Source organism: Aquarana catesbeiana, linkage group LG04 (genome assembly GCF_042186555.1).
Source record: "Aquarana catesbeiana isolate 2022-GZ linkage group LG04, ASM4218655v1, whole genome shotgun sequence".
NCBI lineage: Eukaryota > Metazoa > Chordata > Amphibia > Anura > Ranidae > Aquarana > Aquarana catesbeiana.
The window spans coordinates 125,028,864-125,173,042 of NC_133327.1; the positions used below are offsets into that span (position 1 = coordinate 125,028,864).

The window sequence follows — 144,179 nt, forward strand, 5'->3', positions numbered from 1 at the left end:
AAATGTCAGATCCCTTCAAGACTGCCTATGCTGATGCTGAGTGACTATCCTGTTATGCTGAGTGATTATCCTCTTCCTCCTCAATGATCATGCTGATAGCTTGTAAGAACATTTTCGGTTCTGGGCGCCGCCTCCAGTGGTTAAGGCCCAGTTTTTCAGCCCCTGTTTAACAGGGGCTGAAAAATTGGGCCTTGGGCACTGGTGCCACAGCACTGCAACCCCTCACAGATACTCTAGTTGGAGCGCAGGAATGAGCCCTGACCTCAACCCGATTGAGATGCTGTGGCTTGACCCCAAGAAAGTGATTCACACCAGACATCCCAAGAATATTGCTGAACTGAAACAGTTCTGTAAAGAGGAAGGGTCAAGAATTACGCCTGAGTGTTTTGCACGTCTGATCTGCAACTACAGGAAACGTTTGTTTGAAGTTATTGCTGCCAAAGGAGGTTCAACCAGTTATTAAATCCAAGGGTTCACATACTTTTTCCACCTGTGCTGTGAATGTTTACATGGTGTGTTCAATAAAAACATGGTAACATTTAATTCTTTGTGTGTTATTAGTTTAAGCAGACTGTGATTGTTTATTGTTATGACTTAGATGAAGATCAGATCACATTTTATAACCAATTTGAGCAGAAATCCATATCATTTCAAAAGGGTTCACATACTTTTTATTGCAATTGTATGTGTAATTTATGGAATAATGGCGCTCCCTGCATGTTGGGCCTCTGTATGTGGCCACACTATGTAAAAGTCTCACACATGTGGTATCACCATACTCCGTAAGAGTAGTATAATGTGTTTTGGGGTGTAATTTGTGCTATGCATATGCTGTATATGAGAAATAACCTGCTAATATAACAATTTTGTGAAAAAAGAAAAGAGAAGAAAAAATCTTGATTTTGCAAAGAATTGTTGGAAAAAAATTACAACTTCAAAAAACTCACCATGCCTTTTACTAAATACCTTGGAATGTCTACTTTCCAAAAAGGGGTCATTTGGGGGGTATTTGTACTTTCCTGGCTTGTTAGGGTCTTAAGAAATGAGAGCCGATAGTGTGATCAATTTTCAGAGATTGGCACCATAGTTTGTGGACTCTATAACTTTCACAAAGACCAAATAATATACACCGATTTGGGTTATTTTTACCAAAGATATGTAGCAGTATAAATTTTGGCCAAAATATATGAAGAAAAATTACTAATTTGCAAAATTCTATAACAGAAACTAAGAAAAATGCATTTTTTTTACAGAATTTTCAGTCTTTTTTCTTTTATAGCGCAAAAATAAAAAACCCAGCGGTGATTTAATACCACCAAAAGAAAGCTCTATTTGTGTGAAAAAACGGGACAACAATTTCATATAGGTATAGTGTTTCATGACTGAGTAATTGTCATTCAAAATGTGAGAGCACCGAAAGCTCAAAATTGCTCTGGTTAGGAAGTGGGTTTAAGTGCCCAGTGGGTAAGTGGTTAAATTAAAAAATACTGAAAATTTTGAAAAAAACATATTTTCTATTTTCTGTTATAAAACATATCCAATAAAATCAAATGTCTTCAAAAATTTAGGCCAAAATGTATTCTGCTTCATTCCTTTGGTAAAAACCAAACTTTGTGTTTGGGCACACTACATTATTGGGGACACTATTATAGTTCTGATCGTGATCAAGATACTAATTTGTATAGACACTATACTAGTAATGGCGGTGATCAGCGACTTATATTGTGACTGTGGTAGTGTGGCAGAAAATCTGGTGCTAACTGACACTGACTGGGAGAGACACTAACTGGCTTACTGACAGTGATCAGTTATAATACTGTACACTTTACTAATGACACTGGCTGGGTGACAAGAGTGACAGGAGTGACCAGGAGGGCAATCAATGGGTTAACTGTGTGCCTAAGGCTCCATGCACACTGGGCTTAAAAAAAGTCTGTTCTCTTGGTAGTAAAAAACGCTAATATAGAGCATTTTTTGTACAAAGTTTAGAAGAGTTTTACGATTTTTCTGCCAGTGAGCTCCAATCAGAAACGCGAACCAGATGTTTTTTTTTCCTGCCTCTAAACTAAGAGCTCAAAATATGCCTGTAAACGTCCTAATGTACATGGACACATAGGAGTTGATTCTACAGGCAGAACACAAAACTCCTGTAAAAGCAACGTTTTTTAAGCCAATGTGCATGAAGCCTGATGCCGCGTACACACGAGTGGACTTTTCGACCGGACTGGCCTGACGGACCGAGTCCGGCAGACAATTTGACCGTGTGTGGGCTTCATCGGACCTACAGCGGACTTTTTCTGTTGAAAATCTGACGGACTTTAGATTTGGAACATGTTTCAAATCTTTACGTCGGAACTCCGCCAGACCCAGTTCCTATCGAAAAGTCAGCTCGTCTGTATGCTAGTCCGATGGACGAAAACTGATGCTAGGGCACCTATTGGCTACTGGTCATCAACTTTCTTATTTTAGTCCGGTCGTACGTCATCACGTGCGAATCCGTCAGACTTTGGTGTGATCGTATGTAGGCAAGTCCGTTCGTTGGGAAAGTCCGCTCGTGTGTACGCGGCATAAGAAGTGTATGCAAGTGTATGTGTGCTGCTTTTACTTATAGATCTGGCTGGAGTATCTCCTTGTTTTCAGTTTTAAATGTTAACTGAAAGCAGGGCTAAATCCAGCCAGAATCTGTGTGTGGTGTTTACAAGCTCACAGATCTCTGTGCTGTGATTGGCCAAAGCCGATCAGCAGGTATACAACCAAAATCATTAAGCAAAGTATGGGTGTGTTGCGTTGCCTGGGGGAGCTGCCTGCCAGCAGTAAATGCACATGCCTGGGAGATTCCACCCTGCCTGTTACATGGTTTATCTGTGCAAAATACATGACCTGCTATAGCAAAACTGGCATTTACAAAGAAAAAAAATGCCTCTAAAATTGCCATCAAGTAATAGCTTTGGCCATTTTACTTCTGGTTGTAACAAAACGGCCTGGAGATCCCTTCATCTATAGCAGACCCATATCGTAGATGAGGTTCTAACGTAGATACATAGACATTAATGGGGGAGCCACACAAAAAAAATGTATATGGTTCTCCCTAAAAATACATACCAGACCCTTATTAATGATGAGGGTCTGGTATAAATGCAAAGGGGGACCCCATGCATAAAGAAACAAACAAAAATGGCATGTAGCCCCACAAATTCCATACCAGACACTTATCTGAGCATGCAGCCTAGCAGGATGAGCTTGCCTTCCCCTCCCTAAACTATACCAGGCCACATTCCCTCACTGGGGGAACCCCCTGGGAAAGTACCTTGTCCATATATTGATGGGGTAAAGGGTCTTTTCCCTTCAACCCTGTCCCACTGGTTGTGAGGGTCTATGAGCAGGGGCTTACTGGAATCTGGAATATGCCCCTCCCCATGCAGTTGAGTAAGGGGTACATAGTACCTATTCATTAACTACAAAAGAGTAAACAGTAAATAAAGACACTTATACAGTTTTTGACAAGCCCTTTATTCTTTATTTTTAAAAAAAGGCCCACATTTTACATCCATTATCAATTACATCATCCAGTGATGCAGATCTATGCTAATCTCAGTGAACAGTGCCTACCAAAAGGAAAAAATCCCACCAACCGACATACATGTCGAATCTTTTATATCTTCTTTACATGTATATAGTTCACATTTACATGTATCTTTTTCAAATATTTAATAATTGATTTTAAGATAAACTGTGTATTCACTATTGATTTCTTTCATGCTCAATCTCTTGTACACGTTACCACATATGAGGATCTTAGCCTAAATTCCTTGTTTGACTATGCCGTTATTCTCCCAGTGCAAGTATCAAATAGTGGGATGAATGGCTCCAAATGTGGTGAATACCAGACAGAATAGTGCCTAAATGTCACTTTTTTTAATATATACAGCATATAATTCCAACCTTTCTCCATGTGGCATAGTTGTCAGTAGATTTCAAGTTGACAGCATCCTCCTGCTATGCATATAACCTGTTTTGGTTTGAAGGCTGCCAAATTTCACACTGGACTATGGGAGATATGAAAACAGATGACAAGGGAGACCACTATAGCCTGATGTGCTGCTATCATATTAAATACCTGCAGATACATCCACTTATATAATCAGATTTCAGCAAAAGATAGGAACTAGTATATGGTAGTCAAACATTAACCACTTGCCTACTGGGCACTTTTACCTCCTTCTTGCCCAGGCCAATTTTCAGCTTTCAGCACAGTCACACTTTGAACGACAATTGTGCGGTCATGCAACATTGTTCCCATATGAATTTTTTTATCATTTTATTTTTACACAGCTTCTTTTTGGTAGTATTTAATCAACACTTTTTATTTTTAGCTAAACAAATGAAAAAAAAAAGAAAATTTTGAAAAAAAAAAAGAAACATTTTTCAGAGTTTGTTCTAAAATGTTGCAAACAGGTCATTTTTCTTCTTCACTGATGGGCACTGATAGGTGGAACTGATGGGCACTGACGAGGCGGCACTGATGGGCACTGAGAGGCGGCACTGATTGGCGGCACTGATAGGCAGCACTAAAAGGTGACACTGATGAGGAGGCACTGATGGGCACTGCTTGGTAGCACTGATGGGCATTGATTAGCAGCATTGGTGGGCACTGATTGGCAGCCCTGGTGGGCACTAATTTGCAGCACTAGTGGGACTGCACTGATAATCAGGACACTGATAATCAGTGCCCTGGTTATCAGTGCTGATGTCCCTTTAACATAAGCCGGTTATCGGCTTTCTTCTCTCTGCATGCTGTCAGCATGAGGAAAGAAAATCCGAAAACTGTCTTGTGTTTACATCCTGTGATCAGCTGTCATTGGCTGACAGCTGACCATGTGGTAAAGGGCCGCTGTGATTGGCCCTTTACCTCGATCTGTGATCAGCTGAGTCTGAAGGACTTGGCGATCACAGAGTGCACCACAGGAGGACGTCCATGGATGCCCTCCCAGCAAACTAAGCCTGCGCTGTAGCCGTTGTTCGGCTATAGCACGGGCAGGAAGTAGTTAAAGGAGAATTATGTACAAAGTTTTTTTTGGCCATATTTCTCCTTTGCATCACAGGAGTGCAGTTTGTTCTGCATGTCTGTGACCTGTTTTCAGCTGACAGCTGGCTAAAGACGTCATTCAGTTGGTCAAGGCACAGGAAAAATCACGACCGCATGGTCGGAATCCACCCAGATGTCTGGACTGGCACCTGGCTTAGCCTCTGCCAGCCCATCCCTGCAGGGGAGAGCAGAGAGCCACTGACTGAAAGTCCTCTTATTTAGATGTTTTGAAAATTCGAGTTGACAGTATTATTGTCCAGTTAGTTCAAGGAAAGATGAGGGTATTATAGCTCAACTCTCTTGGGATGCCGTTTGACTCTGCCAGCAGGAGGTCTGTGTGACAGTGAGCTGCTGTTAAGTTGTGGCCTACACAGCAGAGAGCTGTTCAGCTATACCCAGTGGGACCTCTGTGGACAGCATCGCTTCTTCCCTGCAGCGGACCAGAGGGTGTTCCAGGTCATCCAGAGACACCTGCACTTCAGGTCCAAGTAGGCCAAAGCGTGGCAGGGCGGATCCCCTTTCCCAGAGCCAGGATACAGAGAAAAGTTCCTGATAGAGTCTTCTTCATCATCTACATCGTTTCCAGCTGTATGTGGGTCCAAAGTGGTGAGCAGGCATAGCTCATCTAATTGCATTAAGACACTGCTTTCAGTTATTCAGTTCAGCTTAGTGGTACTTGTAGTGCCACTGGAAGTCAGTTCTTATACTATAACGAACACTGTATACAGACATATCTGTTCTTGTTGCTTTACGAGTATCAATAGTGCCACAGGATACAGATTTCATACTGCTTGCATTTACAGTCCCTCTGGATACAATACCTTTCCAGCAAGCAGTCACTGCCCCACCTTGTGTTTAGCTTACACAGGAAGATCCAGCATTCTCTTCTGGCTAAGTTCATATCAGCTCAAATGCTTTGTTCTACCATTCAGGATTACAGTTTTCTTAAAGTGCTAGCTGAAGACCACAAGATTCATCTTTACTACCGAGTTACTGTTAACCCCCTTTTGCTCTCCCTTATCCTTTCACAACAGACTGTTGTTGCCTAATAAAGGTGATCCTTCAGGTAGCTGGACTCCGTTTAGAAGGAGCCAATCAAGCCATGGTTATAATTGTTCTTACTAAATGTTTGTTATTTGCCTTGTGGGCCTGTGGGTTGAGGTACAGGGAGGAGAGGTTTGACACAGCTTAAAAGGGTCAGTCCTCTGCCTCTCTACTACCCGTTCACATAGATATTAATAGTACTCGATGAGGTTCTGTTGTGTTTACCTGCACTGTGTTTCCCTGAATCATTAACAGTAATTTGTCACCTAAACCAAGATTTTCATTTGACGTACATGGTTATGATATATATATATATGTATATATATATTTTTTTTCTTTGTGTCACTTTTGTCTCCGTAAACATACCTTCTGGTTTACCACAGTTGTGTTTCCTCTCTACTGCTGTGTTTCGCACTAATATTACCGAATAGGTGTGCCAGAAGGGTTGGGACTGTTCTTGGGTTTGAGAGGCAGAGTACAGAACCAAATATACATTAAGCTGCTCATCCAGTGGTAGCACTACATGTATTTTAAGGCAAAATAAACATATACCGTACATCTCTTTAGTACACACACATTTTCCCATATTTTATGCTGTTAAAAATATTGCTGATACAAAAAATCCCTGTTGATTTTAGAAATTTTTTAGAAATCCAGTGTGTTCCTAACCTCCTGTTTTAGGCTGCCAACACAGTGCTTTTACTGCACTGCAATACAAGGTAATGTTGTCACGTTGTACAAATCAACAATGGCGCGCTGACACTGCCATCAGCTTACAGTCCACAGGTAGTGTGCATCCTAGGATGACCATGATGTTCCTGTATAGGTGGTTACTCAGGGAGTGTTTCCACTGTTGTGTGCCACATATTATGTGCTTTAATGCTGTCTCAAGTTATTGCATTATGATATTAATATAATGGTTTCTACTGATACCCTGAGCGTAGTGTGCTGCCACTACAGCCTGTTTATTTTGTACCTTTGGTAAGTTCCTCTCTTCTTTTTTATCTCTAGTTAGTATAGTCTCTATGGTATATATGTGAGGCGCTCAGGCTGCTAGGAAATGTAGTCCTGTGTCTCCTGCTTTGAGGGTCTTTGGGGGGGGGGGGTGGAAAGGGGGGAGGGGGGTAAGTATTTTATATTTTAGCTACACTACCACATATATTTGCACTTTACTTCATCCACACACAGACTAAACTGGAGGCTGGCCAGTCAAGCAAATAGATTCTCTGTTGTTGCTTTGCCCATAGACCTTCTTAATGATCTAATCTGCATGTCCAACCTGTTACCTCACACACCTGACACTTTATTACCCACTTAGTGGTGGCTGATGTTGCACATAAACCACCCCCTCCAACAGGAGACTCTATCCCCATACGTAAGCTCCAATGGGCGGAGTGAAATGTGTTGGGGAGCGTGGCCATACAGGGGTCCAGCCTGAGACTGCCAACTGTCTATACACAGGTCTTGTTCTGATGTGCGGCTCCCAGGATCTTCTGCTCTTAACTGTCATAGTATAGTCTCTAGCTAAACATTTCCTGTTCCTTTATGCTTGTGAAGAATAATCTCACTTTTTTGCAGAGCCAGGATTTAGGGAAATCATTGTCATCTCACACTTCAAAAGACTGGAAAACATCCATTGTATGTATTTAGCTAAAGTAAAAAATTATGTTGGATTCAACTTTGATGTCTTATTGAAGAGTTAAGCGGTAGTAAACCGCTGACCCCCCCCCCCAAAAAAAACCCTGCAAGACAATAGTATAATGTGCTAGTATGCATCGCATACTAGTACATTATGAAATACTTACCTTAGAACGAAGCTCCCGCAGCTTGCCCTCAGGTCACTGCTGAGGGGGCTGACATGTTCCCTCTGCATTTCTTCTGGGTTTGTGGGCCCCAGCACTGTGAGTGGCTGGAGCCGTGATGATGTCAATCCCACGCATGTGCGCGGGAGTCCTCTGTTCCCGGCACGAGTCGTCGGACCTTCAGCGCACATGGGCCACTGATGTCAGCGGCTGCATGAAGAGTGAATATCTCCTAAACTGTGCAGGTTTAGGAGATATTCATTTTACCTACAGGTAAGCCTTATTATAGGCCTACCTGTGGGTAAAAATGACCAAGTGGGCAATACAACCGCTTTAAGCTGTCTGTGGAATCTGCTGAATCATCAAGTGACCATACTGCCTGTACAGACTGAGATCTAAGGATGCATAAAGCAGCATTTAAAAACAGGACAGTCACCATATGACCCGAAGTCTACAAACTGTCCAAAAAAAAAGTCCACCAGGTAAAAAAAAAAAAAAGTAAAGTGGTTCTAAATGCAGAAAGTTTTTTTTTAATCTTTTCAATTTTTTTTAATCTTAATGCAATCTATGCATAAACAGCCCCCCCCCCCCCATTTTTGTACTTACCTGAGCCAGATCAGTGATGTGTTTGAGAGCAGCAGCTCTCTCCCTCCTCATTGGCTGAGAAACAGCAGCAGGAGCAATTTGTTCCTTCTGCCAATCACAGCCAGTGAAAAAGGAGGGGAGTGGGGCCAAGCCACAATCTATGTGTCTTATGGACACACATAGCAGGGCTCAGAAGCAAGCACGTACAAGTGCCCCCCAAGCCAGGAGTGCTAGCGGGAAACCCGAGAAGGGGAGGATCGGGGCTGCTCTGTGCAAAACCATTGCACAGTCCAAGTAAGTAAAAATATTTGTTATTTTAATTTAAAAAAAAGAAACATTTGAGCATTTACAGTCACTTTAAAGATTGTCAAAAGAAAAAGAAGAAACAAAGACAACAAAAGTTATTGCAACAAATGAAAGTTAAGGCACTTTTCATTTTTTATTTTAGGCTTAGTTACAGTTTAAGCACACATTCTATTTTGAAGTTAGAGGCATCATTGGTGTGGCCGACATGATCAGAATGTAAAATTGGTTAGACATTATCGACAGAATGGGTTATCAAGGCATATGGGTATGACTATGCTGGTAAAATGTAATAAAGATTATGTGGTACCTTTTATCGAGTTAGATCACTTTGTTTTGTTTGTTTTTACTTCGTATTTTATCAAGTAATACCAAGTGTTAGGTTCACTAACATTTTTGATCATAACAATGATATCTTGTCTATCAGCTGTACTGCATGTCCCTTCCCAGTAATTACTGTCAGAGAGGGCCAGAGGAGAATCTTTTTGCCCGTGAAAACATACTGCAGCTGCATCAGGAATGTAAAGCTTAAAGGAAACATCAGTATTTGCAGGTAAAATTCCTTCTAACGGCTGCACCAACTTATAGTGCTTGGCCCAGTTAGAGTATGTCAGTGGAAACACTGGCCATCCTACTGCAGGGTTGGTACATATAATGAGATAATTGCATAAGTACGTATAGTTACCGTTATCATTTTTATCAGTCTTGATAAAAACCATTAAAACATAGGTTCCTGCCTGAGGAAGGCAAACATATATGTCCACTTTGTTCTCTTCCTCTGTTGTGAATACATGCCTGTTCTCCATTTCCGATGTCATTTGTACTTCATCAGATTGTAAGGTACAAAAAAATTGTAATTTCTTCTTCAACGTAAAATGTATAGTAAAGAAGCCATCATCCGTATAAATCACTGGATCTGGATGTGAAGGCTTCACAAGCCCTGCTTTTTCAGTTAGCCTGTTTGGTCCTACAGGATTATGGATGCACTTTGGAATCCTCATGCTGCTGTCAATGTGTTTGCAGTCAATTCTGTATTCTATAACCAACTGCAAATTTTTTTCAGCATCAGCTTTTTGGGCAAAAATTTTAAGGAGATGCTGACCAGGCTGTTGAGGATACACATCAAGCTTCATTCCATTGTCCAACAATATGAGTATACCAGGACTTTCTTGCTCATTGAGTTTGAAAAGGAATTTCAGATCATTGCAGCTCTCAATGGCAATAGAGACTTTTCCTGTCACTAAAGATATCACAAAAGTAAGACAATTAAATGGGTAAGGCATGGTAATTTAGCAGTTTAAAAAAATCTACACTGTAAGGACAATATGTAATAAATTTACACCATTTCTATTAAAACTGGGAAACAGAATATAAACCTTGGTGTAAAGAGTTACGCAAATTGTTGGCGCTATATAAATTCTTATTAATAATAGTAATAATAATCATAATAATACACCAGTGTTGGATAAGAGACATTCTACCTAACTAGAGGATACTCTGGTGGACCCTGACTCTACATTGCCCCTGAATAATTTTTGTCATTCCACTAAACCTGAAAACTGACTTTATTGCTGTATGTTATCACGTTGCATTCTAAATTAGGTACAACCAATTAAATGTACAAATGATAAAAAACAAATGTTATTATTTTTATTCCTGACTTTAGGTGCACACTGTAGCGATGTCAGACATTGCATATGATTCGCACCCGCACTGCGACGCAGATCACATGCGATGTCTGTGCAGTGTGAGTTCAGCCATACGGTTGCATGGCTGAACTCACATTGGATTTGCATAAAAAAAGATGCAGGGACTTTTTTTCCCCGCACTGGAATCGGATCACATGGGAGTTCTCACTGCAATCTGTGAAACGATCCAGGGGTGTCCTTAACATTGTATTGATACCTGCAGCGGTTCCCAGTGTGAACTGCCTATGGCAGAGATCCCTTTCGGGAACCGGCGCTGAAATTGCATTGGTTCCCGCATCGCTACAGTGTGAACCCAGGCTGAGAGTTTGAAGACCTGTTCATACTGATGTGGCAGAGTAGCGTGGAGTAAACTGTGCATTTTACAATATGTAGTTACATCACAGGTTAATGCACAATCCTCAGTGTGTTGCCACGCCAATTACCTCCTGTTCTGCATGTGAACAATTTTTAATTAAAAGTTTTGGCTAGAGATAGACCAACTAACCTTTAAAGTACAATGAAAGTCGCCTGTATGACAGTCTAGACAAGTTACAAATCCAGTTATTATTTGATGCAGAAGTCTGCAGAAACAAAAAATGCAGAAACAAAAAATCTTCCTTTTCCTTCCCTGACGGAGGCAAACCCACCTTCATTCATCCTATTACACCCCCACTCCCCAACGCTGCAGCTCACAGTTTCAGCAACAGAGTCAGTACTGTCAATCCAGAAAACAGTGGGCCAGATACTGATTGACAAGCTTCAGGTTTGTTAATCTGCAGTAACAATATCAATAGCCATGCCCCCTTCAACATTTTTCATCCAGCAGTAGTGCAAATAGGCAACACCTACAGTGTCTTGAAAAAGTATTCTTACCCCTTGAAATTTTCCACATTTTGTCATATTACAACCAAAACTGTAAATGTATTTTATTGGGATTTTATGTGATAGACCAACACAAAGTGGCACATAATTGTGAAGATGAAGGAAAATGATAAATGGTTTTCAGTTTTTTTTACAAATAAATATGTGAAAAGTGTGGCGTGCATTTGTATTCAACCCCCCTGAATCAATACTTTGTAGAACCACCTTTCACTGTAGTTAAAGCTCTTTTGGCTGTGTCTCTACCAGCTTTGCACATCTAGAGAGTGATATTTTTGCCCATTCTTCTTTGCAAACTCACTCAAGCTCTGTCAGATTGGATGGAGAGCGTCTGTGAACAGCAATTTTCAAGTCTTGCCACAAACTCTCAATTGGATTTAGGTCTGGACTTTGACTGGGCCATTCTAACACATGAATATGCTTTGATCTAAACCATTCCATTGTAGCTCTGGTTGTATGTTTAGGGTCATTGTCCTGCTGGAAGGTGAACCTCCACCCCAGTCTCAAGTCTTTTGCAGACTCTAGCAGGTTGTCTTCTAAGATTGCCCTGTATTTGGCTCCATCCATCTTCCCATCAACTCTGACCAGCTTCACTGTCAATGCTGAAGAAAATCATCCCCACAACATGATGCTGCCACCACTATGTTTCACAATGGGGATGGTGTTTTCAGGGTGAAGTGCAGTGTTAGTTTTCTGCCACACATAGCATTTTGCTTCTTAGGCCAAAAAGTTAAATTTTGGTCTCATCTGACCAGAGCACCTTTTTCCACATGTTTTCTGTGTCCCCCATATGACTTCTCGCAAACTGCAAACGTGACTTTTTATGGCTTTCTTTCAACAACGGCTTTCTTCTTGTCACTCTTCCATAAAGGCCAGATTTGTAGAGTGCACGACTAATAGTTGTCCTGTGGACAGATTCTCCCACCTGAGTTGTGGATTTCAGCAGCTCCTCCAGAGTTACCATGGGCCTCTTAGCTGCTTCTCTGATGAATGCTGTCCTTGCCGGTCTGTCAGTATTTTTTGACAAGAAAAATATTTTATTCAGATCTTTACAGTACAAGTGATGCAAATACACAATTTGTCACATGAACAATATTATACAAAGTGACAAAGAAACCATCATTATTGATATCCATAGGATAGATGGGAGCAAAATCCTTATATCATATTAAATATTAGTACAGTAGTTAGATATTCCAGTACAATTTCCCAGGAAGGTCGCGTGGGGGGGGGGGGGGGGTAGTAGAAAAGGAGAAGAGGGGCCGGTCTGTCAGTTTAGGTGGACGGCCATGTCTTGGTAGGTTTGCAGTTGTGCCATATTCTTTCCATTTTGGGATGATGGATTGAACAGTGCTCTGTGAGATGTTCAAAGCTTGGGATATTTTTTTATAACCTAACCCTGCTTTAAACGTCTCCACAACTTTTTCCCTGACCTTTCTGGTGTGTTCCTTGGCCTTCATGATGCTGTTTGTTCACTAAGGTTCTCTAACAAACCTCTGAGGGCTTCAGAGAACAGCTGTATTTATACTGAGATTAATTACACACAGGTGGGCTCTCTTTACTAATTAGGTGACCTCTGAAGGCAATTGATTCCACTAGATTTTAGTTAGGGGTATCAGAGTAAAGGGGGCTGAATACAAATGCAACCCACACTTTTCACATATTTTTTGAGCAACATTTTTTAAAACCATTTATCAATTATGTGCCACTTTGTGTTGGTCTATCACATAAAATCCATTTACATTTTTTGGTTGTAATATGATAAAATGTGGAAAATGTCTGTTGGTATGAACACTTTTTCAAGGCACTGTACATGGGAATGACAACTCTGCTCTTAATTCAATAGCAGTGCAGCATCGTTGCCACTCCATCACAGGAAGCTGCATTAGGTGGATGTCACTGGTAGGCTCAACAGGTATTTGTGTGATTTTTGCAGGAAAACTGTAAGTGCAATTGTTCTTATATTAAAGTGCTGCAGCACATATTTTTAAAGGCAGGCCATAGTTCTACTGAAACTAATGTTTCTCTTACACCTAATCTAACTTAAAATATTACTAAAGTCTGAATTTCTTTTTTTAATTAAAATAACAAACATGTTATAGTCACCTGTTCTGTACAGTGGTATTGCACAGAGCGGCCCTGAACCTCTTCTTTTCGGGTCCCCGGTGGCGATCTTGGCTCTTCCTCTTCCTTCGTGTGTTGCCATAGCAAGCCGTTTGCTATTGGGACAAACAGTGCGTGTTTGCTCGCGACCTATGTGTCTATGGAGCCGGGCTCCATAGACTTACACAGTGGCCCACCCCCCACTTCCTTTTCAATGCAGATTCAATTCCTTTTGATTGACAGCAGCAGGAACCAGTGACTCCTGCTGCTACTCGAATGCTATGTGAAGAGGAAGGAAGGGAAGAATAGATGTGGCCCTACAAAGCGCTGATCTCTTCTCCCCTCTCTTCCCCTTCACATAGGGAAGGAGGGGCACAGGGAAACTGAAAAAGTTTTTTACCCTTTTGCAAGCAACATAAAAACATTTTTAGGTTCAGTATTACTTTTAAATGAAACTCCGGGAACTTCAACATATGTTAATGCATTGCATATGCTTAATGGTCCCTTTAAATTTAACCTTTACTAACTTACCTTAGCTAGGTTTAGGCTGTGACATTTATTGGTTAAGGTTAAGACCTAAGACTCCATAAAAGTCAATTAATCTAAACCTAGCTTTTAAACATAATGTTAGCTCTTTCAACTCCAATATTAATGCACATTTGTGGTTTAACATATTTTCTTTGAAAAAATTACATTGTATTTTGATCCTTTGAGGAGTCTCGTTATCTATCTCGGTAGTAAACCGCAGTTAAAAAAAAAAAATGGATGAATGGCCGAGCCACAATGACGTCACTCCCGCACTGTTTACTGCACGGGTATGCCGTTCTTTCAGAGCCGGTGATGTCACCAGCTGCTTCTAAAGTAAATATCTCCTAATTTTTTTTTCTATGTTAATTTGTATTATTTGAGCTTACTATATATGCAGCACTGTCACATTCACTTGATTATCTTTTTCTTGTGGGAACACTTAGGTGACAGCAGCAGCATTCATTCACTTTATAGTAGTTTTTTTTTTAGTGTTAGTGCATTGATTAGCAGCGCGCAACTACTTTTCTATTTAATCTCCTAAATGGTGAATGTTTAGGAGATATTTACTGTACCTATTGGTAAGCCTTATTATAGGATAACCTATAGGTAAAAATCAACAAAGGTAGTTTACTCCCACTTTAATTCATAGCAGCGATTGCATACCTCATATGTCTGTGTGTTGCTATGACTATTTTTTTGTGATTTTATGTAGCATAAATATAGAATTAAGACCATACATTGTTTTTGGTATGCAAATTAACTTTTTGGAGTGGTTTGTGAAGCTTACTACAGGAAATGAGGTAGCAGGAAGTGAGGGGAGGGGAAAGGACTTGGTATAAGCCATGTGCTCAGGAACAAAGGAGCAGCAGTTGTTTGGATGACTTTAGAGAAGCAAGAAGCAGTCTGGATATAGATCCTGGATTCTGATATATTACGCCATCATAAAGAAGGAACCAAGTAACTGTTTAGTTTATGCCTATTACCAGGCATGTACTGTCTGTCCCCCAGCCCCCACTGAATACAGGGGAGACCCAGAGAAGATTTTTTCTAAACAGCTACATAGCAGGAGTCGGGAGATTAGCCGATTGGTGGACAGGATTTGGGAGTCCATGCCCGCTCACCTTGTGGCTCCCCCCCCAAGTTCCTCAAGCCTAGTTACCCAGCTCTGTGGTGCCCAGGAGGAAGGGAGAGGACCAGATGTACCAGCAGTGCAGAGCTGGTCCTGGGCTCCCAGCTCCAGAGAAACCACCTGCAGGACAAGCACTGCACCTGGGACCTAGCTAGAAGAAGCAGACCAGGTACTGGGGGGACTAACATTGATGGGCACTTATGAGGCTGTGCTGATGGGCCCTAATCAGGCTGCATTAATGGGCACTTATCATGCTGCAATAATGGGCACCAGTGTGGCGGCACTGATGGGCACTGGTGTGGCTGCACTGATGGGCACTGATCAGGCTGCAAAAATGGGCACTGGGGAGGCTGCATTAATGGGCACTGGTCTGGCTGCACTAATGGGCACTGATGTGGCTGCGCTGATGGGCACTTATCATGCTGCATTAATGGGCACTGGTGTGGCTGCACTGATGGGCACTGGTGAGGCTGCATTAATGGGCACTGGTGTGGCTGCACTGATGGGCACTGGTGTGGCTGCACTGATGGGCACTTATCAGGCTTCATTATTGGGCACTGGTGTGGTTGCATTAATGGGCACTGCTGTGGCTGCGCTGATGGGCACTGATCGGGCTGCATTAATGGGCACTGGTGTGGTTGCATTAATGGGCATTGGTGTGGCTGCGCTGATGGGCACTGGTGTGGTTGCATTAATGGGCATTGGTGTGGCTGCGCTGATGGGCACTGATCAGGCTGCATTAATGGGCACTAGTGTGGCTGCATTAATGGGCACTGGTGTGGCTATGCCCTGTCCTATGCTGTCCTATGCCCAACAGTGGAATGTTTTTACTTTTTTTTTTTTGCACAATTGCATATAGTTTATATACTGTTTTTGTGCATGTTTGCAAAATTAAAGTGGGCCGGTCTGGATGAAGTCCAGGGCCAAATTTTTGTCCCAGTTGAGCCCTGCCTATTACATACATTGTACATGCTTATTTTGTATGGAAGGAGGTAGCTTGTGCATGTTGTAGGCATATTTTGTAAAATCTGTCAGTCTTTTACTGTGTTCCTAAAATTGTAATAGTTTGTATCTACAGCATTTTTGTTTAATAAAAGCACATTAATACACTGAGGTCTAAGCTTCCTTGCTTAAAATGCAAATGTTTCTTTATTTCTTAAAATGCAAAGAACCTTAAAAAACCCAAAACAGTCTGACATCACATTGTATTAATGATATTTTGTATTAATTAAACCCTATATATACAAGCGATGTCTTGATATAAGAGTAGCGTCATGTCACAACTGAGTATAAAAAAAAGAAGAGAGGAGCCTCTAAGTGTAGCAATATGGTTACATTTAATAAAGGTACAACATTTAGCAACTTATTGCTACACTCAGAGGTGCCTTTCTTCTCTTTTATACCCTGTAAAAAAATTATTTGATATACAAGTGCTTTGGATTGCAAGCATGTTTCTGGAACAAATTATGCTCGCAAGCCAAGTTTTACTGTATATATTTTGGTTTAGAAATATTTAAGAGAAATGTGCTACCAAGAGGAAACTATGTCATGTTGACTAATGTATGCCAATGAGATCTATGAGAGTCATAATCCATATTTTATGTTGTCAATTATTTGCCGTGCAAATAGAAAGGAGGATGTTAAGCTTTTGTTACCTGTCTCAATAATTCCTGTGTTTGGCTGGTAGGACACCATTCCCAGACTGTAAAAATCACTATAAACATATGGAGACCTTTGAAAGATCTCTAAAGGCACTTCTGTTCGAAGTAACTGACATTCTCCCAGCTCAGGGAAATGATCCTCTATGAATAGGGCGGGATGGGTAAGGAAATAAAACTCATTATAACTAGAAGATAAAAGCAAGAATCAAAAGGTTATCAAACAAAAGTGAAGCAACAAGTCTAATTAGTTTTTTTTTATTACAATATTAGTTTACTTACCTAAAATTGAACTTGTTTATTTTCATGTTAGCTGTACCAGCTCCCCATGTGCTGTCCAGTAGGTGCCATCGACCTTCCAGATACACCATGTTCCAGGCATGATCTGAATCACCAGCTATTTTCTTCCCTACGTGATATCCGGCACCCTTAGCATATCCGCTGACTTTCTTACACTGTACTCCAGAAAGACTGCATGCAAAATAAGAGTATTTATCCACTTAAACACATGTCAGAAAATAAAACTCTTATGAATGTATCTACCTTTTATGATTATAGGGCTCATTCGGATGGCAGATTAATGCTGTCCTCTGGGAAGAGCCACTTGCAGATACATGTGCCGGCACTGTGTGTGCATCCACTTCTATAGGCTGCTTGCACGTAGATCCGAAATGGATGCACATGCATCTACCAGCAGCTCTACATGGAGGATGCCACTAATCTGCCATTTGAATGAGCCCTAACATATAACCAGCATAATGAGTATGGATCCCTTAGCAATTTATCCCACTGTTGCACTAGGCAAGCTATTATATTTGTTAGGCCATCCTAATATTCATCCCATACTAGCTGAATGAACCATAAATAAAGATTCTAATTTTGTGTATTTAATTTTTTTAAGTCAGGGGTAGGCAACCTTTTGAGCACAGTGTGCCGAAAAATGTTTTCAAAGAAATTGAGCGTGCCGATTTTATAACAACAAAATGTTAACTTCACACTCTCAATCACAAAAATGATTTTTTATAAAGTAAATGCTGTAAACTACTTGAGTAATAGTGACTAATTAACATCCTGCACTCTCATGCCCTAGATTAGCCCCAATTCCTGTACCTCCAGTCCTCAGATCAGCCCTGCACCTTCACACCTAAGAACACTGTCCCCCCTGCAAATATGTCCCCCCACTGCTCATCTGTCCCCCTCACTGTTCAACCCTGCACATCTGCCCCACCTCTGTACCCCCTGCTCCTCTGTCCCACCAATGTAATCCCCTGAACATCTGCCCCACCACTGTAACCCCCCTGCTCATCTGTCCCAACAATGTACCCCCCTGCACATCTGCCCCACCTCTATACCCCCCTGCTCTTCTGCCCCACCTCTGTACCCCCTGCTCTTCTGCCCCACTAATGCACCTCCCTTTCACATCTGCCCCAATACTGAACCCCCTGCTTATCTTTTCCACCACTGTAACCCCCTTCTCATCTGGCACAACACTGAACCCCCCCCCCCCGCTCATTTGTCCCACCACTGTAACCCCCTGCTCATCCTGCCCCCCAGCCTGGGAAGTCTCTGCAAACCACCATATAATCCATCCGTTTTATTATTGCATGTGAACAACAGTCAAAAAAGCCAACTCATTTCAGCCATCAGGTCTTAACCATGGCTAGTCTATACTCTCATCCGGTATTGTCTCTCAACAACCTATCCATAGTCTGATCAATGGGTACTATCCCAGGGACATCTAACCAATTCTCCCATAGTTTTTTTAACTAGTTAGGGCATGCTCTATACTGATAGACATATTTCTCCAACCTCAAATTACTGCCGACACTTTTATTCCCCTCCCCATAAAGTGGGCAGCTCCTCCGACTTCCAGTGCATGAGTTTTAATTTGAAAGCCTGAAAAAGGGCTTTTTACAATCGCCTCTTTATTGAAGGCCTCCAAGTCGAGTTCATCCAAAATAATTAAAATACAGCATTTAAGATCTAAGAGGAGGGAAACCTGAAATACTGAATTAAGCTTATCCACCACCCTTTTCCAGTAGGGATGTAATTTCAGACATCTCCACAGGAGGTGGATCAAATTACCATTATCCCATTTCTTTTTAGTCATATAAATATGAAATATTGCATATAAACATTTGATTACCTGCTATTTAAAGAGGAAGTAAACTTCTATCACTAAATTTTACCTATAGAATAGCCTATAATGGCGTATCAATAGGTACTGTAAATAATTCCTAAACATGTACGATTTGGGAGATATTTACTGTACATTGCCCCAGTGACATCACTGGCGCATGCACTCTAAAGGAACGGCCACCCATGACATTCCTTCAGATCCTTGTGCCATGACTGCCAGCTCCCACTCGTATGCGCGGGAGTGACATTATCACGGCTCTGGTCAATCATAGTCAGAGCCAGCGAACCCTGAAGCAAGACGTGTGGAGATGGAGGCAGCCTCCAGCAATGACATTGCATCACTGGAATGCTTCCTTTTTTAGGTGTCACATAATGTGCTAGTATGAGATGCATACTAGCACATTATGACATTACCTTGCATGTAAGAAAAAAAATATCCAGAGGTTTGCAACCACTTTAATTCTCTTTAAAATGCATACCTGAAGAAAGAGAGGAAAAATCCCATCGCTATTTTTATTTCATGGTGTATGAAGCCTCAATTATTGAGAGACAGACTACCACTGCCTTATTAGAACACAGAGAATGCTCTGTTATTGCACTTTCAAAGAGGTGTATGTGTAAGTAATGAAAAAGTAACACAAATATCACCACTTACTCTTGCAAAAACTAAAATAAAGTAGAACTATAAGCAATTTGTTTTCATTTTGGATAGAGTAAGGGAGGGTTATAACCCCTGTCAGGTTTTTGTTTTTCGCCATCCTTGCCTCATTGGGGAGATTTACTTTCACTGCCTGTCCTATAGACAAAACAGGAAGTGAAACAAAATCCCTGAAAATCAAGGGAATCCTTTGGGGCCCCCAGGTCACCAGAACTAGTGTCTACATTGGAAGAATCCCCCTCTCTTGCCTTTCTGGCGACAAACTACATTTTTCTTTTACTTTCACTTTCAATGATAATGGTAAACAGGACAAATAGGTAAGAGGGTAAATCTCCCTAATGGGGACACAGACAGCAATAAAAACCTTATAGACGTTGTAATGCATTTCCACTCTATTCAAAACAAAAAAAAAAGTTTTGCCTTTAGTTATACTTTAAAAAAATAACCAAAAACCATTATAGTTTTTCTTTAAAGCATATGTCAAGGCAAACATAAAAGAAAATGTATGAAATACATATCTGCAATACATGCATATTTCCCCAATAAAAACTAGGAGAGCTTTAAAACTAGAACAGTTCTAAATTCAGTATTACCAAGATTACTAAATCTTTTAGATATAAGCCGTTATAATAAAAAACATTTTTTAATATATCATCTTCAGGTTAGGAGGAGTAACAAAAGTATCATACAATTTTTTAGTATAAGCAAAGCAGAATAATTGTCCATGATTTATTTTACCTGCACATATGTTGAAACAATGATGAATATCCAGCGCAGACTCCTTTTCGTGTGCGAAAGACATCACTGGCATTAGAAGACTGGGCGAATCTATTCTTATAACCTTGAACATCATATTCTACAATACATACACACATAAATAAATTTGAAACAATATAAACTTCTAATTGTGGCATATAATGAAACAGAAATGTATTTTTTTGGTATAAAAAAAACAGACCATTGGAACCTACTGAAGTATGATTAAAGGTCATAACATGACTTGCCCATAGTACTGGGACTTTGTAAGTGCACCCACTTATTGAGCACCTTAGCCTGAGTCTCAGATCTCAAGTCAATATAACCAATCAGTAAAGATAAAACACTGCCTTCATGCTATATAGCCTAAGCTCAATCAGAAAATGTAAACAAGAAAACGTATACATTCTTTGTGTCTCTTCCTTGTTCATTTATTTTATTCTTTCTTTTCCTCTTATTTTAAATTACTACTTACATTTTATTATTAACTGGACCCACCTATGTGGTGACATATCCATATCCAGGTAGCTCTTGTTTTTTCCAAGTCAGTCTTACTCACACTTATAAGTTCTTTCACTAGTTGTTCCAGTGTCCCTTTGGAATCTACCTTAAGTGAAGAATGAATAATGATATTAAAATACCTATTTTTTTTTTTTTTTTATCAGATATACGCATATACACTTTACCAATATTCAAAAACACAGTCACTTACATTTCATTGTAAAAATAGTAAAATAAAGTTAGCGCTCTTTCAGTGAAATTTAAACAGCTGCGTGCAATACAGATACATATATAGTACACCAAGAACCAATTAGAACAAAAATGCAGCACTAAAATAATAATAAAGTGCCCACAAAAATGTGACCATAAACTGAAGTTTGTCAAAACGACAAAAAAAAACAAAAAACAGTTCATATTGTTATGAGTATAAAACATATAAAAGTGCTCCACTTCAGCCTTCATCCAATACTTGGATACACCTGTAGTGCCAATCCTTCACCAATGGTAAAAATACACACTCACCAGAGGGATATGCTGTTTAATACTTGAACAGCAATAAGCGCTTTGTGTAAATGGCATCCAGCATCACCACTCTCACTCAACAGATGGCAGGACCAGACTGCCCTGATCCACTCCACCAGTGGATAGAACCAAAGTTATCAGCATGGAGTCAACAACATAATGGGCCACCAAACCTGCAGAGAATGGTGGCATGACCTTTAGCCCTACGCAGTGTAACTCTATGTACATTTCACACAAATGAGCATCTTTAGGAGCTGTCTCTCTCAGTCTCTCTTTGTATTTGCATGTGAAACGTATGTAGAGCTACATTGTAAAGGGTTAGAGGTCATGCCGCTATTCTCTGCAGGTTTGGCGACCCTTTATGTTGGTGACTCCATGCTGATAACTCTGGTACTATCCCCTGGTGGAGTGGAATAGAGCAGTTTGTTTCTGCCATCTGTGGAGCGAGAGTGGTGATGCTGGATGCCATTCACACAAAGTGCTTATTGCTGTTCTAGTAATAGACAGCATATGCCTATGGTGAGTGTGTATTTTTACCATTGGTGAAGGATTGGCACTATGGGTGTTTCCAAGCATTGGGTGAAGACTGAAGTGGAGCACTTTTATATGTTTTACACCCATAACAATATGAACTGTTTATTTTTGTGGTTTCGACAAACTTCAGTTTATGGTCACATTTTCGTAGACACTTTATTATTATTTTAGCGCTGCGTTTTTGTTATAATTACTTACATTTCTTTGAGGTTCAAAAAACTTTCTACAACTAAAGCTGCATTCTGAATTAGTCCAAATACATAAAAAACCAAGTGTTTACCAGTTTTGCTCACTCCAGTGATACTATAAAAAATGCGTATCATCACATATTTCATATAGCACCACTATATCTAGAAAAAAAATGTTAACTCATGACACTGCTGCTTTCAAAGGGTTAAAGTAACAGTTTTTTTTAAAAAAATCCAAAAGCGCCAACTGTAAAGTAAGAATTTTAAACTTTTCATTTAATATTATATGACTCCTCTGTGGTGTAGACCAGTGTTTCTTTTTTCCATCAAGGCACCCTTTAAAATTCTGCAACCTTAAGGCACCAATTCAAAAATGTAAAAACGAAATTAATAGTTTTACAGAATGCAGCTGTATCCACACATGTAGGACATCCAGCATTACAGGTGATTTATTTTTGCAAAGCAGATGCACCTTCGCTGGTACTGGCTAATGCCCCGTACACACGATAGGATTTTTTTCCGATGGAAAATGTGTGATAGGACCTCGTTGTTGGAAATTCCGACCGTGTGTGGGCTCCATCACACATTTTCCATAGGAATTCCCGACACACAAAGTTTGAGAGCTTGCTATAAAATTTTACGACAACAAAATCTGTTGTCGGAAATTCGGATCGTGTGTACACAAATCCGACGCGCAAAGTGCCACGCATGCTGAGAATAAATTAAGAGACGAAAGCTATTGGCTGCTGCCCCGTTTATAGTCCCGACATACGTGTTTTACGTCACCGTGTTCAGAACGATCAGATTTTCCGACAACTTTGTGTGACCGTGTGTATGCAAGACAAGTTTGAGCCAACATCCGTCGGAAAAAATCCATGGATTTTGTTGTCGGAATGTCCGATCAATGTCCGATCGTGTGTACATGGCATAAGGTTCCCCCCTTCCTCAGTTTCTTTACGCCCCCAACTCTCTGCTAACATGATCCCAGTTCTGACAGAGAGGGGTAGGGTAAGGGCAAACAAGGACATCCTCAGGTATCTGACTTCCTCCTTGTTAACCTTTGATATCATCATTTGTTAGAATGCTGGTAGCTGGCCTGCACAGCACCCAAGGCTGTAGTGCTGCACAATAAAGACCTGTGGCTTTGTGTAGCAAAAAAAGTCAGGCTTGATCCACTGCCAGCTTATTGACAATTTTTGGCCAATTTGGGGCAAGTTTTAGGCATTTTGCCAAGGCACCTCTGAAGAACCCAGACTGTACCACAGGGTGCTGCAGCACACTTGTCGAGAAAGGCCAGGGTAGAGGGAAAGGTTGCAGAAAGGTCTTCAGCATCTGGTACGCATTTGTTTTTGTGCCAGATGCCTGGTGCCCATTGCACTCTGTGATTCATCTACCAGTCTTTGTGTCTGAATAGAGGGGGACACCAACACAGTGGCGTAGCGTGGGGGGTGCGGAGGGGGCCGTTGCCCCGGGCGCAACATTTAGGGGGGCGCAATGCTGGCTGCCTCCTCCTAAATTCACTGCCCTGTGTCCCCACGCTCTGGCTGCCATGTTCAGTCTCCGGCGCCCTGTGATTGGCCGTATGGGGTCATGTGCGGCGGCGCGGCTGGCCTGTCCATGATCGCGGTACATCCTGGAGTCCCACCTCTGCACATGTTCAGTCTCTGGCACCCTGTGATTGGGTAAATGGGGTCATGTGCGGAGGCGGGACTCCAGGAGCAAGCGCGATCGTTAACAGGCCAGCCCCGCCGCCGCACATGACCCCATACACCCAATCACAAGGCGCCGGAGACTGAACATGGCGGAGCGCGGGGGACACAAAAATTCAAGATTGTGAGCCACCGCTGTCTCCTCCTCCTCCCCTCCGGACCGATGGAAAACAAAGAAGAAAAGGTGAGACTCCCTCGTGATGAGAGTCGTGTTGCTGGCCCGGGGGGGGGGGGACACGGTCTGGGAAGAGGGAGCAGCCAGCCAGCCAGAGAGAGAGGGAGAGAGTGAGTAGAAGAGCAGCCAGAGTCATGCAGTGTAGTGGTCAGTATAGAAATACTGTAGGTAGGATAGTGTAGTGGACAGTAAAGTAGTCAGTGCAGTATAGTGGACAGTATAGTATAGTGGTCAGTATAGTGTAGTGGGCAGTGTAGTGGACAGTATAGTGGACAGTATAGTATAGTGGACAGTATCGTATAGTGGTCAGTATAGTGTAGTGGGCAGTGTAGTGGACAGTATAGTGGTCAGTATAGTATAGTGGACAGTATAGTATAGTGGGCAGTATAGTGTAGTGGGCAGTATAGTGTAGTGGACAGTATAGTGGGCAGTATAGTGTAGTGGGCAGTATAGTGGTCAGTGTAGTGGACAGTATAGTGTAGTGGGCAGTATAGTGGACAGTGTAGTGGACAGTATAGTGTAGTGGTAAGTATAGCGGACAGTATAGTATAGTGGACGGTATAGTGTCGTGGTAAGTATAGCGGACAGTATAGTATAGTGGACAGTATATAATAGTGGACAGTGTAGTATAGTGGACAGTATAGTATAGTGGACAATATAGTGGACAGTGTAGTGGTCAGTATAGTGGATAGTGTAGTGGACAGTATAGAGGTCAGTATAGTGGACAGTATAGTGTAGTGGGTAGTGTAGTGGGCAGTATAGTGTAGTGGACAGTATAGTGGTCAGTGTAGTGGTCAGTATAGTGGACAGTATAGCGGTCAGTGTAGTGGACAGTATAGCGGTCAGTGTAGTGGACAGTATAGTGTAGTGGGCCTTATAGTGGGCAGTATAGTGTAGTGGACAGTATAGTGGTCAGTGTAGTGAACAGTAGAGTGTAGTGGTCAGTATAGGAATCAGGTTGGTTAGTACTATTGTAGGAAAGGAAGGGACAGGACTCGGGGAGTGCTAAAAGTCCACAGGTTAGGGGGTGCAAATTACTTGCCTTGCCACGGGCGCTGACAACCCACGCTACGCCACTGCACCAACATATGACACTCCTAGGAGTTTTGAACTGCAAAAGGTTTTCCAGCAAGATTGTCTTTTGCAGAGCAGAGGAATCAGCTACGCATGCAGCAGAACAGGTATGTATTAATTTCTTTCTTTACAGGGGTCTTGGAATTGTATTAATGCTTCAAAGACCAATTCCAAGTTGCATAAAATCACTCGGGATTCTGAAAGGCAGATAAAGCCTTGTATTATACATTACTGGAGTATTTATCACAGCAAAGCCTACATATTACAACCAACTAAATCTTTTTTTACATTTTTTTTCAAAAAAGAGATTAATTATACAATATCTGACAGAAAAAAAATTGGGTTGTACCTCGGAAGCAAAACGATCCAGCTCCTTAAAGTCCTTTAAGTCAATCTCCAGAGATTTCAGGTTTGACCTGTCCCAGGGATAATCTAAATTGGAAGAAAACACAACTGTAAGAGACAAATCACATGCCTTTATAAGATAATAACAACATTTATTGATCAGTTAGGTTTATACTAAATTTAAATTATTAATAGTATCACCTGTATTGCATACAATATATGCTTTATTAGGGAGAGCAATTTTTTAACAAGTCAGTGCTTTATTTATGAATTGCAGCAGTGCAGGAAATTCCATTAAAGCGCAACTAAACATAGTTTTCAGCTAGTCAATGAAAAGCAATGAAAAGTTTTGTGGTTGTACAGGAGGAAACAGGCTAAGCAGGAGTGAAACAGAGCATTATACATGGAGTGAACATGGTTAACAGTAAGACAGCACTATTACTAGTTTGGCTGAATACAAACTAGCCTGAAATTCTCAAGTTGATCAGTTTGAGGTAACATAAGTAGGAAGAGGAGAGCCCAGAGAGTAATTGGACAAATAATATTGAGGCTTAGGGAAGCAAGTGAGAGATCATAGGCATGTGATAAGATGTTGTAGCCAGTGATCCCAACTTCTATGACGATATATTATTTTCTTACAAGAGAGGGAGAGTGGTATTGACTTACAGAAATCAGGGTTGTTTTGAGGTTGAGACAAATTGCATCCAGGTACATGTGATTCATTTTCTCACAGCAAACAAGGTTTCATGTAAGAACACTGTCAGAAATGTATCTGCCTCCGGATCAGGGAAACAGCCTAGCAGGCACTGCTTGGGGTATAGGGTTAATGGAGAACCCATTTGGTCATGGAGAACCACCATTTGTGCCCAGAACCCCAAGGAAGAGCAATTTAAAAATGTATATAAATAAATAAAATGTGGTGTACAGTAAAAAGGATACCAGAGAAATATGAATTAGATCTTAAATGTATACTTTAGCCAAAAGCACAGAATGAGCCATGAAATGTATACAGGGTACACATTTTTGTGGCTTCAGTTTTTCATCCAGGAAAAGATGTAACACAAATCACAACTGGTTTTACCACCTCACAGTAAGGGCAGAGCTGCTTGTTCCTGCTATCGTGTCTTCCCATGCATGTCCAGATGTTTTTTGGCAACCGCCTTTACATTATACCATGCTGTTTTTACCTAGGATAATTGTAAGTGCAATACCTTTTAATAAATATAATCTATAAGAGGTTTTACACTATGTAGCATTTATTTATCTTTTTGGGGATTCGGCCAATGGTCACTGTGTGAGTGGAGTCCTTTGGATACATCTGAACTGTTCCCAGTTCAGTTTCACTGACATGTCCTTTTTCGGTGGTCTCTTCCTGGGATTAATACATCAAGCCTGTTTGGTCCTTTATAATAAAGGGTGCAGGCTCTCTGGTAAGAGTTCAACTTATTGTGGTGGCGGCATACTCAACTGGTGGAGGGATTTGGATTTATTTTTATCCACAGATGAATCACGGAGTAAGCAAATTTGATGAACACAGTCCATCAGAGAGTCTCCGGACTACATCATTCATTTTAAATAACAATATTTTTTCATCAATATTTTTTCTTATTTTTTTATCGTAATACTTTTTTATTCCTTACCTCACAGTAAGTGCCCCATCCCAATCAACGTTCCTTTGACCAAAAGGTAGTAACCCAAGGGATATTACAGCAGCTGTAATTTCAGCACTTTGAACCAGCTCAGTCGCTGTTTGTATGGATGTACAAGCTCCATCCATCTCAGTTTGGGAAGAGGAAGAGGAGGGTGAGAGGGTGCATTCCGGCATATTTGCCGTAGGGCTCTTTCACACGGATGTGTCCGTGTACAGAGCCTGCTCTGCTCAGCGGGGGATCGCTCCGCCGCTGAGCAGGCAGATGACAGATCCGTCGCTGCACACTGTGCAGCGGCAGACCTGTCAGGGCTATGTTTTGACTACGTTTACTCTGTTTACCTTTTTTTTATTATTATTATTAAACAAGTGTGATTTAACTGTACTTCTGTCTCAGTCTGATTCATGGTTACTGACAGTTTTCTTTTGGTGGTATTTGATCACCTCTGCGGTTTTTATTTTTTGCGCTATAAACATAAAAAAGACCGTCAATTTTGAAAAAAAACAATATTTTGTACTTTTTGCTATAATAAATATCCCCCAAAAAAATGTTTTCATCAGTTTAAGCCAATATGTTCTTCTACATATTTTTGGTTAAAAAAAAATCGCAACAAGCGTATATTGTTTGGTTTGCACAAAAGTTATAGCATCTACAAAATTGGGGACAGATTTATGGCATTTTTATTATTATATATATTTTTTTTACTAGTAATGGTGGTGACCTGCCATTTTTAGCGTGACTGCGACATTGTGGCGGACAGATCGGACACTTTTGACACTTTTTTGGGACCAGTGACATTATTACATTGATCAGAGCAGATAACTGCGGCGGCTGGTTGGCAAGTGGTTAATGATGTACGGTAATTATCATAAAAGGTATATTCCTTTATTTTATTTTTCCTTAAATTGGGATTCATAAACAGAGAAAAAAACATACATGCAATGCTAATAAATATTCAAATAAATATCAGCACTAACCCAGAATATACTTAAAAAGGTGCTGTGATATTTCTGTGAGTAAAAACACTCCAAAACATTCAGTGATAACAACACACCTAATAATACCAAATAATGTAATTACAATAATAAATAGCATAGTAAAAAACAATGATGATAAACCAACGTCTCATATATTAATGAAGATTTGTTCATTAAATATAAATAGTTTATCTATATTGTTTTAAATAGATCAATAGTTTTATCTTTATATTGTATAACTTGCAGTGCTTCTTTATATTCAAAGTGATCCTGAAAGGGTATAGAAACTGGGAGTTATATACACAGATAAACTGTTTACTGTATATATTATGGACACATTATGCACTTTTTTGATGAGACTGTGGTTTGTCATCACTTTATAATTTATAATTGTAATTATGTTATTATCTATTATTATGTGCACTATTAACAATTATAGTAGTATAGACTGTTTTTTACATTTGCATTAATGTAAAAAACTCCCCACTAACTCTCTCCCCCACCCCATTCCTAAACACTTCCCTAGCTCCTCTCACCGCTCTAGCGCTGTCCCAACTGCAGACCCACTCTCCTCTCTTCCTGGTCTCACAAGAGACACTGGAAGCAGAGTGAGACATAAGTTCCTGCTGCTGTCAGTCAAACTTCTGTAAGGAGAGAGTGGGGGCATGGATTACTGGTGCTGTGTGTGTCTTTGGATGCACACCGCCAGGATTGGGGGCACAGAAACAGCTTGCTAAGAAGGCACCTGGGAGAAGGAGCCACAGTGCCGGGGGGGGGGGGGGGGCTCTGTGAAATATTTTTGCGCAGAGCAGGCAAAAAAAAAAAAAAATATATGTATTTATATAGATAGATAGATATTTTTTTTTTAAATTAAAACAATTGCCTTTAATATCACTTTAGCTGTCACATTGAAGTTTTAGCTCCCAGAACTCTATAAACACTGCCGACAGTGTTCCTTTTCTCCTAAATTACGGTAATGTGTATATTATAAAATACAATACTAGTCCAAATAAATGTGCACATGGACTGAAGAAGCTGGGAGGGTTTGTTTTGCACCCTGCTACAAAAATGATACACTATCTATAGATATACTTTAATTTTTACCAAATTGTCCAGAGTGTTTGACTTTTGGCTTTTTTCTGTCTTGCAGGCCACTGTCATCCTTCACTTCTTCTGAAAAATGAAAAACATACTCACTTGTAGCTTGGATATTTTCATGTGATTTTTCTCTCGCTTTCCAGAAATACAGTTCTCCCACATGTCTAAGGGGTGCAGTGTATTTATCTTATTTGTTTAAAGTGGAAATAGATCAATTCATCTCTATTGACAGAAGTACCTAGTGATTTATTTCTCTCTTTTAAAACAAAACTTTACCCATAAGAATTGATAAAAAATATTGTTCTTTATCAAGGATCATTCATTCCACGTTATGCTACCAAAATTAGTATGTGCTGTAAATTGCCTCCAGCATTGCTCATGTTTCTTCTTGATGGTGGCTGCCATTTTGCTGAAGCCCAGAGCCCTCTTTCCAGATAGCAAGCAATTGTGCTGCAAGTTTGAAAATGACTTGCTAAGCTATTGCTAGACTTGTCAGGTTTCACAAGTTTGTTGCACATTTGCAGCAAGTCCGCGTTGCATGACTCCAGATCAACACTCTGCAAGTCTGCTGCAAGTTTTGGTTCAGTTATGTTGTGCAATAGTCATCCCACCACAGGGGTCACCGTGACTGAGTTTTCAACTTGTAAACTTGCAGAGCTCTTGCTGTAGACTCACCACTGTAACTTTGCTTTTGTTAGAGACTTGCCACACAAATTTGCTACAAATTGGAAAAGTGTCAACTAGAACTTGTGCTTCAAGTGCTCTGCAAGTGTACAACTTGCCAGTGAAAATGTGCAGCAAGACTTACAATTCAACCAACAACTTACAATTCAAGACTGACACAAATTTGTGGCTAGCTAACCTTGCTATCTGGGCTGAGCAGCAATAAATCATAAAGAGTCACTAAACCCATCGATTTAACAGTTTCAAAAAACAGTTACATTCCTGGAATGCCGGGATTGCTAACTGTCACATTTGCTTGTGTCCTTAACCAAACTGTCAAATCATTAAATGGCTGATGTCATAATTGATCACATGCACAGCACCATGGCAGTTGCAGATTAAACAGAAGCAGCTTCCTTGGCTGTAAAGGATAGGAGCATTTAATTCCGATTTAATACTTCAGCAGATCTGCCTCTAAAAGCTTGGTGGTGTCTAAAAATGGAGAGCAACTGAGCATGTGCAGAGCAGGGTTAGACGGTGTATTACTGGATTTTAGACAGTATGGACACTTATTTTTAATGTTTAAGCTATAACTGCAAAAAGGGCAAGCCTGAAGGCATCTATCAGAACAAAGTTTTCTGACTAAAGTTCCACTTTAAAGTTAAGTGAAATGAGCCTAAATGTCTTCTCAATAAATGTCTTTTCTAATTTAATAAGAATTTAATTTATGTTTTCCAAAATAGCACCACCAGGTTCAGCCAGTTTGTAAACAATCCCGGTGATAATATAAATTGAAAAGGATTGTGGTTTAGTGATTGCAAAATACATATGGTTAGTGGGAAACATTTTGAAATGTGTTAGCTGTCACTCAAAATAACTGAATACCCAAAGTCTATAAAAATCACTTTCTTGCCAGTCTGGAGGACAACTTACCACATCTATCACGCTTCATCTGTCTGTTTTTTTCATCATTCTCAAAGCCTAAATTAAAAAAGGTTTAATGACAACACAAACAGAAGATGCAAATTAGAATTAAGTATGAAAACGATTGGGGAACTTACTGACAAGTCGCAGGATGTACAAATACTCAATACGTAAAATTTTATGAACCTGTCATAGTAGCAACAATGATGTATTTCTCCTTAATTACTGTGCATCTTTCACGCATCAAATTCATAGTAAGCAAACATTTTTAACAAGTCTGTTCTATGAACTTGAAACTATTTTAAAGCAATCGGTTCAATGGTTTTGTTTTTATATTGAACACAAGGCCAAGTGTAAGATTTAGGCCCTGGTACATTGGATATCTAACCCTGGTATATAATCCAGTGTTTAGGTGCAGATGCAAGGTGCGTTTGGACCACCCAGCCCTGCTGCCAGTAGCCTGTCAAACTCTATGAGAACCTGAAAGCTGATCAGGGCTGGACGGTGCAGTGGTCCTTAAAGCAGAGCTCCACCCAAAAGCAGAAGTTTTGCTTTAAGGCCTCCTCCCCACTTCCTCTTCACTAAAGGACACTTTTTTTGCAGGGGGTAGTGGGTACCTATTTGTAACGTGTACCCACTCCCACTTCTGCTCAGATCACCTAGGCAACCCAAGCGGAAGTTCTCCTCTCCCCCTCCCTGCAGACTTCTGGGACACGTCAGAGGTCCGGGAAGACTGCAGGACCATTCACAATGTGCAGCGCGGCTCGTGCATGCTCAGTGGGTACTCAGCTGTGAAGCCGCAAGCTGTCACATCCAGGTGCCCACAGTTGAGATGCTAGCACCGGGAACAGCGCAGCAAGGGAAAGAACAGCTCAGGTGAACACATCGCTGGATCCTGGAACAGGTGAATGGCTGTTTATTAAAAGTCAGCAGCTACAGTTTTTGTAGCTGCTGACTTTTAATAAACACAAAATTGGCTGGAGCTCCACTAAGTTTTAAGAGATCACTCTTTAATTGCAGTATGCATCCAGAGACAAATGCCTGGGACACAAGCGGTAGGGCTTGATGGGGTGCCCGTACTTTTCAACTGCACCTAAATGCTTGAGCCTCATGCACCAGAGCTAAATGCCTAGTGGGCATGAAGCCTTAGAGGACACACTGCAAGCATCCAGCACCTACGATATATGGCCAAATGTTTGCAAACACATGACTAATACAGGTGATACTCGAAAAATTAGAATATCGTGCAAAAGTTCATTTATTTCACTAATGCAACTTAAAAGGTGAAACTAATATATGAGATAGACTCATTACATGCAAAGCAAGATAGTTCAAGCCGTGATTTGTCATAATTGTGAGGATTATGGCTTACAGCTCATGAAAACCCCAAATCCACAATCTCGGAAAATTTGAATATTGTGAAAAGGTGCAATATTCTAGGCTCAAAGTGTCCCACTCTAATCAGCTAATTAAGCCATAACACCTGTAAAGAGTTCCTGAGTCCTTAAATGTGGTCTCTCAGTCTGTTCAGTAGGAATCACAATCATGGGAAAGACTGTTGACCTGACAGTTATGCAGAAAACCATCATTGACACCCTCCATAAGGAGGCAAAGCCTCAAAAGGTAATTTCAAAAGAAGTTGGATGTTCCCAAAGTGCTGTATCAAAGCACATTAATGGAAAGTTATCTGGAAGGGAAAAGTTTGGAAGAAAAAGGTGCACAAGCAGCAGGGATGACCGCAGCCTGGAGAGGATTGTCAGGAAAAGGCCATTCAAAAGTGTTGGGGACTTTCACAAGGAGTGGACTGGGGCTGCAGTCAGTGCATCAAGAGCCACCAAACACAGACGGATCCTGGACATGGGCTTCAAATGTCCTCTTGTCAAGCCACTCCTGAACAACAAACAACGTCAGAAGCGTTTTACCTGGGCTAAAGAAAAACAGACCTGGTCTGTTGCTTAGTGGTCCAAAGTCCTCTTTTCTGATGAGAGCAAATTTTGCATCTCATTTGTAAACCAAGGACCCAGAGTATGGAGGAAGAATGGAGAGGCACACACTGCAAGATGCTTGAAGTCCAGTGTGAAGTTTGCACAGTCTGTGTTGACTTGGGGAGCCATGTCATCTGCTGGTGTTGGTCCACTGAGCTTCATTATAGTCCAGGGTCAACACAGCCGTCTACCAGGAGATTTTGCACTTCATGCTTCCTTCCGCAGACGAGCTCTATGGGGATGCTGACTTCATTTTCCAGCAGGACTTGGCACCTGCCCACACTGCCAAAAGCACCAAAACCTGGTTCAATGACCGTGGGATTACTGTGCTCGATTGGCCAGCAAACTCGCCTGACCTGAACCCCATAGGGAATCTATGGGGCATTGCCAAGAGAAAGATGAGAGACATGAGACCGAACAATGCAGAAGAGCTGAAGGCCACTATTGAAGCATCCTGGTCTTCCATAACACCTCAGCAGTGCCACAGGCTAATAGCTTCCATGCCATGCCGCATTGGGGCAGTAATTGCTGCAAAAGGGGCCCAAACCAAGTACTGAGTACATATTCATGCTTATACTTTTCAGAGGTCCGATATTGTTCTATGTACAATCCTTGTTTTATTGATTGCATGTAATATTCTAATTTTCTGAGATTGTGGCTTTGGGGTTTTCATGAGCTGTAAGCCATAATCATCAATTATGACAAATCACGGCTTGAACTATCTTGCTTTGCATGTAATGAGTCTCATATATTAGTTTCACCTTTTAAGTTGCATTAGTGAAATAAATTAACTTTTCCACGATATTCAAATTTTTCGAGTATCACCTGTATACCTACATATATAGCCAAATGTATGAGCATCCCTTCAAATTATAGAGTTTAGGTGTTACCAGTGAAAGGTATGGTTAATGCTACTACGTGTAAAGGCATTTCTGACAATGATGTGCTTCCATCCTTGTGGCAGTAATTTGGTGAAGGCCCATTTCTGCTCTAGCATGACTGTGCCCCTTTCCACACACCAGGTCCATGAAGACATGCTTTGATGAGATTGTTAAAAGAGGAGAGAGAAGTGCCAAGCCAATCCTTTAAACAGCTTAGGAATTTATTCAGTATATAAGTATAAAACAACACTAAAAACTTGCGTGAAAAATGTTGGAGCACTTGCAGAGTGCTAGAGTGGGGAGGACTGCCGGAAAGTCTCTACTGAGGGATCCACGAGCGCCGTATGTTAGCTGCATGTATCCAAATGCAGATGCATGCCTTTTCATTTAAATTTTAAACTTTAATCTTTTAATCAGTTGGTTTAGCGCTGAACATTATACCAATATTTTGATGAGATTGTTGTAAAGGAACTCAAGTGGCCTGCACACAGTGCCCTGACCTCAACCCTATTAAACAATTTTGGGATGAATCAGAATACACATTTTGAGTCAGGTCTTGTCCATCATCAGTACCTTACCTAACAATTACGCTTTTGGCAGAATGGGCACATTCCCACAGACACTGCAAAATCTTGAGGAGAGTGGAGGCTCTTACAGCCACAATGGGGGCAAAGTTCATATTAATGCCCATGAATTGTTCTGGAATGAGATGTCCATAAAGCTTCTATAGGTGTGATGGTCAAGTGTTCACAAACCTTTAGCTGAATAGTGTACCTGCCTTGTGTTCAACTGCATTGCAGTTTTCAGTACTATAGAAAAAATATCATTAGCAATGCTATAATGTAGACAGAGGTCTCAGTGAGAATGAAAGACCATGAAACATCTGCCTTATATATCTTGATTCCTGCTCTCTACAGAAAAGAGAACCACTGGGAGCTGAAATTGAGCATTTCCTATGAAAATCATTTATATTTATCTTAGAAGGAACCACATCATTGCCAAAACCTTACCAACTTGTTGTCAGTGACACAGATCACTGCTTTTAATTAGAATCCAACACATTATCTTCCTTTGAATGCTGCTTACAACGCCAATAACTTGTATGGTTTATTGTGTATTGCAGCTAAACGTAATTATAAAGTATATTATATCAGAGCTGGTCTGACCCACAGGACAGCCTAATTTATTTGCATTTGTAAACAACAAGCTGACATTTTTGTCTTACTTGTTCTGTTCATCACCATTATCTAAGTTACCTGGTAAATACATTATTGGTAATGGTAAATACATTATATTGGAGATCCATTACATTACACTAAAGCAGCTGGTCTATAGTGGGGGTGTTTTGGAGTGAACGAGGAGGGTGTTCGGTGGTGTGTCTGTTGTTACTTATTTATGTTACTTTATCCAGCGGTGGAGGTAATATATGTCTACTTACCATTGTGGGTGGATATCATTTATATTTACTAATAAATTGTTCCATTTTCTAATTTTTCATAGCCTGTGTGTTCCTCTCTGAAGAACCCTGTCTCTAGACCCTCTGGTCCTTTTTTTCACATGTGTCAACTTTCCCTTTCTAAAAGCAGACAGGAGGTTTGAGCCATTATCGCAAACCACCATTCCTGGCTCCAGCTGGCATGGTGTGAACCACCTCTGGGCCTGTCCCTACACAGCTGCAAGAATCTCTGCTCCGGGGTGGTTCCAGTCCCCTAAACACACCAGCTGAAGCACTGCATGGCACCTTTTTGCATGACTCTGGGAATAGCCCTTTGAATGCTTAGGGGATACCTGATGTTCATAGGACAATTCTGCAGAGGAGGGCATTGAGGTGTGCTGAGGAGGAGGGGTAGAGCTTACAGGTCTGGCATCATCACCACCAGCTGTATGGAGATGTGGGGCACAACAAGCTGCAGCACCGAGCCCTGTCCTGCATCCTTTCGAGTTACAAGCAGCGTTACCCAGTGTGCTGTGATTGAAATATATCATCCCTGCCCATGCTTGCTGGACCACGTGTCAGCAGTAAGGTGGATTTTATGGCTGACTGCCTTGCCCAACGATGCCAGAACATCCCCTTCCACGTGATGGTAGAGAGATGGAACAGCTTTACGTGAAAAGTAGTAGCGACTGGGAATCTGCCATTGTGGTACAGCACATTGTGCAAATACACGGAAGGGACAGAATCCACCAGGCTGAAAGGCAGAAGTTGGACAGCCAAGAGCTTTGACAAGCTTGCATTTAGACACTGGGCATGTGGGTGGCAGGGACTGTATTTTTTTTTCCGCTGCAGCGGATGGGGCATAGAAATCTGCCAGCCACAGGCTACAGCTGGTGGTGCTGGCAGATGTGCTACTAGGACCTGGGACACCCTGTGCTATACCATCATCCCTGTCAGTGGAGGCTGCTAAGAGGTAATGACTCGGTATAGCAGGGGCAGATTGAAGTGGGTAAGGAGGAGAAGGAGGGACAGATTTGTGCCCCTTTTGTGTGGCTTTTAGGTGCTATTGCCAACGGCTGAGTGGTTGGGCGTTAAATGCCTTGTTAAGCATGTGGTACCCAAATGGTTGGTGTTTTTGCCATGTTTGATGTTCCTGAGATACAGTTTGCAGATAGCAACAGTGCGATCTGCTGCAGATGTGCTGAAAAAGGCCCAGATAGCTGAGCTTTGGGGAGTGAGACGGGAGATACCAGCTGCAGAATGTGATGAAATAGGGTGGCTGCTCTCTACTCTTTCTTGATGTCGGCCTCCTTGGGGTTGTTTCCTCTTCTGTACTATCTGGCACCCAAGTTGCATCAGTGACCTCATCATCATCATCTCCATCTCCAACCTCTTCATCATTACCACTGGAGACAACTTGGCAATACGCTGTGGCTTGGGGAACATGAATGACAATTTGTCTACCAGTGTTCCTCCCTCTCTCTTAGCTCATGTTCCTGTCATCCTCAACCTCAGAACCAACATCTGAATCCAGTAATGACTGGGCATCATCAAGGAGTAAGTGTCTGACACTGTGGTCAAATAACTCAGCTGACTCTCAATGGCTGATGTTGGGGCTATAGCAGGAATAGATGTGGACAAGGAGGCAGGTTTATCCACTCTGGCAACTGCAGGGGACTGCACACTTGTCTCTGCTTGCGTGACAGAGGATGAGGAGGATGAGGAAGGTTTAGTAAGCCAGTCCACCACCTCCTTTGCATGCTGTGGCTGGATAGCACGGGCAAACTCACTAAACAGAGGAAATGATGCCCTGCCTGCGGACTGACCACCACGTCCACCTTTGCCTGTGGACACATTTTTTGTTGGCCCCCTCACAGTGCCAAGGGAATGTCTGCCTCTCCTTGTTGTCCTCCCAGACATTATTGGGAGGGAGGGGGCGGTGCTTATAAGCAAATGTAAAGAAGAAGTTGAAATCTGTACGTAGATGCACTTTAATCAATGTAAAGAGGTGTTTGGTGCACTTTAATGTGAGCAGACGCACTCCACGGATACACTATAATATACTGGAATATAATGCGCCAAACATACAGTGACACAGAGAACTATATGGCGTTAAACTGGCAGTAACGCACACAAAAGTAAATGGCATCAAACTGGCAGTAACGCACAAAACTATATGGCGTTGAACTGGGAGTAACACACACAGAAGTATATGGCATTGAACTGTCAGTAACGCACATAACTATATGGCGTTAAACTGGCAGTAACGCACACAGAACTATATGGCGTTAAACTGTCAGTAACACACACAGAAATAAATGGTGTTAAACTGGCAGTAACGCACAAAACTATATGGCGTTAAACTGGCAGTAACACACATAGAACTATATGGAGTTAAACTGGCAGTAACGCACACAAAACTAAATGGCATTAAACTGGCAGTAACACACACAAAACCATATGGCGTTAAACTGGCAGTAACGCACAAAGAACTATATGGCTTTAAACTGGCAGTAACGCACATAGAAGTAAATGGCGTTAAACTGGCAGTAATGCACAAAACGATATGGCGTTAAACTGGCAGTAATGCACACAAAAGTAAATGGTGTTAAACTGACAGTAATGCACAAACTGGCATTAAACTGTCAGTAACGCACACAGAACTATATGGCATTAAACTGGCAGTAACACACACAAAACTAAACTATATGACGTTAAACTGGCAGTAACGCACACAGAACTATATGGTGTTAAACTGTCAGTAATGCACACAAAACTATATGGCGTTAAACTGGCAGTAACACACACAGAACTATATGGAGTTAAACTGGCAGTAATCCACACAAAACTATATGGCATTAAACTGGCAGTAACACACACAAAACTATATGGCTTTAAACTGGCAGTAACACACACAGAACTATATGGCTTTAAACTGGCAGTAACACACAGAAGTAAATGGTGTTAAACTGGCAGTAACGCACAAAACTATATGGTGTTAAACTGGCAGTAGCGCACAGAAAAGTAAATGGCGTTAAACTGACAGTAACGCACAAACTGGCATTAAACTGGCAGTAACGCACACAGAACTGTATGGCATTAAACTCAGTAACGCACACAAAACTATATGACGTTAAACTGGCAGTAACACACACAGAACTATATGGCGTTAAAATGGCAGTAACACACGCAGAGGTAAATGGCATTAAACTGCCAGTAACACACAAAACTATATGGCGTTAAACTGGCAGTAACGCACACAGAACTATATGGCATTAAACTGGCGGTAATGCACACAAAACTATATGGCGTTAAATTAGCAGTAAAACACACAGAAGTAAATGGTGTTAAACTGGCAGCAATGCAAATCAAATAGACGGTGTTCAACCATCACTACACTGACATTATCTGAACTGTCCTTACTCCAAACTAATGTATGTATGAATTACACGGTCCCACTACACTACAGTGAAACTATTTGAGCTGTCCCTACTCTAGCTGCACACTATGCAAAGCTGAATGATGCTCCTCCTCACTACACTCACACTATCCCTAGACTGACACTAAACTGACGTGTTAACAAGTCATGATGAGTGTTGATGTGCATACAAATGCATGTGTTGACATGCATTATTTTGATGATTTTTACATTGATTTCAGTGAAAACTACACCAAAGGGAAGTGCATAGCTGTGAACCCAGCTTAATGCATGTACAGTAACCCATCGCCACCAACCAAGTTTAATTTTCCTGATGTAAGGCTTGTTCATAATGTATTCTGATTGGTTTTCATGGTTTGAACTTTGTTGCTTGCAATGTTTTATTGAATGGGCTTGTAATTTGAAGGCTCCGTTCACACTATGGCAATCCGGATCGTGGGCGGAATTGCCGCAATTCTGCTTGTGATTCAGAATCAATGCAAAATGCAGGACAGCAATCCCTGTCACTTTCAATGGCACCCAAATCGAGGCCCAATTTTGCCACAATTGTCAACAAATCGATGTAAAATCATGCAAGCAAAATCGATGGACGCCTGTCGCCCGAAAGAAGTTCCGTGATTTTCTTTTCACGATTTTACCGCAATTCATTGTGACAATCGTGGCAAAATCCCGCTGAGATTTGGATCCCATTGAAAGTAACGGGTATTGCAAGCGCGTCTCGCGCGATTCGTAATTGCTGCGATTCCACCTGCCATGGTGTAAACGGAGCCTAAATGTATGACAAACAGTGATTTAAAGTGTAACTAAACCCTTCTATCCTTTTTAGCCAAGGAAGCTGCCATCTAAGGCCCCTTTCACACAATCGGACCGATCAGGTCCGCCTGTCTATTTTCAGGCAGACCCGATCGGGCCACCCATTGGCCTCTATGGGAAGGTGGATGTCAGTGAACACCCGCCTGGCATCTGATCCGACAAAATCCGCTGAAAATAGACATATGGCAATACGTTCACCATCCGTCCAGCAGGTCGGATTGGCTGACAATCAGGAGGAAACGGACATGCAGTCTGTTTCCATCCAACTGCCCCATAGAGGAGAGTGGGCTCTGTCCTTGCCTGCTCTGCATAGCGGAGAAGACACTGACCTGTCATCCGCCTGCTAAGCGGAGCGATCCCCCACTGAACAGGTGGATTCCACTCAGATGGATCCACCCTGTGTGGATGGGGCCTAAGCCTCTGTTTAACCACTTCAGCCCCGGAAGGATTTACCCCCTTCCTGACCAGAGCACTTTTTACAATTTGGCACTGCGTCGCTTTAACTGCTAATTGCGCGGTCATGCAATGCTGTAACCAAACGAAATTTGCGTCCTTTTCTTCCCACAAATAGAGCTTTCTTTTGATGGTATTTGATCACCTCTGCCGTTTTTATTTTTTGCGCTATACACGGAAAAAGACCGAAAATTTTGAAAAAAAATGATATTTTCTACTTTTTGTTCTAAAAAAAATCCAATAAACTCAATTTTAGTCATACATTTAGGCCAAAATGTATTTGGCCACATGTCTTTGGTAAAAAAAATGTCAATAAGTGTATATTTATTGGTTTGCGCAAAAGTTATAGCGCCTACAAACTAGGGTACATTTTCTGGAATTTACACAGTCTTTAATTTATGACTGCCTATGTCATTTCTTGAGGTGCTAAAATGACAGGGCAGTACAAAACCCCCACAAATGACCCCATTTTGGAAAGTAGACACCCCAAGGAAATTGCTGAGAGGCATGTTGAGCCCATTGAATATTCATTTTTTTTGTCCCAAGTGATTGAATAATGAAAAAAAAAAAAAAAAAAAAAAAAAATTACAAAAAGTTGTCACTAAATGATATATTGCTCACACAGGCCATGGGCCTATGTGGAATTGCACCCCAAAATACATTTAGCTGCTTCTCCTGAGTATGGGGATACCACATGTGTGGGACTTTTTGGGAGCCTAGCCGCATACGGGGCCCCGAAAACCAATCACTGCCTTCAGGATTTCTAAGGGCGTACATTTTTGATTTTACTCCTCACTACCTATCACAGTTTTGAAGGCCATAAAATGCCCAGATGGCACAAACCCCCCCCAAATGACCCCATTTTGGAAAGTAGACACCCCAAGCTATTTGCTGAGAGGCATGTTGAGTCCATGGAATATTTTATATTTTGACACAAGTTGCGGGAAAGTGACAATTTATTTATTTATTATTTTTTTTTTGCACAAAGTTGTCACTAAATGATATATTGCTCACACAGGTCATGGGCATATGTGGAATTGCACCCCAAAATACATTCTGCTGCTTCTCTTGAGTACGGGGATACCACATGTGTGGGACTTTTTAGGAGCCTAGCCGCGTACGGGACCCCGAAAACCAATCACCGCCTTCAGGATTTCTAAGGGTGTACATTTTTGATTTCACTCTTCACTGCCTATCACAGTTTCGGAGGCCATGGAATGCCCAGGTGGCACAAAACCCCCCCAAATGACCCCATTTTGGAAAGTAGACACCCCAAGCTATTTGCTGAGAGGCATGGTGAGTATTTTGCAGCTCTCATTTGTTTTTGAAAATGAAGAAAGACAAAAAAAAAAATTTTTTTTTTCTTTTTTTAATTTTCAAAACTTTGTGACAAAAAGTGAGGTCTGCAAAATACTCACTATACCTCTCAGCAAATAGCTTGGGGTGTCTACTTTCCAAAATGGGGTCATTTGGGGGGGGTTTGTGCCACCTGGGCATTCCATGGCCTCCGAGACTGTGATAGGCAGTGAAGAGTGAAATCAAAAATTTACGCCCTTAGAAAGCCTGAAGGCGGTGCTTGGTTTTCGGGGTCCCATACGTGGCTAGGCTCCCAAAAAGTCTCACACATGTGGTATCCCCGTACTCAGGAGAAGCAACAGAATGTATTTTGGGGTGTAATTTCACATATTCCCATGGCATGTTTGAGCAATATATCATTTAGTGACAACTTTGTGCAAAAAAAAAAAAAAATAATAATAATTTGTCTCTTTCCCGCAACTTGTGTCACAATATAAAATATTCCATGGACTCGACATGCCTCTCAGCAAATAGCTTGGGGTGTCTACTTTCCAAAATGGGGTCATTTGGGGGGGTTTGAACTGTCCTGGCATTTTATGCACAACATTTAGAAGCTTATGTCACACATCACCCACTCTTCTAACCACTTGAAGACAAAGCCCTTTCTGACACTTTTTGATTACATGAAAAAATTATTTTTTTTTGCAAGAAAATTACTTTGAACCCCCACACATTATATATTTTTTTAAAGCAAATGCCCTACAGATTAAAATGGTGGGTGTTTAATTTTTTTTTTTCACACAGTATTTGCGCAGCGATTTTTCAAACGCATTTTTTGGGGAAAAAACACACTTTTTTACATTTTAATGCACTAAAACACACTATATTGCCCAAATGTTTGATGAAATAAAAAAGATGATCTTAGGCCGAGTACATGGATACCAAACATGACATGCTTTACAATTGCGCACAAACGTGCAGTGACAACAAAATAAATACATTTTTAAAAGCCTTTAAAAGCCTTTACAGGTTACCACTTTAGATTTACAGAGGAGGTCTACTGCTAAAATTACTGCCCTCGATCTGACCGTCGCGGTGATACCTCACATGCATGGTGCAATTGCTGTTTACATTTGACGCCAGACCGACGCTTGCGTTCGCCTTAGCGCGAGAGCAGGGGGGACAGGGGTGCTTTTTTTTTTTTTTTTTTTTTTTCTTTATTATTTTTTTGCTTTTTTATCTTATTTTAAAACTGTTCCTTTCATTTTTTTTTTTTTTTAATCATTTTTATTGTTATCTCAGGGAATGTAAATATCCCCTATGATAGCAATAGGTAGTGACAGGTACTCTTTTTTGAAGAAATTGGGGTCTATTAGACCCTAGATTTCTCCTCTGCCCTCAAAGCATCTGACCACACCAAGATCGGTGTGATAAAATGCTTCCCCAATTTCCCAATGGCGCTATTTACATCCGGCGAAATCTAAGTCATAAAATGCTCGTAGCTTCCAGTTTCTTAGGCCATAGAGATGTTTGGAGCCACTCTGGTCTCTGATCAGGTCTATGGTCAGCTGGCTGAATCACCGGCTGCATTCTCAGGTTCCCTGTTGAGACAGGAGAGCCAGAGAAAAACACGGAAGACGGTGGGGGGGGGGGGCATTCTCTCCCACTGCTTGTAAAAGCAGTCTAGAGGCTAATTAGCCGCTAGGATTGCTTCTACATGAAAGCCGACTGCTGGCTGAAAAGAATGATACCAAGATGATACCTAAACCTGCAAGCATCATTCTGGTATAACCACTCAAAGTCGTGAATGCTGTACCTGAAGACAAAAATATGGTTAACAATAAAGCACAGTAAACGGTAAAGTATAAAAAATTGCAGACCTGAAAAGCAAACATGATAAAACATAATAACAATAAAACATTGCAGAATAGAATACAGTAAAAAAGAGCAGAACAATAGAGAGAATAGAGAGAGAGAGAATAGAGAGAGAACAATAAAACGACAACTATTATTTTTTATTTTATATTTTTGTTTGTTTTTTTTTTTTTTTTTTACACTTTTTTTGTAACTGTAACTTTTATAACTGTAACCGGTTCCAGGTTCGGGTCTCTCAAAATGCGATGGCATCTTGGGAGACCCTGTGAAAGTGTGCCTAGTCTGTGCAATGCTGTACCCTACGCTAATACTCAACTAGTGTATGGTAGCGTTCAAAACATTCACCAATGCAAAGACCAGGATTGTCAGGACAGGAGGGACAATAATAGCGGGTGTCACGCCTATATCCGCGCTTGCTGCAGACACAACATCTTTTTTGGGGGGGTTCGTCGGGTAGGGGTACTCGGGAGGACATAAAAATGCCTCTCATGCAGCCGACTGCATTTGGTTGGGGATGTGAATGGGGGAAGTACGGGCGCTGCAGAAGTGGTGGGTTCCCAATTAGGATTGGCGAATGCAGCAGGAAGGGCACTATGGGCATGACGGGCCTGTGTTTGTCTTCTTGGTGGCAGCGGGACACTACTTGTGCTTGCCACCTCACCAGCTTGAACTGCACTTATGGGACTCGCCACGTCACCAAGTGTTACTGCAGTGCTGGTTTGACTACGACCGGGGTGTACTAGGCCGCTGGCGCTTGCCAGTTCACCAAAACGCTACCAAAAAAACTGTTAACGATCGCAGGGATCAGGCCTGACTCTGCGAACGCTGCAGTTATGCATTTAGTGTTTTGTAAGTGACAGTGATCGATCGATACTGCACTTGGGTGGGCTGGGCTGGGCCGGGCGGAGGGGCAAAACGCAGGTGCTAGCAGGTATCTGGGCTGATCCCGCTAACACTGCGTTTTTGGGAACCCTAAACTGCTGGGGACGCCAGTATAGATCTGATCGGATCAGATATTGATCAGTTCAGATACTATACCACTAAGGGAGGTGTACAGTGCGTGCGTGGGTGTTAGCGCTACTGGCACTAACCTGACGCTGCCTGGGGCTGGTGCTTGCCAGTTCACCAAAACGCTACAAAAAAAACTGTTAGCGATCGCAGGGATCAGGCCTGACTCTGCGAACGCTGCAGTTATGCGTTTAGTGTTTTGTAAGTGACAGTGATCGATCGATACTGCACTTGGGTGGGCTGGGCTGGGCCGGGCGGAGGGGTAAAACGCAGGTGCTAGCAGGTATCTGGGTTGATCCCGCTAACACTGCGTTTTTGGGAACCCTAAACTGCTGGGGACGCTAGTATAGATCTGATCGGATCAGATATTGATGCGTTCAGATACTATACCACTAAGGGAGGTGTACGGTGCGTGGGTGTTAGCGGTACTGGCACTAACCTGACGCTGCCTGGGGCTGGTGCTTGCCATTTCACCAAAATGCTACCAAAAAAACTGTTAGCGATCGCAGGGATCAGGCCTGACTCTGCGAACGCTGCAGTTATGCGTTTAGTGTTTTGTAAGTGACAGTGATCGATCGATACTGCACTTGGGTGGGCTGGGCCGAGCTGGGCGGAGGGGCAAAACGCAGGTGCTAGCAGGTATCTGGGCTGATCCCGCTAACACTGTGTTTTTGGGAACCCTAAACTGCTGGGGACGCTAGTATAGATCTGATCGGATCAGATATTGATGCGATCAGATACTATACCACTAAGGGAGGCGTATGCTGCGTGCGTGGGTGTTAGCGGTACTGACGCTAATCTGACGCTGCCTGGGGCGACGCATATCACCGCCGGACGATCAGGGGGCTAAATCTTTATTCGGTAATAAACGGTGGGTTCCCTGACACTATAAAAAATAAACAAACTAACCAGCGTCACCCGTAACGGTTATACAGTGATCAGTGGTGAAAGGGTTAACTAGGGGGCAATCAAGGGGTTAAAACATTTATTAGATAGTATATGGGGGTCCCTGTCACTATAAAACTTGACGGCGAACCTAAATATTTACGTCCCTAACTAGCATCACCAGCGACACTAATACAGCGATCAGAAAAATGATCGCTTAGCGACACTGGTGACAGGGGGTGATCAAGGGGTTAAAACTTTATTAGGGGGGGTTAGGGGGGTACCCTAGACCTACAGGGGGCCTAACACTCACTGCCCTGACACTGTAACTGTCACAAACTGACACCAATACAGTAATCAGAAAAAAAAAAAAAAAAAAAACTGCTGGTGTCAGTTTGTGACAGGGGGGGGGGGGGTGATTGGGGGGGGATCGGGGGGCGATCGGGGGGGGGGGATCGGGGTGTTTAGTGTGCCTGGCATGTTCTACTGTGTGTAGTGTGTTGGTGCACTTACATTGCAGTCTTCTCTCCTCGGCCCGGAACGGAAAATACCGAGCCGAGGAGAGATGACATCATTTCCTCTGCCTCTGTGTACAATACAGAGGCAGGGAAATGATCCCATTGGCTGAGAGCGATCGCGAGGGGGGGGCCACGAATGGATGGCCTCCCCCTCACCTCCGATCGCCGGGGGAGATTTGCCGACCGCCGCAGGCACCGGGGGGGGGTCCGATCGGACCCCCCACCCGCGGGCAGGCAAGGACGTACATATACGTCCTTTTGCCTGCCCGTGCCGCTCTGTCGACGTATATAGTCGTGCGGCGGTCGGCAAGTGGTTAATCTGTAACTGCCACAGTACTGCACATGTGCTCAGTTATGACTCCAGCCATTTAATGATTTAACAGTTTGGTTGTGAGCACAAGCAAATGTGACAGTTAGCATTTCCAGCATGTCGGAAATGTATTTTGAAATCATTAAATTGATGGGTTTAGTTCCACTTTAAGCAGTGTATTAGTATAGAGATAATCGAATGCTCACTAATGAATACTAAAAGACAAGGTTGATATAGATAGAATTCAAAGCTTCTAACAGTATGATATACGTTTTTACAATATAAGTTGTTATTGTTATGTATAGCCTGACTCACTTTCCTCAGTAATATACAGTAGAACCTTGGATTACGAGCATAATCCATTCCAGGAGAATGTTTGTAATCCAAAGCACTCACATATCAAAGTGAGTTTCCCCATAGAAGTCAATGGAAACAAAGATAATTAGTTCCGCATTGACTTCTATTGCATGCAATACCGTATGTGGCCAGAGGTAGGGGGCGCCGGGGAGCCTCGTAAATACTCGGGAACAGCTCAGCTGAACTCAGAAACCCTCGGAAAGGCTTGGAAACACTCGGGAACGGAGTATTTCCAAGTGTTTCCGAGTGGTTCCGAGTATTTCTGAGTGGTTCCGAGTATTTCCGAACGGCTCCGGACCGTTCCGAGTGTCACCGGCGCCCCCTGCACCTCTGGCTGAATGCGGTACTGCACACCACATTAGCTTGAATTCTGCTCGTTTTGCAAGACAACACTCGCAAACCGAGTCAGGATTTTTTTTTTTTTAAAGTTGCTCGTCTTTCAAAACGCTTGTTAATCATGTTACTCGTTAACCAAGGTTCCACTGTATAAGCATATCAGAAGTGGCTAGAAAATCTATTGACAGCAAGGCTTGCAATTTTATATGAAAACTTCTTGCTAAAGTTTGTGGACACCTGACCATCACACCTACACAGGAATTTGGACTGGGATGTCCAACAAACCAGGTGTGGTGGTTGGGTGTCCACAAACTTTTTGCCACCCCTGGTGGACTTATTCAATACAAAGGTCACCCAGGGCTCTATTCATAAAAGAAAAAAAATTGCAGTGCACATTTTTTAGCATTTGAACAAATGTCACAAATATTACCCGCAATGTTTGCAATATGTGTTAAATGTCATTTTCATTCATTCCCAAGAGAAATTAGCCTTAATAACATTCACCCAGAAGAGGTAAAGAACATTTGACCAAAAAGGATAAAAGCCTAACAGTATAGGCTGAGAACATTTAACCAGAAGAGGAAATAATATAAGGTAGACCTCTGTTAAGTGAACGGAGATTCCTGTGATCACCATACAGTGTAATGGATGAGCTGCAGCAGAATGAACTGCCCTACAGAACTTGATACAATGCTGCAGGGATGAGTCTCTTCTCTGCAACATTGTATCAATTCTGTATAGCAGGTCACTCTCTACAGTTGCTGATTCATTACACTTAAAGGGCTCATGCACACTGCAGCTAAAAACAAAACAAAACTGCTTTTACGGGCATTTGAGCTTTTAATTCTCTGCCTTAGAGGTAACTCCACTCATGGGAAAATAAATAGCAAATAAAAAAATAATATAATATATACAATTGTGACATAGTCGTAATTGAATGTTATTAAAAATTACCTTTCCTTTTCAATCTGCAACTTTGTAATTTTCTGTAAAATGCAATTTGACTACCTGACTACTACTAAGAAACATAGTTTCCTTCTTGTGTGATTGGCTCACTTATTTTCCCAGAAGTCTACACTAAGATACAAGTCAGACATCAGGCATCCCCTGCAACAAAAATAACATTTTTAGTAAGATATTCCCAATATTAAATCTAAAGGGATGCAGACCCTGCAATTTTCCTCATTAGAGCCCTGCAGGTGCAGCAGCTGACTAATAATTATGAAATCACTATCATCAGGTTCACTTTCCATATGGACACAGACAAACATACAGGGATTTCTTTTGAATAACAAAAGGTAAGACTCTGCAACAAAATTTGTTTTAATCCTTGTAAGGTACATTGATCACCCAGAGGGGTATGTATCTTTTCTCAACAAAAGTGGAGTTACTAGACATGTGCAATTAGTTATGTTCCAAATTCGTTTTTCGATGAAATTGGACAAATTCGTTAGTTCAAATTAATGGAAACCCATTTAAATAATTTTTCAGAAATTCTGAAAATTCAAAAGAACAAATATCCGAAAAGAAGAAAACCTGCAAATTCGAAAATCCAAAATAATAACTAACTAATAATAACTATTACTATCTATTAACTTATAGGTATTGGAATTTCCATTCAAATTTGGCTGTTAGTGAACGTAACGAATATGAATTATCTGAAATAATGTAACAAATTAATAATAATAATAATAATAATAAAAATATTATTATTATTTATTGTTATTAATTTGTTACGTTCCATTCGCTTAGATGCGGCAGGCATTTGTTATTTTGGATAATTTGTAACTTTGGATAAATTCATATTCGTTACATTTACTAACAGTCAAATTTGAAAGAAAATTCCAATACCCATAATTTATTAGTTAGTTATTATTAGTTAGTTAGTTATTATTTCAGATTTTCGAGTTTTCAAATTTTCATTCTTATTTTTGGATTTTCAAATTTTCCGATTTTCGCTCTCATTTTCGGACTTTAAAATTTTCGAATTTCGGATTTTTACGAATAATCGAAATAACAAATATCGCATCTAAATTAATAGAATGTAACAAATTCAAATTTTTCCGACATTACAAATTTATTCGAAAATAAAGAATTTTGATCATAACAAATGACCCAAAAAAACCCCAAAACAAATTAAACTAAAACAAACTAGTTTTTCACCAGTGCACATGTCTCTTCAAATTCTTACTTACTATGGTCGTCAGCTCTATCTACTGCTCATATTGTGGTATTTTCCTGATTCACTCTAGTCTTATAAATTAAAAACATTTGAATTGGAGAGAAAATAGCCTAATAACATTTGCTTTTGCTCTCATTTGCACATGAATGTAAATGCAGTTTCACAGGACAGATAGCTCTGCCATTTTTGTATAATACACCCCTATATGTAGGAGTGCAGAGGTCTCACTCAAAATATTTTCTCTTCTGGTCAAATATTCTTAGCTTATAGTTTTAGGCTCTCTTTTCTATTAAGCGAATGTTCTTTGATGCTTCTGATCTAATTTTATGCCTTAACATAATCTGGTTGATTTACTAAAACTGGAGAGTGCAAAATCTGGTGCAGCTGTGCATTCTAGCCAATCAACTTCTAACTTCAGCTTGTTCAATTAAACTTTGATAGAAAACTTGGAAGCCGATTGGTTTCTATGCAGAGCTGCACCAGATTTTGCATTCTCCAGTTTTAGTAAATCAACCCCCATGTGACACAACTCACATGTACTAACGCACTGCAATGTTGTGAATTGGCTCTGAAGGAGAACAGAGGTTCTCCGGTATCCAGTATCAATTAATTCTAGTTGCCAAAGTAGGAGGATATCTGAAGCAGGTGTAAACTCCCTTAGCTATGTAACGCATGTAAGTAGGCCCCAATGCTCGCCACACACCTGCCAATTTTATTTACAACTTTGCAGCTTTCCATCAGCAGTCAATCCCAATGATCTGTCACCCAGCATTTCAATTGTTTCCCAGCTTTGAAGGACCAAACAAAATTGTGGTGATTGATCAAAACCTCTGCAGTGACAGCCAGAAGGTGTTTTAATTGATTCATATGGCAATTTGTATTTAATCCCCCGATTTTGGGACAAATTAAGGGGCAGTCAGCTAACTGAAAGCCACAAAGTTGACAAATGTATAGCTAGCATTAGATATATTTTGCCCCTAAAAAAAGCAGAATTATTTACTCACCAGCATTTTGATGACATTTCACATTCGCAATATCCTCATCATTATTCTGAAATCCTTAAGTAAAAATACATCAAGAAGTCACTTTACTGTAAGTACTGCAAGTGTTCTGTGGTATTTGATGCACTCTTATTTACCAACATCAATCAATCTCTGCATATTATCATTATACAGTTTTTAAAAAAACTACACAACATGCACACTGTATGATGTGAATAGGCTTTCGTTCACTTTGGCAGGGTTTTTCTTCCCCATGCAATTCATTGGTAATCCAAAACCATTTTGAAGTTGGTCAGAAGTAGGTAACCTGCAAATCGCATGCACATGTCAGTGAATTCTGAATGGCCTTAGAAGAGTCTCAAACTGATGCCATTGACACAAGCCCAAAGCTCATTGTCACAGGCAGGGCCGCGGATAAGGGGGTAGCACCAGTCCTCCTATACAGGGCTCAGGCCAGCAGGGAGGGCCCAGGCAGCTGGAGAATCGGATATGGGCAGTAGAGGGGGTGATCCGTAAAGTGGTGGGGCAGAGGGGCAGTTAGAGCTACTGAACCCCTGGGTGTCTCTCCCTATAGCAGCTAAAAGCCTGCTTCTCCTCTCTCTCCCATCGGCTTTCAGCTGCTGCAGAGAGAGACACACAGGGGATTGGTTCCTGTAATTGCCCCTCCCCATGCCTCACCAATTCCCTTCTCTGTCCAGGATTTGATTTCCCCTGCTGCCTGCTAATAATGATTTTAGTGTTTTTTTAATGAAAATATAATTTTAATATTTTTAGGGGGGCCCTGTCGGATAGGCTGTACAGGGTCCCGTGATTTCTAACAGCAGCCCTGGTCACAGGTCCTTGGCCTTATCCTCAAGGTTTCTATGAAAAATGTAAAACAAAGACAAGTACATACGTTTTAAACCTTCATCTAATCCATTCACTGTTTAACCCTTTAAGTAGGCACTGCTGTGTCACAGAATTCACAGAACCTGCCCTCTAAACTACAGAGCTGCTGAGAGGATGAGTCTCAGGAAGCGGAGTCAGTGCAGGAATCACTGCTTGCAGGCAACAAGGTACCATGGGATATGTAGTCCTTAAAAAAGGAAAGTAAACAGCAAAGAAGCTGCAAAGCATGCAGGGAATCCAGGAAATTGTAAAAGGAGATGACCAGCAGACAGGCAGCACTCACAACATGAAAGGAGATTTTTAAACCTTGTAACGCTGGCCACGCGCATTTATGCAGCTGTTTGGCAGGTGGGCCTTAACGCCGAGTGACCGCATATATGCTGCCCTGTTAAAACAACCGTGCTCCCCGCATGCTTCCAGCGTGGTAGCTGTCGGGAACCGGTAAGCTCCTGATGCATACTTGCAATCGGGAGCTTTCTGATCATGTGACCGCTGTGACAGCCAATCAAAGTGGTCACGTGACCTGAATGCCTTCCTCCGCCTCCCGGCTTTTAGAACTCTTAAAGGGATTGTAAACCCTCATATTTTTTCACCTTAATGCATCCTATGCATTAAGGTGAAAAAACATCTGGCAATGACCGGCCCCCTAGCCCCCCGTTTTACTTACCTGAGCCCTGAAACTTGACCCGGCAGGGACGCGCTGTCTCTCTGCCCGGGGGTTCTGGGCTCTTGATTGGATAGATTGATAATATTGATTAAATATAATGACCCGGGGGGCGGGGCCGAGTCATACATTCGGACTTGGGAGCACCCGCAGGGTAACCCCATCAGGAAAGCGCTTCTCCTAGGGGGTTATCTGATGTGGGGAGGAGCCGCGAGAGCCGCCGGGGGACCCCAAAGATGAGGTTCGGGGCCACTCTGTGCAAAACAAGTTGCACAGTGGACATAAGAATGATATGTTTATTTTAATAAAAAAACAACCCTTACAATCACTTTAAAAGGCTGGGAGGCAGTCAGCGCAAAGCTTATATCGGATATTACAATGCTGTTGTTATAAAAATGAAAGTTTATGCTCGGACCATAGACCTCTTTTAATTCACTCAATTGAAAGTTATTTGACACAACATTTTTTTTTGTCATGGAGTTATTATTCAGCACTTTTTGGTTCTGATTGCAGAAAAATATGATCATGATGGCAAAAAATATATCATTATAGGATACTGAAATTGAGCCTACAGTCCTTTATGTTTACCTATTGCATGCAATTATATACAAACATAAGGCTCGGTTCACATAGGGGCGACTTGTCAGGCGACCTAGTCGCCTGACAAGTCGCCTCCCGTTCTGTGCTACGGAACCGTTCTAATAGGAGCGACGCAAGTCGCTCCGACTTAGAAAAAGGTTCCTGTACTACTTTGGGGGCGACTTGCATAGACTTCTATACAGAAGTCGTTTTGCAAGTCGCCTCAGAAGTCGTTTGCAAGTCGTGCCGCCCCTGTGTGAACCGGCACTAAGACATCAGACTTCCATGACAAGGACTGAGCACAGAGAATAATTACAAAGCAGTTCAATTTTGCTATTAGCAGTAAGGTGGCAATGTATCACATGGCATTCATTACCTGAATGGTAATACTATAATACAGTTTTAATAAATGCCATACAATCAGGGCAGGACTTAGGGTGGTGGGGGCCCCTGGGCTTGAGTCACTTTCAGGCCCTACCTTCTATACATATGCACAGCTCTATAAAACAGAAATAGAAAAGGACAAGGTGTGCCAGACTCAGTGCAGTATTAAAGAACTTCTGTTTAATTGGACAAGACAAAATGGCTACTCACAAAAGTAGATAATATATAAGCGTATAAGTGGGGGATACTGTACTGGTATTCGTCCTGGGTCCACGATTAATAAAAGCAATAAAAATGGATAAAATGATAATTACCGCATTTATCGGCGTATAACACACACCAGCGTATAACACGCACCCCAAGTTTAGGAGGGAAGTTTAAGGAAAAAAACTTACATTTAAATGCCCATCAATGCAGCCTTATCAGTGTCCATCTGCAGCCTTGTCAGTTTAGCCTTGCCCAGGTGTCATTTGCAGACTTGTCATTGCAGCCTTTCAGTTTAAAAATGGCGCCGCCGAGATACAGAGCCGGATGTCCTGTGTATCGCAGCGATTTTCGGCTGCTCTTGGCCGCTCTCGGCAGCTTTTGAAATGGGCGGGGCCGGCGGGGCCCCCTATTGGCCAGGGCCCATGGGCTTGAGCACAGTCAAGCCCAATGGAAAGTCTGGCCCTGCATACAATGGTACAACTAACTAGTATGAACTTTGCACTAAACATTTCAAATGTTCTTATACTGGGCATATACTAATAGATTTTTAAAAGGGAGTATTCATACGAAAATTCTTTATACATTTCATGACTTAATTAATGTTGTTCAAAAACTTGCTTTTAACATTCAATTTTAGAATGAATGTAATTCTGGAACAAAAACCACATATGATGTTAGAAATTCATTTGTTTGAGAAAAATTTTCTATCCTGCTCCTTCAAATTTTTCCATCACTGTGGTTGAACAAGAAGGTTGATTTAACCCCTCTAACAATTAGAAAAATGAATGAACGTTGTTAAAAGGAAATTTTTTGAATGGCAATCTATACGTGTATGGCCAGCATTAGCTAATGGTGAGCACCAACAGGGGTTATTTTCATAGCTTGGACATTGTCAGTAGATAATTTAAAGCCTCAGCCCACCCTACAATTATGGTATATTTCAGTTTTGAATGGGTGTTGGTGGATAGATGCCAACAAACCATTTTCTTACCTTTGTTAGTGAATGATGAGCTGATATTGTTGTCCTGCTTTCTGGTCTCTGGATCATTTCTGTCACCTTAGAGACACATTTGATTATAGATATGTTGTACAGACATTGTTGGTACGTCAAATATGCAGAAACATTGAGCTAATGTACACAGGGACCTTACATAAAACGTACTACCAATATGTTACTGTATAAGTTTTATATTAGACATTTTTACAGTAGTTAAAGAGGAATAAATGTTGCCTTCCACTGTTCCATTCAGTTAATAAATCAGCCTGTAAATACATGTATTTTAACTTTTTACAAGCGATTCCATGACTGCAAATCTCCGGTGAGTGTGTCTGTTGTAGATACTGGTGGGTGTGAACTTTCCAGGCCCAACAATGCCTAATGCCGCGTACACACGAGCGGACTTTCCCGCAGGAAAAGTCTGACGGAATCCTTTCAGCGGACATTCCGATCATGTGTATGCCTTATCTGACTTTTTTATTTGAAAATTCTGACGGACCTAGAAATAGAACATGTTTCAAATCTTTCCAACGGAATCAATACCTATCGGGAAAACCACTCGTCTGTATGTCGTCTGTATGCTGTTCCGACGGACCAAAAACTACGCATGCTCTGAAGCAAGTACGAGACGGCAGTTATTAGCTACTCGCTATTGAACTTCCTTTCTCTAGTCCCAGCGTACTTGTATGTCACCATGTTCTAGATGGCCGGACTTTGGTGTGATAGTGTGTACGCAAGACAGTTTCAGCGGAACTCTGACGGAACTCCGTCAGAAAAACCTTCAGAGTTCATTCCGACGGAAAAAACGGTTGTGTGTAAGTGGCATTAGAGTTGTAGATATCAGTTGGATGATGTTATAGCTCTAAGGATTCAGTGCTGCTGTCAGCCTTGCTCGGACAGATGCAAATGCTGGAGCTTTGTGACTGCTTGAAAAAGAAAGTATTTTTCTATAACACATATTTTCAAATAACAGAAACAAAAACACCCACATTTTATGAGAACATATGTCTGAAGTCTTCTAGGGAAGTGGTCATCAACCCTGTCCTCAGGGCCCACTAACAGGCAAGGTTTTCAAGATAACTGAAATACATTACAGGTGATATAATTTGCTGCTCAGCGATTGCAGTATTCTAGTCTGCATCTCCCCAAGGTAATACATAAAACTTGGCCTGTTAGTGGGCCCTGAGGACAGGGTTGATGACCACTGTCCTAGAGGAATAGGCCTGATATTGCAGGTATACTCAAATATGGTCAACAATGATAGCCAAGATAAACTTCCCTATATGCACAAATGGGAACAAGAATTTAAGATATCATTTTCAACTGAAAATTGGAATGAATGTATCAATAACCTACACAAATGCACAAGATCAATTACAATCAAAGAGACAGCAATCAAGTTATTTACAAGATGGTATTATACACCTGTAAAACTTCATGCCATTTTTACCTCAGCACCTCAAACATGTTTCAGAGATAGTCTTAACTCAAGCTCCATTCAAAAATTTTTAAAGGAAGTGCAACTTAAAAGCCCGGTTATGGAAAATAGGCAACAAAATATGAAAGATAAAAAGAAAGATCTCTCTAAACACAAAGGAGCCCTAGGGGGAACCCCCTGAGGAGAGACGACCCTGGGTGCTGACTGGGATCAAAGCGTAGATGTAGACGCGGATGCACCCCCAACAAAATCCGAGATACAAGATATGTTTACCAAACTAGAGACTGTCATAAAAGAAGAGATCCACAATGTAAGGACAGATATGGGATACCTCTTGAAGCGTGTGGAAGCAGTGGAAGAGATTTCAGAACAACATGCGGCTGAGATTACTGCTTTAAAAAATCAGGTTAAAAAATTACAGTCTGACCATCGTGAGATGTTCTACAAATTAGAGGAACAGGAAAACCAAAATAGGAGGCAAAACCTGAGGATAAGGGCTATCCCAGAACAGAGAGGGGAGGACTTGTCCCTCGTGATGAAAGAATTTTTTAACCCTCTCTTAGGGAGAAGTCTTGAGGAAGAACTTAAACTAGACCGTGTCCACAGGATAAGAAAACCCCCGGGAGTTAGGGAGGAAGTTCCCAGAGATGTTATAGGTTTCACCAATATGAGGATAAGGCAAAGATTTGGGGTAAATTAAGGGGGGTACAACCTGTGAAGTACAACAACGGGGAAATCCAAATATACTTGGATTTATCAGCCAAAACGCTTGCAAGGAGACACCAATTGAGACCTCTGTTGGACGCTTTAAGGGGGGCCAACTTAAAGTATAGCTGGGGCTACCCATTTGCATTTAATGTGACAAAAGAGGGTAGAAGTTTTAGATTGATTCAGATAGAAGACTTACAAGACTTTTGTAGAGATCTAAATATTGCAGTACCGATTTTTCCAGGAGGGGTGTCTATTTAACTGAAAATAATGTTGGGGCAGGAGAGAGAGGCCGTGGGTGGGTGGGGTGGGGAGTGGTGATGGGGGGGTTGGGGGGAGGGGGGGTGAGGATGGGATGAGATAGTGCTCTCTGTGACCTTCCCCCGCCCCCTTTTTGGGGGTGGGGGGTGGAACACCATGTCCCGCCGTGAGAGTCTCACCCCATGGCACGTGGGGACGCAGGCAGAGATGGTGAAGTCTGGGACACGGCGTCCCCGTAGTCAGGTATGGACATGGGGGGAGGAAGGGAGGGAGAGGGGGGGCAGGGGGAGGTGTTGGGGAGAGGGTGGATGGGGGTTCCCGCAGATTTTGTGTTTTTTTTCTGTAGATTCTTTTCTCTTCCAAATAGGGGGTAAATTAGAGGTGAAGAGGCTGCATATAAGAGATAGATTTAAAGGAAGATATGATGGAAATTAAATTTATGTCATATAATGTAAAAGGGCTAAACTCCCCTGGGAAAAGGCGTAAAGTGTTAAAGGAGTTACAGTCATATGGAGCAGATATAGTCTTCTTGCAGGAGATGCATCTCGTGTTAGAGGAGGGCATTAAGCTCGACTCAAGACATTACCCAAGTTGGATCTATGGTGATTCACCCATCAAGCAGGCGAAGGGAGTGAGTATCGGATTCTCGAATCGGATGAAATTTACATTATTAGAAAGGAGGGTGGACCCAGAGGGTTGGTTTCTATTTATAAAGGTAAAACTAGGGGTAAGGACATATACATTGGCTAACGTGTACTGCCCGAATAGAGATCCGATAACTTATCTCTCCCAGACCCTGAGTAGACTGATGGAATTCAGGGAGGGGGCAGTGATTCTGGCAGGGGATTTTAATCTCTGTCTTGATCCAGCCTTGGATAGGTCATCTAGAACTAGAGAGGAAAGTAAAAATCTGTTGCTGAGCCTTGGGAAAAAGCTACATGATTGTCAACTGATGGATGTATGGAGGGTGCAACACCCAAGGGTGAGGGATTAATCTTTTTTCTCGGCAGTGCATGGGACCTATTCAAGGCTGGACTACTTGTTGGTTGATCACAGTTTATTGGGCTCTATAAAAGGAGTCAAAGATAGAGATTATGACTTTGTCAGATCATGCACCCGCCTCGATGAAGGTAAGGTTAGAGGGGCTCCAGCGGGCGCCGTATACTTGGCGGTTAAATGAAAAACTTCTTGAGGAGGACAAGATAGTGGAGAAAATCCAACAGGAAATAGATGTGTTCTTTTTAAATAACGATAATGAAAAGCCCCCGGGTGCGGTTATATGGGAGGCCTTTGAAGCCTATATAAGGGGGGTAACATGTTTCAGAGGCTGCATCTCAGCAAGTTCATTCACACATATCTTCTGGGAATGTGGGAACGTTTCACAAATACGGAAGCAATTGGAAAGCTTTGCATCCAAAATCTCTGACAATGTTATAAAACTCTCATTCCACAACTGCCTTTTAGTCTCCCCAATCACAGGACCTACCCATTCATAACAGACTGATCCACACATTATGTGTGGCAATACACTGGTTGATTGCATACCATTGGAAATTCTCATCAGTACCTCTAGCCCAATTGAAAGTACATATAATAAAATGACAGAACAATGTATACCCAAAAAGCACAAAATTGGAGCAGCACCTGAGGTAATTCCACAGGTGCTGCAATAGGGCAATGCCTCTTTTTCCTCTTTTTTTGGCACAGACATTCCCCATAAAACCTCTTGATGGGTCCAGGGGATCATTTGGAAGCATTTTGAAAGGGTGAGAGTGTATCCATCAGATAATCTCAATGTGATGTTGATAATGTAAATGTATTATTAGGCACCAATACTGGGTTCCTGTATGAATATATTGTCAATTATTAAAGATACCAACCTGATTTTATATTTTTTTGTTTTAGTGGCAAATATTCAATAAAGAGTTTCTACAAAAGCTCCAGAAGAAGCTATGTTTGTGGTGAAACATGTAGAGGCAATCACACTTTAGTACTTTGACCATTGGGTCATTATCGCCTAAATTTTATAAATTGTTTTATAATATCTATGCAAATAACATTTTTTATATATTTTCTTGCAAATTTTGCTTTTGGTTGATTTTTCCGCACCTTAAAACTCCAATTTTGTGCTTTTTGGGTATACATTGTTCTGTCATATTTAAAGGAGGTGGTGCATCCCACCAGAGTCTCCCAGCTCCAATAATAATTTGATAGATTTCTGTACATAAAAATAATATTAACCTCATGGATACATAACACAAATCACTTATATGATAAAAAATGGGTTCCTTGTTTCACTCATTCTAAACATTTCTTAAACCCCGAATAGTAATACTTTTTATCACAGATTATTGAGACACTTAAGTTGTTTATTGTATTCAAAGATACTTCTGTTAGCATATTAGTTAACCACTGCAATGTACATCTATCATATTTTGTATTAACATCATTTTCCTTACCTGTAAACCGTATGTAATGCATTTCTCTTGACATAACACCACTGTTTGTACCACTATTTTTTTTTTTTTGTACCCATTAAAATAGTTTGTAAACAAAAAAGAAAAAGAAAGTATTTACATTGAGATTTATTACTAACTGAATGTAGGAGGTAGAAAAACAATGGGGAGGCAACATTTAAAAAGTATGTGACTGTTTTGTTTTTCCTACTACTTTAACCTTTTGCTGCCAATGTTCTGCATATATGCAGCAAGAAAGAGAGCGCACTCACTGACCGAAAAGTATTAATGTCAATAAAAGAAATAATAATAGAAAAAAATCAGCAGGAAAATAATAGTTGAAGGGAGAGGGGGGACGAAGGAGTTAATTAGGGCTGATTAGATAAATCAAGGTGTTAATAAGGAGTTAAACAGAGACAAATATAATTTAAAAAAAAATGTTTTTACTTGTCAGGTTGCTTTAACATTCCTTTGATCTGCAGATGAATGAAATAAAGTATATACAAAAGTAACAATGTTGCACTGTATCTCTGTATTTCGCATCAAAACAGTGTTGCTAAACAGAAGGCCCTTTATGACAACAGCAGCTGCTAGAGCTGCTGTATTTACACAACTTCAGGCTTTTATTTTAAGAGGCAGGAATTGTTAGCAAGTGGAAGGGTGAATGCAGCAGTAAGACAGAAAGACTACATGTCCTGTGTACTCTTTGATAAAGTTTTTTCCTGTCCCTAACTAAAGTATTTACATTTTATGAACAAGCATTTAAAGCAATTGAAAACAACCACTCAATAGTCTCTGTATAGGCCTTTTGGAGCAATTCGTCTTTAAAGCCATATTCTGGAATATTAAAAAAGAACCCTTGCTACTTGGCCTCTGGGCACTGAAAGGGTTATAAATGCTCATTAAGTTTAGGGGTAGAGGAATAAGTTCTAATACTTACCTTATTCCCCTCTCTGGCAGGCTTCTACCACACTGTGCAACTGGACCTCTGAAGTGACTAGTCCCACTCTTTGGTCGCACTCTGAAGTCATCAAGTACAATGCAGGGAGAGCAGTTTTTATATCAATGCTTGCCATTTTTTTTAATTTAGAAATTATCAATGCTCCCCACTAAAACCACTGCCTGTGGAAGGGAGTTCCACATCTTTACCGCTCTTACAGTAAAGAACTCTCTACACAGTTTAAGGTTAAACCACTTTTCTTCTAATTTTAGTGAATGGCCGCTTGTCCTATTAAATTCTCTTACGCGGAAAAGTTTTATCCCTATTGTGGGGTCACCAGTACAGTATTTGTACATTGAAATCATATCCACTCTCAAGCATCTCTTCTCCAGAGAGAACAAGTTCAGTGCAAGTAACCTTTCCTCATAACTAATGTCCTCCAAAACCCTTTATTAGGTTTGTTGCCCTTCTCTGGACTCTGAAGTGGGAGAATTATCATTTTATCTCTGGAGTTGATCCCCCTTTTAATGCATGCCAATATTCTGTTTGCTTTGTTAGCAGCAGCTTGGCATTGCATGCCATTGCTGAGCCTATCATCTACTAGGACCCCCAGGTCCTTTTCCATCCTAGATTCCCCCAGAGGTTCTCCCCCCAGTGTATAGATTGCATTCATATTTTTGCCACCCAAATGCATTATTTTACATTTTTCTACATTAAACCTCATTTGCCATGTAGTTGCCCACCCCATTATTTGTTTAGATCTTCTTGCAAGGTTTCCACATCCTGCGGAGAAGTTATTGCCCTGCTTAGCTTAGTATCATCCGCAAATACAGAGATTGAGCTGTTTACCCCATTCTCCAGGTCGTTTATGAACAAATTAAATAGGATTGGTCCCAGCACAGAACCTTGGGGACCCCACTACCCACCCCTGACCATTCCGAGGATTCCCCATTTATCATCAGAGTTTACACTGACAATCAATGTAATGGGGGATTTTACATTAACAACCCATCAAGGTGATTTCTACACTGGCCACCAATGTGAGAGGGGATTTACACTCACCACCAATTTAAAGGGGGCTTCTACATGAGCCACAAATGCAAGGGAGGATTTAAAACTGACCACAAATGCAAGTTTGGATTTTTTTTACTGATAACCAATATAAAGAGGAGTTTCTTCACTGGCCACAATGTAATGGGGATTTACACTGATCACTAATGTAATAAGAGCATTCACAGTAACCAGTGTAAGGAGAAATTGACACTGATCACCATGTAAGGGGGACCTTCACACTGGTCACTAGTAAGAATAATAGTATTCTACACAAAGCCCCAATGTAATTAGAAGACTTACACTGAACACCAATGTAAGTGAGACATTTAGCCTGCATTCACATTTGTGTGTGTTGGGAACGCATGAAAAATCGCTTTCCTGACACCACAGAAACATGCTGCCCTTTAGCAGATACACAGCAGTGCCATTAATTGCTAATGACACCCTCACGCATCTGCTGACATGTGTGTATTCACATGCACCAAAATTCAGGGTGCTGTGGCATCATGTTATTTTGAAAAAGGGTTCCACCACCAATTTGCTTACCTTTGCAGAACAGGCTAATGTTAGGCTTAATGATCCCAGTTGTAGGCAGGACCAGTAGTTGAACTATTTATCCCATCCTCTAGGTCGTTTATGAACAAATTAAATAGGATTGGTCCCAGGATAGAATCCTGGAGGACCCCACTTTCTACCCCTGCCCATTCGAAGTACTCCCCATTTATCACCACCCTCTGAACTCGCCCCTGTAGCCAGTTTTCAATCCATGTACTCACCCTATGGTCCATGCCATCGCACCTTACTTTGTACAGTAAACGTTTATGGGGAACTGTATCAAATGCTTTTGTAAAATCCAGATACACTACGTCTACGGGCAGTTCACCTCCTCATAGAAGGTTAATAGATTGGTTTGGCAAGAACGATTCTTCATGAATCCATTACTGATTACTGCTAATGATACAGTTGTCAATACTAAAATCTTGAATAGTCCCTTATCATCCCCTCCAAGAGCTTACATACTATTGATGTTAGGCTAACTGGTCTGTAATTCCCGGGGATGTATCTCTGCCCTTTTTTTTTAATAGAATGGTTGTCACTGCACACCAGAGGTGGCACATATTTGTGAAGTGGAAGGAAAATGATAAATGGTTTTCAAAAATTTTTACAAATAAATATGTGAAAAGTGGGGCGTGCATTTGTATTCAGCTCCCTGAGTCAATCATTTGTAGAGCAACCTTTCGCTGCAAATACAGCTACAAGTCTTTTTGGTTATGTCTCTACCAGCTTTAGACATCTAGAGAGTAACATTTTTGCTAATTGTTCTTTGCACATAGCTCAAGCTCTGCCAGACTGGATAAAGAGCATCTGTGAACAGCAATTTTCAAGTCTTACCACAGATTCTCAATTGGATTTAGGTCTGGACTTTGACTGGGCCATTCTAACACATGAATATGATTTGATCTAAACCATTCCATTGTAGGTCTAGCTGTGTGTTTAATGTCGTTGTCCTGCTGGAAGGTGAACCTCCGCCCCAGTCTCAAGTCTTTTGCAGACTCTAATACCCCGTACACACGGTCGGACATTGATCAGACATTCCGACAACAAAATCCTAGGATTTTTTCCGACGGATGTTGGCTCAAACTTGTCTTGCATACACACGGTCACACAAAGTTGTCGGAAAATCCGATCATTCTGAATGCGGTGACGTAAAACACGTACGCCGGGACTATAAACGGGGCAGTAGCCAATACCTTTCATCTCTTTATTTATTCTGAGCATGCGTGGCACTTTGTGCGTCAGATTTGTGTACACACGATCGGAAATTCCGACAACGGATTTTGTTGTCGGAAAATTTTATAGCCTGCTCTCAAACTTTATGTGTTGGAAAATCCGATGGAAAATGTGTGATGGAGCCTACACACGGTCGGAATTTCCGACAACAAGGTCCTATCACACATTTTCCATCGGAAAATCCGACCGTGTGTACGGGGCATGACAGGTTTTCTTCTAAGATTGCTCTGTATTTAGCTTCATCCAACTTCCTATCAACTCTAACCAGCTTCCCTGTCCCTGCTGAAGAACAGCATCCCCACAACACAATGCTGCCACCACCATGTTTCATGGTGGGGATGGTGTGTTCAGGGTGATGTGCAGTGTTAGTTTTCCACCACACATAGCGTTTTGCTTTTAGGCCAAAAAGTTACATTTTGGTCTCATCTGACCAGAGCACCTTCTTTCACATGTTTGCTGTGTCCCCCACATGGCTTCTCGCAAACTGCAAACAGGACTTCTTATGGCTTTCTTTCAACAATGGCTTTCTTCTTGCCATTCTCCCATAAAGGCCAGATTTGTGTAGTGCATAACTAATAGTTGTCCTGTGGACAGATATGAGCTGTGGATCTCTGCAGCTCCTCCACAGTTACCATAACTTACCTCTTGGCTGCTTCTCTGATTAATTCTGTCCTTGCCCGGCCTGTTAGTTTAGGTGGACGGACATGTCTTGGTAGGTTTGCCATACTCTTTACATTTTTGGATGCTAGATTAAACAGTGCTTCGTGAGGTGTTCAAAGCTTGGAATTTTTTTATAACCTAACCGTGCTTTAAACTTTTCATCAAAGTGTTATCCCTGACCTGTCTGGTGTGTTCCTTGGCCATTATGATACTGTTTGTTCAGTAAGGTTCTCTAACAAATCTCTGAGGGTTTCACAGAACAGCTGTATTTATACTGAGATTAAATTACACAATGGTGGACTCTTTTTACTAATTAAGTGACTTCTGGAGGCAATTGGTACCACTAGATTTTAGTTAGGTGTATCAGAGTTAAGGGGGCTGAATACAAATGCACGCCACACTTTTCACATATTTATTTATAAAACATTTTGAAAACCATCATTTTTTTTCCACTTCACAATTACGAGCCACTTTGTGTTGGTCTATCACATAAAATCCCAATAAAATAATAAAATAAATTTACGTTTTTGGTTGTAACATGACAAAATGTAGAAAATTTCAAGGCACTGTATATATATATATATATATATATATATATATATATATATATATATATATATATATATATATATATATATTTATTTATTTTTTCCTTTTTTACGTATAAGTGATCACACAAGCTGTCAGCAGGAGGCAGAGAAGCATCATTAAACTGATCTTTCCAGAGAATGGCTGTGCAGGGTGTGTGCCAGCAGAAGTCTGACCAGTGGAGTACAAGCAAGCTGTGTTCCCAAAGAGACCATGGTGTGGTCAGTCTGAAATGTGAAAGCAAGGAGACTGGCAGGATCACTAGGGATTTCACACAAGGGATGCAATGCAAAGAAAACATGATACTTTTTCATACAGCTAATAAAAAAATCCAAGCTCTTTGCTGTAAAGACCAGTTACCGGCTGAGGGGGCTGCACTGGGATACCTTCGCTGCCATTGTGCTATTGCTGGGTGTCCAGTGCATCCCTGTACTTTTAAGGCCCTCCAGGCATACCTTCCCCCAATCTGTCCATTATTGTATACTGTATGTGCTCCAACTTTGGAGACTCTCAAAATTTAGAGAGTTAGGATTGCAGTACACTTGGGGGGCGTGGGGGGGTGAAGTGGCCCTGGAGCTTATACATGTATTTGCAAATGTGTTCAAACTAAACCCCCTTGGTTTTAAGTTTTTGAATTGTTAAACAGGGCAATTCAGTTTGTTGCAGACTGGCTGGTAAGTGAGCTGGCATTTTTTCTTTGTTACCTTTTGACATGGGTCGCCCATTCATGTGCTCCTTGCTTCAAAAGCTAGTTACAGCCTGGGGTGGCTGCCATTTGTTTGTATTTTTTCATAAAAGTACACGATAACACAGACACATATCAGAATTATGATTTTTGAGATAACAATCACTTTAAGTGGACAATAATCACAGCCTTTTATCTTCTTTATTGGGGTCTGCCAAATTCTGAAAGCTTTGAGCTGCTCTGTTGTGCCAGTCATGGAAAACATGGCAATCATTCTCTGTGCTCTAGTGTCACTGCCACAAAGCAATTATGGTCCTTTATTAATGGATTACTTATTATTGTAAGGTTGACAAGTAGAAGTTCCTATATCTTGATTTTCCTTAGGAAAGTGGAGTGACCATTTCCTCATTTCACCTGCTTGGATTTATAGTTTATTTGCTGCGTTTTCTGTTTCTGTAAAAATAATGACTCATTTGCTGTGTTTACTGCTGATTTGTTAATAATTATTTCATGCATCTCACCATTGAACAATAAAAATGATTTCAGTGAGGTCTGTGCTGTATTTCCTGGTGTAGTTCTTGTCATGCACAGGATTACTCAAGTGGGATCCTTAACAAACATACATGCAATTTTGAACATTGTCTGAATCTGTACAAACAGACAGACACAACCAACAATTGTGGAGGAAAGTATTACAAAGATTATATGTTAAAATAACATTTAAAGTGTATGCACTGATATTTTTGGGGTGCTAGAGAGTGCTAGGGACATAAAACTAATGGAGTGTCTCCATGTTCATGGTTGGTCACCCTCTCACACAACCACCCCTTTTTTCCTACTGTCATGAGCGTTTTTTTCTTTTCATTAAATGATTAAATGATTGTGCCTGCACAATGTGGGATATTCTTCTTTTCTTTTTTTTAACTAAACTTTAGCTTTCGTTTGTATTGGCCACAGATTAAAACCACGTACTTGTCAGACTAAACATCTGAGTGTACAAAATTACAGTATTACATAGTTACATAGTTAGTAAGGTTGAATAAAGACACCAGTCCATCCAGTTCAACCTGAGTGAGTGTGGGTGTGTGTCTACAATTATCCCCATTCATTTAAGGTACCCATATAGCGCTGTCAATTTACGCATCGCTCCACACATACATCGCACACTCACAATCCCTACCCTCAAGGAGCCCACAATCCAAGGTCCCCAAACTCACATTCATATACTAGGGCCAACTTTTGGACAGAAGCCAATTAACCTACCAGCATGTCTTTGGAGTGTGGGAGGAAAACGGAGTAACCGGAGGAAACCCACGCAGGCACAGGGAGAACATGCAAACTCCAGGCAGGTAGTGTCGTGGTTGGGATTCGAACCAGCGACCCTTTTTACTGCTAGGTGAGAGTGCTACCACTACACCACTATTATTATTACTAGTATTAAGTGGCACTTCACCGACTTTACCATGAGGCAACTCTTAAAAATGATTAAGTCAATTTAACCCTTGGCTCTGAAACCTGAAGAACTGAAACTGTTACCATTGCAGCATCAGAAGACCAGAGACAGGAAGAGGACAGGGCATACCTACAGTGAAGATTTCTCCAGGATTCAGCTGCTTGCACAACACAAGATATACCTCATTATAGGTAAGTGATGTGACTAAAGCTGTAGGGATTTTTTTTAAGCTAAAATTCAGTTTTAAAGTTTCAACCCAGTCAAAGAGTGAATTAATGTGTGCTCTGTTTAATGTAAATGTTATAAAAAGGGGAACAATCATAAATGCTGTACCACTACTTGCCGCTCACTACTGTCACTTCTAATTACAGAAGTCCGACTTCTGTGTTTAGAAGTAACAGCGCTCCTCTCCCGGCAGCTGCACTGAATCCTCCTTGCCCTGCACATGCCTGTGAGAGCAGAAGAGGGGGTGAAGGATGTACAGAGTTGCGCTAGTCCAGGGGCAGCAGCACCTGAATGCGCTTAGCGCTTTAGTGTGTTTAGACTTGTTTACACGAGTTAAGGCGTACTGGTGCCACAAGGAGATTGGGGGGAGGGGATACGTGTTGGAAGGGGGAATTTGGGGGGCGGCAGGGGAAGTTTGGGGGGTTGCTAAGAGTGCTAAATCTTTGGGGGGGGACGTAGTTTGGCACGTTTGCCCTGGGTTCTAGATGACCTTGTCCCAGCATTGCTGAAAGCTGTGCCTGTCCCACAGCCTGCACTCTCTACTCTGCTACTGAGACAATCTGTAGCAGCTGTTCTATATCAGGTACTGTCAAGGGAATTTGGGGGTGGGAGGAGAGCTCTGTACTGGGGGAGGAGGTGATTTGGGGGAAATGGAGGAGTCCATTTTTGTTGTAAACTGACCAATGACTTATGCACTCCTGAACCCTGTACATAGCACACTCCAGAACTCTGCACTCTGTATGCATGACACTCCTGAACTCTGCACTCTGTATGCATGACACTCCTGAACTCTGCACTCTGTACATAGCACACTCCTAAACTCTGCACTCTGTACATAGCACACTCCTAAACTCTGCACTCTGTATGCATGACACTCCTGAACCCTGCACTTTGTACATAGTGCAACTCTGTATACATGGCACTCCTGAACTGTGCACTCTGTACGCAGGGCACTTTTGAATTTTAGACACAGTATGTCATGCCCTCTTGAACTCTGTACTTTACACTCTGTATGTAATGCACTCCTGAACTCTGCACTCTGTACATAGTGCACACCTGAACGCTGAACTTTGTACATAGCGCACTCCTCATCTTTGCACTCTGTATGCAAGGCACTCCTGAACTCTGCATTCTCTATGCAAGGCATTCATGAACTTTGAACTCTGTATGCAGTGTACTCCTGAACTTTACACATTGTATGTCATGCACTCCTGAACTCTGCACTCTGTACATAGCACACACCTGAACCCTGCACTTTGTATGTAGTGTACTCCTGAACTCTGCACTCTGTATGCAAGGCACTCCTGATCCAGTGGCGGCTGGTGCTTTTTTTTTTTTTTGGAGGGGGGGTGTGCAAACAAACAAATTCTGAAAAATACTGAAAAAAAACATCAATTGCAGCCTTACTGTGCCATCAATTGCAGCCACTGTGTCCAAAAAATGCAGCCACTGTGCCATCAAATGCAGCCACTGTGCCCATCAAATGAAGCCACTGTGCCCATCAAATGCAACCACTGTGCCCCATAAAATGAAGCCACTGTGCCATCAAATGCAGCCACTGTGCCCATCAATTGCAGCCACTGTGCCCATCAATTGCAGCTACTGTGCCCCATAAAATGAAGCCACTGTGCCATCAAATGCAGCCACTGTGCCCCATAAAATGAAGCCACTGTGCCATCAAATGCAGCCACTGTGCCCATCAATTGCAGCCACTGTGCCCATCAAATGCAGCTACTGTGCCCCATAAAATGAAGCCACTGTGCCATCAAATGCAGCCACTGTGCCCCATAAAATTAAGCCACTGTGCCATCAAATGCAGCCACTGTGCCCATCAATTGCAGCCACTGTGCCCATCAAATGCAGCTACTGTGCCCCATAAAATTCAGCCACTGTGCCACATCAAATGCAGCCACTGTGTCCATCAAATACAGCCACTGTGCCCCATCAAATGAAGCCACTGCATACACTACCCCCCATAAATTATATATACTACCCCCCATATATTATATATACACTAACCCCTATATATTATATACACACTACCCCCCCCCATAAATTATATACACTACCCCCCATAAATTATATACACTAACCCCCATATATTATATATACAATACACCCATGTATTATATACACACTACCCCCCATATATTATCTACACACTACCCCCCATATATTATATACACACTACTCCCCATATATTATATACACACTACCCCCCATAAATTATATCCACTACCCCCCATAAATTATATACACTAACCCCTATATAGTATATACACTACCCCATATATTATATATACACTACCCCCATAAATTATATACACTACCCCCCATAAATTATATATACACTAACCCCCATATATTATATACAAACTACCCCCCCATAAATTATATACACTAATCCCCATATATTATATACAAACTACCCCCCCATAAATTATATACACTACCTCCATATATTATATACACACTACCCCCCATAAATTATATACACTAATCCCCATATATTATATATACACACTACCCCCATGTATTATATACACACCACCCCCCATATATTATATACACACTACCCCCCCCCCCCTAAATTATATGTAGCAATAACTCTCGGTGGAGCTGCTGGTTTAAAGCGGGCCTGTCCTCTTATCTCTTTACCCCTCTTAAATTGTTCAATCCCCTTGGCACAGCTGTAGTGCAGTGTTGTTATGATATGAGTATTGACTTTAACCCACAATATACACTTATGTTTATATTTACCTCTACCTGGGTGTCTGTAGCTCCACCTGCAGGAGAAATAACAACACTGCACACAAACTTCAATAATAACCAGAAATAACTTCTTTCTTTGAGTAAGTAGTATATTTATATAAAGGGTTATTACAATGACTGCACTATCACACAAACGTAGTGCAATAGTGTACTAAATAGTTATGACAATTGGTAACACACACAAATATACCTAATTGTATATATCTATACCATGGAGCTCCCCCTGCTCTAAACTGTAAAGTCACTATCCTTGGTAACTAAATGCAGGGCCCTGCAATGAAAAAGATAGCCTTGACGTCTTCAGTCTTCGCTAGCTAAGAACTTGTAATTGTAATCCACAAGGGGTTCCTCTTGGGTGTTGCGCAGTGTAAGGTAATACACTAAAGCAGTTATAATCCGGCAGACTGACTAAGTGTTCTTATATGAAGAAGACAAACATCTAGCATCCGCTCTTGAATACTGAAGTCTATGCAGATGTACTGTTTTCCAACTTAACTTGTTCTGTGGGACTAACAGTCCCAGCAACACTCTGTAACAGTTCTAAATGTGTGTGTAGTATTAAACAAACTTCCGGGCGTTAACCCTCTCACCACACGGGATCCAGGCAGATGGATGTCTCCATTTCAGCAGTTCTCAGTCTGTATGGAGGCACCATCACGCCGTCACACTGTTCCGTTCACTAACGACCAGGAGTCCTCGGTTACCTCCCCACGGGTCTCCGGAACGATCACTTCTGCTTCTCCAGCACACTGTGATACGACGGCAGGGACACACACACCCACAGAGTTCTGCTGGCAGGCCACGCGTCCCAGGAACAAGAGACCTAAGATGGCCGCTCCTTACCCTTTTATATCCTCCCACAATGCAGTTCAGTTCTCCTCTTGTCCAGGAGCATTGTGGGTGGGTCAGAGTTAAAGTTCCGAAGTAAACAATCAATCACTTCCATGTCAGTTCACTTAATCATGAAACGTAAAAGTATTGTACCTTTTCAATTGTCCACAAGATGGCACTATAACAACTTATGTACTGTATAACACACATATGGCTAAAAACAAAAGTTGTCAGCGCTACATATATACACACTACCCCCCCATAAATTATAGATACACTAAACCCAATGTATTATATACACACTACCCCGGATATATTTTATACACACTAACCCCCATAAATGATATACACCACCCCCCATATATTATATACACACTACCCCCCATAAATTATATACACTACCCCCCATAAATTATATACATAACCCACCCAATAAAATACACTACTCCCCGTATATTATATGTACACTAACCCCCCATATATTATATACACACTACCCCCCATAAATTATATACACCAACCCCCATATATTATATATACACTACCCCCATGTATTATATACACACTACCCCCCATAAATTATATACACTAACCCCCATATATTATATACACACTACCCCCCCCATAAATTATATACACTACCCCCCATAAATTATATAAATTACCCCCCATAAATTATATACACTACCCCCCATAAATGATATACACTACCCCCATATATTATATATACACTAACCCCCGTATATTATATACACACTACCCTCCATAGATTATATACACTACCCCCCATGTATTATATATACACTACCCCCCATAAATTATATACACACTACCCCCCATAAATTATATACACTACCCCCCATATATTACATACACACTACCTCCCATAAATTATATAAACTACCCCCCATATATTATATATACACTAAACCCCATGTACAGTATTATATACACATTAACCCCCATAAATTATATACACTACCCCCCATATATTATATATTTTGTTGAAGAGAGACATACAGCAACAGCTCCTTCCTACCCCTTCCTCCTGTCTCTGCTTTCTGTTCTATCTTTTCTGCTTGCAACATGTCTGAGTTATCAGCATATAAAAAGATGAGCAAAAATGACTGCTGAGCATGCAGCAAGAGGAATTGATGTAGGTGGTAAAAATTGTGAAAGGCTTGATACATCCCCTACAGGAGTATGATATATGGGCAGACCAGAACCCGGGACGAACTGGCCCAGAAAGGGTATCCTCTACTCCAGAGCCCAGTGGTTCAGAGGCAGCCTCTTCGGATGGGCCAGCAGAGACTGACACTGGAATACCACTGATTGTCACCTCCAAGCTACCGCCTGAGCAGGCCAGCACCATATTGCCTGAAACCAGCAGAGACTCTCCTTAAATGCAGGAAACGCTACAACACCTCAGGGAGATGGATGGTGTACCTGCAGTTTCTTGAGCGCCAGGCCGAGCGAGAAGAACGCAGGGCTGAAAGAGAGGCTGCGGAACGCCAGGCTGAGAGAGAGGCGGCGCAGAGGGAGGCTGATCGTCGGGATAAGTTAGAGATGACTAGGCTCCAGCCGCCGCGACAAGCTCAGAACCTCGGATCCCTAGAGCACAGGGATGCCTCTCTGCCAGTGATCCCGGCAGCCAAATTTCCCGTTATGGAAAAGGACGGTGACATTGAGGTGTATCTACTGTCGTTTGAAAAAAACTTGCCCTCAGTACCATCTGCCTCCACCACAATGGGCCCGGTACCTGACGCCAGGGCTACAAGGCAAGGCCCTGGATGCTTATGTCGAACTGTCAGAAGAGCAGGGTGATGATTATGAGGCACTAAAGGCTGTGATCATCCAAAAGTTTCACCTAACCCCAGAAGTGTACCAGAAGTGTTTTAGGTCCTTGCAAAAGGGGCCTGGGGACTCATACCTGGATGTGGTAAGTCGCTTACGCACCACATTCCGGCAGTGGACTAAAGGCTTGAAAGCCGATTCTTTTGACTCCCTGGAAGATTTTATGATTGAAGATCAACTTTTGCAAATCTGTCCTACAGACGTTAGACAGTTTGTGCTGGAGCGAAAGCCAACCTCTGCCAAAGCAACAGCAGAACTGGCAGATACCTATATCCACTCTTGGGTATCTGATCATCGCAAGGCTCCTCTGAATGGCTGGAAAGGAGGGAAATCACACACGGAAACCCCGCCTCTACCTGCCAACCAAGTCCCTCAGTGGCCAGAACCTGCAGTTCCTAGTGCCAAGGCATTCCCGCCTGACAACCGCAGATGCTACAACTGTGCGAAAGCCGGACATCTCAGGATGCAGTGCCCTGAGCAGAAGAAGATGACATCACCTGGCCATCTGGCCAGCAACCCTTCTGCTGTGCTGTTCGGCAGTGGGAAACCTCCAGGAACCAATGCCAACTTGCAGCCAGCCATCGTAGGCCACCGGACTGTAACAGGCTTTCGTGACACCGGAGCTGAAGTCACTTTTGGTCAGACCAGAGGTGATAGAAGAAACAGACATCAACCCAGAGAAGTTTCTTACCCTCAATTAAGTTGGGGGAACCCGTTCCCGTGTACCCCATGCCTATGTTTTTATCGACTGGGATGCCAGAAGTGGGATGAGAGAGGTGGGTGTCTTGGAGGAGATCCCCAATGCTGTGTTGTTGGGTGCTGATTTAGGTACCCTTGTTTCTTAATATGCCCCTGTTAAGAGCACCCAGGATGCTCCCACAAATTCTCTGGACCTACCAAGGTACTGTTTACAGAGGTTGAGGTATAATCTGGGCAACCAGTGGATGGACAGGGGGGTGGGGGGTGGAGTTGAAGTGCAAGGTCCTCCTTCTTCAGAGACAGGAGAGGAGACCCCTTGCTTGTGATGGTAACAGATATATGTTCCAATGATCCTGCAATGGTAAATGTGATGAGGATGAGGATGATAATGCATTGCCATCATTGGTGGTCACTCACAGTGCTGAAAGGCAGCCGAGGTGCAGGCCCTGATCGCAGAACAGCATGATGAGGTCTCTGGGCCCTCTCCCTGTTCTGACCCAGTGGACTCCACCTCTGTTGAGCCTCAGCAGCCGTCCTTGTTTGCCACAGGACTGCTGGCTGGGACTTGTCGTTCCACCTTTGAAACAGCACTGCAGACAGACCAAACACTAGCACAGCTCAGGAGTCTAGCTGCAGAGAATGACAAACAAAAGTTCTTCTGGGACAAAGGGAAACTGTACAGAGAAGGTTTGCCTGCAGAGGGGAATGAGGCTGACATAAGTAGCAGGCAGCTGGTTGTACCCAATCAATTTAGGGGACAGCTGCTAAAAGTGGCTCATGAGACTCCCCTAGAAGGGCACTTGGGGATCACTAAGACCCGAGGGCAGTTGATACATAACGTTTATTGGCCTACGATGCTCGCTGACATAGCTGACTTCTGTTGGTCCTGTGTTACCTGCCAGCAAGTTGTCAAGGTAGAGGATGTACACAGGGCTCCACTAAAACCTTTGCCTGTGATTGACGAACCTTTTAAGAGGGTGGCAGTGGATATCGTTGGGCCTTTGGCCATCCTTAGCAGTTCAGGCAAACATTTTATCCTGACAGTTGTCGGCTATGCCATGCATTATCCAGAGGCGGTGGCTTTCTCCTCCCTCCAGGCAGATAAGGTCGCTGATGCTCTGCTGGGAATCTTCACAAGAGTGGGATTCCCAGCCGAGCTCATTAGCGATCAAGGCCCTCAGTTTGTGTCCGACTTGATGCATGCTCTCTGTCTGAAAATACAGATGATGCATATCATGGCCAGGCCTTATCATCCACAAACAGCTTGTGCAAGCGTTTCAATGGCACCTTGAAACAAATGTTCCGCACCTTTGTGCACTCCCAGGGCAAGGACTGGGAATGATATCTGCCATATCTGCTGTTTGCTTACAGAGGGGTGCCTCAGGAGTCCACAGGCTTTTCGCCATTTGAACTTCTGTACAGACGGAGGGTAAGAGGGCCCCTGGACCTAATCCGTGAGACCTGGGAGGGCAAGATTGCTGACCCAGAGGTCTCTGTTGTGGCTTACGTTTAGAGATAAAATGGAGACGCTGGTGGGATTTGTGCGGGAAAACATGACCCAGGCCCATACCAGGCAGAAACAGTGGCATGACCGTAATGCTAGGGAGCGAACCTATAACGTTGGTCAGCAGGAGTATGTTCTGCTTCCACTGTGGAAGAACAAACTTAAAGCAGCATGGGGATGCTCATAAACCACCCAGTGTCTCAATAATGTCACCTACTTGGTCAGGTTGAGAGAAGATGATCAAAGCCAATCATGAGCGCACAGCCTATGTCATGCCGGTCTGCAGCAGGCCTGCGCCTGAGGAGGCTGATCCACTTTTAGACCACCTAGCTGACACCAGGAAGGTAGACTCAGAACTCCTAATAAACTCAAATCTGACCCCTACCCAGGTACCTGGGCTGAAGAGAGTGCTGGCAGTACACGGTAGCAGGTTTACAGGAAAATCTGGAAGGGCACACCTCGCTGTCCACCAGGTGGACACCGGGCACATCCTCCCATTAAACAGTCGGCCTATTGCGTCTCCCTGAGGGTACTGGCCGACGTGAAAAGGGAGGCGAAGGAAATGCTGCAGCTGGGGGTGATTCAGAAGTCCCACAGTGCCTGGGCGTCCCCAGTAGTCCTGGTCCCCAAAAAGGAACAGGCGACCAGGTTCTGTGTGGACTACCGGAAGCTGAATGCCCCATGCCATGGATTGATGAGTTGTTGGATAGGCTGGCGGCTGCCCACTATATCACAATCATGGATCTGAGCAAAGGGTACTAGCAAATTCCTATGGCCCCTGAGGCTGGGGAAAAGTTGGGCTTATCACCCCATTTGGCTTGTTCAAATTCACCATCATGCTGTTTGGAATGAAGACTGCCCCAGCTACCTTCCAGAGGGTCATGAATGACTTACTGGAGGGGCTGAAAACCTTTGCAGTAGCCTACCTGGATGAAATCGCCGTGTTCAGCCCTACCTGGGAAGAACACCTGGTGCACCTGTCACAGGTCCTGGACCAACTGACAGTTGCAAATCTGACTGTCAAACCCAGTAAGTGTCAGATTGGCATGACTGATGTGCAGTACTTGGGACACCAGGTAGGAGGAGGCACCCTGAAACCCGAGACAGGGAAGGTTGAGGCCATCCTGGCCTGGCCTACCCCCCAAACCAAAAAGCAGGTTATGTCTATGGGGACCGCTGGCTACTATAGGAAGTTTATATGTAACTGTAGTAGCCTGGCCAAACCTCTGACTGACCTAACTAAAAAGAAACTGCCCAAAGTGGTGTCTTGGACACCAGAATGTGAGCAGGCACTTCAGGCCTTGTGCTACAGGCGCCAGAATTTATCCGCTGTTTCCTAGTGCAGATGGATGCCTCTGCCTATGGATTGGGTGCAGTCCTGAGCCAGGTGGATGATGCCGGAGAGCAGCATCCCATCCTCTACCTGAGCCGGAAGCTGCTTCCCAGGGAAGTAGCATACGCCACGAAAAGGAGTGTCTTGCGATCGTGTGGGCTCTCCAGAAGTTACAAACGTACCTTTATGGACGGCACTTCACTGTGATCACAGATCACAAACCCTTGAGCTGGCTAAATCGTGTTGCTGGGGAGAATGGCAAACTACTTCGGTGGAGCTTAATTCTGCAGTAATACGATTTCACCCTTCAGCATAAGAAAGGTAGCACCCATGGCAATGCTGATGGGCCATTACGACAAGCCGAGTCCACAGGAGTCGGTTGCATCAGGAGGGAAATTGTAGTTCCCTCCCATGCAACCACTTAAGGGGGAGGTGTAACGATATCACGTACTGGACACACGAAAAGCTGTAGCTAGTGGCCATGTTGTTTGAGAGCCTTAGGGCAGCCTTGATAGCTTGGCTAACAGTCTAACAATTCAGTAGAAATCTGACACCCGCATTCGTCACACTGACTACCACAGTGATTGTCAGCTTCCAAAGTGGTCCCTCAAGTATGAGATATCAATTTTTTCATTGGGCCAGGCTGGCACAATATAACTATGTAATTAGGATCATATGTGGACTTTAGCCTTAAAATAAGATATAGCTCCACTTTAACTTCTCTTTAAAACTCCCATTCCTAAAGGATATAACTGAGAATTCTCCAAGCAGTTCATCTATTTAAAGTATAATTTTGCCCATTTTTGAAGTGAGGGAGGATTAGAACCTCTGTTAGATTTACAGTTATGTTTTTCTCCCTGATCTGGAAATTCACTTTTACTTTTTGTTCTAGCAACTATTGGCAGTGAGACAGAGAATGTAAAGTGACATCTAAAATGTGTTGTTGTCACTGGAAAAGAAGTAGAGGGAAATCTTCTTATGATGATGATACCTGCAAAGGTGACAATAGTCAAAGGTATAATTTCATCTCACTTCCTGATGCATGTCCAGCACAAGAAGTGACAGAGGTACTAACCCTTCCCCCATTATTCAAAACTAGTAAAAACATTTCAGCTGGACATCTACCCTGAGCCATATAATGAACAGAGAGATCTGGTATCCTGCCATTTACAAAAAGAGATTTTGGTCAGTTGAGCTTAATCCTCTGTATGATCAAGTCACAGTATATAATCTATCACTCTCATAAGGGCTGTGCCTTTTACACATGATACCAATAGTCTACTGCTCTCAGTGGCCTTAGATTTATTAAAAGCAATAGAAGAATTTTAGAAGCCCAAGAAAGCATTAATCTATCTAGCTGACACAGCTATAAGTCAAAGCTTGATTGACGCTTGTGAGCAGGTGTATTAGATGTCAGTGAGTGAAGCACTATTAGCGAGCTCTCTTTCCAGATTAGTTACCTCTTACAGGAGGTTTCTCTTCTTCAAAGTCACTGGAGGGTATATCTGCACATTGGCGTTATTAATCTCAGCTTAGCTTTGCTCTGAAATAGTTTCAATAAAAATGTGAACAAATCCAGATAGAAGAGATTTTTACTGATTCTAGTTTCCAGCTGCCTGTGCCTTGCATATAAGGAACACTTGTGTCCTATGGGAAACATTGGTGTTGTATGAGGGACACTGGTGTCATATGAGGAACACTGGTGTTGTATGAGGAACACTGGTGTCATATTAGGCATACTGGTGTCGTATAAGGAACATTTACGTCATACGAGGAACACTGGTGTCAAACAATGCAGATACATTCAATACTTCCCGAAAACCACCAGCCAGGGTTGTCGGGAAGAGGCCCTTATCCCCATCAGCATGGGGACAAGGTGGTTTGGGGGGCACCCCAAAGCATCCTTCCCATGTTGAGGGCAAGCGGCCTGGTATGGACCCCACGCCAATAGTTTTTTTATTTTGGCTTTTTTTTTCATCTATATTGCTGGTTGCCGGCAAAGAAATACTTCATTTTTATTGTTTTACTTTAAGCATCATTAAAATCACTGCTCCTTTAAAAAGGATTGTTTTAAAAGGGCAGTACCCGGGTCCTTTTAATGGCAATAACTTGCATACAAGCCTATAAAAAGAGGACTTTTGATTTTGCATGTCCGTGGCCCATAGACTTTAATAGGGTTTGCATGTTCGCTAGAGCTTTTTGCCTGTTTGTGGTGTTCTGGTGCGAACCGAACCGGGGGGGTGTTTGGCCCATCCCCAATGGTCACTATTCTGTACTTTACTCTTGGAACTCTCTGCTGCCTTTGATACAGTTGACTACCCCCTCCTCCTCAAAAAACTCCACTCCTTTGGTCTCCATGACTGTATTCTTCGTTGGTTCTCATCTTAGCTATCACATCGTTACCTCATTGTCACTTATAATTCTACCTCCTTCTCTTCTGTTCCTTTTAGTGGATCCCAACTAATTTACTAACAGGCATATCAACCTGGATGTCGCACCACTTCCTCAAACTCAATGTATCCAAAACTGAGCTCATAATATTGCCAGGGTACTTGGTGTAATCCTGGACTCTGAACTCTTCTTTTGGCCCCACATCCAATCAGTGTCCAAATCTTGCCGCCTCATTCTCTCTTTACCCAATGACACCACAAAGCTTCTAATTCACTCTCTGGTTATCTCTCACTTCGTCTATTGCAACTCCCTCCTCACTGGATTACCCTTACATAGGCTATCCCCCCTTCAGTCCATCATGAATGAGTCCAGACTCATCCACCTTACCAACTGTTTAATGTCTGCTACCCCTCTCTGCCAATCCCTCCATTGGCTTCGACTCACCCAATTAATAAAATTCAAAATACTAACAACTTACTAAGCCATCCACAACTCTGCCCCCAGCCAGTAGCATACCAACGGGGGGGTGGCAGTTCGTCTCGAGTGCCACACATTGGGGGGATGTCGGGCTGGCACCCCCCCAGTGAGTGAAGCGGTGATAGTGGAGCGAGCTTAGGCAGTGCAGTGGTGCTATGACAGGGCAGGGAGAGGCAAACTGGGAGAAGCGAGCTGTGGCAGGGCGCGGGGGTGCCCGGGCCAGGTGCACACCGTACCCGGGTGACACCCAGGGTCGGCTCTCAGATTGATTGTGCAACACACAGCAGAGCACACCAGGAGAATGAAAAAACTCTGTTTCCTTTACAGCAGGGGAGAGAGAGGGACAGAGGAGCAACATTGAATAGAGGACAGGAACTGCCGGAGTTAACTTTCCAAATTAACTCCAGCAGTTCCTGCCCTCTGTTCTGACTCCCCCTCTGCATGCTCGAGTAAGGTAGGAAGGGGCAGAGCTGGGGGGGCTGTGTAAAAATGCAGGGATCCAGAGCTGTGAAGGGCTGTGTAACATGCAGGGGTCCAGAGTTATGGGGGGCTGTGTAACATGCAGGGGTCCAGAGCTGTGGGGGGGCTGTGCAATGTGCAGGAGTCCAGAGCTGTGGGGGGCTGTTTAATTTAAAGGAGTCCAGAGGTACAGGGGGCTGTGTAATGTAAAGGTGTCCAGGGGTGCAGGGGCTGTGTAATTAAAAGGGGTCTAGAGATGCGGGGGGCTGTGTAATGTAAAGGGGCCAGATGTGCAGGGGGCTGTGTAATGTAAAGGGGTCCAGAAGTGCTGGGGGCTGTGTAATGTAAAGGGGTCCAGAGATGCGGGGGCTGTGTAATGTAAAGGGATCCAGAGGTGCAGGGGGATGTGTAATGTAAAGGGGTCTAGAGGTGCAGGGGGTTGTGTAATGTAAAGGGGTCCAGAGGTGCAGGAGCCTGTGTAACGTAAAGGGGTTCAGAGGTGCAGGGGGTTGTGTAATGTAAAAGGGTCCAGAGGTGCAGGGTCTGTGTAATGTAAAGGGGTCCAGAGTTACGAGGGGGCTGTGTAATGTGCAGGAGTCCAGAACTGCGGGGGCTGTGTAATGTAAAGGGGTCCAGAGGTGCAGTTGTGGAGAGGGGGTACACAGTAGTGACAAAGAGATATTGGGGGGTGCAGAGGTATGCAGGGGACACAGTGGGGTGTTTTTACATTTTAAAAGTGAGGGGTGCCAGATAGGATCCGCCCTGGGTGCCAAATGCTCTAGGTACGCCCCTGCCCCTGTGCAAATGTATCACACAATACATAAATAAAAATGTGAATGTTCCACTAAATAAATAAACATGCATATATTCTAAAAATATAAAAAGTCCAATAGATGATCCAATCCAATCACCACTGTGCCAATGTGTACTCAATAATGCAATGTGCCCCGTGTCTCCACCACCATGAAAACTGTCCGCTCACCTCAAGGTTATGATCCCTGCATTACCAGAAAGGTCACAACACACTTGTTTCCCTTCAGGGATAGTGCCTCCAAACAGCACTTGGTGAATCGCCACTCTTGCCCAAATAAGGGCACACAAATCCTCAGAAGAACCAAATATGCATAAAGAAGCAAAGAGAAAGCACACCGGATCTAATGTTCTTCGCTTAAATGTTTAATATACTGTATATATTAACTAGGGAATTGCACATACAAACAAGGCACTGAAACCAATGCTAGATCAAGAACACATGAATAAATACCTCCATAGGGGTATTTTGCTCAATGAACTAGGACATTCTTTCTTCTGTTTTTCTGCTTTAGGGAACAGAATTTGCCTTGCCTAGTCTTTTTATGTGAAATTGCTTCTTGACTACCTATCGCACGGCATTTATTTAAAGCTGCTATCAGCTGTGTAAAAACAAGAAACACAAGGGACTCACAAAGTCAATGTGTAAACTAATGGCAGCGGGCATGGTACAAACAAGCATAACATTTCAGTACCCCTAAAAAATACTGGTAATAAATAATATGAATTCAACAGCTCAACATGTAGATTAATACATATATGAAAGCTTCCAAATTATTTGTATTTCTGTCCATGCATTCATGAGTTATTCGCAGCCCTGTCACACAGCATAAGCCAGCCTGGTGACACCACATTTTCTAAGTCACATCCTGCACCTCAGCCTGTAAATGGACAGTGAAGAAGCAGCAACAGGATGTTGAGATCATCTCCCTGCTCTCTTCTCCTACCATTGAGTTGCTTGTCAAGACATTTGAAAGCAGGGCACTTGACTGACCCCTACTACTGTCCGTTGCTCTGCTAGTCTGAGTGCTTCTGTGCAGAGATTACTATGAGATTACAGAGTCTGAGATAAAGTCAAATTCAGGTATTTACAGTATACTATGTAGCTCCATGTAAAGCACATTTAATTAGATTTATTACATATATAAATGCATTGAGTGGTGTTTTTTTTAGTATTTCCATAAACTGTTTTTAATCAGAACATAGTTAATATCTTACCAGCAATATACTCACGTTCATTGATATCTCTCTTCTTTTTATTGCTCCGTGCGTCACCTGAATAGATATAAAAAAATAATTGTTGCACCAGTCATCAGTTAAACATCATGATGTTCAAAGGTTAAATGCATGCTAGAAAATCAAATCTATATTAACATATTTTTATAGAAAAATATATATAGCAAATAAAAAAATATAGCATATACAATTGCTATACAAGCTATGTATTAATTTAATGTTATTAAAATGATTAAAATATGGCAACCTGGACGTGTTCTATACGCAGCTGGTATACAGAACACTTCCAAAAATGTAATTTCTTGCTTGTGTGATTGGTTTACTGATTTTTCCAGAAGTCTGCACTAAGATAATTCAGATTTTAGGCACGCCCTGTAATAGAATTGTAAGTTTTGGTGAGATACTCCCCAAGGGTTAATCACTTCTAAAGGGATGAAGACACTGCATCTTTCCTCATTAGAACACAGAAAGAGCATCAACTGATTAATAGTGAACCAGGAGCTTCCATTCTAAATTAATATGAAATCAGTGTGGTTAAAACAAAGCTTTTTATTCAGAGCAACAAAAGGTCTGCTATGAAGTTTGCTAAAATTCCTGTAATGTATATATATATCACCCAGAGGAGTTTGTTTTTTCTAAACAAAAGCAGAGTTACTCTTTAACCGAATGCAGCCTATTACAAGTATTCAATTTTTTCTATTCCAAGTTCACTGATTCTACACTGTTGTTTTCATTTTTAGCTAGTGTACATTTATATTCTTCAGCGCATCAGTAACAATAAGCTGTATTCATATCAGTTCAAGGATGACAAAAAGTTATTGATTGCTCACAAAGTCTTTCATATTGCCCTTTTGTCACAAAGGGATCTTAAAGAACAAAAGGGCCCAGGTAGCAGAGGGGCTCTAATGTATCATAAAATATAAGTGGGTACAGTAGAGAAACTAGACCAGGGCTTTTTTCCAGCAGGAACTAGGGGGAACTCAGTTCTACCACCTCTGGCTCAGGTCTTCTGCTCCCTGCTCACCACGAACACTTGATAACACTGAAGTCCAGCTTCTGCATTTACAAGTGATAGTTTATCTCCCAGTAGCTCCCACGGGTCAGATCTTCTGCGCAGATCCCACTGAGTGCCGGACAGGGACAAGGGAGATACAGAACAGGTGCCCAGGGTTCAGTGCAGTCATGGGCAGGAGAGGGCGCGTGGTAGGCTGCACCCTCTGTGGTCTCCATTATTTCCCTGGTGACCAGTTGTTGATGCTCCTACTGCATGATCTCCCTTGCAGGTGACTGTAGTATAGTATAGTATGCTGGGAGGTACTACAGCTGGATAGGTTCTTCAGCTTAATATTGCAACAAAGGTAAGAAATATGACAGATGGTGGAGCTTTTAAGGAGGGGGGGAGAAGATGAGGGCAGTGGAGGGAGGGGTTGTATGCAGAGGGAAGAGCTACTATTTGATGCCATTTGGCAGGTATGTGTGTGTGGCGGGCATGGTTGAGTTCCTGCACCTATTCTCTGAGAAAAAAAAAGCCCTGAAAATGACACTGTACTATGCTGGTGACATGTCTGGAGCAGATCTAGTAGAAGTCTGAATCTGATTGGAAACTTGATGCTTTTGGAATAGGTGAGTGTTGTTAATGGAACCATAATGGAACCATCCATATAGCTTCCTGAGATGAGATGGAATGAGGCAGTTACAGCAGTGGATAATAAAATGGCCTACAATGGCTTTTTTCTGCAGTTGTGCCCTTTGTAATCAATGTGGTTTGTGACAGACACAATGTCAGACCCCGGTCACCTTTACCAACACTCGCTTTATATATATATTAATATCTTTTAATACCTATATGTTGCATTCTGATAACTCGTATATTATTGTCCAGCATAAAATTACCATTCGACTGAATACAAATAATTTGGATATTTCACCTAGGAGGTGTAATGGGCCTATCGCACCTCCAGTACCTTCTAGGGTAGTGGTGTTTGGGCTTAAAATGCTGAGAATTATTAATACAGGTAAATATGTCCTTATTCTGGCTGTACTATTATCATATCTGGAGTTATGAAATACACTGAAGTTTTGATTCTCTAGGAAGAGGTGAACAGAAATGTGTATTTGCTAACTACTACAGCTAAAATATTTATGACAGGTGATTAGTTTAAGGCTTGGTTCACATATGAGCTGCATGCGGCTCACAGCAGGGGTCCGGTGCATGCTGGTTTACCATTTCAGGTCCGATTTCAGCCTGAATTTTGGGCTGAATTTGGATCTGAAATGGACCAAAAGACGCACAGCATTTTTCTGCAAAACGCACCGGACCTGCTGCGGAGATATGTGAACCGGCTCCACCGGTCAAAAGCTCCTGCTATTGCAAATTGGATGCGGAGATTCCGCATCCAATTCGCAATGGTGTGAACCCAGCCTTATACTATCAGCTAGGATGAATATCTGCTTTAGATTAGTAATTACCTGGACTCTAAGGTTTTATGATGGCTATTAGAGTGAGACTGGGATGTGTATCATGCTAGGTCCTGTTAATGGGGTTTACAATGGCTAATCCCAATTCACTCTATAGGAAATACTAACCTTTGTAGATATTTATTGTAAACTGTTCTATTCCAAACCTCCTATTAAGACATTCAATTAGATATTTACAGATTTAGCTAATAACAGGTCTGGGCTAAGTAGGTTTATGGTCCTGCTGGAAGAGTTGTGCATTTCTGAATTATGGTCTGGGGGGGGGGGGGGGGGGCAGGGGTTCACTGTGTACTATGGGGTTCAGCTGCACTTGTATCTCCTATTCTATTTCTAGTGTATGACGTTCAAACGACACGGTTTCTCTGTATATTCTCGCAGATTTTGGGGTGTCTAGTTCGCATTATCATCACAGGGTTGATTTACTAAAGGCAGATAAGCTGTTCACTTTGCCAGGTAAAGTTCCCTTAGTTTAGCAAATGTGCAAAAAATTAACTTTGCAAAGAATACTCAATTATATATAAGGAAAATAAAAAAATAGTTTTTGCTTGCACCTGATTGGATGCTAGAAGTCAGCATATCTTCATCTCATTCACTAAGCTAAGCAAATTGCAAATACTCTTAAAAGTATACAGCATATTTGTCATCAGTAAATGAACCCCAATATCTGCGCTTGCATGTTTAGAATCATATAGATCACATAAATGTTATTCTTAAATAAAATATGCATACATTTGTTATGAAATGATAACCTAAGGCTTGTATCTTGTGGAACATTCCCTGGATTTTCCGTATAACCTATTATATAAGCAATCACAGCAGTGTTATACTGTTATCCTAAAATATATCATTATAATATTAAACTGCATTTATAAAAACAAGCAAAAACAAAAGTATCTGCATTGCCAAAAGAAGCTAGCAAATTTCAAGTGTAATTTTCCTTGTATGAGTTGGAAAGAACCTGATTTAAAGCAGTGATCCCAAGACTGATGGACCACATCAAGCCAAGGCTCAGAACCAGTAAGCTACCTTTGCTTATGTCTAGTTCTTACACTGGAAAAATCTTTCTTTCCTGACACAGAGAATCTTAACAAGCCTGCATCCAATCATATTCCAACTATATTTTTTTATTGCAGAATAAAAAGTAGACATCAAATCTGACGTGTTTCAACCACTCCTGGCCATAGACATAGCAAGATAACTATGTACCCAATTCCGGACACCTTGGTTCTGCCTCATTACAGTCTATTCTGTCTCCACAGTATTGTTATACAATAGTCATTACCAATTTACTTCTCATCCTCTTCCCTTTCCCAAGACATCTACACCCATTAATTTCCACATGCTCTTCATCTACTCTAGATAAAGAGGCTGGGAAAATGGACCTTGAATGCTATTCTTCCCTCCATTGGTATTAAAAATTGTTCATACCCTTTACTTGGTGTTTGCACCAGATAAGACATACCTATGGCAAGGGATGGGGCCTAGCATTAACTGGACTTTGACATAGAAAAAGAATAATTAAATCTAAAAATTAAATACACAACAGCTTACCAGTCCTCAGATGGGGTGGCTGTGTTCATTTTTATTTTTCAGTCTAATGCCCCGTACACACGATAGGATTTTCCGATGGAAAATGTGTGATAGGACCTTGTTGTCGGAAATTCCGACCGTGTGTAGGCTCCATCACACATTTTCCATCGGAATTTCCGACACACAAAGTTTGAGAGCTTGCTATAAAATTTTCCGACAACAAAATCCGTTGTTGGAAATTCCGATCGTGTGTACACAAATCCGACACACAAAGTGCCACGCATGCTCAGAATAAATTAAGAGACGAAAGCTATTGGCTACTGCCCCATTTATAGCCCCGACGTACGTGTTTTACGTCACCGCGTTCAGATTTTCCGACAACTTTGTGTGACCGTGTGTATGCAAGACAAGTTTGAGCCAACATCCGTCGGAAAAAATCCAGGGATTTTGTTGTCGGAATGTCCGATCAATGTCCGACCGTGTGTACAGGGCATAAGAATACTTTCAGCAGATACACCTTTTAACCTTGCCAAAAATGCAGTGTCCTGTCATTTCCTGTGAGCTAAACTGGAAGCGCAAACAATATCATCTATTTTCTGTTGAAGTCCAGCCTGATTGACAACTATGGCTCCCCACATAGATACAGTGGAGGAGTGACTGTCATCATAAGGCAAAAAGGATGGTATTCACAAGATTACCAAGTGATAACAAAGGGAAAAAAGGTTGAAAAAAATAAAATGTATGCAAGCACCCCATCTAAGAACTGGTAAGTAAGCATCAATATATAACATTTTAGTATTTTGGTTTAAGTCTGCCTCCAATAAAACAGCCAGAGGGTACCATCGTGAGATAGAAGAGTGGTGCTGATAAAAATGACATGTCATAAGACAGCTGTGTCTGAAGGAAAGCCCTGTATAGTGATAGTCTGGGCTTGATGTTCCCACATAGTTTTAATCAGGAGTTCTCTTCATGAACAGAACAATGCCTGGCTATTGACCCTGAAAGTTCAGATGTAGCCTCAGTGATGAAGGGACAGGTCTTAGTTTAATGGTGTGGTGACAGTACTTGTCAAGTGATGTGAAGAAGCAAAAACCGACCTCTCAGGTAGCAAGAGTTTGTGGAATGTCCTCAAATAGTTGTATAAGTTTGCATAAGGCTGTGTGTGTTTACACATGTTGGTAAAACGTACATGCATTGTAAGGGACACAACAACCTTCCAATGTACCACAACACATACATATAAGTAAACATGCATTGTGGTGCACTCCATTGGCTAAAAAGTGGATCAGCTAAGTGTATTAAAACATGTTAAAGTGTAAGTCTAGCGAGCCTGGTATGCCCAATAGGCTCTGTTCTGTTTTGTACTTACATTGAAATTATAATAAAAATAATTTACAAAAAAAAAAAGTGTAAGTCTAGGCAATTTTTAAAAAAAAATATTTAGTATATCTCTGCAATACATGTACATTAGCTCATTATGTATCTCTTTAAAAATGTTTCAAGTATTACAAAAAAACTGTTGATTTGCTAAACATTCAGTGAACTTAACTTGTAGTGAAGTGCCTCTAAAACAGTGTTGTCAGCCCTGCCTGACTTCTTCTCTGCTAGAATACAGAATTCTTTCCCCTCTCCTTGTCTCCATAAAGGGAAAATGTTCTGTAGTTCAGCATTAAATAACTGGGCAGAGCTGACAAGGTCTATTCGGTTTTCACTGCAGCACAGGTTGAGTGCACAGGAAGTTCTGAGCTCACTGGATTTCTGATGGATGAGAAGGTATTTTTCATGCGTGCAGCATTGGTAAAGGGGTAGGGTAGAACACACATTACAGAAATCAACTGCATATGTTTTTTTATTTTTATTTTTTCTGAGACATACACTTCAAGGGTTCAATAGGAAATTATTGTAATAAATCATTCTGCGCTGCCTAAAAGGGAAAGCAGCTGTCACAGCAAATAGGATATATGCACTAAAAATGAATACAAAAAAGTTCAGCGCTAATGTATGAAAACATAAAAATATAAAAAAAAAGGAAATGAAACCCAATGATCAAAAATGAAAAATAGAAATAAAACATATGCAAATATGTGTATAATCAAAATGCAATAAACCCAGTGACTAGTGATAAACATTCAAACAAAAGTCCAAGTGAAAACTGATAATAAATAAATAAATAAAAATTGTGATAATACGTCCCATATATGTAAAAAACTTCATGTGAAGATCCTGAGGGTGGACAAATGTAAACTTGAAGTAAAGAGACACCACCACCGACAATAGGGAGGCTTACCGGAATGTTTGAACCCAAAAGAACATACGTTCGATGGGTCAAACAAGCTTGTGTTGTGGGACAACCACTGTAAGTATGGAATCCTCTGAAAATTGTAACCGGAACCCACGACCGTCCATGGACTGGTGTATCTCTCAAAGATGGTAACCCGATATGCGTGGATAGCAAATGGGTTAAAAAGGGGAGAACAAAAAGGGCCACACAGCATAATTGCCGTAAAATATACAATAAAAAATGTACTGAAAATGAAAAAACTCACATTTGAGTAAATAAAACAGCGCTTTTGGTATATAAAATGGCGGCAAAGGAGTCCTATCCGACACGTTTCGTCTCCTTAGATGTCTAAGTGGGAAAATTATCATTTTATCTCTGGAGTTGATCCCCTTTTTAATGCATGCCAATATTCTGTTTGCTTTATTAGTAGCAGCTTGGTATTGCATGCCATTGCTGAGCCTATCATCTACTAGGACCCCCAGGTCCTTTTCCATCCTAGATTCCCCCAGAGGTTCTCCCCCAGTGAGTCGATTGCATTCATATTTTTGCCACCCAAATGCATTATTTTACATTTTTCTACATTAAACCTCATTTGCCATGTAGTTGCCCATCCAGTTAATTTGTTCAGATCTTCTTGCAAGGTTTCCACATTCTGCAGAGAAGTTATTGCCCTGCTTAGCTTAGTATCGTCTGCAAATACAGAGATTGAGCTGTTTACCCCATTCTCCAGGTCGTTTATGAACAAATTTAACAGGATTGGTCCCAGCACAGAACCCTGGGGACCCCACTACCCACCCCTGACCATTCTGAGTACTCCCCATTTATCATTAAGAATTTACACTGACAATCAATGTAATGGGGGATTTTACATTAACAACCCATCAAGGTGATTTCTACACTGGCCACCAATGTGAGGGGGGATTTACACTCACCACCAATTTAAAGGGGGCTTCTACATGGGCCACAAATGCAAGGGAAGATTTAAAACTGACCACAAATGCAAGTTTGGATTTTTTTTACTGATTACCAATATAAAGAGGAGTTTCTTCACTGGCCACAATGTAATGTGTATTTACACTGATATCTAATGTAATAAGGGCATTCACAGTAACCAGTGTAAGGAGAAATTGACACTGATCACCATGTAAGGGGGACCTTCACACTGGTCACTAGTGTGAATGAAAGTATTCTACACAAAGCCCCAATGTAATGAGAAGACCTACACTGAACACCAATGTAAAAGAGACATTTATCCTGCGTTCACATTTGTGTGTGTTGGGAACGCATGAAAAATCGCTTTCCTGACATAGAAACATGCTGCTCTTTAGCAGATACACAGCAGTGCTATTAATTGCTAATGACACCCTCATGCATCTGCTGAGATGTTCGTATTCACATGCACCAAAATTCAGGGTGCTGTGGCATCATGTTATTTTGAAAAAGGGTTCCACCACCAATTTACTTACCTTTGCAAAACAGGCTGATGTTAGGCTTAATGACCCCAGTTGTAGGCAGGACCTTCAAGCATGCCCCTTTACCTCCTCAGTGGGCAGCATGCAACAGAAGTGATGGTGGATATGACCTCAGGGGGGCATGATATACATATGAATTATGCCTATATTTACATATGAATGCAGCCTGCCCGCGGCTATTTACATATTAATGTCATGGCTATTTACATATCAATGCCGATTATTTACATGCAAACACAGGGTCTGCAGGTGAGTCATCAGGGCAATAGGGCAGAGCTGACTAGCATTAACAACAGAACTTCACACTGAGATATTGGGACACAGCACGGGACTAAAATTTCAAGGGACAAGATAGTTGGCAAGTATGGGGCACCTACTTTGGGCCCAGCAACAATGATGGGGCCCAGGACAATTTCTCCTTTTGCCCTGCTTTAAAGACAGCCCTGATTATACACATAGGTATGAATAAGCCTTTATATTGCAGCGCATAGTAAGAAGATAAGAACTAATCACTCACCAGAACTGTGATTTCCTTCTTCTAAATCTTTCCCCTTCTTACTTTTTCTGAAGCCTGAGAATACAACACATCAAACAGGATAGCTAATATGATAATACTTAAAAATAGCACTCATATTATAATAGTAGTTATAATGGTAGTTTAATGTTTTTCAGTCTAAGGATAACACTTAATATTTGTGCTAGCCATGTTGCATTTTATATACAAATTTAAATATGCACTCACCAGACACTTTTTTAGGTACACCTGTTCAATTGCTTGGTAACACAAATTGGTAAACAGCCAATCACATGGCAGCAACTCAATGCATTTATGCATCTAGACGTGGTGAAGACGACTTGCTGACGTTCAAACTGAGCATCAGAATGGAGAAGAAAGGGGATTTAAGTGACTTTGAACATGGCATGGTTGTTGGGGCTGGTCTGAGTATTTCAAAAACTGCTGATCCCCTGGGATTTTCATACACAACCATCTCTAGGGCTTACAGAGAATGGTCCAAAAAAGAGAAAATATCCAGTGAGCGGAAGTTGTGTGGCCGAAAATGCCTTGTTGATGTCAGAGGAGAATGGGAAGACTGGTTCCAGATGATAGAAGGCAAAAGTAACTCAAATAACCAATTGTTACAACCAAGGTATGCAGAATACCATCTCTGAACGCACACATATTGAACCTTGAAGCAGATGAGCTACAGCAGCAGAAGACCACACAGGGTGTCACTCCTGTTAGCTAAGAACAGGAAACCTAGGCTACAGTTCGCACAGTTCAATTTGACAATGGAAGATTGGAAAAACATTGCCTGGTCTGATGAGTCTCGATTTCAGGTGCGACATTCAGATGGTAGCATCAGAATTTAGTGTAAACATGAAAGCATGGATCAATCCTGCCTTGTATCAACAGTTCAGGCTGGTGGTATAAAATTGTGGGGGATATTTTCTTGGCACACTTTGGGCCCCTTAGTACAAATTGAGCATTGTTTGAATGCCACGGCCTACCTGAGTATTGCTGCTGACCATGTCCATCCCTTTATGACTACAGTGTACCCATCTTCTGATGGCCACTTCCAGTAGGATAATGCACCATTTCACAAAGCTCAAATCATCTCACCACTTATTGGTTTGGATTTTATTGAACATGTCAATGAGTTCACTGTACTCCAGTGTCCTCCACAGTCATCAGATCTCAATCCAATAGAGCAGCTTTGGGAAGTGATGGAACTAAAGATTTACATCATGGATGTGCAGCCAACAAATCTACAGCAATATGGACCAAAATCTCTGAATTTTTTTTCCAACAACTTGTTGAATGTATTTTATGCAGAATTAAGGGAGTTCTAAAGGGGTCCAACCTGGTACTAGCAAGGTGTAATAAAGTGGCCAGTGAGTATATACACACACATATATATATATATATATATATATATATATATATATATATATATATATACACACATATACAGTGGGGACGGAAAGCATTCAAATTTTTCACTCTTTGTTATATTGCAGCCATTTGCTAAAATCATTTAAATTCATTTTTTGTTCCTCATTAATGCACACACAGCACTCCATATTGACAGAAAAACACAGAATTGTTGACATTTTTGCAGATTTATTAAAAAAGAAAAACTGAAATATCACATGGTCCTAAGTATTCAGACCCTTTGCTGTGACACTCATATATTTAACTCAGGTGCTGTCCATTTCTTCTGATCATCCTTGAGATGGTTCTACACCTTCATTTGAGTCCAGCTGTGTTTGATTATACTGATTTGACTTGATTAGGAAAGCCACATACCTGTCTATATAAGACCTTACAGCTCACAGTGCATGTCAGAGCAAATGAGAATCATGAGATCAAAGAAACTGCCTGAAGATCTTACAGACAGAATTGTGGCAAGGCACAGATCTGGCCAAGGTTACAAAAGAAATTTCTGCTGCACTTAAGGTTCCTTAGAGCACAGTGGCCTCCATAATCCTTAAATGGAAGACGGTTGGGACGACCAGAACCCTTCCTAGAGCTGGCCGTCCGGCCAAACTGAGATATCGGGGGAGAAGAGCCTTGGTGAGAGAGGTAAAGAAGAACCCAAAGATCACTGTGGCTGAGCTCCAGAGATGCAGTCAGGAGATGGGAGAAAGTTGTAGAAAGTCAAACATCACTGCAGCTGTCCACCAGTCAGGGCTGTATGGCAGAGTGGCCCGACGGAAGCCTCTCCCCAGTGCAAGACACATGAAAGCCTGCATGGAGTTTGCTAAAAAACATCTGAAGGACTCCAAGATGGTGAGAAATAAGATTCTTTGGTGTGATGAGACCAAGACAGAACATTTTGGCCTTAATTCTAAGCGGTATGCATGGAGAAAACCAGGCACTGCTCATCACCTGTCCAATACAGTCCCAACAGTGAAGTATGGTGGTGGCAGCATCATACTGTGGGGGTGTTTTTCAGCTGCAGGGACGGGACAACTGGTTGCAATAGAGGGAAAGATGAATGCGGCCAAGTACAGGGATATCCTGGACGAAAACCTTCTCCAGAGTGCTCAGGACCTCAGACTGGGCCGCAAGTTTACCTTCCAACAAGACAATGACCCTAAGCACACAGCTAAAATAACGAAGGAGTGGCTTCACAAAACTCAACAACACAACGAATGGCTCAGCCAGAGCCCTGACTTAAACCCAATTGAGCATCTCTGGAGAGACCTAAAAATGGCTGTCCATCAACATTTACCATCCAACCTGACAGAACTGGAGAGGATCTGCAAGGAGGAATGGCAGAGAATCCCCAAATCCAGGTGTGAAAAACTTGTTGCATCTTTCCCAAAAAGACTCATGGCTGTATTAGATCAAAAGGGTGCTTCTACTAAATACTGAGCAAAGGGTCTGAATACTTAGGACCATGTGATATTTCAGTTTTTCTTTTTTCATAAATCTGCAAAAATTTCAACAATTCTGTGTTTTTCTGTCAATATGGAGTGCTGTGTGTACATTAATGAGGGAAAAAAATGAACTTAAATGATTTTAGCAAATGGCTGCAATATAACAAAGACTGAAAAATTTAAGGGGGTCTGAATACTTTCCGACCCCACTGTATATACACACACATACACACAATTTAAATAAATTACTGATGCTTCTAGAATTATATATTTTCAGTACAAGGATAATGCTCAATAGTTGTGCCTATAAATTTATAAAAGTTGTCACATAATAAAGAGAAATTATATGTACAGCTACATTTCACCCCATTTTGAAGGTTGGCGGGTCCATAGGGTAAGAGGAAAGCAAGGAAAGCAAGGGTCTTGGGGTTTCTTCTGACTGTGCTGGGCCTGTTTAAGCTAAAATAAACATAGCCCCCACCTAAGGATGTTCATTTGAATTACGACTTACACTATGCACTAGAGACCTCATAAACTAAGGTGAACCAGACTTTTCTATGTTCTCCCCAATTCAGTGCCCACCACAGGGAAGACTAGAATACAATGTTAATGAACTTGCTGAAGTGCAGGGTGAATACTCAATGCACCAGTGTTTGCAAGGCATAAGGAACACAATGTGGTTGATTTACTAAAACCAGAGACTGCAAAATCTGGTGCAGCTGTTCATTGAAACCAATCAGCTTCCAGGTTTTAGACTCACATTGCTTCTGGTTAGAAATCGTGGGATTTCAGCTGAACTTCGGCAGTCTGACTTCAGGGGCGATTTTACAGACATCTGTGCGGGTTCATGCACAGCTGTTTATACAAATGGCCCCCCGAAGTCATCAAAAGTAGTACAGGAACTACTTTTGGGGATCGGTACAGCAGTGCAAAGTTGGCGCCGCACCGATTCGGACTGTGCCATTGCCGGCAATAGCTGCTGATTTGTGAACCTAGGCTCATTGTCAAAGTTTAATTGAACAAGCTGAAGTTAGAAGCTGATTAGCTACCATGCAGAACTGCACCAGATTTTTCACTCTCCAGTCCTAGTAAATCAACCCCCTTGGGGTCTTTTTTTATTAATATTTGCACTCAAGATTCACACAACTTACACCCAGGATTTCCACTAGCACCATGAGCTGTGGATTTAGTAATCCCTGAGACCTGAAAGTTATTTCAAGAGTTCCCCGCTGTTAAATAGGTTGAAAAAGGCTGCCACTATGGAATGTCCTCCTGTAAAGCTCACTCATTAAGCATATGAATGTTTTTTTCACATAGAATTTGACTTATTTTAGAAACAGAATTTGTAGAGTTCCAAACAAGATAAAAAAAAAAAAACTTTGATGGTGAAAGTTTTTAAGTATTAAATCAAACACCATCTGCTGTATCTAGCAAAAATTGTGAAAGTGTTAATGCAATCTGAATGCCAATATACAGGTTCAGGGTGCCTAGTGTGGTTAGTAGGTCTTGCTGTGAAATTTCAAAATCTACTATCCATTGAGCTACCACTAACAGAAGGTTAACTACTTGCCTACTGGGCACTTTTACCCCCTTCCTGCCCAGGCCAACTTTTAGCTTTCAGCGCTGTTGCACATTGAATGACAATTGCGAGGTCATGCAACACTATACCCAAACTAAATATTTTTCACACAAATTCTTTTGGTGGTATTTAATCACCATTGGGTTTTTTTACTTTTTGCAAAATAAACAGATACAGACCAAAAATTTTGAAAAAACAAAAAACAAAAACTTTTTCATAGTTTGTTATAAAATTTTGCAAACAGGTAAATTTTCTCTTTCACTGATGTGCGCTGATAAGGCTGCACTGATGAGACAGCATTGATGGGCACTGATAGGCTGCACTGAAGGGCACTGATAGACTACACTGATGGGAACTAAAGAGACCGCACTGGTGGGCATTGAGGGGCACTGATAGGTGACACTGATGGGCACTGATTGGCAGCATTGGTGGGCACTGATTTGCAGCACTAGTGGGCACTGTTGGGACTGCACTGATATTCAGGACACTGATAATCAGTTCCCTGATCATCAGTGTACATGTCCCTTTTATACAAGCCGGTTATCGGCTCTCTTCTTCTCGGTAAAGAGTGCTGATAGCCTTCTGTTTACCTCCGTGACCAGCTGTGATTGGACAGAGTTGATCACGTGGTAAAGAGCCGCTGATTGGCACTTTACCTCAATCTGTGATCAGCAGTGTCCAAAGGACACCCCCCACTGAGGGGTGTGGCAGGCGGGATCACCGGAGGCCGTCATATGGCCTCCCAGAACTGGACGACTGCGCTGTAGCTGTAGTGGAACTTTACCCATAACAGCTTGATGAAAAATAATGTTCTTCAGCAAGGAATATACATTCCACATTAATAATCATGCTACCAAAATCAGTGTGTGCTGTAAATTGCCTCCAGCATTGTTACTGTTTTTTTTCTTGCTGGAGGCTGCCATTTTGCTAAAGCCCAGAGCCCCTGAACAGCAGTGAATCTTTAGGCTGTCATTAAAAAGGCCTCTACAAATTCGGCACAGTGCAGAGCAGGTGAGACAGTGTATTTTGGGATTTTAAACAGTATAGGTACTGATTTTTTATGTTTTACATAGCTATACCTGAAAAAGCAGCCAGCCTGAAGTGATCCAGCAAGACTTAATTTTCTGACTAAAGTTCCACTTAAAAGTCAACCCAAAATTTGGGTGACTGGTGCCAACTGGGACAAGAAGTGAGGAGACAGGTGAAAAGCTTAGGCAGCTTTTTTTGCTGTCTGTGAACCTATGCTGAGATGTCCCCTTATTTCTAATCTCATTTAAAGTGTTTGTTAACTCAGATATAACACTCAATACCAGCCCCTCTATTAGAGCCTGGCATAGCACACTGTAGAAGTCTTTTATAAAAACGAGCATTGTAAATACCTGTGTAGCACTTGGTTGCTACTAGTAACTAACATCCACCATGTCACCCTGCTGCCAGACCTCCATCTATCACTTCTGAGACAATGAACAGTCATTTGCGTTGTTTTGTTTTGTTTATTGGGGAATATAACTTGGTTGAGGGAAAGGAAATATGGGATGCCCATAGAACAATTGCATTGCCATAATATTTAAGAATTAGAATGAAAGGTTGAGCCGTGAAGTACTGATGTACACATAATATCTACAGGCACTTCCCCTGCATAACACCATGCAGACTATTTCTCCTCCTCTGCGTATCTCCTGCAGACTATTCTCAGGACTTCCACCCTCCTGCACAAACTTCCACTGTAGATCATTACTCTTCCTGTCACATCATCCTCTTTTGACAAAAGAGACCAGTGCAATTTCCCAGTCCAATTCAATGTCAATTCCCGGGAGGCCGTCATATGACGGCCTTCCCTTTCCTTGCTCCCCGTTGCGCGCTCGTCTGTGTTGGCCGTGTCCCTTGGACACAGCCAATCACAGATCGCTGTAAATGGCCAATCACAGCGGCCATTTACAGAGCGATCGCCATGGCCAATGAGCGATGATCTCAAATGTAAACATTTGAGATCATCGCTCATTGCTGGCTCTCTCTCCTCACACAGAGACAGTGTGTGAGGAGAAGGAGCTTCTGTCAGCGATCTGTGAGTTTTCAAAAATGCTTATACAGTGCCTACAGTGCCCACAGTGCCCCATCAGTACAGTCCACCATCAGTACAGTGCCCTCCTGTGCCAATCGGTGCCCACCTGTGCCAATCGGTGCCCACCTGTGCCAATCGGTGCCCACCTGTCTGCCCAGCAGTGATTAGTGTCCAGCTGCACATCTGCACAATCAGTGCCCACCTGTGCCACCTCATCAGTGCCCACCTGTGCCACCTCATCAGTGCCCACCTGTGCCAATCAGTGCCCATCTGTGCTGCCTCAGTGCACATCTGTGCAATCAGTGCACATCTGTGCCGCCTCATCAGTGCCCATCTGTGCCACCTCATTAGTGCTCATCTGTGCTGCTCCATCTGTGCCGCCCCATCTGCGCCGCTCCATCTGTGCCACCCCATCTGTGCCGTCCCATCAGTGCCCAGCTGTGCCACCTCATCAGTACACATCTGTGCTACCTCATCAGTGCACATCTGTGCCATCTCAGTGCACATCTGTCCCACCTCATCAGTGCCCACCTGTGCCACCTCATCAGTGCCCACCTGTGCCGCCTCATCAGTGCCCACCTCTGCCGCCTCATCAGTGCCCACCAGTGCCACCTCATCAGTGCACATCTGCACATCTTTTCCACCTCATCAGTGCACATCTGTTCCACCTCATCAGTGCCCATCAGTGCAGGCTTAGCAACCATGTCCAAAAGAAGCTTTTCTGCCGAGGAGGCGTACCAAATACTGTCCCAGGCCGACGAGAGCAACAGGGAGCTCTCTTTTTCGGATTTCCTTTTTCGACTCCGATTCTGAGTCGGACATAAATTATGAGCCAGTCCTCAGTAGTGGAACACTGAGTGACTCAGAGGAGGAAGATATTCGGCCCGCCAAACGAAGGCGTTCTGGTGAGGAGGCAGTGGCATCTACCAGCACTGCAGTGCCATCCACCAGCATGGCAGTCCCATCCACCAGCACTGCAGTCCCATCCACCAGCACCGCAGTGCCATCCACCAGCACTGCAGTGCCATCCACCAGCACCGCAGTGCCTTGGCAAGAAAGGCCAAGGACCCATGCCAGCCTTCCCTATGCCCTGCAGAACCCCTTGTGGCTTCCTCCTAATTCAGGAGAAGCCAACATTCCCCCTTTCACTGCCCAGCCAGGAGTCCAGGTGAACATGGAGAATTTTTCCCCAATAGATTTTTTTTATTTAATTTTTACCGAGGACATGCTGTCAAATATTGTGGCCCAGTGCAACCTTTATGCACAGCAATTCATTTCGAATAATCCAACATCCTACTATGCCCGTCCCTATGAGTGGAGAGACCTAACGGTGGAGGAGTTGAAGGTTTTTTTAGGGCTCACATTTAATATGGGACTCACAAAAAAAAACACTTTGATGTCCTATTGGTCAACCCACCCCCTCCAACACATGCCAGTATTCTCCAAGGTAATGCCCAGAAACAGATACCTCATGATATTGAGGTTTCTTCATTTCAATGACAATACCCAGTGCCCTCCCCGAAATGACCCAAACTATGACAGACTTTTCAAAATTCCGCCACTTTTAAATTATTTTTCTGCACTATTCCCCCCCAGACAAAAACATATGTGTGGATGAGTCCCTTGTTAAGTTTAATGGCAGGCTTAAAATAAAACAATATAGTCCCAGTAAAAGGGCCTGCTATGGGGTGAAGGTATACAAATTATGTGACCGAGTCACAGGTTACATGTATGCCTTCAAAGTGTACGAAGGGGAGGACACCCAGCTGCAACCCCCTAATTGCCCAGACTACTTGGGATCAAGCGGGAAAATTGTTTGGGACCTCACATACCCCCTACTGGAGAAAGGCTACCACCTGTATGTATCAATAAATAGTAAAGTGGTCAGTTGCGCTTATATTATCCTCATATGCCCATTAAAATGGTGAAAGGTAAAAAATATACTTCTAAAAGTACCTCCAAATAATCTTAATCTACAAATTCTTACAAACTTTTTAAAATAAAATATAAATCAATCTAATCCCACCATTATACATGTATTGTGCTCATAAAAATGCATTAGTGATAAAACTTACTGAAATGTGTCTGTGCTTTAAAACATATCTACTGCTCATAACAAATAAATAAATAAATGCAAATGTGCAAAAAGGTATGCAAAAAATCTTCCTTTTTCTAAAAAAACCCTTTTTCAAGGTCACGTGGCAGTGACGTAACATGTAGGAGGAACCTGTCAAGTCCCCAGCATCTGCAGTGTGTGAGCGGCGGTGAATGCAGCACATTACCGCTGAGCTCCGGTTTGCAGCTGATCAATAAAAAGCGATCCCACTGAGGAGGTTATGTGAGTGGAACATCTCTACCTGATAGATAGTATCCAATTAGTGTTTAAATCTCTGCGCAATGGATGTATAATTTCTTTTTTTACATGTCCGGAACCTGAGTGAAGGAGCGATTAACATCAAAGAAGAAGTGAAAGAAGTAAAAGTAACACATTTGTTTGACACCAATTTCATTTAATTTTGTTTCAATATTGTCACAAGATATTTGACAATGAGGAGTCTGATTATATAACACTTGATGAATTAGCTACATTTCACATGAAAGGGATTTTTTAGAAAAAGGAAAATTTTTTGTATACCTTTTTGCACATTTGCATTTATTTATTTATTTTTTGGAAGTTTTAAGGAGCTCGGTATATATTTAATCAGATATAATCTTATTTTATTTTATTTTATTTCATTTGTTATGAGCAGTAGATATGTTTTAAAGCACAGACACATTTCAGTAAGTTTTATCACTAATGCATTTTTATGAGCACAATACATGTATAATGGTGGGATTAGATTGATTTATATTTTATTTTAAAAAGTTTGTAAGAATTTGTAGATTAAGATTATTTGGAGGTACTTTTATGCCGCGTACACACGGTCGGACTTTTCGTCTACAAAAGTCCGACAGCCTGTCCGACAGACTTCCTGCGGACTTTCGGCGGACTTGCAGCAGACTTTCTAACGAACGGACTTGCCTACACACGACCACACAAAAGTCCGACGGATTCGTACGTGATGACGTACACCGGACTAAAATAAGGAAGTTCATAGCCAGTAGCCAATAGCTGCCCTAGCATGGGTTTTTGTCCGTCGGACTAGCACACAGACGAGCGGATTTCGGGGTCCGTCGTAGTTACGACGTAAAGATTTGAAGCATGTTTCAAATCTAAAGTCCGTCGGATTTGAGGCTGAAAAAGTCTGCTGAAAGTCCGGAGAAGCCCACACACGATCGGATTACCAGCCAGCTTTAGTCCGTCGGCGTCCGTTGGACTTTTGTAGACGAAAAGTCCGACCGTGTGTACGCGGCATTAGAAGTATATTTTTTACCTTTCACCATTTTAATGGGCATATGAGGATAATATAAGCGCAACTGACCACTTTACTATTTACTGATCCATCACTTATTGAGTTGCAGCTATATTATTTGGTCATCTCATATTAACCATTTGGTCTCCGTAGTAGCAACTCGTAACCACGTCAGCGCTTGAGCTTTTTATATATTTGATTATAGAACCACCTGTATGTAGACAACTTCTACACATCTCTGCCCCTGTTCCACAACCTTCATCGGAAGAAGACGCCTGCATGTGGTACCGTAAAAAAGAACCGGAAGGGCTTTCCTCAAAGTCTGGTCAATAAGAAATTGAGAAAAGGAGAAACTGCAAGTCTACGAAACAACAAGATTTTGGCAGTGAAGTGGAGAGACAAAAGAGATGTGTACATGTTGTCTTCAATCCACGATGATACCTTCATGGAAATCCCCAGAAGAAATGGCCCCATACAGAAACCTAAATGCATCTATGATTATAATTTGTTTATGGGGGGAGTCGACTTGAAGGACCAGATGCTGGAACCGTACCTTGCTACAAGACGGACATACCATTGGTATAAGAAAGTCGCAATTTATTTTTTTCATTTGGCCATCTACAATTCATATGTCATTTATCGTAACTCCACCCAAAACCCCAAACGCTTCCTTGGCTACCAGGGGGAAGTTTTCACTGCCCTTATATTCCCAAACGGCCCCGCAGAAAATATCCAAACAGATGTTCTAAGTCGACTCTCCCAACGCCACTTTCGCGATAAGATCCCTCCCAAACCAACAGGCCAACGAAGGCAAAAAAATGTAAGGTGTGTACCAGAGCAGGATTAAGAAGAGACACATCTTTTTATTGTGCACAATGTCCTTCTGAACCAGGCCTCTGCGTAGGTGAATGTGTTCACCGTTACCATACTTCACTAAATTATTAGTGAAGTATGGTAAACGTAAGCCTCTGTTTCTGCAATTTACCCTCACACCCCTTATGCCACTGCCTCCTCTGTAACTGACCCTGTCTTGTTATTTGACCACGCTTCTGCCTAACGATTCTGTACATACCTCTGCCTGATCTGGAACTGACCCTGGACTGTTATTCGACCATGCTTCTGCCTAACGATTCTGTACATACCGCTGCCTGATCTGGAACTGACCCTGGACTGTTATTCAACCATGCTTCTGCCTAACAATTCTGTACATACATCTGCCTGATCTGGAACTGACCTTGGACTGTTTGACCATGATATTTGCCTGCCTCTTGGACTGATCTTGTACCCTGATACTGGACTAGTGGGATTCAACACAGGGGTCTCACATATGTGAGGGGCTCCAGAATTGTTTTTCTGGATGAAGAAAACAATTTTTTTTGTTTTCTCAATCCTAGATTAGGGTCTGGAGACTCAGAGGCTTCAAAGAGATTTGGGTGGGAGAAGCCTCTACCCCTGTCCCCATTCTGTCCTGAATGAAGCCCTACTTCTGCCTGTAGGACTTACTGCCGTCATGCCTCTGGCTGTCGCACTGACCACACCACATGGACCTGCCTACTACCAGGACCAATATTTTTGGCACTGCGGACAATATCTCTGCCTGCACTGAACCTGGACTTTATATGGACAGTAACCCTGCCTGCTGCCTGGACAATTGTGTTCGCCGCTGCTGACCAAGTCCCTCCCTGCTGCCTGGACCAGTGCTATCCTCCTGTGTACAACTGCGCTACTACAACCACAGGTAATCTTTTGTTTACGCTTTGCTCAATGTATTTTGGGGTGTAATTCTTGGTATGTGCATGCTATGTGTCCCTGGAACACCTGACGGTGTTCCTTGCATGTTGGATCTCTGTATGTGGCCAGGCTGTGTAAAAGTCTCACACATGTGGTATCACCATACTCAGGAGGAGTAGCAGAATGTATTTTGGGGTGTCATTTTTGCTATCAAAATGCTATGTGTTGGAAATATCTTATAAACGGACAACTTTGTGTAAAAAAAATGCGTTTTCATTTTTTTTCCACATTTTTCAAAAACTTCTGGAAAAAAATGAACTGTTCAAAAGACTCATTATGCCTCATATATTATACGTTGGGGTGTTAGCTTTCCAAAATGGGGTCATTTTGTGGGTGTTTCCATTGTCCTGGTGCTCCAGGGCCTTCAAAAGTGTAATAGGTGGTTGAGAAATGTGATGTGTAATTTATGCTCCTAGAACACCTGATGGTGCTCCATGCATGTTGGGCCTCTGTATGTGGCCAGGCAGTGAAAAAGTCCCACACATGTGGTATCGTAATACTCAGGAGGAGTGGCATAATGTATTTTGGGGTGTCATTTTTGCTATCTAAATGCTATGTGTTGGAAATATCTTATAAACTGACAACTTTGTGTAAAAAAAAATGCGTTTTCATTTTTTTCCACATTTTCCAAAAACTTCTGGAAAAAAATAAACCATTCAAAAAACTCATTATGCCTCATAGATTATACATTGGGGTGTAAGCTTTCCAAAATGGGGTCATTTTGTGGGTGTTTCCATTGTCCCGGTGCTCCAGGGCCTTCAAAAGTGTAATAGGTGGTTGAGAAATGTGATGTGTAATTTATGCTCCTAGAACACCTGATGGTGCTCCATGCATGTTGGGCCTCTGTATGTGGCCAGGCAGTGAAAAAGTCACACACATGTGGTATTGTAATACTCAGGAGGAGTAGCAGAATGTATTTTGGGGTGTCATTTGTGGTATACACATGCCATGTGAGAGAAATAAGCTATCACAATGACAATTTTGTGGGAAAAAAAAATCTCAATTTTGCAAAGAATTGTGGGAAAAAATACAACTTCAAATAACTCACCATGCCTCTAACTAAATACATTGAAATGTCTACTTTCCAAAAAGGGGTTATTTGGGGGGCATTTGTACTTTACTGGCTTGTTAGGGTCTCAGGAAATGAGATAGGCCACCAGCACATCAGATGTGATAATTTTTTTATGATTTGCACCATAGCTTGTAGACTCTAAAACTTTCACGCAGACCAAATAATTTCCACAAATTTTTGGTTATTTTTACCAAAGATATGTAGCAGTATAAATTGTGGCCACAATTTATGAAGAAAAATTACTAATTTGCAAAATTTTATCACAGAAATTAAGAAAAATTCGTTTTTTTTTCAAAATTTTCGGGCTTTTTTCATTTATAGCGCAAAAAAAAAAAAAACCCAGAGGTGATCAAATACCACCAAAATAAAGCTCTATTTGTATGAAAAAAAGGACAAAAAAATCAGTTGGGTACAGTGCTGCATGACTGAGTAATTGTCATTCAAAATGTGAGAGCACTGAAAGCTGAAAATTGGTCTGGATAGGAGGGGGGTTTAAGTGCCTAGTAAGCAAGTGGTTAAGGGACCAGGATCTGTATTTTTTATTTTGGGTTAACAAACACATAAAGTGAATTAATATCTCCCCAACAGGGTTTAATATTTAAAAAAAAAGTTGTGGATTTGTTTTACTAGAAACTGTCAAATAACATCAGTGATTCATTGACGTGCAGAGCTGTAAACTGAATAAAAACAAACTTCAACAGTTGAACAAATGTCACTTTCTAAAAAAAAAATGAACATTGTAGAAAAAAACAAAACTGTTTTTAACACTGTGCACAGTAGACATATACTGTACCTATAGAGATATAAGCATATTTACACAGTGTCAAAATATTTAAGTCAGTGTAGCACCAATAAAACACAATATCCTAAGGCCTAGTACACACGATCAGAAAATCGGACAAATAATACCGCTTTCGAAGCAATTATATAATCTGATCATTAGTACACAGCTTTTGAAAGCCGATTCTGACAGTTCATCTGAAATTATCCGAAGGGACAAACACAAAAATATTTCTCGTACAATTTACGTTTAAGCAGTACAGTATTTGTCTGAAAAAAAATCGGAAGAGCAAGCCCACAAATGATCGGATATGAAAGAATACATTACAATACAATATAACACATTACATCACTTCAGAAGTTGTATTCTACCATACGAGAATTTTCACAAGTCGAGTAACCTCTTCACTTCGTTTAGTAGCAGTAAAACATAACAATGCTTTGTAAAAGGGCTTATTCTACCACAAGATTATTATGAGAGTGCCAAAACTTTGTGCCTACAGCCTCTAATGATGAAAATCTGGCCCTGAATTGCATATATATAAAAAAGAAATATAAAGTACTCACATAGACAGTAGATACACAGGTAAAATGGCAGCAGAGGGAAACAAAGGATTCCAAGTAATACGTTCTGCCACGGCTTGAAACGTTGATGAAGTGCCATGGTGTTTGTAACTAGGTTCTCCCTTCTATCTATATTCCTACAGTTTAAACCACAGTTCAGGTTTATGTATAGATATGATATCCTTGAAACACTGTGCAGACATAAAACCAATAAAATGACCTTTGGATAAATTGTTCACTTCCTAGACATCCTCTTTTACAGCTCCAGTACTGATAACCCCAATACAAGATAAAATGTTGAGTAACATTGTAAAAGCTTACAGCAATGTTTCTCAATTCCAGTCCTCAAGGCGCCCCAACAGGTCATGTTTTCAGGCTTTCGATTATTTTGCACAGGTGATTTGATCAGTTTCACTGCCTTAGTAATTACCACAGCTGTTTCATCTGAGGGAAATCCTGAAAACATAAACTGCTGGGGCACCTTGAGGACTGAAGTTGAGAAACACTGGCTTACAGCATCGACATTGTAAGAAAAAAAAAAAAAAATAATACACAATCTTAAATTTACGCCGGTTCTTATCTAACTTCCTGTATCTACGCACATTTTACAACAAAAAGGATTAAAGTATATGTAAGACGCCTTTCACACTGGGGCGTGGGCGCCGTTGGCAGTAAAGCGCCGCAATTTTTAGTGGCGTTTTACCGTAGTTTTTGTGGGGGTTTTCGGCTTCTAGCGGGGCAGTTTTAACCTCCACTAGCGGTCGAAAAAGGGTTAAAACGACCGCAAAGCACCCCTGCAGCAACGCTTTGCTAGCGGTTCTGCAGTGGTGCCCATTCATTTCAATGGGCAGGAGCGGTGAAGGAGCTGTGTATACACTGCTCCTTCACCGCTCCAAAGATGCAGTTTGCAGGACTTTTTTTTAGAGTACTGCCAGCGCACCGCTCCAGTGTGAAAGCCCTCGGGCTTTCACACTGGAGAGACAGGAGCGGCTCTTTACAGGCGCTATGCAGGCGCTATTTTTAGTGCTGTAGCATCTGTAAAGCGCCTCAGTGTGAAAGGGGTCTAACAGGAATCACTAAAATATCATGTAAGCTACATGATAAAGTAATTTCAAAAGTAATTTTTCCCTTTTTAAATCAGCAGCTTTCATTAATATAAATAGATGATTGTGCCATGAAGGTTCATCTTCCCTAATATAAGCACTTCCTGTTATATTATGACAACGCTCCATCCCTGTCACACCGCCAAAGCACCCAACATGAAAAATGCCAAGCAGCCATTGCCGCAGTGCATGCATGTAGACAGGTATTGGGTGCAAAGGTGCTGCAAGAGCATGACAGGGTAAAAAAAAAGGTGAAAATAGTATCGTATTTGAAAAATGGCAATTCTTTATGAAACACTGTTCTTTAGCACATGCAATGTCATTCAGTTCTGGTTTACATCTAGTTTACCTAAATGCATTGCACCATAGCCATTGGTTTCAAGTCCTGTTTTATTTTTATTTTTTTCATTTATAAGGAACTCTGTAACCATTACATTTACTTCTCCAACATGTGTGAGCACCCACCATCAACCTATGGCCATTGTTAGTAACATCACAGCAGGAAAACCAGAATGTGATCTCCCATCAGCTGAAACACCTGTGACTTTTATCATTTTAAGGCCCCATGCACACTGGATGTTAAAACGGAAAAATTATATCAAATACTTACCGTAATTTTCCTTTCCTGATAGGCTCCATGGCAGCATACGTGTGGGTTGACCCCGCCTCCATAACTACCCAATAGGACCCCTCCCTATAGATTTCAGCTGTGAGCTCCCAGCCGTGTTTCGTAACTAGCCTACTCCAAGCATTGAGAGGGACTCCTGCTGCCATGGAGCCTATCAGGAAAGGAAAATTACGGTAAGTATTTGATATAAATTTTCCGTTTTCCTGACAGGCTCCATGGCAGCATATGTGTGGGAAATAACTCACCAAACACACCCGGGTGGGCACAATGCTGAGCAAGAAAATAAATTTATTTAACACTGTCAACTGACAGCACTTTCAAACCAAAATTAACGGATGACAAGGCGGCTGGTTCAACACAATAGTGGGAAACAAACGTATTAATAGATGACGAAGAAGCCGTTCTACATATAACATCAGGTGCGACATGACGAGAAGCCGCCCAAGAGGTTGAGATACTCCAAGTTGAGTGTGCAGTCACTGCCTCTGGAGGAGCCAAGCCCTTCGCTTTATAAGCCCTTTGAATAGTCTGTACTATCCAAGCAGAAATGGATCTAATTGAGGCCCGCTTTCCTTTATTTTTTCCCCGTAGAAGAATAAAAAGAAAGTCTGTTTGTCTAAACGATTCCGTAACTTCCAAATATTGACTCAAAGTATGTCCCACATCAAGGGGATAGACATCTTGACCCTATGTTGTGCCAAAGGTAGGCAACACAATTTCTTGATTTTCGTAAAAAATAGATGTCACTTTAGGGTTTGAGCCCAGCATGGGAATTAACACTGCTCTATCCGGAAAAAAAGGTCAGGAAAGGCTCTTTAAGTTTCTGATTTCAGACACTCTTTTGGCTGAAGTTACTGCCACCAGGAAGACGGTCTTGAGTGTGAGGTCTTTAACTGATAGAGGATTTTCAGGATCTGTTCCAAGTGTGGAAAGAAAATCTAGAACAAGGGGAAGATCCCATTTAAGAAACCTTGGTTTTCTTTGAGGTCTTAGCCTGATAGCACCCTTGAAGAATTGGCGAACCAGGGCGTGGTTAGCCCATGAAATTCCTGTAAACGCAGAGATGGCTGATATTTGTACACGAAAGGAACTTACTGCTAGAGGCAAATCCAACCCTGTTTGCAGAAAGCTCAGGATATCCTGGACTTCTGGAGAGCCACAAGGATTAGGTCTAGAGGCCATGTGTTCTGTGAACTTGGACCAGATACGTTCATAAACTCTATTAGTGCTCTTCCATCTGGCATTAAGAAGAGTCGGAATGGCTTCTTCTGGACAACCTAAGGCTTCAAGCCTTCCCCTCTCAAAAACCAGACCCTGAGATGTAGATGAGCAGGGCATGGATGCAGGATTGTGCCTTGGGACAGAAGATCCGGGCTGAGAGGCAGAGGTATTGAATCCCGATAACTGAGGAGAGTTAAGAGGGGAAACCATGGCCTGTTGGGCCAAAACGGTATTACTTCTATGACTTCCACCTCCTCTGTTCTGAGCCTGCGGAGAAACTGGAGCATCACAGGTACCGGAGGGAAGGCATACGCCTTGTTGAACCTCCACTGATCCATGAGGGCATCTATCCTATAGGCTTGGGGATCCCGGAACCTCGAATAATACTTGGTCAGTTTGTAATTGCATGCGGATGCAAACAGATCCACTTCTGGAGACACTCCCAGTGTCAGGAGCCACTTGAACACCTTTTTGTGCAGGGACCACTCGTTGTTGTCCATTGGAACACGGGACAGAAAGTCTGCCTGTACATTCTGGACCCCTGGAATGTAGACTGCCGAAATGTTGGACAGATTCTTCTGAGCCCAGTTCATGATTGGCTCCACCTCCCGTAGGAGAGACCAGCTGCGAGTTCCAACTTGCTTCCTTATGTAGGCCACCGCGGTTGTATTGTCCAACCGGAGCATCACTGAGGAGTTTTCTATCAGATGGTGGAAGGATCTGAGTACCTGAAAGGCTGCTCGAAGTTCCAGTATATTGGATACAATCCTCTGAGATGGCGAGTTCCATCTGCCCTGAGCCACTTCCGACAGGCAATGAGCACCCCAGCTCTGATTGCTGGCATCTGAGGTTACTGTAACCCATGTAATGGGGAGAATCGAGTGGCAGTTGCAGAGATTCTTCCCTTGGAGCCACCAAAGGAGAGACTCTCTCATGGATGGAGTGAGGAGGATGCACTGACTCTTGCTGGGAGAATCCCATTGTTGGAGAAACCCTTTCTGGAATGGGCGAGTGTACCATTGCGCCCACTTCACCATGGGAATGGTGGCTGCCATTGTGCCAATCACCTTCAGACATTGAAGAGCGGACAGGTGAGATGAAGTGAGCGGATCCTGTCCCAGACCACCACTATCTTCTCCTCGGGTAGCGAGATGGTGCCTTCTAGTGTGTTGAAATGGGCACCTAGAAATATAAGGGACTGAGATGGATTCAGGTGACTTTTCTCCAAATTCAGGAGCCACCCAAACTCTTGGAGAGTGGCAATTACTAGACTCCTGTGCTCTAGAAGTTGACCCTTGTCCTGGGCTAGAAGGAGGAGGTCGTCTAGATAGTGGTGAAGATGAACTCCTTTGACTCGGAGCAAAGCAACAACAGCCAACGGGACCTTGGAGAACACCCGAGGTGATGTCGTGATACCAAATGGAAGGCAGGTAAACTGTAAGTGTCGATCGCCTACTGCATAGCGAAGGAACTTTTGGAAGTCTGCCGCCACTGGAACATGAAAGTAGGCATCTTTCAAGTCTATTGACACCAACCAGTCTCCTAGATGAACTGACTGTTGAACCGTTAATAGTGACTCCATCTTGAATTTTTTCTTTCGATAAACCAGTTGAGATGAGTCAGGTCTATAACAGGCCTCCATGTGCCGTTCTTCTTCTGCACCAAGAATAGAGGGGAATACATGCCTTCGCCTCGTTCGCCATCTGGAACAGGAATGGCTGCGCCTTGAGCTAATAAAGAGCTTACGTAAGCTAAAAGAACTTGTTTCTTCTCCTCTGAACTTGGAAGATTTGTTGGCATGAATCTTAGTCTGGGAGTGCTGTTGAAAACCCAGGTGTGGCCTGAGGAGACCGTCCTGACAGTCCAGAAATCCCGAATTGAGGCCGCCCAAACATGCCGGAAGCGAAGAAGGTGAGCCCCCACCTGATGTGTTTGAGCGGGCCCTAATTCAAAAGGACTTAGTGGAGTCCTGGTTATCAGTAGAAGCCCCCTTTGTGTGCTTTTTAAAAGAGGACTGCCTGGATTTCCAGGATCTTGAAAATTCCCGACCAGGCCTGTAACTACGTGCTTCCCTTGCACGGTCGGTGTTCTGCGTTCTTGAAAAGGTGCGCTTCTGGTTCTGTAAACGCCTATCTTGAGGGAGGAACCCCGACTTACCACCCGTAGCCCGGGTAATGGCGCTATCAAGTTTGTTGCCGAAGAGAGACGAACCCTCAAAGGGAATACGGTACCAAGCCTGCTTAGAAGCTGGATCCGCCAACCAGGGTCGGAGCCACAAGGCCCGACAGGCGGTGACCGCTGACAATATCACCCGAGCCACTAGGCGAATAACATCAATAGAGACCTCCCCCAGAAAGGCGGAGGCTAGCCTGATTTCCTGAATAGGGGAGCTCTTGGCTGCTTCTTCAGAGATACCTCTAAGAGAATCATTCACATTGTCTGACCATGCCTCTAAAGCTTTAGAGACTGCTGCTAAGGCCAGGGCAGGTTTGCACACTGTGCCTGCTGTCAAATAAATCCTTTTTAGGTCGGAATCAATCCATCTGTCCAGAGGATCTTTAAATGAGACTGTATCTTTGAGAGGGAGTGTCACATACCTCACAAGTCTCATTAATGCAGCATCTACCAAGGGAGCTGACTCAAGGTGTTTAACCTCTTCTTCCTTGAAAGGGTATAGTTTTGAGATTTTAGACTGCATAGAACTTTTTCTATCCATTTTGCCCCATTCTTCAGATATTATGGCTCCTACTTCAGTGAGGAAAGGAAAATAATGACGCTCCTTGCTGAGCTGTTTGAAAAACTTCCTCTGTTTAGGAGGAGAAATTACTGGGTCTTCCCAATTCAAAGTGTCTTTAACAGCTTTCACCAGAGAAGGAACCAGGGCGTACTCAAAGCCCATCCCAGGATCATCTGCTTCTGACCCGCTATCTGAAGGGGGAGCTGACTGGTGACTAGGTTGAGAAGACTCCCATGTCTCATGGACTGGACCCTCTTCTGACAGGGGAATCAGTGGATCTGGAGGAGAATCACGAGGCTTTGCAGCGTCTTTCTCCTGCAGCGATTCTTTCATGACTCGCTTGATTAGTGTTTCCAGGTGTTGGTCTGCACCTTCCCTCTCATTAGCTGCTTTAGAGAAACAGCGGTCACAGAGAGACTTGCTGGCAGGAACTGGGGCCCTGCATCCCCAACATGATAGTAGAGGGAGCGCCAGCTGGAACGCACAGGGAACCAGCCGCTGCATAGGCATTTTAAAAAGTAAAAGGCACATAAGAGAAAAAAAAAACAACAAATATACACACTGCTGCCATGAATGCGATACATGCTCACCACCACCTACGATCGACTCAGCCAGGAACGTCCGTACACACACACACCGGGTTTTCAGGCAGATAATGGCCACCTGCATACTGCTAGGTAACAGGCCTGTGCGCACTTGTCATTCCAATGATTCCAGCTCTTCAGCGCTTACTCTGCAATACACTCCATACCCTGCTAACAGTCAAGGCTTATCAGGGGGACGTGAAATCACATCGGTCAGCCGATACGATCACAGGACATCGTCTTCAGGTAGGAGAACGAAACATATGGTCCTACGGAGGAGGACAAAAAAGGAACACGGCTTGGAGCTCACAGCTGAAATTTATAGGGAGGGGTTCTATTGGGTAGTTATGGAGGCGGGGTCAACCCACACATATGCTGCCATGGAGCATGTCAGGAAAATAACATTATAAAAACGCCAGTAGCTTTGCAGTGAGTTTTTCAACTTTTTTCAACGTTTTTGCAATAGCCTTTTTTTAGCGTTTATTAGCGTTTTTAAGCGTTTATTAGCGTTTTAGCTGGGTTTTTTTTCAAAATTTTTTATTTTTTATTATAAATTTCATCTGCACAATTCAATATTATACATTCTTGCATTCCATGATTTACATAAAATACACAGAAATAAACCTAAACAAGAAAAAGCTAATTACAATGCTCTCTTGTCAACAGTTTACCAGTTATACTAAAAACAAGTTATACTAAAAAAAAAAACAAGGAAAGGAAAAAAGATTCCAAGAAAGGTTGTCAATTCCCTCCTCTCCCTGCCATGGGGTAAGTCTACTCTGTCCCTTCCCACTCCATTCATTCCACTTTAAGTCATGTATTCTCCTACTGTGCCCTTCTGTGTCAAAAAAAAAAAATATTTTTTTTTTTTTTTAATTTATTTATTTTCTTCAATGGATCAAAAACATTAAAAGAGATGTTTTTGAGCAATTATCAACATTTATCAGCGTTAGAGCGTTTTTACAGCTGAAAAACGTCTCTCAGAACCCACTATTTTTGGGGTTTTTTTACTGCTCAAAAATGCCACTGCCCAAAACTGCTGATAACAGCCTATGTGTGCATGGACACATAGGATAACATGATGGAGAGTTTAATGACTGTAGAAAAAAACGTTTACAGCCAAAAACAGCTGCTGTAAAAACATCAAAAAACGTCCAGCGTGCATGAGGCCTAAATGTCTCTGTACATGCAGCATTTCATAAGTAACCGAATATTTGCATTAATGGATATACAGTATACAAAACATACAGTATCTCATAAAAGTGAGTACACGCCTCACATTTTTGTAAATATTTTATTATATCTTTTCATGTGACAACACTGAAGAAATGACACTTTGCTACAATGTAAAGTAGTGAGTGTACAGCTTGTATAACAGTGTAAATTTGCTGTCCCCTCAAAATAATTCAACACACAGCCATTAATGTCTAAACCGCTGGCAACAAAATTGAGTACACCCCTAAATGAAAATGTCCATATTGGGCCCAATTAGCCATCTACCCTCCCAGTGTCATGTGACTCATTAGTGTTACAAGGTCTCAGGTGAATGGGGAGCAGGTGTGTTAAATTTGGTGTTATCGCTCTCACTCTCTCATACTGGTCACTGGAAGTTCAACATGGCACCTCATGGCAAAGAATTCTCTGAGGATCTGAAAAAAAATAATCGTTGCTCTACATAATACACATTTATATAGTAATAAAAAGAATATACACATTTTTTTTTTTTGTTTTTTGTTTTTTAATAGTATTGTCAAATATAAGCCAATGGCTTTGCTGCTGTCTCTGAGCCAATGAAGAAGGAGAGAGCCGAGAGAGTCACTGTTCTTGTGCATATCGCTGGATCGAGATCGGGCTCAAGTAAAAATAAGGGGAGAGGCGTGCTGGAGTTGCATACAGAAGTTTTTTTTACTTTAATGCAGAGAATGCATTAAGGTGAATAAACCTCCTGCCTTTACAGCCACTTTAAGTACAAATAGTGTTTACAAAAACTCTTATGCAAAGAATCAAAGCAGGTGTAAAAATGTCTTTAATAAAAAGATGTCTTCAAAACTGTGTTCTGTTAACTAAATTTACTCTTTATTCATTCTAGATTTAGTAAAAAAGGGTAGAGCCTCAGTAAGATTGTTGTTCCTTTCTGCATTTCCCCTGAGGAGATTCACCCTGTTTATTTGTCCTGCTGATTACTGGAATGCAAGTGAAGAAATATAAAAAAATTTGAGTTGTAATTGGAACAGGTATAGAGCAGGGGCGGATCCAGAGTCTAGTCTCGGGAGGGGCACTGCCAGAAAATATATTTTTTGGGGTACATCTATCGGGGAAATGGCTGGTGTTGGCGCTTCAATCATCACGGCACCATGGTTGTTATGGTGTCAGGATGATTGAAGCGCTTTATTACTATAATTACATTGTTATAAAAAATTAAATAGTTTAACTCACCATAATGCAGAATCAGTGGGAGCCCCGAGTGTGACACTTGCCACGTTACCTGTCACTAGATGCAGATTGTCACTTGCCACGTCGCCTGCCACATGTTGCGGATTGTCACTTGCCACGTCGCCTGTCACCAGATGCAGATTGTCACTTGCCACATCGCCTGCCACGTTGCGGATTGTCACTTGCCATGTCACTTTCGTCGTCGCCTGCCACGTTGCGGATTGTCACTTGCCATGTCACTTGCCACGTCGCCTGCCACGTTGCGGATTGTCACTTGCCATGTCACTTGCCACGTCGCCTGCCACGTTGCGGATTGTCACTTGCCATGTCACTTGCCACGTCGCCTGCCACATGTTGCGGATTGTCACTTGCCACGTCACCTGTCACCAGATGCAGATTGTCATTTGCCACGTCGCCTGTCACCAGATGAAGATTGTCACTTGCCACGTCGCCTGCCACATGTTGCGGATTGTCACTTGCCACGTCGCCTGTCACTTGCCACCTGCTAAGGTGGTCTCTTGTGTTCCAGAGACAGGCAGCAGAGAGATGATGTAATCTCTCTGCTGCCGCAGCTGCCTGCATAGAGGAGGGGAAGTGGAACTGCAGGGATGCAGGGCGGGCGCCGGGCGGTGAGAGATGATGTCATCTCTCTGCTCCCCCGCCCGCCGGCTCCCTGATTGGCCAGCACGCAGCGGCCCGCCCACAAACACATTGAGCGGCACACGTCAGTCAGCGGCGGCTTTCTCTCACCTATGGAGCCGCCCGGCGGCTCCCTCACTCACGGAGCTGCCCAGCGGCTCTCTCAGTCACGGAGCCGCCCAGCTCCTCCTTCACTCACAGAGCCGCCCGGCTCCTCCTTCACTCACGGAGCCGCTCAGCGGCTCTCTCAGTCACGGAGCCGCCCGGCTCCTCCTTCACTCACGGAGCCGCCCGGCTCCTCCTTCACTCACGGAGCCGCTCAGCGGCTCTCTCAGTCACGGAGCCGCCCGGCTCCTCCTTCACTCACGGAGCCGCTCAGCGGCTCTCTCAGTCACTGAGCCGCCCGGCTCCTCCTTCTCTCACGGAGCCGCCCGGCGGCTCTTTCACTCACGGAGCCGCCCAGCGGCTCTCTCACTAACGGAGCCGCCCGCCGGCGGGCTCTCTCTCAGTCACACCCTGCTCTCACAGTCACCCACATTTCTCGGAGGGGGCAATTGCCCCGTTGCCCCCCCCCCTGGATCCGCCCCTGGTATAGAGTGGACATCTTCCACTGGGGACACTTGTTCCAGTGACTGTCTAAAAAGGGATTACCCTTACTTTAAAGAGCTTTTTTCTCACTTCTTTAAATTGTATATTTTGTTCAAGAGAGAAACAAAATAGGTCACATTTATCATATATATATATATATATATATGTATATATAGACAATATGAGTATTACAAAATCCTACAAAGACAGATTTGTCACATACATTTTATGTAGACAAAGCTACTGAATATGTCACCATCATTGAACCTCAATACCAGAACAAGGTCATCCAGTGCCCAGAAGGGAAAATGCCAAACTGTATACTCCCCCTCCTAGGTGTGTATGCCTGACCATCTGACACACTCATTTTGTATCAGATTGGATCTTATGGGACGGAGTGAATATATTCTAAATGATCGGCTCTTGCAAGAGCTGGCACATTTTTCTTATTAGACATTGAATCTAGGCATGTGTTGCCAATTTTACTTGTAGAAATGACAATGCTACAAGATAGCCAAGAACATGAAGTATATTATGGAAGTGCAATAAGGCTAGGTTAACACTTGGGCATCTGCATCTTCGTTCATTCTAACATTTTTTCTCCTCTTAAAGTCCTCTTAGTTTTTATGGGCTCCCCTTAAAGTCTATAAAGCAAAAATGCATCAAAAGCAACTTTCTGCCAACTGTATGGAAGCGCATTGAATACATGTGCACAGGCTCCATAGACAATAGAGGATTCCTTTCATGTATTGTTGTGTGACAGCTGAATTGTGACAAATTGCCTACTTGTGAACAAGACTTGCAGTAAGGTCCCCTTCACACTTGAGATGAGTGTCCTTTCAAGGGTTTTTTTTTTTAGTGCATGTACAGGCAAACTTATTTCAGGCTTGAGCATTTTGTTATTTTATTATTTTTAGCCAATGAGAGCTAGTTACTAGGCAAGAAAACAACAGAAAAACTGAAAATTGTATACTCACCTTTCCGTAATTTTCCTTTCCTGGTGCATCTTCATGGCAGCATACATACATGTGGGTTGTGACTCCACCCCCACAACCCGATAGGACTGGTTAAAGTGGAGTTCCACCCCCCCCAAAAAAAAAAAAAAATTAGTAATGTTCTTAAAAAAAATAAAAAAAAAACATTTGGATACATTTTTTTTTTTTTTTACTCACCTCTAAATGCCTGTTGCTAGGGGGTTCCTCGTGGTCTGCCTCCTTCGGTGCCTGGGCTCCTAATGTCACTTCCCATGGCGCGGGAAGGGAGATGGCCACTCCCCCCTTCCTCTTGTCAATCATCTGGGACACGTGACCAGGCCCAGATGATTGCGGGGCCAGTGACGGCGCACGGCGCGGCTCGCGCATGCGCAGTGGGTGCCCGGCTGTGAAGCCACAGCCGGGTGCCCACAGTTGAAATGCCGGCGCCGATGAGCGGAGGGGGGGAACAGCGGGGCTTCGATCACCCGCATCGCTGGACCCTGGAACAGGTAAGTGTCCAAATAAAAGTCAGCAGCTGCAGTATTTGTAGCTGCTGACTTTTAATTTTTTTTTTTTTCAAATGGGAACCCCACTTTAAATCAAAGACAGACCCGGCTCACAGCATTCTCTGTAACTCTCACCATTTAGGTGGGTATCTGTATGCTGCCATGAAGATGCATCAGGAAAGGAAAATTACGGAAAGGTAAGTGTACAATTTTCTGTTTTCCTGGTGCATCATGGCAGCATACATATGGGGACTAACTCGCCTCATAGGAGGGTGCAAGAAAAATTTTGTAGTCATCAGTAGCGCAAGTATGCACCATGAATGTTCCAAATTTTACTGTCGCGAGCCGGGTTCACCTATTATAGTGTAATAAAGGTGTCCTGGGAGGACCATATTGCTGGCTTGCAAATAACCTCAGGAGACACTCATCGCTCATCAGTCCACAGAGCTGGCACTGCCCTAGTTAAATGTGCTCTTAAGACCTCCAAAACAGGAAGGCCTTGAAGAGTAGGCTTTTTAATTGTCTTAACAATCTAGGAGGTGACTGAACGTGTTGATGCTGACTGACTCTGCCTTAAGCCACGCTGGAACCAAGAACATATTTCAGCTTTCCTGAATGAAAAGGTAGCTGCCAAGCAGGTCACCAGCGTTAGCTCAACATGCAGGGGATGTGGTTCTCTCACTCATCCAAGAAAGATTGTAAATTGACTTCCTGGTTAAATTGGAAGGAGAAAGACACCCCATGGATAAAAGCAGTCTGGAGTTTCAGGACTATTCTGTCCGGGTAGAACGTTAAGTGAGGCTCCTTGAGTAGAAAGCCTGCAGTTCTGACATGCTTTTTCACAGAGGTTGTAGCAACCAGAAATACAGTCTTTCGAGTTTGCAGAGTGTAGTCAATTCTGTAGGATAGAAATGAGGCCTTGATAGAAATGAGAACCATAAGCAAGTTCCACAAAGGGAACAATGGTTTCCTGGGAGGTCTATAACTTCATGCAAGCCTTTTAAGAATTGCATCATAAAGGGTTAAGGACTCCTTAAACCCTTGCAAGTGCAGACAAGGCTGAACTTTGAGCTTTAAACATATTTGAACCTAGGCCCATGTTCAGCCCCAGTTGTAAGAACCGTAGAACCTTGGCTGGTTTAGGTGATAAAGGACTGCAGGCTTTTGCTGTGTGACATCTGCATCATTTTCCCATATTCTTTGGTAAATCCTATTCATGAACACCTCTCTGGTTTGACACAAGGTAGGCACTACCTGCACTGAGCATGCTTGACTTGGTAGCCACTGCCTCTCAACTTCCATGTCACCAAAAGTAGTCTCTTGGAGCTGGATGGCAAAACTGTCCACGAGAGAGCGAATCCGTCATCACTGGAAGTGGCAGTGGTGATTCAATGCTTAAAGCAGGGGTCCACCCACACCGCCAAAAAAAAAAAAAATTAAAAGCCAGCAGCTACAAATACTGCAGCTGCTGACTTTTAATACATGGCCACTTACCTGTTCTAGGGTCCAGCGATGTCGGCAGGGGACGCCGAGAACCCGCTCGGTTCTCGGCAGCTGCCGCCGCCATCCTAGTTGAGGGAATCAGGAAGTGAAGCCTTGCGGCTTCACTTCCCGGTTCCCTACTGCGCATGCGCGAGTCGCGTTGCGCGTCCCAAGTGGTCCCCGCTCTCTCCTGGGAGCTGTGTGTTCCCAGCAGACAGCGCGGAGGGGACGGGAAGTGGCGTAGACTCCCATGGGAGTCTATGCCGGAAGTGGGTGCAAATACCTGTCTTAGACAGGTATCTGCACCCCCCTGAAAGGTGCCAAATGTGACACCGGAGGGGGGGAGGGCTCCGAAAAGCGGAAGTTCCATTTTTGTGTGGAACTCCGCTTTAAGAGTAGGAGGGAGAGAGACACTAGTGCCTCCTAAGCCAAAATGGTATATTTGCAATTATTGATACAGGAAGCTCCACTGACAGCCTAAGAATTCTACCCTTCCACTGCTGTCTAGGCACAGTATAAATCTTGTTCCTCTTGCTAAAAGGAGTGAATGACAGAAGTGCTTTGAACACTACTCGGTTCAAGAAAATTCAATACTATTCCTCATAAGCTTAACATCCCATGACCTTAAGCAGCCTGCTCTTTGAAATGAGTCCCCCAACCTTTCTAGCTGGGGTCTGATGTGATAATGTTCCATCTGAAAACAATTGGTCAGTTACGAAGAACCAAGGATACTCCGGCACTGTTCTGCTGGAAGAGACTTCACTCCCAAAGCATCTTTGGCTTTTTCTATAAGAGGACGGAAATTCCCTTGTGGAAGATCTACTGAATTTTTCCCGTCGCTATTGCAGACAGTAAGACCTTTGTGAATGCCCTGGGGGAGAAGTACAGACCGAAGGGGGAGGGACTCAAACTGGTAGAGGAATTGAGGAAGAATTGGGATAAGTAGGTGTCTGATAAACCTACAGGAGAATCCAGTCTAGCAGATTTATGAATAATATAATTGATTGGAGGTTTACCATCTTGCACGAATCCTTATCTCCTCTGGGTAACTAGAACCTTCACGATTGCTGTTTTTTTTTTTTCTTTTAATCCAGCTACAAACTGGACCAGAATTTTTTACTTTTCCATCAACTCTGGTTGCCTGGCTTACTGGAAGAGATTGAAAGGTGGACTTCCCACCTGTCAATGTTATATTATCATTATGCTCATTAAATTATGCCTGGGTGCATGGGTGAGTTTGTCATGTTATACTTTTTCAATAAAAATTATTGTACCAGAAAGGCGGACCTCCCTTAAACTTCCACCAATGTCACGCCAATATAGCTGATATGGCCCACTGATCCTGAAGGTTTTCCCTCCAGGTGTGTGCGTAAAGCTTCGCACAGGCACCCCTGGATTAGTGCACCCTTAAAAAGGACTTCCGCTGTTCTCCTAAGACAGGAGCCTTAGCTCTTTAAGGCTTCAATAATGAAGATTGGGTACTTCTCCAGTTAGTTTACTAATCTTTTTCCCCTGTTAGTAGGATTTTGCCTCCTGGTATCTACTTGGGAGTCACCACCTGAATGCTGGACCTTTTTGAATTTTCTGTTTTTTTGTCAGATGATATTAGCCCTGACCTGCTAATGGTCACCTTTGAGATGGGTGTATCCTGTCTACTCCCAAATAGATTGGATCTGTGTTCTGGTGTCTTGCACCATTTTTTAAATTTTTTTGAATTTTTTGAATTTTTTGGCAGGATCCACCAACCATGGCTTCAGCCATAATGCACTCCTTGCCATGACTGCGGGGAATGCTCTTGAAAAACATCAATTGACATCTTACACATCCACCACAGAGTATGCCGCCAATTTCAGCTCTTACAAAGCTGTTACCACCTTGTATCTTCACTTCTTCCAGATGGGCTTATTTAAAGGGTTACTCCACTTTTTTTTATCTGCAGGGCTGCAATTTTCTGTAAAATGCAATGAAACACGACTATCTGGAGGTGCTCTGTACACCGAATGTGCTCTGTACACCGAATGATGACAATGTTGATCAATGTTGCCTGTATGTCTGCGCTTGAACGGTGACTGTTCTGGCTTTTAGCAGGCTCTCTTCATCTTGAGGTCCTTGCAGGGCTGTATAGTGCTTGTTCCAGGCAGACTTGACATGCTAGCTTGGCAGGCAATGACTTTCCACAACAAATGCAGCGACCTATTAGTGAAAAAATGCAGCGAAAATGAGGAACCTCATCTGGAAAGGTAAAAAACCAAAGTAGATTTCTCAATATTGACTTCCCTTACATACAAGGGAGGTACGAACCTACCTGATTTAAAAAATTACTATTATGCCACGCTACTAGACCAACTGAAACACTGGGTCCATTCCACTGATGATAAACTATGGCTATCCATTGAAAAAGAATCCACTAAAAGGTAATAATCTGTTTGCTTTAGCAATAGCTTATACTCTGTTCCCTAAGATTATTATACATAAACTTTTGTCCATTAAAGCTACATTGTTAGCATGGAAATGTATCTCATCAAATTTTCACCAGTTAGGGGAAGTACATAATATACCTATCCAATTGAGAGCCTTACTGCAAGGCTCGACTCTCGATGAATAAATGGATTGACCAAGGATTTAACTTTTATGATAATCTTTTTCCAGAGGATAATAAAATTGTAAATAATAAACTACATAAACACAATTGCCTGAAGAATTTCAGCCCAAATAAAGGATGGTACATCCCAACATTAATCTGGAAGCATCTTACTATTAACAAAGACTTAATAACTAAAGGTATTGCTTTCTTTTATACGATGTTCTTTCATTTCCCCAAGCTTGGCAAAAACCATAACATGTTAAAATGGGAAAAAGATCTGTCCCAAGCCTGCTCGGAAGATTGCTGGTATAAAGCCATAATCATTAATAAAACAGCCTCTTCCTGTATTGAACATTGGGATAATGTCCAAAAGATTTTGAATAGATGGTACATAATCACTTACAAACTATCAAAAATGTTCCCCTCTTCATCTCCACTATGCTGACGGTGCAACAATCAAAAAGGTACCCTATATCATACATTATGGAGCTGTAAGAACTTATCTAGCTTTTGAAACTCTTTATCTATATTCATTGCCTTCCTTACAGGTAACCTAATCAAAATCTCTCCACCTATGGCCCTCCTAAGTATTAATCTAGACATCTTCCCATCTCAGTATGAAATAATAGTGGCCAACATTCTTATAGCCGCAAGACTTACCATAACAAAATTGTGGAAATCAATTGAAGCCCCTAACCTTACCGAAATCTTTACGAGACTTAACATCCAAGCACATTTTGAATTAATGTTATCCCCAAAAAGAAGAAATATTGGCTCAACTGGATTACCCATCCTAAAGCCTCTAAATTACTGAAAGAACTTTACCAGCACTCTTAATTAACTGAGAATTTTATGGCAAATGAATAGCTTCATGAATGTATATTATCTGCTTCCTACTTATCTAATGGTATGCAAATTGTTATTCATTTTATATGCCCTATTTACAGTTAGTTCCCCCAGGTGTAAATAGGATAGTTATATTCAATAGCAATCCTAACCTATCCTAACCTATGATAATGTCTACACCTGAAGGCTTCCACCGGTTATAAGTATTACTTTGCTATACCTATTAGCTATTCGCTATCATCCTCATCTGTGCAGTGTCGGTGTGAACACGCAGACAGTAACAGCATAGCACACTGTTACTACGGAGTGAGGAAGTGGGAACCATCAAGGCTGAAGAGGATTATTTTTCCTGTCAAAGAATTTTATTGTAAGTAAAAGAAAGGCAAATACGTACATAATCAAAAGAGAATCGTCTCACATAGTGCATATGAATTTGAACAACCATTCGGACAAACACAGTTTCGTCAGGAACGAGTAGAGACTGGGGTACACTTAGATAGATTATGAATGTGAATGTCTATGACTATGTTAAACTAACAATCGTAAAAGGATAAACAGTTGTCACTGATATAGTAATCAAGAAGTGAACCTATCATAGAATGTGGATGGAAACAAGAGACAATATCGCTAGCGGATGTTGCAAATAGAAGGAAATGTAGCACTAGAATAGAGGAGGGGTGAAAGAGAGAGGCATGGGCGTGAGAGTGTCTAGGATCCTAGAAGGTGCATTGCCAGAAGAGGATTATTTTTATTCTAAAAGGTACAGCCTTCATTGATGATGATCACATTAAGCAGCTGTATAATTAATCATCATTATCACTATAATCACACAGTACAGGTGCTTTGAGCCACAGTACCTGTACTGTGTGATTATCAAGATAATAATGATTTGGGATGAGCCGAAGACCCCCTGGTTCGGTTCTCAGCAGAACATGCGAACAGGTAAGAAATTTGTGCGAACACCGTTAAAGTCTATGGGACACGAACGTGAAAAATCAAAAGTGCTAATTTTAAAGGCTTATATGCTTTAGGTATCAACCTTGACACTTTCCCATTTCAATACAGAATATCAGTGGCGAATATTCTTATAGCAGCTAGACTTACTATAACGAAAATGTGGAAATCAGTTGAGGCCCCTAACCTGTGTGATGTCATTCTTAGAGTCAACACCCAGGCGAAATATGAATTACTGTTAGCACTTAAAAATTATAACGTAATTCACTTTAAGAAGCACTGGTACGTATGGATCATACATCCTAAAGCATCTACAGTACTAAAAGACTTGTACGCTCAGTCTTAACTACCACTAGGTAGCCTGTTGGTATCACTTATTCCTTGTAGAGACTTATGCTGCTTTCATTTCCTGATTGGTTTCGCACACTAGAATACATTGATTTACTAGACGACATCCTGTTCTCTCTTTTGTTTATTCAAGTTAGAATAGACCTGTTCACAGTTTGCTCGCCTAGGGGTGAATAGGTTTATTCTTGGAGGTTTACTAGCTAGAAACTGAATTTAAAGATATGAATTTGAAGGATTATTTACGATTATTATACTGACTTAATGTATTTATCAAAAATGCATTCGCTATACTATGTAACTGTAATGGTGTGAATCCTGTTATACCTTTCTTAATGTCTCTATTTGTTATTTTATGTTCTGATAACTAAATAAAAAATTGAATGTAAAAAAAAAAAAAAAAAAAGGCTTATATGCAAGTTATTGCCATAAAAAGTGTTTGGGGACCCGGGTCCTGCCCCAGAGGACATGTATCAATGCAAGAAAAACATTTTAAAAATGGAAGTTTTTTCAAGAGCAGTGATTTTAATAATGCTTAAAGTGAAACAATAACAATGAAATATTCCTTTAAATATCTGCCTGATGGGTGTCCTTAGTATGCCTGTAAAATAGCGCATCTTTCCCATGTTTATAACAGTGCCACAGCAAAATGGGGTTTCTAAAGGAAAAAAAGTCATTTAAAACTGCTTGCAGCTGTATTGTATTGTCAGATCCCGGCAATATAGATAAAAATACCAAAAATACTAAATGAAAATGGCGTGGATGTCCCCCCAAACTGCATACCAGGCCCTTCAGGTCTGGTGTGAATATTAAGGGGAACCCCGCACCAATTTTTTTTTTAATGGTGTGGGGGTCCCCCAGGCCCTCACAGTTACTCTTGTTGGGCGCAGGAACATGCCCTGCTGTGAAATATTATATCAAGAATTGTAATTACATGTCCCTGTTAAACAGGGGCAGAAAAATTGGGCCTTGGGTGATGGTGGTGGTGCCACAACACTGTAACCCCTCACAGATACTCTCGTTAGATGCAGGAATGGGCCCTGCTGTGAAATATTAGATCAAAAATTGTAATTACATGCCCCTGTTAAAGAGGGGCAGAAAAAATGGGCCTTGGGTGGTGGTGCCACAACACTGTAACCCCTCACAGATACTCTTGTTGGGCACAGGAACGGGCCCTGCGTTGAAATATTATATCAAAAATTGTAATTACATGTCCCTGTTAAATAGGGGCAGAAAAAGTGGGCCTTGGGTGGTGGTTGTTGTGCCACAACACTGTAACCCCTCACAGATACTCTTGTTGGGCGCAGGAATGGGCCCTGCTGTGAAATATTAGATCAAAAATTTATATTAAATTCCCCTGTGAAACAGGGGCAGAAAAATTGGGCCTTGGGTGATGGTGGTGGTGCCACAACACTGTTACCCCTCACAGATACTCTTGTTGGGTGCAGGAATGGGCCCTGCTGTGAAATATTAGATCAAAAATTGTAATCACATGCACCTGTTAAACAGGGGCAGAAAAATTGGGCCTTGGGTGGTGGTGGTGGTGCCCTAAACCAAAAATATTGTTGGAAGCTAGCATCATCAAGATTGAGGAGGAATATGATAGTCAGCATAGGCAGTCTTCAAGGGATCCCACATCCATAGCAAATTTAATCAGTTACATCAGCATCAGGTGCTTGATAGCTGCTGATCCAAGACTGATTCATTTTTATGAATATGAGCCTATCAACAGAGTCTGTGGTCAGGCGACACTCTTTGATCCATTACAAACCCTCCAGCAGCACTGAATGTGCTTTTAGAAAGCACACTGGACGCAGGACAGGCCAGTAGCTCAATTGCATATTGAGCAAGTTCTGGCCAGTGGTCCATCCTCAAGACCCAGTAACCCAGTGGATGCTCTGCTGGAAAGGTCTCCAAGTCTGCTCTTGCCCCTAGATATTCCTGCACCATATAATGCAGACGCTGGCGATAGTTGCTTGAACCGATCAGACCTTGGTGCTGAGGACTGAAAAATTGTTAAAAGGCATCGGTCAGATGGCCACCTTCTCCACCGTTCTTCCTCTGACTGAACAAAGCCTTTGCGACACATTTGCGACACTGTGAAGTCACCCTGACATGCAAGCAGCCCCAGTGCCGGGTAGGCACCCACCAATGTAAGCGGCCATTTGGCTTTTTAATTTGTTTACTTTTTTAATAAATGGTTTTACGCTATGGAGACTGTTTTTGTTTCCTATGTATCCTTATCCTATCTTGAATGAGCTTGACGGGAACGATCCATGCCTATAATACCAACCACAGTCCGGCCATCCATGTGAGCAGGCACAACCCTGCACAAGCGCTAGTGACTCTCTTTTTAACTAAAGGAGTCATTGGTATCTGGTAAGCAGATATCTACTACTTCGAGGTGTTTTCCTTTTTCTTATTTTCCTTTGGTGATGGAAAACCTTTCGTTTACAGCAACAAGATTGGGATATTATTGAAAGATATCATTTCAACCACTTCAAAACACTTTTTTATGTGGACAATCAATCACTATATATTTGTTTCACTATTGTGGGCACTCCAATGTGTAATCTAATTATGATTTGTCATTATTATGTTTTTCATTTTTTTGGTAATGCAGGATATTTATTTATTTAAAGCACTTGAATAGTATGGTATCTAGCGCCCCCTAGCTTTCTTACATTTCCATTTTTTTGGTAATGCAGGAGATTTATTTATTTATTTAGAGCACTTGAATAATATGGTATCTAGCGCCCCCTATCTTCCTTACATTCCTTTTTTTGATTATCTATTTTTTTGATTATTCAAAAATTGGGGAGCAGCTTACACTGATTGTTTATATATTTCCACAAATTTTCTTTATTGTTGGGAATGTTTTTTTACTAGATGTATCACCAGTATATGTAATTCATATATATTATCTGCTATCGACACCATTGGCGCGAAGGTTTTTACTATTTTCTATTGTTATCCACTCCACCAACTCTTCGGCATGTTGTGGCTCAATAAGCCAGCAGCAGAAAAAAAGAACAAGCATGCCCCACGGCCACCTGCAGAGGATGCACCATGTCCAAAGCCACCACTGTTGAGTGTAGACACAGAGGCTGCTTGCCCTCTTTTAGTAGCCTGTGAGCGCCTGCCTCTCCTTGGTGGCCTTCCGGACATGATGTATTTTTTGTTTTGCAACACCAGACTACACTGTATTAGATACGGTGTACACTGCCTGAAGTGTATTAGAAACTGTACACACTGTATTAGATTCTGTGTACACCACCAGAAATGTAGTAGAAACTGTACATATTGTATTAGATACTGTGTACACCGTCTGCACTGTATTAGAAACTGTACAACGGTTGCACTGTATTGTATACTGTGTACACCACCAGAAATGTAGTAGAAACTGTACACACTGTATTAGATACTGTGTACACCGCCTGCACTGTATTAGAAACTGTACAACAGTGGCACTGTATTGTATACTTTGTACACCACCAGAAGTGTAGTAGAAACTGTACACACTGTATTAGATACGGTGTACACTGCCTGCACTGTATTAGAAACTGTACTAAGTATTGAAAAAAAAAAAAAGAAACTGTACTACAGCTGCACTGTATTGTATACTGTGTACACCACCAGAAGTGTAGTAGAAACTGTACACACTGTAGTAGATACTGGGTACACCACCAGAAAAGTAGTAGAAACTGTATACACTGTATTAAATACTGTGTGCACCGCCTGCACTGTATTAGAAACTGTACAATGGCTGTACTGTATTGTATACTGTGTACACCACCAGATTGTGTGTATATATATATATATATATATATATATATATATATATATATATATATATATATATATATATATATATGGGTGGAGCCCTATGTCCGATACGGACATAGATAACATTTGTAGTTAACATAAAACTTACCATCGGAAATAGACCTGGAAGTGTGGACTTACCATATGAAATGGACCTGAAAGTGTGCCTTGGTCTGCTGGTCGGTATGCCAGAATAAGGGGGCATACCCTAGTTTAAGAAATGATTATTCTGTAGAGAGAAATGAATGAAATGAATGAATGAAATGAATGCCTTGAAATGGGGATGGGAGGGTGGGTATCGCGCACAGGAAACCGACAAGCACCACAGGTGAGCGGGCTGCTTAAATACCCCCCGGGCTCCTCCCATAAATTCAGGCCACCATACTGGCCTTCCTACTTATGGGTGGAGCCCTATGTCCGATATGGACATAGATAACATTTGTAGTTAACATAAAACTTACCATCGGAAATAGACCTGGAAGTGTGGACTTACCATATGAAATGGACCTGAAAGTGTGCCTTGGTCTGCTGGTCGGTATGCCAGAATAAGGGGGCAAAAACATTCAGGTAGGGGTGTGGTTTTATTAGTTTTGGCATTATTTTTTTGAGCAAGTTTGGTGAATGCTTGTGCCGTTTCCACCTAAGGAGTGGGGACGTACCGGGCGAGGTAGGCAGAGTTTCACCTGCTAAGTCTCTTGATGACGTGATCTGGGACCCATGCCGACATGCTGCCAAGGCTGCCCCAATACTAAAGAGTGACTGGAGTGCTGACTGGGGTCGAGGTGTAGGCAGCGTAGAAGAACCCCAGGTGTTTGATGAACTGGCAGGCACTCGAGGGTTGCCCGAAAAGGTAATAGGGGACTAGAGTTTGAGTGTTCCGGTAGGAGTGACAGTAGGTGGTCGAGTATGGTTACTGGCCACCGGACGTTGTTTACTTTATGGAGATGGATGTCTATCCTGGAGCTTGATTGCTGGGTTTTGGACACTGCAGGGTGGAGGATGAAATGGTGTTGGCAGCGAGCCAACTACACAGAACTTGGCCTGCGGGATTGCTGCGGGTGAACTCGCTGGGCCGCCAGAACCCGTGATAGGCCAAGTAAATGGCTGCTTGTATGACCAAACTGGGGAGAAGGCCCAATAGCGTACTGGTTAATATAGTAGACATGTCCCAGAAGATGGCAGCCTGGAACGAACATGCAGTGGACATTAAACTGGTGTTGCCAAGATAATTACACCAGCGTGCGCAGGAAGGACATCACAGAGCGATGCGGACCTGGCTTCATTAAGAGGCTCGCCTCGGACCGGATGTCGGTGGCAAAGCCACGGCCTGTCCTGTCCAGATAAGACCCTGGAGTTAAGCGGTTGCCATGACCGGGTGTAACTTGAAGAGGGAGGAAGTCCGGGTAAACCCCGGGTTTTAGGAGTGTCTCTGGGGGCCATGTACTTGTAAACCGATGATGGCCAAAAATTGCCACAATGCCTGTGGTGGCTGTGGCATCTGTCGCTACCTGGGGTGACAAGGGCGACGTAGGTGATAAGACCCTAGAGTTTAAGGTATAATCATTGATACACCGATCCACGTAGTACGGGACCTTCCGACATTGATAGGTCCACATTCTTAGGAAAGACTGCAGCTACTTGTTAGTACACACCCGTGTATGGGTGAAGTCTTGGGGAACTAACCTGATACGGGTCAGTTTGTCGAGGGGGAGGCTGGCCTGCGTGGTATTCGTCAATTCGGAGGAGGTTATTGTAGACCTCGGTTCCGGATTATTGAGTTTTTTGAGACTACAAGCTGAAGGACATAATGGCATTACCAGCGAGTCAAGTTGTGTCTACGTAGTACCTGGCTGCCTGTGCCAGTAAAGTGAATTTGTTAGGCCGTAGAAAACCACAGAGGCCAGGTAGATGGCTGCTTGTATGACTAGACTGGGGAATGTCTGAGGTTTTGACATGTCCCTGAAGATGGCAGTTGTGATGGGCAAGCGTTTGCCGTTTAGCTATGGGCTGATGCTTCTGGACGCCACGTAGAAAGGATCCTACTGTATGAGCCGTAAACACGGATGACTCTCTGGGGTCCTGTGAGGGCAAGAAATGCTGGATGTTGGCTAGGTATAGCCTGATGATGTTATGAGGAACCAGCTGTGTGTGGCAATACGATACCTGGTGCGGGGTGGAACCTGAACTCAACTGACCTAAGCGAGAAATGACACAGAAATTGATGAGTGGCTCATATGAAATGCCACTGGAGACAAGTGGCCGATTAAGTGCCACTGAAGAATGATGTGTGACTGATTGTGTGCCCCTGGAAATGTGTACTGATTGCAAGAAGTCATGCTAAGATGCGAGCCCTGCAATGATTGCAAGAGTTGTGCTTAAATACGTGTTTGCAACAATTGCCAGGGAGTTTGTGTCAATGGTGATGTGTTTGCCGTGACTGCGGGAAGTCCGTATTACTGCATGTGCTTGCACGGGCTGCAAGGAGTTATACTTGGATGCGTGTTTGCAACGATTATAAAGTTGTGTTTGGCTGCATGCTTGCCATGATTGCAAGAACTTATGCTTGGGTGTGTCCCTGCAACATTTTGCAAGAAGTTGTGACTGGATGCGTGCTTGCAATGATTGCAAGAAGTTATGTTCGGATGCATGCTTGCAACGTTTGCAAGAAGTTATGCTAAGATGCGTGTCTTGTAATGATTGTAAGATTTGTGCTTGAATGTGTGCTTGCAACGATTGCAAGGGAGTTTCTGTCGGTGGAGATGTGTTTGTAGTGATTGTGAAAAGTTCGTATTGCTGCATGTGCTTGCAAGACTGCAAGAGTTTAAACTTGGATGTGTACTCGCAACGACTGCAAGAAGTTATGCTTGAATGCATGCCTGCAACGTTTGCAAGAAGTTTTATGATTGGATGCGTGTTTGAAATGATTGCAAGAAATTGTGCTTGGATGTGTGCTTGCAACGATTGCAAGACGTTCTGTTTGGATGCGTACTTGCAACGATTGCAAGAAGTCATGATGGGATGTGTGCTTGCAACAATAGCAAGAAGTTATGTTTCGATGTGTGCTTGCAATGAAATGTAAGAAGTTGTGTTTGGATGCGTATTTGCGACGATTGCAAAAAGTTATACTTGGATGTGCTGTGACTATGAGGGGGTATAGTAGCGAGGCGAAGGTTTCAACGAATGAATCGGGACCATGACTGAGCTTCGAAGGAAGACGGGGTGTGGCCCCCCCCTTTTTTTTTTTTTTTTGACTGACCTAGAGGAAATGACAGATGAGAACCGGTGGAGGGTTTGACTACCTGGTTTGAAAGGTAAATTGTTTTAGCGACAGGTGCATGGCATTAAATAAATGAGTGAACTGTTTGTGCCATGACAGAGGCACGAATCGGTGTGCCATGACTGCGCCAATGAGGCCGCTCCAACTGGGGCTTGCCAGGATGAATCGATGTTTGACGGATGCCCTGAACTTGAATCGGGGCGCGGCATGCGACAATGAAATAAATGAAATGTTTGCCTTAGAGTGAAATGAATGAAAAACGTTTCGCCATGACAGAGGCACGAATCGGTCGTGCCGCAGCTGCAACTGACAGCGACCCGGACTCTGGAGCATGTACTGAAATGAGGCAAAAGAAACGCTGGTGCATGCCGGAGTACATTGGTGCATCACGGATGCGACTGGATTTGAATTGGAGTGTGGTATGTAACCGTGAAATGTTTGCCCTGGCAAAGGCACGAATTGGTTATGCCTCAACTGATAGCTAACCAAGTTCTGATGCAGGTGTTGGCTGAGGCCCAAATGTTTTATTTATACTACTTTATTTATATATATATATATATATATATATATATATATATATATATATATATATATATATATATATATATATATATATATATATATATATATATATACACATACATACATGTTTTTTTTTTTTGTTTTTTTTTTTTTTTTCGACTGCGACAAATGACGAGTCGGACTATGGAGTACGAATGAAATGAGGCCAAGACAACTGGGGCGCGCCGGGACGAATCGGTGCATCTCGGATGCTACTGGATTCGAATCGGGGCGCGGTACGTGACAGTGAGATGAGTGAAATGATGAAATGAATGAAATGATTTGTCATGGTAGAGCACGTGCCATGACAGAGACACGAGTCGATCATGTCGCGATTGCAACTGACAACGACCGGACTCCGGAGCATGTACTGAAATGTGGCCGAAAATACCTGGGGCACGCCGGGACGAATCGTTGCATCATGGATGCGACTGGATTCGAATCGAAGAGTGATTCGTGAAAGTTGAAGTGATTCCCATGACAGAGGCACGAATCGGTGAGCCGCAAACTACGACTGACAACGAACCGGACTCTGGAGCATGTCCAGAAATGAGGCCGGGCCCTGGGGCACGCCGTAACGAATCGGTGCATCGAAGATGCGACTGGATTCGAACCGGAGCGCGGTAAGTGCAGGTGTAACATTTGTTGCCATGACAGAGGCGCGAATCGATCATGCCGCTATAGCGACTGACTGCGAATCGGACTCTGGAGCATGTACTGAAATGTGGCCAATACCTGGGGCACGCCGAGACGAATCGGTGCATTTCCATGCGACTGAATTCGTAACGGAGCGTGATACGTGGCATGATAACCATGACAGAGGTACGAATCGGTGAGTCGAAAGCGACTGATAATGACGTGACTCTGGAGCATGTACTGAAATGAGGCCGTAACTACTGGGGCACACCGGAGCGAATCGGTGCATCTTTAGGTGCGACTGGATTCGAATCGGAGCGCGGTATGTGACTGAAATGAGAAATGATTCGAAATGGTTTGAAATGTTAGAAATGTATTCAGAAATGCGAAATGATTGGTATCGAACTGACGTGATTCGATAAGATTTGCGAATTGCGAATCGCTATGGCTGTCTACTGACACATGTTTAACAACTTAGACATGCCTGAAATGAAGCGACGCCTGCGTCGCGGTGGTTTCTCAGATAACGCAAAATGGTAACATAACGATAGTACGAGTGATATACATTGCGGTACGTTCGTGAAATTTGCGAGTGATTCGTAAGTTTGATATCACGGTTTAGTGACATGATATCTATAATGCGTAAAAACAAAAGTCCGACGGGACCCTACCTGCGACAGCCAAGCCAGACGCGTGGTACGAACGTACGAATCGGTAAACACGGGCTTCAAAACTCTCGAGCAGGGAAATTGCGAATGCGGGAACTTTGCACGGTAAGAACTTGCGGACGCTGGTATACGAATAGTCGGCCTAGTGACGTATATCGCGCACAGGAAACCGACAAGCACCACAGGTGAGCGGGCTGCTTAAATACCCCCCGGGCTCCTCCCATAAATTCAGGCCACCATACTGGCCTTCCTACATATATATATATATATACACACACACACACACACACACACAGCTTGCAGTGTACACCACCAGAAGTGCAGTAGAAACTGTACACACTGTATTAGACACTGTGTACACCGCCTGAAGCATATTAGAAACAGTACACCACAGAATGCACTGTAGATATTGGCTACACTGGATGCAGAGTATACAGTAGTGCTCATAAGTTTACATACCCTGGCAGAATTTGTGATTTCTTGGCCATTTTTCAGGGAATATGAATGATAACACAAAAACTTTTCTTTCACTCTAGGTTAGTGTTTGGCTGAAGCCATTTATTATCAATCAAATGTGTTTTCTCTTTTTAAATCATAATCACAACAGAAACTAACCAAATGACCTTGATCAAAAGTTTACATACCCTGGTGATTTTGGCCTGGTAACATGCACACAAGTTGACACAAAGGGGTTTGAATGGCTATTAAAGGTAACCATCCTCACCTGTGATCTGTTTGCTTGTACAATGCCCACAACTTTGAAGATTTTTTTTTTTATTGTGAAGAAAACAACAAATAAGACAAAATAACAGAAAAAGTCAATGTGCATAACTATTCACCCCTAAAGTCAATACTTTGTAGAGCCACCTTTTGCGGCTATCACAGCTCCAACTCGCTTTGGATTAGTCTCTATGAGCTCGCCACATCTTACCACTGGGTTTTTTGCCCATTCCTCCTTGTAAAACTGCTCCAGCTCCTTCAAGTTTGATGGTTTGCACTTGTGAACAGCAATCTTAAAAGTCTGACCACAGATTTTCTATTGGATTGAGGTCTGGGCTTTGACTAGGCCATTCCAACACATTTACATGTTTCCCCTTAAACCACTCAAGTGTTGCTTTAGCAGTGTTTTTGGGGTCATTGTGCTGCTGGAAAGTGAACCTCCATCCTAGCCTCAAATCACACATAGAGTGGTACAGGTTTTGCTCAAGAATATGCCTGTATTTAGCACCATCCATCTTTCCCTCAACTCTGACCAGTTTCCCAGTCCCGACTGATGAAAAACATCCCCACAGCATGATGCTTCCACCACCATGTTTCACTGTGCTGATAGGACCAAAGCGCACTCCGCAGGAGTGCAACTCCTCTAACGGGACTTTAATATAGGGTCACCTCTAATAAAGGTATGAAGATAGTAGAATGTTTTTTAAAAAATTATTAATATTTATTGAAAAATCTGTATAAAAATCATGAACATGACCTAACAATACATGAATTAAAATGGATGCATGTAAATGAGGAAAAAACAATATATCAGACAATGACCAATTGTAATGATACAGGTAGATTGAACACCAATAATCATAAGACCCAACGTTTCGAGGTAAGCAAAGGGTTGACCTCTTCTTCAGGGGTAACGACAATTGGTCAAGAGGATTATTTCATCAGTCAAGTTTATAAGAAAATTTCCATGGACATTCTCAGCATCCAGTAGGAAGTAGTACCATCCGTCACGGCTACACAGGGGTCCAAGACCAGAAATCAGAGGGAGAAGAAATAACCGACAGTGTCGCAGAAGTAAAATGCCAAGATGGGCCACGGTCACTTCACAAAGGACATCCCAAAAAAAAGACCAGATACCGTCACCCCTTCGGTAAGAAACTTCTCAAAGCCCAAATATTAGGGCTGAATGATAGAAGATTCAATACCACTAAAAGGAAAGAGGCTTGAATAGAAAAGGATCAAATCACGGAGCCCAGTCCTTGAAGCTGAAAACCAGAAGGGAGGGGATAGGTCACTGGTATCAGACCCACAGGTTTTCAAGGGAGTATGAAATTCCCTTGCCCGGTATAAACCCAGAATTGCCTGCCTGTCTCTCCTTCCTCGATGCATGCTGTTTCTAACGCTACACTGACGTGCATCGAGGAAGGAGAGACAGGCAGGCAATTCTGGGTTTATACCGGGCAAGGGAATTTCATACTCCCTTGAAAACCTGTGGGTCTGATACCAGTGACCTATCCCCTCCCTTCTGGTTTTCAGCTTCAAGGACTGGGCTCTGTGATTTGATCCTTTTCTATTCAAGCCTCTTTCCTTTTAGTGGTATTGAATCTTCTATCATTCAGCCCTAATATTTGGGCTTTGAGAAGTTACTTACCGAAGGGGTGACGGTATCTGGTCTTTTTTTGGGGATGTCCTTTGTGAAGTGACCGTGGCCCATCTTGGCATTTTACTTCTGCGACACTGTCGGTTATTTCTTCTCCCTCTGATTTCTGGTCTTGGACCCCTGTGTAGCCGTGACGGATGGTACTACTTCCTACTGGATGCTGAGAATGTCCATGGAAATTTTCTTATAAACTTGACTGATGAAATAATCCTCTTGACCAATTGTCGTTACCCCTGAAGAAGAGGTCAACCCTTTGCTTACCTCGAAACGTTGAGTCTTATGATTATTGGTGTTCAATCTACCTGTATCATTACATTTGTCATTGTCTGATATATTGTTTTTTCCTCATTTACATGCATCCATTTTAATTAATGTATTGTTAGGTCATGTTCATGATTTTTATACAGATTTTTCAATAAATATTAATAATTTTTTAAAAAACATTCTACTATCTTCATACCTTTATTAGAGGTGACCCTATATTAAAGTCCCGTTAGAGGAGTTGCACTCCTGCGTAGTGCGCTTTGGTCCTGTAGAATAATTGGGATGGGGGTTCACCTCTAAAATACTATAACGCCCATTGGGATGACACCTCCTTTGTTCACTGTGGTGATAGTGTTCTTTGGGTGATGTGATGTGTTGGGTTTGTGCCAGACATAGCGTTTTCTTTGATGACCAAAAAGTTACATTTTTGTCTCATCAGACCAGAGCACCTTCCTCCATACATTTTGGCAGAAAAAAAGGCGCCTCTAAGTGCGGAAGATTAAAAAAATTTAATATCCCCAGCGGGATTAAAAACACTTACAAGATCAGAAAGTAGAATAAGCATAACATCGTTGATGGTAAGAGCGATCCAGCATCAGGAGGGTCCGCAGCTTGTTGTAAGACTCCCAGGACTGTGGGTAAGTAACGGCAGGGACTCCAATGAAGTTGCCAGCAGATGATGGAAGATCCTGGAGATGCCGATGGAGGTCACACGATCCGAATCTAGGGAAAACGAAGATCCCGGAAGTGACGTCGGCGGTGAGGGACAGCAACCAGCGTGGAATGGATGTAGTCATCAAAAAGGGACGTGTTTCGGAACTGCTATTGGTTCCTTTTTCAACCTTTGGCTACAGGTATAACCATGCATAATTTATACTCTCTGGACCAGCTGTGGGCGGGGACAAGGGCGTGTGCCTGCTGAGGATTACAGAAAGGTATACTGGTGGTGTCAGTGAGATTGAGGCCTCATACAGGGCTGGACAAGAGCAGAAGACCCAAATCTACCAGCTACTGGGGGTAGGGCTACACGAAGAACAAAAAAGAAATGACTATTCTTTAACCCTATAGCTGTATTGTTGCTTGGGGTTAGTGATGGATCCAAGAATTTAGATAAAAAGAATAATATCTTACAGAAAAGAAGTGCCCATTAAATTTTTTTCTTTTGAATAGAATTCCTCTTTATCTCTACTTTTCTGAAAATAATGAGATATTGCACAGCAAAGGAGAAGAATAATTCACATGGCAGCTGCAAGGTAATTAGGTTTGTGACTGTGCATTTATGAAGCTTCTTATGAAGCTGACATCCTAGTATTAATACTAAATGTCCAAAAAATGGGTCGGCTTTTGGTAGCATATAATGTATTTTTGAGGTGTATCAGTGGAAATAAAGACAGGACAGTTTTTAATCTAAAGGCATTCAGTATAGTGATATATACGGTAAGTATATTTGTCCTGTACACAGTAATGTACGTTGATTGTACACTGGTAAAGTAATACAGTGTACAAGTTAAAGACACATTATAATCCATTGTTAGCCTAATGCAGTCAGTAGGTGGTGTAAAAACTCTGCTCAGGGTCAGCGAGCCCAGATTATATCCTCTGTCATATGACACTACATTAAATTCAAAGAACATGTAAAAATACACATATTTTTACACCTGTGGGTTCTTGCCAGATTGAAGTTGTACGAATATGCATTAAATGTATTAGAAGAATAACAGGAGTAACAACGGCTCCTGGGCCTGCATCTCTAAGGCTACTATCACACTGGGGCGGGGGGGGGGCGTTAGCGGTAAAGCGCTGCTAGTTTTAGCAGAGCTTTACTGCTGTTATAGCTGCGTTATTCGCCCACTAGCAGGGCGCTTTTAACCCCCCCGCTAGTGGCCGAATAAAGGGTTAAAAGCACTGCTGCCGAAGCGTTTTGCAGGAGCTTTGGCAGCGCTGCCCATTGATTTCAATGGTAGGGGTGGTGCGGGAGTGGTGTGTACACAGCTCCCACACCGCCCCAAAGATGCTGCTTGCAGGACTTTTTTTTCCTGTCTTGCAAGTGCACCGCCCCAGTGTGAAAGCTTTCAGGCTTTCACACTGGGGAGGCTTGAGAGGCACTTTTCACGCAAAAACACCTGAAAAGCGCCCCAGTGGGAAAGGGGTCTAATTCAAGGAAATCTCTTTCTTTCATCACAGTACCAATGATGATGGCACCATCATTGTATATTTATAAGTTCAATGAGATATCTCTGCTCAGAAGCATGTCACATCCAGTTAGCTATTTGTATAGTAGACATTGCTTATAATTTTGATATTTCTTGGAGTCTTGACTTTTTTGGTGATTTTTTTTTGTTAAAAGACAAACATTCAGCAAAAAATGAAATATACAAGTCTTGTTCTTGTTGCCTCTGGATGGTGGTGTTTGCACTGGCTGAGTCAGCCCATGTAAGCATGGTGCACTCGTCGTGACTCATTTTGTATTTTTTGTGTATTATTTTAATATTGATATTCATCGTTGCACATTTTTTTTTATCTTTTCTGCACCTTATCTGAGCACCTTTATAGTATGTTGCATAGAGTTGATATTAAGCGCTAGCACTTATAGATATTGCATATTGAATTGGTTTAACACATATACATTTACATATACATGTACATGCAAATGTTGAAACAATTGGTTTAAACACATATACACACATTATAATTTGTGGTATTCACCATTTTAGATTGTAACGTTTTTTTGTGTGTGGATTAGCGCTATTCTTATCACTTTACACTATTCTGCAGAAAGTTGCTGATGCTGACTGAGAGACTTTCGCCTGGTGATCTGGTCTGGCATCTCTGGAAAAGGTGTCTGGAAGATATTAGAAGGAGGCATCCAACTATCCAAGGACATTAGTGAGTACAGACTAGAGTGAGAGATCCCTGAGGCTGTGCGCTGCTACTGTCTTCCAAGTGCTAAAGTCAGCATTACTCAAAAAGGACAGTGTGCTTGCTGTCCTAGTATAGCTCAGTCCACTAACTGCTTGTGCAAGGACTCTGGTTGGTGTATTAAAAGAAAAATGTGTTTTCTTAAGTTGCTAATAAGGTTACTGGAGTATCCCACAGTTACCCTACTCCTATCCAAGTTCAAGTTTAGCAATAAAGTACCAGAAAAGCATCCTTCTAGACTGTTCATTGAGCCAAAGGACTGACTGTGACTGCATGGCTGTGGGTGAAACTATGGGAAAAAACCCTGGGACTTTAAAACTGCAGGCTCCTTTGGGAGTGAGTGCCACAAACATATTGTACATAAAAAAATAAAGGAAAACTTCACATTGCATAGTTTATTACCCCAATTGGAGCTGGGTATGATTATGTGTTGTTGCGAAGTAGAAATTTCGACACCTGGCTCTCTGAGTAGGGCTGCGGATGTATTGCCCCGTACACATGGTCGGACTTTGTTCGGACATTCTGACAACAAAATCCTAGGATTTTTTCCGACGGATGTTGGCTCAAACTTGTCTTGCATACACATGGTCACACAAAGTTGTCAGAAAATCCGATCGTTCTAAACGCAGTGACGTAAAACACGTACGTCAGGACTATAAACGGGGCAGTGGCCAATAGCTTTCATCTCTTTATTTATTCTGAGCATGCGTGGCACTTTGTCCGTCGAATTTGTGTACACATGATCGGAATTTCCGACAACAGATTTTGTTGTCGGAAAATTTTATATCCTGCTCTCAAACTTTGTGTGTCGGAAAATCCGATGGAAAATGTGTGATGGAGCCTACACACGGTCGGAATTTCCGACAACAAGGTCCTATCACACATTTTCCGTCGGAAAATCCGACCGTGTGTACGGGGCATATATCTGTAATAAAGCAGGTTTTACATAAAATAGTCTTGTCTGTCTGTGTTAGGACAGCCCAGTTTCCTCACTTGGATACCCAGGTTGATAATGAGTAATATTCTGTGTAAAGTGTGTAAAGTTTTTCATCCACGTTTTTGCTTGTAGGCCCTTTTTATCTTTTTATCACTCTACAAAGTGACTTTCTTTCATGCACTGCTTTCTGCAGTAGCTGACTTTAAAATATTAGCCTCAGCCATCTGTCTTAAGACATTCCCCATAATAGCTCTTATGGGTGGAAATGCTGAAAGCAGAAGCTAATTACAACAGCTGAGACACCGATGACATATCAGATCCATGTTCTAACATTGCTGGACTTCACCATCACTTCATCTGCTACCATAAAATGTAAGGTTATCCATACTAGTGCATACTTGAGCATGGTGTACTCTGATAAACTGGCTTTACCCACAGACCAATTTTGTTATGAAACTCTATAGCTGTACATAAGAATTCACCTAGACCTAGCTAAAATGGAACTGAAGATACAGAGAAACATTGTAAAGCCCCCTCTTTGCTTCTCCCAATACCTACAGTGGTTTATATAACAAACATTATAGCAAAATGAATGTGCCCCTAACTTTTCTCCAGATGAAAAGTTATACCTCCTTACATATTTTTTGCAGCTAAATACTTCTGTAAATGTTTTATGGTCCCTTTCTCTGGGGTTAAATGTGGAATGCAGAACTGACATGCCCTGGCTGAGTTAACAGCTATACATAATTCATAACATCTGTTGGGAATAAATTCAGTCGATAATGATTACTCCACTAAAAGTAGAAGATCACTGCCATTATTTTAAGACTAAAACCCATGATCTTGCAGAGGGAATAGATTGTACATTACTTCTTTTTAGGAAGCTGCATTTCTAGACTGGGTCATTAGTGGTCATGTTACAGTTTTTTTTACCCAACTTCAAACTATTGCTGGAACATATTTTACCCCAGGACTTTCTTTTTAGGAATCCTTAATAACATCAAGTTATGAGCTACACATTATAATATTACAATATGGAGGAGAAAATGTAATGTTTTTGATCCAGTTTATGTAGATTGTACCCCCTACTGGGGCACATACATTTATGAACACGTAGTAACATTTTTTTTTTCTCCCTCTTTTTAGGGAGGGGCGGGGGTTGTTTAAATAACTTCCCTGCAGCTGAAATGGTTGTGCTTTTAATAATTGGCCAATTGTGATTTTATTAGGTGGATAGTGGGTTTTGAATTGTTTAGATTATTGGTGTTTAATAAAGTTCATTTCTATATTGTTACATGTGTCAGACTACTCTTACAATATATTCATCTAGGGATACATTGTACATTTTTTCACATTTAGGTTGAGCTCAGTCTGGTATTTATTTATTTTTTCATATATGCATGCACCGACAGTTCCTTCATAATAAAACTTAATTTAAATTCATTATAATAGAGGTATGGTGCTGCGCTAAACCAGTAAAGGTAGATACTGTTGTTCAAAGTAGTAATATGAGTCGCAAGTTTTAATAAGTAGATACTTGTATTGGTTTAGTATCACAATGTAAGGCTGTGGAACTAAAATAAAAGTGCCAAGTGCATAAATAAGAAAGTAAGAATAGACGCCAATAGTATAAAACGTGTTCAAGCAGGTGACTCAGTGCCAAACACTTCAGTGCAAAACAATATAATGCCCTAGTGAGGGTATAAATTCAGATGCTCAAAGACATAGAAACATAAATACAATAATAAGTAATGGTGTGTTTATCAATAAATAAAATGCAAATGGTGAAAAGGTGCAATACGATGCAGTGTAAAAATTACTACAATCGTGTGTATCATGCACACATAAAAGTACACTGTGATCTTGTCGTGTCTGACGTAAAAATACACACGGTGACAAATATTCTACATAAATGCCAAATACATAGTATACATATAGGAAGGTGCACAATATAGTGCCTAGTGAGATAAATAAAATAAGTGACAAAGGTATTAGTCCATAATGTGTTGATAAAGCATCCAGTGACTTCACACCAAGCAAGAAAAATTCTTCACAGGGCATATAGTGAGTGTATGCCATAAAGTGTATCAACCAGGGAAAACCAACACAGTGACTCCTCTTCATGACAAGACTCCTGCACTAGTAAGTAATGGCCCCTTACCAAATCTTACTGTGGTAACAGCATAAACAGCAAAGCTGATACGGCTCTTTTTCATAAGCCTGGACCTCGGCTCTGCTCTCCAGACTCTAGGTCCCTCCAGAGGTGTAGTGACCATAAATAGAAAGAAGGGGATGCCACATAGTGTAGTATTTTGATTGTAAACAGCCAAAGTTTATTTAAAGCAAAGGTACTCACATAGAAATACAGCAGTAAAACATATCACCGACGAGCGGCGAGCTTGTATGCGTCAGTCAATGGGATGTGCCTCTCCTGTCCCTACGCGTGACGTCACGTGCCTCGTGACTTCATGAAGTTCCATTTTATTTATTGATAAACATACCATTACTTATTATTGTATTTATGTTTCTATGTCTTTGAGCATCTGAATTTATACCCTCACTAGGGCATTATATTGTTTAGCACTGAAGTGTTTGGCACTGAGTCACCTGCTTGAACACGTTTTATACTATTAGCGTCTATTCTTACTTTCTTATTTATGCACTTGGCACTTTTATTTAACCACTTAAGGACCGCCTCATGCCGATGTACGTCGGCAAGGTGGCATGGGCAGGCAGAATCACGTATATGTACGTGATCTGCCTCCCGCGGGCGGGGGGTCCAATCGGACCCCCCCCGGTGCCCGAGGCGGTCCCCTTTTGTCCAGCGGCGATCGGAGATGAGGGGGAGACCATCCGTTCGTGGCCCCCGCCTCGCGATTGCCGCCGGCCAATCAGATCATTCCTATGCTGCTGTATGCTAAACAGCAGCAAAGGAAATGATGTCATCTCTCCTCGGCTCGGTATTTTCCGGCGCCGAGGAGAGAAGACTGCAATGTGAGTGAAAACACACTACACACACAGTAGAACATGCCAGGCACACAAAACACCCCCCCCGATCCCCCCCCCGATCACCCCCTAATCAGCCCCCCCCCCCCTGTCACCATGACACCGAGCAGTTTTTTTTTTTTATTATTACTGCATGGTGTCAGTTTGTGACAGTTAGTGTGGTAGGACAGTTACTGTTAGCCCCCTTTAGGTCTAGGGTACCCCACTAACCCCCCCTAATAAAGTTTTAACCCCTTGATCACCCCCCGTCGCCAGTGTCGCTAAGCGATCATTTTTCTGATCGCTGTATTAGTGTCACTGGTGACGCTAGTTAGGGAGGTAAATATTTAGGTTCGCTGTCAGCATTTTATAGCGACAGGGACCCCCATATACTACCTAATAAATGTTTTAACCCCTTGATTGCCCCCTAGTTAACCCTTTCACCACTGATCACCGTATAACCGTTACGGGTGACGCTGGTTAGTTCGTTTATTTTTTATAGTGTCAGGTGCTGTTTATTACCGAATAAAGGTTTAGCCCCCTGATTGCCCAGCGGTGATATGCATCGCCCCAGGCAGCGTCAGATTAGCGCCAGTAGCGCTAACACCCACACACGCAGCATACGCCTCCCTTAGTGGTATAGTATCTGTACAGATCAATATCTGATCCGATCAGATCTATACTAGCGTCCCCAGCAGTTTAGGGTTCCCAAAAACGCAGTGTTAGTGGGATCAGCCCAGATACCTGCTAGCACCTGCGTTTTGCCCCTCCGCCCGGCCCAGCCCAGCCCACCCAAGTGCAGTATCGATCGATCACTGTCACTTACAAAACACTAAACACATAACTGCAGCGTTCGCAGGTGTCAGGCCTGATCCCTGCGATCGCTAACAGTTTTTTTGGTAGCGTTTTGGTGAACTGGCAAGCACCAGCCCCAGGCAGCGTCAGGTTAGCGCCAGTACCGCTAACACCCACGCACGCAGCATACGCCTCCCTTAGTGGTATAGTATCTGAACAGATCAATATCTGATCCGATCAGATCTATACTAGTGTCCCCAGCAGTTTAGGGTTCCCAAAAACGCAGTGTTAGCAGGATCAGCCCAGATACCTGCTAGCACCTGCATTTTGCCCCTCCGCCCGGCCCAGCCCAGCCCACCCAAGTGCAGTATCGATCGATCACTGTCACTTACAAAACACTAAACGCATAACTGCAGCGTTCGCAGAGTCTGGCCTGATCCCTGCGATCGCTAACAGTTTTCTTCGTAGCGTTTTGGTGAACTGGCAAGCACCAGCGGCCTAGTACATCCCGGTCGAAGTCAAACCAGCACTGCAGTAACACTTGGTGACGTGGCAAGTCCCATAAGTGCAGTTCAAGCTGGTGAGGTGGCAAGCACAAGTAGTGTCCCGCTGCCACCAAGAAGACAAACACAGGCCCGTCGTGCCCATAATGCCCTTCCTGCTGCATTCGCCAATCCTAATTGGGAACCCACCACTTCTGCAGCACCCGTACTTCCCCCATTCACATCCCCAACCAAATGCAGTCGGCTGCATGAGAGGCATTTTTGTTATGTCCTCCCGAGTACCCCTACCCAGTGAACCCCCCCCCAAAAAAGATGTTGTGTCTGTAGAAAGCGCGCATATAGGCGTGACACCCACTATTATTGTCCCTCCTGTCCTGACAATCCTGGTGTCACGTACCTGGTAGGTTGTGAGCCTGAAGTGCAGGAAAAGACCTCCCTTACAGCTCCCACTCCCGTTCCCCTGGAATGGAGACAGAGGGCCAGGAGTGAAGAGTGGTATGGGTGCCTGGCAGGATCAACAGTTGCTGAAAGTCCAGTAGTGGTGGCACCCTCTGGAGTCAGTAGTCTGAGGAGTAGACTGAGGACAGAGACTGGAATGCAGGACTGGAACCAGGAACAACAGCAGGTAATAGCAGACTGGAAGCTGGACTGGAACAACAGCAGAAGATAGCCTGGAACACTGGACTGGAACCAGGAACAACAGCAGGTAATAGACTGGAACGCTGGACTGGAACACAGCAGAAGATAGCCTGGAACGCTGGGCTGGAACACAGCAGAAGGTAGCCTGGAACGCTGGACTGGAACCAGGAACAACAGCAGGTAATAGCAAACTGGAAGCTGGACTGGAACCAGGAACAACAGCAGGTAATAGACTGGAACGCTGGACTGGAACACAGCAGAAGATAGCCTGGAACGCTGGGCTGGAACACAGCAGAAGGTAGCCTGGAACGCTGGACTGGAACCAGGAACAACAGCAGGTAATAGCAAACTGGAAGCTGGACTGGAACCAGGAACAACAGCAGGTAATAGCAGACTGGAAGCTGAAGAACACAGCGGAGGGTCAACAAGCCGGTGGTCAGTAACGTTCGGACAGCAGAGGTACCAGGGGTAATGCAGAGGGGTGGTCAGGCAAGCCAAGAGGGTCTGGTGCAGGCAGATAGCAGGATCGTCAAACAGGAAGCCGGGTCAGATAACAGGAAACACAGATCAGATCAGGTAACACTCACAGAACGCTGTAGAGCAGACAGCGGGGATGGAGTGTGACAGGCCGGTTTAAATAGCCCGCCTGGCACTAGCGGGAGTGCGCGCGCGCGTGCCCGTGCGTGACAGCACCCGTGAACGCGCGCGCATGCGCAGTGGAACCCGCGGCCGTGTCCCCCTGCGTCTGGATCGCTGATTATTGGCAGGATCTTCATGACACCTGGTCTTTGCATTGGTGAATGTTTTGAACGCTACCATTCACTAGTTGAGTATTAGCATAGGGTACAGCATTGCACAGACTAGGCACACTTTCACAGGGTCTCCCAAGATGCCATTACATTTTGAGAGACCCGAACCTGGAACTGGTTACAGTTATAAAAGTTAGTTACAAAAAAAAGTGTAAAAAAAAAAAAATATATAAAATTTAAAAAAATAGTTGTTGTTTTATTGTTCTCTCTCTATTCTCTCTATATTGTTCTGCTCTTTTTTACTGTACTCCATTCTGCAATATTTTATTGTTATTATGTTTTATCATGTTTGCTTTTCAGGTATGCAATTTTTTATACTTTACCGTTTACTGTGTTTTATTGTTAACCATTTTTTTGTCTTCAGATACGCCATTCACGACTTTGAGTGGTTATACCAGAATGATGCCTGCAGGTTTAGGTATCATCTTGGTATCATTCTTTTCAGCCAGCGGTCGGCTTTCATGTAAAAGCAATCCTAGCGGCTAATTAGCCTCTAGACTGCTTTTACAAGCAGTGGGAGGGAATGCCCCCCCCACCGTCTTCCGTGTTTTTCTCTGGCTCTCCTGTCTCAACAGGGAACCTGAGAATGCAGCCGGTGATTCAGCCAGCTGACCATAGAGCTGATCAGAGACCAGAGTGGCTCCAAACATCTCTATGGCCTAAGAAACCTGAAGCTACGAGCATTTCATGACTTAGATTTTGCCGGATGTAAACAGCGCCATTGGGAAATTGGGAAAGCATTTTATCACACCGATCTTGGTGTGGTCAGATGCTTTGAGGGCAGAGGAGAGATCTAGGGTCTAATAGACCCCAATTTTTTCAAAAAAGAGTACCTGTCACTACCTATTGCTATCATAGGGGATATTTACATTCCCTGAGATAACAATAAAAATGATTAAAAAAAAAAAAAATGAAAGGAACAGTTTAAAAATAAGATAAAAAAGCAAAAAAATAATAAAGAAAAAAAAAAAAAAAAAAAAAAAGCACCCCTGTCCCCCCCTGCTCTCACGCAAAGGCGAACGCAAGCGTTGGTCTGGCGTCAAATGTAAACAGCAATTGCACCATGCATGTGAGGTGTTACCGCGAAGGTCAGATCGAGGGCAGTAATTTTAGCAGTAGACCTCCTCTGTAAATCTAAAGTGGTAACCTGTAAAGGCTTTTAAAGGCTTTTAAAAATGTATTTAGTTTGTCGCCACTGCACGTTTGTGCGCAATTTTAAAGCATGTCATGTTTGGTATCCATGTACTCGGCCTAAGATCATCTTTTTTATTTCATCAAACATTTTGGCAATATAGTGTGTTTTAGTGCATTAAAATTTTAAAAAGTGTGTTTTTTTTCCCAAAAAATGCGTTTGAAAAATTGCTGCGCAAATACTGTGTGAAAAAAAAAATGAAACACCCACCATTTTAATCTGTAGGGCATTTGCTTTAAAAAAATATATAATGTTTGGGGGTTCAAAGTAATTTTCTTGCAAAAAAAAATAATTTTGTCATGTAAACAAAAAGTGTCAGAAAGGGCTTTGTCTTCAAGTGGTTAGAAGAGTGGGTGATGTGTGACATAAGCTTCTAAATGTTGTGCATAAAATGCCAGGACAGTTCAAACCCCCCCCCCACAAATGACCCCATTTTGGAAAGTAGACACCCCAAGCTATTTGCTGAGAGTCATGTTGAGTCCATGGAATATTTTATATTGTGACACAAGTTGCGGGAAAGAGACACTTTTTTTTTTTTTTTTTGCACAAAGTTGTCACTAAATGATATATTGCTCAAACATGCCATGGGAATATGTGAAATTACACCCCAAAATACATTCTGTTGCTTCTCCTGAGTACGGGGATACCACATGTGTGAGACTTTTTGGGAGCCTAGCCGCGTACGCGCCCCCGAAAACCAAGTACCGCCTTCAGGCTTTCTAAGGGCGTAAATTTTTGATTTCACTCTTCACTGCCTATCACAGTTTCAGAGGCCATGGAATGGCCAGGTGGCACAAACCCCCCCCCCAAATGACCGTATTTTGGAAAGTAGACACCCCAAGCTATTTGCTTGTCACAAAGTTTTGAAAATTAAGAAAAGAAAAAAAAATGTTTTTTCTTGTCTTTCTTCATTTTCAAAAACAAATGAGAGCTGAAAAATACTCACCATGCCTCTCAGCAAATAGCCTGGGGTGTCTACTTCCCAAAATGGGGTCATTTGGGGGGGGTTTGTGCCACCTGGGCATTCCATGGCCTCCGAAACTGTGATAGGCAGTGAAGAGTGAAATCAAAAATTTACACCCTTAGAAATCCTGAAGGCGGTGATTGGTTTTCGGGGCCCCGTACGCGGCTAGGCTCCCAAAAAGTCCCTCACATGTGGTATCCCCGTACTCAGGAGAAGCAGCAGAATGTGGGTGTAATTCCACATATGCCCATGGCCTGTGTGAGCAATATATCATTTAGTGACAACTTTGTGCAAAAAAAAAAAAATTGTCACTTTCCCGCAACTTGTGTCAAAATATAAAATATTCCATGGACTCAACATGCCTCTCAGCAAATAGCTTGGGGTGTCTACTTTCCAAAATGCAATATATCAATATATCATTTAGTGACAACTTTTTGTAAATATTTTTTTTTTTTTGTCATTATTCAATCACTTGGGACAAAAAAAATTAATATTCAATAGGCTCAACATGCCTCTCAGCAATTTCCTTGGGGTGTCTACTTTCCAAAATGGGGTCATTTGGGGGGGGGGGTTGTACTGCCCTGCTATTTTAGCACCTCAAGAAATGACATAGGCAGTCATAAACTAAAATCTGTGTAAATTCCAGAAAATGTACCCTAGTTTGTAGACGCTATAACTTTTGCGCAAACCAATAAATATACGCTTATTGACTTTTTTTTTACCAAAGACATGTGGCCGAATACATTTTGGCCTAAATGTATGACTAAAATTGAGTTTATTGGATTTTTTTTATAACAAACAGTAGAAAATATCATTTTTTTTCAAAATTTTCTGTCTTTTTCCGTTTATAGCGCAAAAAATAAAAACGGCAGAGGTGATCAAATACCATCAAAAGAAGGCTCTATTTGTGGGAAGAAAAGGACGCAAATTTTGTTTGGGTACAGCATTGCATGACCGCGCAATTAGCAGTTAAAGCGACGCAGTGCCAAATTGGAAAAAGTCCTCTGGTCCTTAGGCAGCA

The 144,179-nt window shown here is 42.3% G+C and overlaps 1 protein-coding gene across 2 annotated transcripts; it reads right to left on the minus strand.

The window, feature by feature from the left end:
* Window positions 1-8,946: 8,946 nt before the first annotated feature.
* On the minus strand, window positions 8,947-102,417 carry LOC141139439 (kyphoscoliosis peptidase-like). 2 transcript variants are annotated; one of them, XM_073625515.1, is made up of 13 exons: window positions 102,184-102,417; window positions 88,113-88,166; window positions 79,832-79,873; window positions 53,205-53,270; window positions 49,495-49,548; window positions 30,727-30,774; window positions 29,137-29,205; window positions 25,411-25,493; window positions 20,857-20,965; window positions 20,341-20,458; window positions 17,088-17,276; window positions 16,803-16,993; window positions 8,947-10,060 (listed from the first exon to the last, which is right to left on the minus strand). In XM_073625515.1, exons 1-13 carry the CDS (start codon window positions 102,278-102,280, stop codon window positions 9,147-9,149), a joined length of 2,034 nt encoding a protein of 677 aa, XP_073481616.1. In that variant the 5' UTR covers window positions 102,281-102,417; the 3' UTR covers window positions 8,947-9,146. The 2 variants fall into 2 exon arrangements, with proteins under 2 accessions (XP_073481616.1, XP_073481615.1); XM_073625514.1 differs by having other exon boundaries at window positions 79,817-79,873.
* Between the last annotated feature and the right edge of the window lie 41,762 nt (window positions 102,418-144,179).

Bases quoted from the DNA above. Each gene is read 5' to 3' on its own strand.
- LOC141139439 (XM_073625514.1), bottom strand. From the start codon at position 102,280: ATGGCACTTCATCAACGTTTCAAGCCGTGGCAGAACGTATTACTTGGA. The intron at 49,549-53,204 runs GTAAGAAAATGG...TTTTTACTTAAG, and splicing joins CTCATCATTCACTAACAAAG to GATTTCAGAATAATGATGAG. The intron at 20,459-20,856 runs GTGGGTCCAGTT...TATGTATTGTAG, and splicing joins ATGGATATGTCACCACATAG to AATATGATGTTCAAGGTTAT.